Source organism: Brachyhypopomus gauderio, chromosome 3 (assembly GCF_052324685.1).
Source record: "Brachyhypopomus gauderio isolate BG-103 chromosome 3, BGAUD_0.2, whole genome shotgun sequence".
Lineage (NCBI taxonomy): Eukaryota > Metazoa > Chordata > Actinopteri > Gymnotiformes > Hypopomidae > Brachyhypopomus > Brachyhypopomus gauderio.
The window spans coordinates 20,323,829-20,468,007 of NC_135213.1; the positions used below are offsets into that span (position 1 = coordinate 20,323,829).

General features: G+C 44.2%; 4 protein-coding genes across 11 annotated transcripts in view; 3 read left to right on the forward strand and 1 right to left on the reverse strand.

Moving 5' to 3' along the window:
- svild (supervillin d) overlaps positions 1 to 10,236 on the forward strand; it is a 36,235-nt gene extending 25,999 nt beyond the window's left edge. For 4 of the 5 annotated variants that reach the window (XM_077000175.1, XM_077000174.1, XM_077000178.1 and 1 more), the window contains exons 9-28: positions 1,688 to 1,835; positions 1,943 to 2,026; positions 2,108 to 2,188; positions 2,278 to 2,461; positions 2,661 to 2,833; positions 2,941 to 3,096; positions 3,338 to 3,474; positions 3,690 to 3,837; positions 4,263 to 4,408; positions 4,513 to 4,688; positions 5,125 to 5,266; positions 5,729 to 6,029; positions 6,183 to 6,440; positions 6,747 to 6,954; positions 7,043 to 7,176; positions 7,740 to 7,895; positions 8,030 to 8,173; positions 8,384 to 8,496; positions 8,787 to 8,936; positions 9,512 to 10,236. In XM_077000175.1, the coding sequence (XP_076856290.1) occupies positions 1,688 to 1,835; positions 1,943 to 2,026; positions 2,108 to 2,188; positions 2,278 to 2,461; positions 2,661 to 2,833; positions 2,941 to 3,096; positions 3,338 to 3,474; positions 3,690 to 3,837; positions 4,263 to 4,408; positions 4,513 to 4,688; positions 5,125 to 5,266; positions 5,729 to 6,029; positions 6,183 to 6,440; positions 6,747 to 6,954; positions 7,043 to 7,176; positions 7,740 to 7,895; positions 8,030 to 8,173; positions 8,384 to 8,496; positions 8,787 to 8,936; positions 9,512 to 9,598 (3,126 nt within the window). In that variant the 3' untranslated portion in view covers positions 9,599 to 10,236. The remainder of the gene's footprint in view (positions 1 to 1,687; positions 1,836 to 1,942; positions 2,027 to 2,107; positions 2,189 to 2,277; positions 2,462 to 2,660; positions 2,834 to 2,940; positions 3,097 to 3,337; positions 3,475 to 3,689; positions 3,838 to 4,262; positions 4,409 to 4,512; positions 4,689 to 5,124; positions 5,267 to 5,728; positions 6,030 to 6,182; positions 6,441 to 6,746; positions 6,955 to 7,042; positions 7,177 to 7,739; positions 7,896 to 8,029; positions 8,174 to 8,383; positions 8,497 to 8,786; positions 8,937 to 9,511) is intronic. The other variant, XM_077000179.1, reaches the window with a different exon arrangement.
- A 27,415-nt stretch (positions 10,237 to 37,651) lies between these two features.
- On the reverse strand, positions 37,652 to 48,759 carry kcnj19b (potassium inwardly rectifying channel subfamily J member 19b). 2 transcript variants are annotated; one of them, XM_077000184.1, is made up of 3 exons: positions 47,600 to 48,759; positions 39,335 to 39,551; positions 37,652 to 39,070 (listed from the first exon to the last, which is right to left on the reverse strand). In XM_077000184.1, the coding sequence occupies exons 1-3, from the start codon at positions 48,263 to 48,265 to the stop codon at positions 38,433 to 38,435; spliced, it is 1,521 nt and encodes a 506-aa protein (XP_076856299.1). In that variant the 5' UTR covers positions 48,266 to 48,759; the 3' UTR covers positions 37,652 to 38,432. The 2 variants fall into 2 exon arrangements, with proteins under 2 accessions (XP_076856299.1, XP_076856300.1); XM_077000185.1 differs by lacking the exons at positions 37,652 to 39,070; positions 39,335 to 39,551 and adding an exon at positions 46,065 to 46,165.
- Positions 48,760 to 50,830: 2,071 nt separating this feature from the next.
- Positions 50,831 to 61,007, forward strand: znf281b (zinc finger protein 281b). Of its 2 annotated transcripts, none has more exons than XM_077000182.1 (7): positions 50,831 to 51,016; positions 52,761 to 53,192; positions 53,377 to 53,490; positions 55,571 to 55,694; positions 56,089 to 56,172; positions 56,316 to 56,434; positions 56,589 to 61,006. In XM_077000182.1, the coding sequence occupies exons 2-7, from the start codon at positions 52,812 to 52,814 to the stop codon at positions 58,266 to 58,268; spliced, it is 2,502 nt and encodes an 833-aa protein (XP_076856297.1). In that variant the 5' UTR covers positions 50,831 to 51,016; positions 52,761 to 52,811; the 3' UTR covers positions 58,269 to 61,006. The 2 variants fall into 2 exon arrangements, with proteins under 2 accessions (XP_076856297.1, XP_076856298.1); XM_077000183.1 differs by lacking the exon at positions 50,831 to 51,016 and adding an exon at positions 51,150 to 51,307 and having other exon boundaries at positions 56,589 to 61,007.
- Positions 61,008 to 70,212: 9,205 nt separating this feature from the next.
- muc13b (mucin 13b, cell surface associated) lies at positions 70,213 to 80,195 on the forward strand. 2 transcript variants are annotated; one of them, XM_077000187.1, is made up of 12 exons: positions 70,213 to 70,343; positions 75,441 to 76,211; positions 76,618 to 76,737; positions 76,970 to 77,079; positions 77,249 to 77,307; positions 77,487 to 77,635; positions 77,791 to 77,919; positions 78,039 to 78,084; positions 78,275 to 78,312; positions 78,437 to 78,524; positions 78,621 to 78,825; positions 79,106 to 80,195. In XM_077000187.1, exons 1-12 carry the CDS (start codon positions 70,280 to 70,282, stop codon positions 79,250 to 79,252), a joined length of 1,926 nt encoding a protein of 641 aa, XP_076856302.1. In that variant the 5' UTR covers positions 70,213 to 70,279; the 3' UTR covers positions 79,253 to 80,195. The 2 variants fall into 2 exon arrangements, with proteins under 2 accessions (XP_076856302.1, XP_076856303.1); XM_077000188.1 differs by lacking the exon at positions 70,213 to 70,343 and adding an exon at positions 70,955 to 71,310.
- The last annotated feature ends 63,984 nt before the right edge of the window (positions 80,196 to 144,179 follow it).

The following is a 144,179-nucleotide window of genomic DNA, read 5'->3' on the forward strand; positions in this document are numbered from 1 at the left end:
TGGGGGGGTTTAAGTGTTCTGGAACTGAGCCCCTTTCCTGCTCACCCCTGTGGGATGTTAATACAGGTTGAGCGGTGACCCCCAGTAGAGCATTACCTGGGATTATTACAGCCCATGCAGACCTCGTTTAGGGAGGGTCTACCTCATGGTGTGGGTTGACTGAGGATGATCGCTTCCCCTGCAGGGTGCCTAGGTCCTCATAGAGTTCCTCTGGGGCTTTTGGGACCCAAACTGAATTGAATTGCTTCACGGTTTGATGCCAGACCTCACTTCAGACGTTATGATCACGCCTGTATTTTACAGTCTGACTGGGTGCAGTGGAACTGAACGCCGGCTCATTCTCTGGCCACAGCCAATGCATTCTTGCCCCAAGGTGCAGACTGGAAACACTGGTCTCCAGTTCTTTGCCACACTTCAGTCTGGTTCAGCCAAGCCAGTTTCTGCCCACTCACTGTAGCACTAATTAAAATTCCCTCCGGATCATGTCAGCTGACCAGTGTTGTATTCCATGCTAATGGGACCAGATGCCACCATGTCGGAGGCCATGGATTCCTTAGGAAGTTTTATTATAACGAGTCGGCGTCCAGGAACTTTAGAGTGGTGGGAAGAAGTGATGAAAGCAAGGGGACACGGTTACCTCGCTGCGTGTGCGTGTTGGCGGGACCGCCTGCTGGCCAGCCAGGCCGCTCGAATCAATCACAGGCGTTACAGAGCATTCGCATTAATAACAAGCGCAGAATGGTCCCCGGGGCGGCCGGGCAGACCCTGTGTCCACGCTCATTCATTTTGATGGCAGAATCTTTTTTTTTCTGCCAGCAGGGTTATGGAGTGGGACTTGGCACTTGTGAAAGGACTTGTAAATGTACTGGTAAATGTGCATTTTCTTGTGAAAGATAATTATAAATACACATTTGTAAACAAAATCTAGATTGTGTGAGTAAATCTTCAATTATAGATTTTAGTTGTTCTGATTTTGATTTTCATTCATTTGTATGTTCATGAAAGAGAGTTCATGGAAGTTTGCATCTGCTTACGTAGCCGTGACTTAAGCCGCAATACTAAAGCCATACTAAAGTAATTTTTTTGCCATTTTTAGAATTTTATTGCTGTTCTAATATTTCTGTTCTGCGTACAGTTCTGCAGTACCAGCACTGATACAACACTGCCTTAAATCTAACCATATGAAACCATGAATCTGGCGTCTCTCTCCAACCACAGCGCTTTGAGCGAGTTGCGTTTTACGAGCACACATTAGTCTTTGGTGTGGGGAGGACTTTTATTTCACGTCGTTGTGAGCTTTGTGGGCGAACAGCAAGGTCAGCTTCTCTCTGCAGTTTAATGATGGGGGCTCCGGAGTGTCATGGAGGTTCCCACTGGCTGAGGGAGCCTTGTGTTGGAGGCAGATGTGCCAGCATCAGCTCAGAGGTGGATGCATGCTTGTGAGGTGGAGACTGGCTTGCAGTTAAATGGGAAGCAGAGACCTTCAGTGCATGGTCTAAAGCACAGTTAGATACTTATCTTGGGAGAAATTGCAGATTTGCATATAAATGCAGGATCGGCATGTGTTGGTTTCTCTGCTATAACCTGGTGCATTCTTCATCAGTAAGTTCATACATCTTAGTTCACACATTTAATTTCCCTTCTCTCTCTCTCTCTCTTTATCTGTCTCTCACTCTCTTTTCTACAGAAGTCCTCGTCCGAGGTGGAACCAAAGATGTCCCTGGCTGATCGCATGAAGATCCTGCAGGAGAAGGAGGAGCAGTGGAAGGCGAAAGGCAAAGGCGCCTCCAATGACTCCACGCAGTTCTCAGTGGCTGGACGCATGGCCAAGAGAGGTAAGCCCCGCCCCCACAGAGTGACACTATGGCTTCCTCATAACGATGACTCCACCCCTCTGGCCCCGAGTCCTCTGTTCACCGCGGTCGGCGTGTTGTTCCCCCAGGCCTCGTCTCTCCCAGCAGGGAAGACCTTCCTGTCATCGTCAACAAGAAGGCAGGAACCAGCACACCAGTGAAGCCTTTAGAAGGTACACCTTCCAAGCTGACTTGAAGACCTACAGCTTTGTTTAAGTGATGAACCGGAGACTAAGTTGTGATCTTCTCCGCAGAGATCTCCACCCGACCTGATGCCGAGGGCGACAAGAGGCTTGACAAGCTGGAGTCTTTTCTGGACAAACTTCATAACAAAGGTTATTTCCGGTCTGCTGCTCCTCTGACGTGTTGCATTATTGCTTCAGCTTGAGCTGTAATGGGATCTCGTGTTTAACCATGCCTGAAGGCACTGGGGGCAGTAAACCCTCCACCATCGAGGTGACGGGGGAGCAGGAGAAGGAGGTGATGGTGCTGGATGATGATGAGACATTTGGACGGTTCTACAAGTGCGTGTCTCCCACGTCCCTGAGCTCCAAGGAGCTCCTGGGTGGCCAAGAGGATTTCAGCTCCGTCCACTCCGACACACCAAAGTAAGAGGCGTCTTCATCCTTGAGAAGAAACTCTTCACTCTTCTCCATTAGGATCATACTCTTCTATCTCTTTCTTTGCCTCTCCTCTCTTTCTCTCTTCCACTGCCTTCTATCCATTTTCTCGTCCTTGCTGTATTTCGTGCATGAATGCAGGGCACAGAGCTCAACCTCTGATTGGCTCTCGCTGGTCCTTGTCCAGGCTGACCTCAGCAGTAGCAGACCACAAGCGCGCCGTGAGGCCTTCGCGCAGGAACAAGAGCTCGAGGAACCCATTGCGCACGCTGGCGGCGCGAGACGACCTGAGGCAGGCTTACACCGAGCAGAGGCTCAACGTGGCTAGCGTGGAGACCAAGAGGATCCAAGTGGAGCGGAGTGAGGCCCAGCACGCTCCCACAGGAGCCCCGTCGCATTGCTTGTGAGCCAGTGGTGTTGGCGATGCTGATTGGCTGTGTGCTTTGTTCCTTCCGCTTTGTTCTTAGTGGCCAAGCACTCGAGGTTGGCGGACTGCGCCTTGGCCGGTTTAGCCAGCAAGGAGAACTTCAGGAACGTGAACTTGCGCAGTGTCAAGTCCACCGAGGTGGTGACCAACAACAGCGCCGTGCCGTTCCACAAGCTCATGCTGATCCACATCAAAGGTGGGTGGGGCTGACAAACCAGAGGGCGGGGCCAAAAAGTAGAAGGGCAGGGCTGAGAAGCTGGCTAGCCATGGAGCAAAAGGGTTAAGAGCAACGCTATCATTCAGTGGAATAGTTGGTGCCATGATTAAACGGTGATAGGTGATGATAGGAATGAGAGGCCTGAACTTGTGAATTTTGATTGTGGTGTATACCTAAGCTGTTTAACCATGTTGTATGGTGTGTGTATGTGTGTGTGCAGGGCGTAGGCATGTTCAGGTGCGTCTGGTGGAGCCCACCGCCCGCTCTCTGAACAGTGGTGACTGCTTTCTGCTGATTACCCCCAAGCACTGCTTCCTGTGGAGCGGGGAGTTTGCCAACGTTATTGAGAAGGCCAAGGTAAGGCATGCACCCCCCTCCCCCACCCCAGTGTACGCCAGCCCACTTGTGCCTTAGCGTGTGAAAGCCCTTCAGATGAGTGTGTGAGTTTACTGATTCACATGGTTCACTGTGATTACTGCTAGTATGTTTTAGATTACTGCTCTTTACAAAAGCACACGTTCTGTGTGTGTGTGTGTGTGTGTGTGTGTGTGTGTGTGCGTGCGCGCCTGCAGGGCTCAGAGATGGCGCAGTATGTGCAGACCAAGAGGGACCTCGGCTGCAAGGCGCCGCAGGTGACCATCCTGGAGGAGGGCGTCAACACAGACAGCCGCTCCGCCAAGGAGTTCTGGAACCTTCTCGGAGGTCAAACCGAATACAGAGGTGCTGAGAAGCCACACATGCAGCAGAAAGCTGTGCTTAATGGCTTTTCATTCTGAGCAAACCCCCTAAGTGGAAGGACACACTAACACACTCAACGCTGATGCGTGTTAGAGATATAGCAACAGTGCTGTGCCTGGCAGCCTCAGAGGATCCACAATACCCCACCGCAGTACCACTGCTATTTCGGCTAGTGGCGTTCCGTCCTCTGACCTCCGAAGAGCGGATCTGTATGTAATTGCACGCCAGTAAAACACTGTGAAAGACAGCGGCCTGCAGTTGCCTAGTGAAGGGACGAGGTAGACATACTGGTGCTTGTTCACGTGATTGGATATCAGGGCTCGAACCCATTTTAAGAAGTCTTTTGTCTGTGTGTGCATGTGTCTGCACTATGCTTGTGTATGTGTGTGTGCACGTTTCCCATGTAGCTGCCGGAGACCCAGAGGAAGATGAGATGTATGAGAGCGGAATTGTGGAGTCGAATGGGGTCTACAGGCTGGTGGAGGATAAGTTGGTGGCTCATGATGAGGCGTGGGCCTCCATCCCCAGCGTGACGCTGCTGAACTCCAGAGAGGTCCGACACGACCGCAGCCGTTCACCATGTCTACATGGAACCCCAGCTCGTGTGTTCATATCTTTCTATGTGTGTGTGTGCGCGTGTGTGTGTGTGTAAGCCAGGCACTCGTGTTTGACTTTGGCAGTGAGGTGTACGTGTGGACAGGGAAAGATGTGCCTCTGAGCGACAGAAAGGTAGCCGTGCAGCTGGGTAAACAGCTCTGGGGCGGAGCCTATGACTACAGCACCTGCAGGGTCAACCCCCTTGACCCCTCTTCAGCCAATAAGGACATGCCTCAGTGAGTCATCATTTGATCTACAGTACTGCTGCAGTCTGCTTAGTGTGGCATTTCGGTGACGTGTTGAACATATATGTTCCACTGTTGAAAAAGCTATTGCTCCATAACCCATGTGTGTTAGCTGGTCGTTCTTTATTATTTGACATGAATAGACATAAAAAATTAAAAGGAGAAAAAAGCTGTGAGGTCATAGATATGGTCCTTGTATTCAGTTTCTGCATCTGCAGGACAGATTTGTATGAAAAGCAGTAAAATTAATCCCCCCCATCACAGGACTCACAGTACTGCCCCCTTGTGTTGACTTTAGGTATGAAGTTGAGCCTCGAATCGATCTCTCTGCCAGTCTCTTACCCCTCGTTGTGTATGTATGCACATTCATGTGTGTGCGTGCCTATGTGAACATGTATGTGTGTGTGTGTGTGTCTGCATCTGCAAGTAGGCAGGGAGAAGGCAGGCCTGGCTGGGCTCTGTTCGGCAGGCTGTCGGAGCACAACGAAACGTCCCTGTTCCGGGAGAAGTTCCTGGACTGGGCTGAGCGCAAGCCGCCGAAGGAGGAGGCACCATCAGAGGAGGCGAAAGTGAGGAGCTGACCTCTCCATACCAGCATCACCAGAACAACATCTAAAGTTCTTACCCCAAGTCAATTTGAATCCACATATATAGAGTTTTACTCTGCACAGTATATTTGATACTTTTTCTAAATTGCTTTATATTACACCACTTTCTAAAGTACTGTAAATAGTAAATCCATTTAGAAAATATATCAGTTAAAGTGTCTACTATTTAATTGTAGATCAAATTTTTTATTCTAGTCATTTTCTGTATCTGTTCACTTATTTATGTATTTTTATTTATTAATAACCTTGGTCCTGCCATATATAGCTCCTGATGTTGGAATGCCATTAAACATTAACCACGTAACCTCCTGCCTCAACCGCACACCTTCAATTATTCTCTGACACACCAAAGTCTTTGAGTAGAGCCTGATACTCCCTGGTGTGTGTTTCATCTCACTCTGGCCTCTCCGGGTCTCTGTGTAGAGTCCAGTGCACCAGCCCTCAACCCCTACATACGATTTCGAGCTGAAGGCATGCGACGCAGAAGCCCTACTGGCCGGGGGAGAAAACCCCATGCATATGGTCTTGGAGGGCGTGGACGTGCAGAGAGGATACGGGCACGTGTGCACAGAAGATGGCCGACAGGCGGAGCTGGCTACGGTGGCCGTGGACGCCTGGCACATCCGCGAGTTTGATGACTTCGAGATCCCGGCCGAGAGCGTGGGTCAGCTGCACGAGGGTGACACCTACGTCATCCGCTGGAAGTACTCCATCACCAGCGTGGGTGAGTGAGGCTTGATGGGTAGTGTAGTCCTGTTTCCTATTCTGGGTGCCATCACTGAGGGGATGTACGCTCACTGTGTGTGTGTGTGTGTGTGTGTGTGTGTGTGTGTGTGTGTGTGTGTGTGTGTGTGTGTGTGTGTGTGTGTGCTTGCAGTGGGTAAAAGGCTGAAGCTGGGCGAGGTGAGTGCTTCTGGGCCAGGGAGAGTGCGCACCGCCTGTTTCTTCTGGCAGGGGCGTAACTCAAGCGTGAGTGGGCGGGGCACGTCGGCTCTGATGACCGTGGAACTAGGCAACCAGAGGGGAGCACAAGTGCTGGTGACACAGGGCAAGGAGCCACCATGCTTCCTGCAGCTCTTCCAAGGGGGACTAGTCATTCACAGAGGCTGCAGGGAGGACAGTGCCAACAACACAGGTACACACACAATGCACACACACTTAATACACACATAATATACTTTATAGCATACATTATAAAAACACATCTTTTACTTAGAAATGCTTCTTTTCAAATCAAAATTCTTTAGCCACTAAGCTTAAAGTACCAAGCTTACTAATTTTACAGTACCAAAAGAAAACTGAAGTTCCGACTAGGTGGGAAATGTAAATGTAAATGATTAGGTGTAGGGGCAGTTGTGTGTCTCTACAGTACTGCATAGACGCACCTCCCCAGTGCGGCGGGTGATGGAAGCTCATTGCTCCTGTGCATGTGGGTTGCCAGGAGGCTGGCGGCTGTTCTGCGTGCGTGGCGACGTGCCGTGCGAGGGCTCTCTGCTGGAGGTGGAACGCAGCAGCGCCAGTCTGCGCTCCCGAGGCTGCCTGGCGCTGCTGGGCATGGCCCACGGCGCCGTCTACCTGTGGCATGGCTGCAAGGCCCATGCCGGGACACGCGACATTGCCAAGACCACAGTGGAGCGTCTCACGCGCACGTGAGTCTCCAGACTGGCAGACCAAACGGCGCTGTGATTATAACTTATGTAATCATATACAGTATATACATACGTGTGTGTGTTGCAGTTGTCCCCCAGAGCTCGGACTGAACAGCAACAGCAGCGTAAAGGTCCTGGAGATAGAGGAAGGCTCGGAGCCACAGGACTTCTGGGACGCACTTGGCCAGCAGGACAGGAAGACATACGACTGCATGCTGCAAGGTACAGCCAACTGGCCCCGCCCCTTTCCTCACAGCAGGCAGGAAGTTGCGTCCTGTGTGTGTGTGTGTGTGTGTGTGTGTGTGTGTGTGTGTGTGTGTGTGTGTGTGTGTGTGTGTGTGTGTGTGTGTGTGTGTGTGTGTGTGTGTGTGTGTGTGTGTGTGTGTGTGTGTGTGTGTGTGTGTGTGTGTGTGTGTGTGTGTGTGTGTGTGTGTGTGCGCGTGCGTGCGTGCGTGCGTACACACGGCTTTGTCTGCTGCTCTCCACATCAGGGGGACTCACACACCCAGAAGCAGCCTAATCTACATTTTAGGAACAGGGATTTGGCCTTTCAGTTGGTACATTCAGTTGTCAGAGGAGCTGTTAACAGAATGTATAACGTTCATTCATATAACGAACTTCACTGTGTTTCTGGAGGTAGTGATTGTCTACCATTGTTAGGTAAGGAATTAGAAATAGAAATATTGTAGAAATGGGAACATTGAAGCTTGGTGGCAACTATTTGTGTGCTTGGTGGCAACTATTTGTGTGTGTGTGTGTGCGTGTGTGTGCGCGCGCGTGTGTAGATCCAGGGAAGTACAACTTCACGCCGCGTCTTTTCTTTCTGAGTGCCTGTGGTGGAGCCTTTGAGGGGGAGGAGCAGCTGAGCCCGTCCAGAGTTCCCAGCACGGTGATGGCAATGCCCTTCCTGCAGGAGAACCTTTACTCCGCCCCTCAGCCAGGTAACCATGCAACCACACCTCAGCTATCCACATCGTGCCCTTTGACCTCATTGGGCGCTCGTGTGCAGCGTGTCTGGGTTTGATCCAATGGTGTTTCCTCCACCCCTCCCGCCTCTTCACCCCGCCCCACACAGCTCTATTCCTCCTGGACAACAGGATGGAGGTGTACCTGTGGCAGGGCTGGCAGCCCGACGACACCGAGCGCACCGGCTCCGCAAAAATCCGCTGGGACAGCGAGAGGAAGTGTGCCATGGAGACAACCCTGCAGTACTGCAAAGGTCAGGGGTCATGGATTCAAAGCAGGATTCCATAGACATCAGAGACATGAGTGTGCATAGCATTAGCATAGCATTTTGTACTCTTACCATGCCCTGCTTTGCTCAGTGTGTGTGTGTGTGTGTGTGTGTGTGTGTGTGTGTGTGCGCACGCGCGCGTGTGTGTGTGTGCGTGTGTGTGCGCGTGTGTGCGTGCGTGTGTACACACTGCAGCAAAGAACTCCAAACGGCCGCCGCAGGCTTATCTGATCTTGGCTGGAGCTGAGCCCCTCACTTTCACTAACATCTTCCCATACTGGGAGAAGGATCCCAGCATCAGAGTGCAGGCATGGAGCTCTCCAACCGCAACTACACCCACAACCCCACACACAGAAACGTCCTCTGCACCTACACCTAAAACCACACCCACATCTGAATCATCCCCCTTACGCTCCACTCACACCCATACCCAGAATATTCCCCACACCCAGTATTAACATTACTGCTCAGTACATTATTATACTTTCAGTTATGACACAATGTGAACTATATCTTTGTTGTTGCATTCAGCCTAGGTCTTGAAATAAATGTAACTTGGGGTGTGTGTGTGTGTGTGTGTGTGTGTGGCATGACGCAGGGTATGCGGAATAAAGTGATTCTCGTGGAAGAGGCTCTATCCAAGCTCAGCCAGAACCAGTACTCCATGGAGGAGCTGACCTCTAAGCCACTCCCCGAGGGCGTGGACCCCCTGCACCTCGAGCTCTACCTGTCCGACAAAGACTTCCTGGTACCGCCCCTCATCACGCCCACTCACACCCGCCATCCGTGCAGCTTGAGGGCTGGAGATACAGTCTAGCGCGGTGCCAGTAAAAATGTCCACAGTGGATATATATTTTTTTGTGCTGTCAATTCCATGTGCCGCGATTAAAAGTCCTCACCAGGATTTTGCTTAAGCTTGCTAGATTTTCTAATTAGCAATCCAGGTAAAATTAGTGGAATCAACACAATCCAGGAAGCCTGAGCAAAATCCTGGTGAGGACTTTTAATCGCGGCACCTGGAATTGACAGCACTAATATCTTTATATCCAAATACTTTGTACACTGTACGAGCCTAAATGCAACAAAGTTTAATTCTGCATACACCCGTGTACAATGAATGACAATAAAGATTGTCTAAGTCTAAGTGTCCATTGGACGTAATGGTTTTCCAGTGTGGTTTTTCACATGGCCCATTATGATGGACATCTTCCATGCAAACTACGCTGGTAGAAAACTGGGGCAGTTAATTATATACAGAAATGCCTGTTTGCTAGATTCTGATGCAAGATGACACTGTGATGTGACTGTGTGTGTGTTCCGCAGACGCTCCTGGAAACGACGCGGGATGAGTTCAATACCCTCCCCACCTGGAAACAGCTCAAACTAAAGAAGAGTAAAGGCCTCTTTTAAACAGTGAGAACCATCCTTTCCCTGTCTGGGCCACTTCCATGAAACGGAAGGTGTGTGTGTGTGTGTGTGTGTGTGTGTGGAGAATCTCTTCATGTATAGTGAAAAAATGTACAGTATGAAACTTTTTAACAGATAAAGTGCTTATTATCTTTAAGATTGCAATTTTGTGGGGCACCCAATTATTGTAGCAATCCAATGAGCTGAAAAACCATCTTACATACTCTAAATATGTATGAGTTGAGGATATCCTGTGACAACATCTTTGACTAATTTTGTACAAGTCTGAATTATGAATGTGTAATGTTTCCATGTTTTAAGCCACATTTTCATGAAACTGTGATGTTTATTGGGGATTGTTTTAGAACACTAACTTTCTTGGGTGAAATGTGTATGCTTTTTCTCTCCCTAAAGGTGTGTGAGAAACTATAAGTGCAAAAAAGTGCTTTCAAAGCCATACATGTATGCACGTATGTGCAGTTCAGCACATGCCAGGACAAACTGTAGTTCAGTAAAATATATCCTAGTGTTATATGAGACTGGTCTTTATACTGTGGATTTCCAGTTTGTACTACATTATATCTTTAGTTATCAGTAACTCACCTTTTTAAATTAATACATCGTACAATGTACAAAACTGCCCAGTGTGGGTTTGTGTGTTTTGTTCATTTTGTTCCTTGCCAAACTAGAATTGGACCATTCTAACTTTGACCACTAGGTGTCAGACTTAACTACCCAGGAATCCATGATGGACACCTCTAACCCATCTATATGGTGCAGTAACCACAAAGTCATTACTGCCACCGATTTCCATAACAAGCCTGGTCATAATTAGACCTTACAGTATCGTAAAAGCTTTGTTTAGGTTAGCATGGGTAAGAAAATAATGTGGGTCCTTAACATTAGTGTATGTTGACGTTCTAATTTACTACATAGGAATTTACAACTGATGAGACGCTAGATCTGTGAAAAATCAGTGTGCCTAGCAGTTATCTGTACCTAATCCTGATGTGCATTGTTGAATATCAACAGAGCACAGTACAAAAATAAAGCTTTTATCTCCCAGGTTCGATAAATAAAGTCCAAAGATGGTGGTTGTTTCATAAACAAAAACCGGTTTAAGGTTTTCTGTCAGGATAAGAGGTTCAATTCCATTCCGGATTAGGATTAAGTAGCAGTTAGGAGATCGGTTGCGTGTCTTTTGCTTTAAATTATTATAATAGCTAACTAAAACACTCACGAACCTTAGTACCGACCTCAAACATCCATTTGCTGCAGGTTTATCAGAGCCAGTACTGAATCCGAAATGCTGTACTTCTCCTATTCAGTACGCCAAATCAATACGAGATAACGGGTAGTATGTCCGAGGTTATGAAAACTGCCAGTCGCCTGAAAGAACTGCATCGAAATCTAGTGCCTACTGCTTAAGTACGGCATTTCGGATTCAGCTATAGTCCTAAGGTTTAGTCGCATTGTTCCATAGGCAGACATCTTTAGGGAATTCACTGGGCCTCATTCTATTTCAACACGCATTTCATGTTTGTATCTTAGCAGTATGTACGCTACTTTGGCAGAACCCCGTTTACGTTTATCAGTGTTTACTGTAAACGGTACTAGCAGTATATTATACACTGAAATATTGGTAGAAACCATAAAAGCAACTGTCTAGTCTCGCGGAGTTCTGGTAGCAGATTTGATTTCTGCAGTGCGCCACTGCATTTTTAAGCACGCGAGAGAAGTCAGCACACATATTCCCTTTGTATAACAGAATCACGAAAATACATTCCATTTACGCTCGTATTAAATGTGGTCAACAAATGTGCGTCTTTGACCACTATTCGTCTCTCCAGGCCACGTTCAACAAACAAAATCCCGCCCAATACTGTACATCACAACGCACGTGATCCACGACCACGCGGAGACTTGATGACACGGTTGGCTCACATCGGGCGTGTCGCATGAAACGACAAACGGCAATATTTTAAGCATACACTACCATAACATTTGCCTAAAATCTAAGACTGTCTCCTGAAGAGGTTTGAGTAAATTTGTTTTACATGCGTCTGGGGAATGTTTAAACTGTATGTTTATGTGGATAATCTATCCAGAAGTAATCATGCTCAAAATGATATTATCAGGTATTAACTTGGGCTGAACTTTGTTCGAGTGATCTGATAGTAGTTAGATCACAGTGCGTCTTACACTTGTCTTTTCATGTGGCCAAATGGAAAAACAAACATGGTCGAACCCCGAAATGAACGGTGGAAGTGACTCATTGAGATGGAGAGTTCATTGGGATCGGGGTGTGTGCCCAGTCAGGCTGCAGAGGGAGTCGTGTAGGCCTATTCTAGTAGTCTTAATTGAATTGATTCACAGAGCAAGTGCGCAGCACTCGAGTTGTCCTAAAACTACTGGCATGTACTGGTCCTTTGAACTATGCTTTGATTTTTCTTTTGTGTAACACGCATTCATGCAAAGACAAAATCATCACCACGACAGATGGCAGAGCTGGAGACTGCCTTTGCTTTTAGCATAATGGCCTGCAAGATTAACTTCGCCTTTAATTAATTTATTTATTTCACAGCTTTATAGAATCCCATCCAAGAAGATAGCCTTGTTGGATTCACAATAGTATTAAGCCAGGGGGAGCAAGTCAAAAAGTGGTGCGTTTGGGCGTGGTAGTAGGCTGCACTGTGCCGCAATAGTTGTTGGAATTAAATTTGTAGGCTACCCCTCTGTTACTGCAATGCATTCAGCAGCTTTGTCTTGTAGTTTTTCATAAACCCAAGTGTTTTCTTATGCATCAGCAGCAATTAGGGCCATCGTTCCGCCCCCGATCGTTACGGGTTGAGAGGTATTAATGTTTTGCTCAATGCAAGCCAAGCCTAAACAGAACAATAAAAGAAAAGGCACGCGCCATTCTGCACGTCAGCTTCGAGCGCGTGAAGATAAAAGCTTGGCGGGTTTTCGTCCTTTCAGTAGCTAATGGGAGCGGTCTGTAAAAAAAGTTGAATACGTCAATTTGTCAGAACAAGAGGAATGAAAGCCTTTCTGGACCCAAAACAAAAGCCGTCAAGTTCTTGAAGTGCTAATCATCGTAGTTGCTGCAATATGTGGCCTATTCTTAAAAAAAACAAAATGGATGGGGGGAAAATCAATAGCCGCTTTTCCACAGCGAGGCCACACGGTTGTGTGTGCGGACAGTAATCGGTCTAATCACATTTCCACATGAACGCAATGCTTGTGGTTCGCTCAGGACGATTAGTGAGCCGTGCTCACGGCTGGAGACGAACCGTTCGGGTGGGCTGGGCTGGCGTTTGAATTTTCTGATTGGTTCCACCAAAATGAAGGTAAGTCCCTTGTTGACTCGTCGCTTTTCACTAACGTTAAGCATTTTAATATGTTTTGCACTGGTTTGCACACATAAAACGAAATACTTAAAACAGTAGGCTACACGCAACCCCAAATTATCCGTTTCATCATGCACATGCGGTGAGTTATTTCCTGACATAATTATGAATAAAATAAAAAATAAATCCGTCACTGCTTCTAATTCTTCGGAGTCCCCACTTCCAGCACAGCACCTGTGGAGAACGGACTTGTACCCGGGAGTCCAGACCGCACGACGTGGCCTTAGCTTGGCCCTATAACAGAAACAAGCTAATGATTTGAAAAGCAAGACATTAAGCAGAAATGGGATTGTAGCAGTCTTGAGACTGAAAAGATGGAGAGTAAGAGGGACAGGCTAAAAGAGAAAATGGGTTTGTGAGAGCCCATTATTGCTGCGGGTAGCGTTATTGTTATTATTACATCGTATGTCATTACGATGGCCTGAAATGACCGACATTCTCTTGCCAGCACCCCTGAAGCAGCATTATGCACTTACAGCCTTATTGTGAGCTTGGATTAAACACAGCCTATAGTTAATGGTTCATGGCCAAGGTCTCATTAACACACACTACTCTATCCAGACATTTTAGGAAGCACATACACTGGCCAACATAAGCAAGTCTGCTTCAGGTGCTGAGGTAATGGATGTCTTGTAAGGAGGAGACATTTAGCAGGAGATTAAAAGCGCCAAAGCTTTTCACCGTGCTCTCCTTTACTTAATTGCCGCGATGGTAAACACCTCAGCAGTCTGCAGTCCTGACTCTGCTTTAAGATGGACTTTATTTCTTCCATGTCTTCAGTGCTTGGATTAAAAGTGAGAAATGTTCTCTGAGGGAGCAGGTTTGGGAGAGACGGAGAACGAAAAGAGAGACTTAAAGACTGGAGCTCAGAGGGAAGCAGCTGAAGGTCACGTCAGTGGCAGGAGTGTCCTGGGTATCATGGCTCACTCATTGCCATGGCAATTAGGCTGAAGTGTGGCGAGCCAAAGCCCTGAAGGAGAGGTACTCCAGTACACTCAGGCCTCCCAGCTCTTGCCCTTCTCCCTCGCCCCCCTCCCTCTCTCCCCCCTCTCCCCCTTCCCCGTCACTCTCTGTCTCTCAACCTTTTTCTCTCTCTCTCTCCTACTGCTGCTTCTAGCGGTGATAAAAGTACAGCTGTATCGAGCGTGACATTAAGATCCCAGTCCTGACAGGAATTAGAAATGACTGATTGATTCCAAAAGTGCACAGATGGGTGCACGGCCTCATTTCTTCATCTTTCTCTCTCTTTCTGCCTCCCTGTCCCAGGTCTCTCTCTCCTCCCACCTTTTGCCACACTGCAGCGTGTCCATCCCCGTGTGTCCTCCTGATGCGTCACTTTTATAATAGCACAGGGAACATGGCTGATTTGCTTGCTGCCCATGCATCAATGTATTATCCACCTACATTATCCATGGGGGGGTCCATGGCCCCCTCACCCATGCGAGCACTGTGCTGTCCTCCATGCCCCTGTTGTTGCTTTCCCATGGTAGTTTGCATAACCCGCTCTACTTCCCCGGCTCCGAGTTAATCCCCACTAAAGTGGCAGTCGGAATCCCCTCTCGCCAGTGTCGCTCGGGACGGCAGACACCGATGTGTCCTCTCCCTCCACCTCGTCCTGTGCCCCTACGTGGGAGGCTCCACACTTCAGCCGGCTAATTGCTGGGCTTTCGCAGGGCTTTTGTAGGGCTTTTGTGGGGTTGAGCTGGGGACAATGAATGGAAGGAAAGACAGGCAGCCCCTGCAATGGGCCTGAAGGACTGCAGTGCAGTACTCTGAGATGGTTTGGGGGGGGGGGGGGGGGTGCTGCTGCCGGAGCCGACGTTGTTAACATGGCATTGTAACACTTTATCACAGCAGTTGCCAGAGCGGAACTAATTCCTCTTTACTTTCGTTTCCTTCCTTCTTCCTTCCTTCCCTCCCTCCTTCCTACCTTCCTTCCTTCCTTTCATTTAAGTCTTTCATTTAAGTCCTAATCGCACAGCCACCACTCGAGGAAGCTCTTCTCATCTCCGCTGCAGCAGTGACCCAGGTCACGCTTCCTCACGCACATCCACGCTCGACCTGCGGAAGCTCGCGCGCAGGCCCCAGACCAGCCGTCCGCACCATGGTGAGGGAGGTCGCCAGGGCGACGAGCTGAACACGCTCATTGCCCTGATTGCATCTTCTGCAGCCGTTCAGTCATGTTTGCAAATGCGTTGTTGTTGTGTCTGGTGGGCGAGGGACGCGAACTTGCGTCTCACAGCTGGTTTCAGACGCCGTGCCCGGGGGCCTTTGCCAGCTGCAAAGCCATAAAGACCTGCTAGCATCCTACAGCAACGTCCCGTGCCGTGTGTTTTTGTGTGTTAGTGAGATATGATACTAGTGTGTGTGTGTGTGTGTGTGTGTGGGCATGTGTGGGTGAGATGACTCTGATATGTGTATGTGAGTATATGTACGTGCGGGTGTGAGCGAACGTTTGTGCGTGTGTGTGAGAAAGATATCACTAATGTGTGTGTGTGTGTGTGTGTGTGTGTGTAAGCTCTCTTTCCCTGTCCTACTCAGCCCTTGGCTCTACTGAGTGTGTGGGTGATGTGTGCCAAGGGCTGTTGGGCTCTCTGGACCAGAGCGGTAGGACTACACTAGGCGTCTCCTCAGACGCACAAGCTGCCGTCCGTCCCCCGGCGTTCAGTGTCCTCTTGACCCCAGCAAAGAGCGGGACCATGCAGGGCTTTGTCCCCACCCTCACAGAGAGGACACTTAGGATTAGCTGGTGAAAACCACCTGACCTCATCATCCTTTGTTCAGATGGTTGCCGAGCTGTGTGTGCGCGTGCGTGCGCTCGGCCTGTTAACACACACACGACCACAGAGACTGCAGAGGGAAGTGGAGTGAATAGCTGTGGCAGCAGCGAGAAGGGGAAGATGGCTCACAGTTTGTCTGTGATGGGGGGATGGACAGATGAGATGCAGGGGCTTTAGGAGATGGATTGGGGTCCGCTCCGAATCCAAATCATTTCATCTCCTGCCTCAAGTATGTGTGTGTGTGTGTGTTGGGGGGTGTTCGTTGGTGTGTATGTGGATTTGAGTGTGTGCGCATTGGTCAGCATGTGCATGTGTGAGGGAAGGGCTATGGGGGCATGCATGTTTGTATGTGTAGGTCTGCATAGGTGTATGAGAATGTGTGTTATGTTTGAGTGTGCAGGGGGTCTGCGTGTGTGTGTGAGAGAGAGTTGGTGTGTAATGGTGTGTGCATGCAATGCATGCATGCGTCACCACAGACCATATCTCTGTACCTGACCCTGTTTGCTTCCTCCTCCACGCTATCGTGTGGAGATAAAGAGGCACTCAGGCGTCAGATTGGCTCAGACACTGCGACCTGCCCACCGATGTGTGCCAGTGAACACTGCCCATGGGCTAAAAGTGTCCCAGACAGGGTGGGTGGGTCCGGACTTACCAGCGGCCGCTCACCTTGTACTGAGAGCTGGATCGACCCCATCGAGCTATGTGCACAATCGATACGCCCCCAATCTGACCTGCCTGTTTCTAGAGTGACGCCACCTTCCAAAGGGTGTGACGGATCTGCCAGCCACACGTCAGGGAATTGGGGGTTTTGTAAAACTTGATTTGCCTCACAAGCACGTCAATAACTGGAGTGCTCTGAGGTCCGTGGGGAGCTTTTATCAATTCCACAGTGGGTAAAATATGGGTCTCCACTAATCTTTTTTTTTTTTTTTTTTTTTTTTTTTTAACCTTAATTCCCCTTTAAAAGTACCCATCCCCCATGACCTACTCAATAAAGTTGGTTAGTTCAATCAGCTGTCACCTGTGATATCCACATATCCAGATTATTGCCCAGGAATGAACCCAATCAGGACCACACTCCCACACACTGAAGCTGTTCTTAAATGAAAACACCAAAGTTCCACTTTTCTTCTTAAGATGAGGCTATAATTAGTTCACTTTGTTTACAATCACTGCGGAGAATGGACCCTGATCTTATCTGTTGTACTCACAACATCAAAGCACAGGCCATAGCGTATAAAAGCTCCATCAGTAATCAGTCCCCCTAGGTGTCCCTGTTTCGCTTGGACCTAATTTAATTTCTAAAAGACTGATTGGGTCGGTCACCCTCCTAAATGAACCTGCCGCTGGATGCAGAGTGGAACGGAAGGCCCCGCACGACAAGGGGCTGATGGAGGAGGGGCAGCTATTTCATACACCCTATACAAAATAATGAGTTTGATCCATCACAGAAAGATGAATATAGGGGTGGGGAAGAGAGTCCTGGTCACACCGATGAACAGAGAGGAGGGGGGAGTCGGCAATACGGCATGACTGAATAAAGACCTTGTTGCAGTTATGCCACAGGAATAATTAAATGAATGGTTCCGGCAATCCCATATAAGGGCACAATGATATAGTGCTATTTGTCATGGCTCCACTGAGGGAGGGGGAGAGGGCATGACCCCCTTCCCTTCCTCAGTCGCTCATCTTCATCTCATCCCACTCACTCTGTAGCCCTTATGTATGATGATGGAGTGACAGCAGTTGGTAAAAAGGTGCGCTGACAAGGGGTGCGTGTGTGTGTGTGTGTGTGTGTGTGTGTGTGTGTGTGTGTGTGTGTGAGAAAGAGAGCCTGTGGTGCCCCTCCATCTGGTCCCATTTGCATACAACTCACACAGACACACAGATGGTAAACAAGACTGTCAGCATCACTTGACCTTTTCCCCCACTTTATTATTTTTTTTTCTTTTCGTAACATCACGGTAAAAATACGGCAGGCGGGTAGCGCGGTGTCGGCAAGGCCCCGACCGGCGCCCTTGGTGCTGTGCGTCTATGTGTTAATGTCAGGCAGACAGGATCTCGCCAGTTGAAACAGATGTTTGTTGAGATTTTCTCCCAGCCCTTGGGCGCCAGTGCTGATTTGGGTGAAGGAAACGTCTTAAAGCTTGAAGTCTCCTGAAGTTTGAAGTCTCCTGAAGCTGGCCCACTGCGATCCTCAGGCGAGACAGCTGTGTCAACGCGGCCCGCCGCCGAGAACAGGCGTGTCCCGCATCGATTGCCTGCAGCCCGTGACGGATGTTGCATTTAAAAATCATTAATGTGCGTCGTGCACCGTGACCTCCAACACGCAGTCGGGCTCTTAGAGACTACAAATCACAGTCCCATTAGCGGCGAGGGGCCGCGGGTGTAAAACACGATAGCGCTGCTGCTACTGCTGGACACACGTGCACGCATGCACACACTTGTAGAGGTAGGTGGACTTTCTGACAGCTAAAGGATGTTATTTCTGTGGCATTGTGTTGCTGTCCCAGCAGGCCTCATTCAGACAGGCCTGACGGAGTGGGAGCGCGGGGGTTAAGGGCCCGTGTGGTGCACGGCGGACGCCGTAGGACTAAACTCATTTCCCACCAAATGACAAACGAGCCCGTCAGCCGCAAGACTGCGGTCTACACGCAAGGTGCCCTTGAGGAGGAGTAACTCCACACAAATCATTAACCCCCGCACCCTGGCCTGGATTTCACAGTCTCTCTCTCCCACACATACACACACACACTCACAGACACATACACAAGGGCACTCACACACACTGGCACAAGCTTTGTGCCCCATATGTCCATGCGTAGTGTGAGGTGGAAGTGCCATCTCCTGTTGAAGAGGAGGTGTGTGTCATTATTGGTGGGGGGCTTGTTAATTTAGCTGCTTGAGTCTGTTCTCTGTTCTTGTTGTTACAGAACCATGGAAACCCTGCTGTCCAAAGTAATAAAGACCCCAGACCACTAGCCAAAGTAATAAAAACCCCACACCACTGTCCAAAGTAATAAAGACCCCACACCACTACACAAAGTAATAAAGACCCCAGACCACTACCCAAAGTAATAAAAACCCCACACCACTGTCCAAAGTAATAAAAACCCCACACCACTGTCCAAAGTAATAGACCCCACACCACTAGCCAAAGTAATAAAAACCCCACACCACTAGCCAAAGTAATAAAAACCCCACACCACTACCCAAAGTAATAAAGATCCCACACCACTATCCAAAGTAATAAAGACCCCACACCACTGTCCATAATAATAAACCCCACACCATTGTCCAAAGTAATAAAGACCCCAGACCACTAGCTAAAGTAATAAAAACCCCACACCACTGTCCAAAGTAATAAAGACCCCACACCACTACCCAAAGTAATAAAGACCCCACACTGTCCAAAGTAATACAGGCTGATTCCTATAGTCGTATCGATCCTGGAGGTGTTATGGTAATTCTGTAGATTCTGAGGTTGCAATAAATAAACCCAAAACAGAGACCAGCAGATACACTGGATGACGCTCCTGTGCTTTTAACAGACCTTCTTTGGATCCGTATAGCTATAGGACTATTTACTGTTTCTAGAGAGAGAGAGAGGGAGAGAGATATGTTTGTTTGCGTGGGAGTGAGTTCGTAATGAAGTTCTCCGTTTTAACTCTTGGCCTGAGAGCCAGCACTGTTTCTAAGGGAGCTAATTGACTTCATTATTAGAGTCGCCCCTCTCTGAACTGTGTGGGTAACGAGTGGTCTGAGTGATTTAGGTGCCTACTGTCAACAAACATGACAGAAGGTTCACATTTGCATACATTCACACAGAGTGAAAGAAAGTGAGCTTGCGTGTCTCCGTGAGCTTGCGTGTGCCTGAGTTAAAGGCTTGTTTCTCTGCTGCTGTCAGTGATGCTAATGTTTGTGTGCTCTCACGGCACGCACAGTCTTCTCTTGACAGACTCGGTTGACAGAGCGAGTGGTGTTATTTCTTCACAAACTGCTCTTTTCGCTCTTCACACTCTGTTGATACGTTCGTTGTCCACCAGGACGTCGTGATGGGAGAACGTGGTTGATGTTGTAGTGCTCGGTGACAGCCCATTAAAAGGGCCGCCCAACTGGCCTTGAGAAAAGAAGCTTATTCATCCTCCCTCATCGCCTGAGACGTTTCCGCATTTAGCTGGCGCAGTGCGATACATCCTGAAGAAGCGCCTCGTTCTGTTGACTCAGCATCAATTACTGTTTCAAATACGAAATGCGAAAACAGTACAAATATCGCGAGTCTTCCCACCCCCAAGCCCCCCCTCCCCCTTCCCTTAAGACACGGAAGAGGTATCAGAGCAGAAGGATTTGAAGATTTCAGTAAGGCAGATGGAGGGTCTGGAACAGGTGTGGGATTCCTCTGTGAGAGGCGCCCACGTGTCCCTCACGGGCCTCCCTGTGTGATTTCAAATCCTTCATCTCTCCTCGGTTCTGACCGGAAGGCATGGCACACGCGGTCGAATTTTAATAATGAAATTATTGGCTACAGGCTGTTACGCTCTGCATTTTGCTGGGTGGGGAACGGACAGACAGTCGAGGGGAAAGAGGAGAGGAGAAAACGGGCGTGCTTCAGCGGACGCCATGTTTCGTACAGGGACGTTCGTGGGCGGAGGTGGAGGGGAGGATGCATGAGTCAGGGTGGGACATACAGTGTGTGTGAGCATGAGTAAGTGCTGTCGAGAAGGTCCGACTGTGTGTGCGCGTGCGTGCGTGTGTGGGTTGATGGGTGGAAGATCAGACAGCTGCAGCTCCACTTCATCTCTGTTCTTCTACCTCCTGAATAATTGATGGCGACCAGCAGCAGAAGAAGTTTTTCTCGTAGACACACAGAACATTTTTTTTGACGTGACCAACAGCAAATGATCATGTAGATTTGAACAATTGCACACACACGTGAATAAGTGAATGCAAATACTTGCACTTTTCACTATTTTATGTATCTGACATACAGCCAGTAGTGCTGCACTGTGGGCTTCAGGTCATGGATTGCAGAGGAAATATTTATTTTTAATATTTGCATTGTTTTATTCATACGGCCATCATAATTTTTGTGATCATTAGATAACATAGGACTGAAAGGTCTGATCAAGGTGTATTTGCTGTTCTTATTATGCAAAGTTGTTTTGTGTGTGTGTGTGTATGTGTGTCTGCATGTGTGTGCGGGTGGGTGAGTGCGTTGTTGTGTGCACATGTGTGAGCGTGCATGCTTGTGCATATGGTGTTTATTCGTGCTGCCTTGTGTGTATTTCTCATACCCTTTGAGTCAGCCACGCTTACCTGCAGATGGGTTCCGTTTCATATCTGCGGTCATTATTGCCTGCTCTGAAGAAACAGCTGCTTGCTCACGTAAGCCAGCAGACGGCTGTTTGCTTATGTAACGTAGACCAATATTTGCTTTGCTCGTTAAAGAGGCGCCACACAGTGCTTTGTTGAGACAGAGACCATTTTTATTGGGTCGTTTTCATTTAAACTCGTCCTGCCTCATTCCTGGCCAATAACTGCAGGAGCTGTAATGAATTGAGGAAGAGGTAACCAAAGACCATCTGACCGCTGTTCGCACAGTAGAAAATGTTTGACAGCCCCCGCAGAGGAAAAAATGGGGAAAGAAACATGCATTACATAAGTTAATATATCCGATATATAAACTTGCCAGCAAAGCCTCTAATTTATGTCTGTGAACAATTATCTCCATGCAGTAGTGCAGAATAAGCATGGCTCAGCTGGATGAAGAAGGAGCTCATAAGATACATAAATGATGCAGTTATCTGGTCACTGAGCATTTGTATTCGGGTCCAACCATCCTTCCAGGGAATAGGGGGGAGGTGAAGAAAAAAACCTCCTTTCAATATCTGCCAGTCAGCCGTCTTTGGCCGTCTGGGGGATTGACTATATTGTCTCCGTTAGGACATTCCATTCTTTTTGTCTCGGAGCCGGTAACAGCAGCTCTTCAGATGGGCGTTCGGCATGGCATGTGGCGTGCGGAGAATGGAGGACTGAATTCAGGGTTAAAGCCTGCGGGCTGCGGAGGTGCAGTCTCTGTCTCTTTACCTTGAAACTCCTCCGCCTCTGTGGACTCCTGGCTGCCTCAGATTACTGGAAAGAGGGCCAAGGTTACTTGAGTTTTTCTTTTAATTCATTATAGCTTTTCGACTTGTGTGTTTGAAAGTGGGGTATCATTGTTACAAAGCCACAGTTGAACTGAAGCACTCACTAGCCTAACTACCTAGGTAGACTAACTACCTTATGCTTATGCACACTGGCCAATTCATTATACATGAATTTTATAGATCTATCTATGCACTTTATAAGTCTACTGTTACAAAACGTAATCAGTCTGTTGTAATGCAGCATTTTTCAGCCAGTAGCTGTTTCACTCTTCAGTGGCCAGTGTCTGACATCCAGACCAGTTTGGTATGATTTGGATGATGGGCCATTCTGAACACTGGTTGCACTGAAGAGACACTGACTATGCTGAGTTGGAATACATTATGCAGCAGGGCCACTGGGGTTTTACACACGCCACTACTGGGCTAAGAGTGATACCACCCAAAGCTATGCAGCCAACAGCGGTTTTATTGCCTGGAGATTTATGAAAAGCTAATAGATGGTTTGCCCAAATTGTGCTTAAAAGCAATCGGCTATACCTGTACTCCTACAAAGTTAAATGAATGGATTTAGGTTGTCCATAATCCAGACCATTGTAAGATTTACTCTAAAATAATAATAAGATGAATATCAATAGGGAAAATATATTTACAAAACAAAACAAAACTTTTACATTTAAATGTATTTCTAACCAATTGTTTCTTGTTTGTTAAATGTGCATTTTTAATACACTTTTCTTAGACTTTGTTACTATAACAATTATAATGTAATCATGCAGTGAGGAAAATAAGTATTTGAACACCCTGCGACTTTGCAAGTTCTCCCACTTAGAAATCATGGAGGGGTGTATGTCCACTGTGAGAGACATAATCTAAAAAAAAAACAGAAATCACAATGTATGGTTTTTAATAACTTATTTGTGTTACTGCTGCAAATAAGTATTTGAACACCTGCCAATCAGCAAAACTTCTGGCCTTCAGAGACCTGTTAGTGCGCCTTTAAAAAGTCCACCTCCACATATTATTCTAAATTAGAAGCACCTGTTTGGGGTTGATAGCTGCATAAAGACACCTGTCCATCCCACACAATCAGTAAGACTCCAACTACTAACATGGTTAAAACCAAACAGCTGTCCAAAGACACCAAAGACAAAATTGCAGACCTCCACAAGGCTGGGAAGGGTTACGGGGCAATTGCCAAGCAACTTGGTGAAAAAAGATCAACTGTTGGAGAAATTATTAGAAAATGGAAGAAGCTAAACATGACTGTCATCCTCTCTCAGACTGGGGCTTCATGCAAGATCTCATCTCGTGGTGTAGCAATGATCCTAAGAAAGTTGAGGAATCAACCCAGAACTACATGGGAGGAGCTGATTAATGACCTAAACAGAGTTGGCACCACTGTTTCCAAGATTACTGTGGACAATACACTGACGCTATAGTTTAAAGTCATGCATGGCATGGAAGGTTCCCCTGCTTAAGTCGGCACACGTCCAGGCCTGACTTAAGTTTGCTCATGGGAGTCAAGGGAGAAAGTTCTGTGGTCAAAATAGAACTTTTTGCTCTTAAATCCACTCACCGTTTTTGCAGGACAAAGAATGATGAGTGCCATCCCAAAAACACCATTCCTACTGGGAAACATGGGGGAGGAAGCATCATGCTTTGGGGGTGTTTTTCTGCACATGGAACGACTGCACTATATTAAGGAGGAGATGACCGGGGCCATGTATTACGAGATTTTGGAGAACAACCTCCTTCCCTCAGTTAGAGCTTTGAAGATGGGTCGTGGCTGGGTCTTTAAACATGGCCGTGACCCAAAGCACAGAGCCAGGATAACCAAGGAGTGGCTCCATAAGAAGTATATCAAGGTTCTGGAGTGGCCTAGCCAGTCTCCAGACCTAAACCCTATAGAGAATCTTTGGAGGCAGCTCAAACTCCGTGTTTCTCAGCGACAGCCCAAAAATCTGGCTGATCTGGAGAAGATCTGTGTGGAGAAATGGGCCAAAATCCCTGCTGCAGTGTGTGCAAACCTGGTTAAAAACTACAGGAAACGTTTGACCTTTGTTTATAATTGCAAACAAAAGCTATTATCCAAATATTAACATTGATTTTAACAGGTGTTCAAATACCTTTTTGCAGCAGTAACATCCAAATTATTTAAAAAACATACATTGTGATTTCCAGATATTTTTTTAGAATATGTGGACATACACCTAAGATGAAAATTTCAGATTTCTAAGTGGGAGAACTTGCAAAGTCACAGGGTGTTTAAATACTTATTTTCCTCACTGTATGCACCAAAACAGTTATGATAGACCAAGTTGTTACATTAATATACATTGAACAAATGAACAGAATGAGAGGGGGACTGAAAGAAACAGCATGATGCAGGAGATCACAAATGGTCAGTGTATGGGTGTGAGTATGACTGTGAGTATGGGTATGAGTATGGGTATGAGTAGTAGCTAATTAGAAAAAGATTTGTGAATTTAACATTTAAGAGTGAGCATTTTTTCCAGTTTAAAGGCGAACACTAAAATAGACAACCACAAGAAATCTGATGGAGAGACTGGACATTTTGACTGGATAATTAAATGCCTACAAGCCATCAAAGATGCAAAAGATTAAATATGTAATTTATTGCTACTTAAATTCAGTTAGCTCGATGGAACACTGAATAAAACTACCCAAGGAAGTAAGTCATTTTAATGTAGTAACTTTACGCAGCCAGGCATGAAGAGCCGGTGATGTGGGACCTTGTCAGGGACTGTTAAAAGCATCCTGAGAGTCTACCTCACGAAATGGGGGAATGTCGAGAGTGTGCAAAGGCAAAGACATTTTTTTAAATACCAGATTTTTTATTAGTTTAACACTTTGTGATTACATGTTTCCATACGTGTTGCTCCATAGTCCTCACTATTATCATAAAAAATATAGAAAATGGTGAAAAACAAAAAGCAAGCAAGTACAGTGACTGCATTTTTAATTAAGCCTCTTTAGATATTTGATTTTCATGTACATCACTAAATGCTGTTTCCCACTGATCAGTGCTATTGGGGACATCGTGTCTCCTCACCCTCTTTGATTATCTCTTTCTCTCGCTCTCTCTCTCTCTCCCCATCTCCTTCTTTCTTCTTCTATCCCTGTTTCTTCCTCACTCTGTTTCTCCGTCTGCCTCTCTGTTTCTCTCTGACACATTTTGACTTTCAATGGAATGATTCACTCTATATTATTGCATGTATTTTTCAACACTCTTGCTGTCTCGTCTCAGTGGTTCTCCACAACAGCCCATCCTCTCACTGTGAATGTATTGGTGAAATATCCAGTCAGAAATTTATAGGGCTGTAAGCCCACATGCGGATGAGGACCTCCCTGGCTTTTTTTTACAGTTTCTATAACTTTGTCTAGCTAAACAAGATTTTACTGCTGACACCATTCCCTTAATTAACGGATGGTTATATAAACTTCATTTACCATAATCCTCAGCAGAACAGGAACGGGCCAGCCGGGCTGCTGTCAAATAGGACTGCATCAGGCGCGTTGCTGTTTCTGTTGTTTCTGTGGCTAGAGTGGCGTGTTCGTCTCCTACTTCACCACGCCCATTGATCGCATGCATTTTTAAAGTCAGTGCTCAGTAGCAACACTATCGCTCAAATGCAACCGGGATTGCATTGTGTAACTGTGTATTGATCCCTAAAACAGGACAGGCTGTTTACAGTATACTTTATATTATCATACAATATGTGCGTGATATTGATTGTAGTTTTGTTGTGAGCAGTGGTGGTTATAGAGCCTTACGGCTGCTGGGAGGAAGGATCTGCGGTGACGCTCCTTTGTGCATTTAGGATGTAGCAGTCTGTCAATGAACCAGCTCTCCAGTTCAGTCACAGCTTCATGCATGGGGTGGGGGACCTTGTCCATTGTCATTGATGTTAATTTGGTCCTTCTGTCTCCCACCACCTGCACTGGGTCACTGAGGACATCCTAGGACAGGTTTCTTGATGAGCTTATCTTACTGCTTCCTCTCAGCTACAGATAAGCTGCTGCTCCAACATACTGCTGCATAAAAGATGGCTGATGCCAGTACAGAGTCGTATAAGGTCTTTACGAGTGCCTCCTGCACTCCAGAAGACCTCAGCCTTCTCAGCAGGTCAGTCTTCTCTGACCCTTCCTGTGAAGCGCATCAGTGTTGTGAGTCCAGTCCAGTTCCTTGTGGGGCCCACGTACTGCAGACCACCCTGTCAGAGACACAGCTCTGTGTCCTGATGTACAGTGGATGGTCAGTGAGGTAGTCCAGTATCCATTGGGACAAGTGGTGGTCCACTCCTGACAGCTCCAGCTTGACTCTCAGATGTCCTGGCTGTTGAAAGCACTGGAGAGTTCAGAGAACATGATCCTCACGGTGCTTCCAGTGCTTCTCTGGGTGGGTTAGAGCTCGCTGCAAGAGGTAGGTGATGGCATTATCCACTCCGATGCCAGGCAAACTGCAGCCGGTCCAACAAAGACATCAGCAGAGGGCGTAGATGGTTGAGGACCAGCCTCTCACAGGTCTTCATTAGATGCAACGTCAGGGCTACTGGCCTGTAGCTGCTAAGATCCTTTGGATGCTTGGTTTTTGGTACCGGTACCACACAAGAGGTCTTCCACAGTTGTGGTACCGGCTCAGGTATATCCCATAATGCCACACAGTTGGTCCGCGTGTTTGTATGTATGTATGTATGTGTGTGCACGTGTGTGCGCATGTGTGTTTGTCTGTGCAAATGTGTGTGTGTGTACGTCTGTGTGTATGTATGTTGTGTATGTGCATATATATGTATGTGTGCACGTGTGTATGTATTTTTCTGCATGTGTGTGTGTGTGTGTTTGTGTGTATGTATGCATGTGCATCTGTGTGTGTGTGTGTGTGTGTGTGTGTGTGTATTTCTGTGCGTATGTATGTGTATTTCTGTGCGTATGTATGTGTGGCCATGTATGTGTATGTCTGTGTGTGTAAGAGTGTGGGTATGTCTATGCGTATGTATGTGTTCATATGTGCATCTGTGTTCGTGTGTGCGTGTGTGTATGTGTGTGTGAGTGCGAGTGTGTATGTCTTTGCATATGTATGTGTGTGCATGGATGTGTCTGTTTGTATGTCTGTGCGTATATATGTGTGCGGCTGTGTGCATGTGTGTATGTCTGCGTATGTATGTGTGTGTGTGTGTATGTATGTGTATGTATGTGTATGTGTGTGCGCATGTGTGTTTGTCTGTGCAAATGTGTGTGTGTGTGTGTGTGTGTGTGTGTGTGTGTGTGTGTGTCTGCGTTCGTACATGTGTGTATATGTGTGGGAGAGAGCCCACGTGTATATGTCATTAATGCAGTCGTCTCTCTTGAAGTAGCAGCAGGAGGTTGTAACTCACCTTGCAGCCCATCAGAGATGTTGCTAGTGACTCCGTGTTTAAGTGCTGATGCCCAGCAGGTGTAATCAGAATGCTTTCTCTCCCATTGGTGAGGGCGGCTGTTTATCCTTGCTGTCTGCACTGTGAGACTCCAGGTCTGTCAGTAGACTTGCATCAGCACATGCCATAGAACATGTCACAGACCATCTGTGCCTCCTCAAGCTCAGATGTTCGGAAGGTGGAGGAGGAGGGAGAAAGATCCAAACAGCATCTAACAATGATAACCTTAATCAGTGCAGGGAAGATAACAAACTGAGACAGTTGCAACTAAAGTGTTTCCTGTGACAACCATTTTCCTGTAGGAACTTTGCATATGTGGAATGTTTACATCATCCCATGGAGAAAATCACAGTTGTGTTATTAAATGCCTCCTGAAATAGAGAGGGTACAATTCAGTGGCTTTCTTTCATCATCACAGAAATGTGATATTCTTGAATAGACAAATTGATTTAAAAACAAGCATGCGGTTTATTTTAAATATCAAGGAGATTTTCAAATAAATCAGAGCTTGAAATATTACAAATATCAAACCTATTAAAGTCAGTTAAGCAAAATCTTTGTCACAGCATTAAGATAGCTTTTTCATATATCCATGGGGGTGGTTTTCATCCTCGATTTCAGATTCAGTGGCAGACGAATGTTATAGTAAAGGTCAAGTCTTTCAAGCTAAATTTATTAACTTAAGCTTTTGTCCTTTGACTAACATCTCCTTTTCTGTGTGACATTCTAGAGTCCCGCGCAACCCTGCCCACCCTGCTCCATCTCACTGAGCACTCAGAGCCCCGCCCACCCTGCTCCATCTCATGGAGTACTCAGCGCCCCGCCCACCCTGCCCCATCTCACTGAGTACTCAGCGCCCCGCCCACCCTGCCCCATCTCACCGAGTACTCAGCGCCCCGCCCACCCTGCTCCATCTCACCGAGTACTCAGAGCCCCACCCACCCTGCCCCATCTCACCGAGTACTCAGAGCCCCGCCCACCCTGCCCCATCTCACCGAGTACTCAGAGCCCCGCCCACCCTGCCCCAACTCACCGAGTACTCAGACCCCCGCCCACCCTGCTCCATCTCGTCTACTCAGAGCCCCACCCACCCTGCCCCATCTCACCGAGTACTCAGAGCCCCGCCCACCCTACCCCATCTCACCGAGTACTCAGACCCCCACCCACCCTGCCCCATCTCGTCTACTCAGAGCCCTGCCCACCCTGCCCCATCTCACAGAGTACTCAGAGCCCTGCCCACCCTGCCCCGTCTTGTTGAAAGTCACTGAGTTGAGTGTTGAGTGAGTCATTACTGTTAAATGCATTGATCAGATGAGCAACTGGGTGCCATTTTGTCAAGAGAGAAATAGAAAGAGACAGAAACTAGCCCCGAGTGGAACAGGGTTCTATTTCACCAACCTGAATGGCTCTCAGAATCTGTGGTTGCATCTCTTTGCCTTTGAATTGCTCTGCACTTCTCTGGTCTTATCTCGGATTGTCTCTGAACATTTCCCCTAGCATGTCTGCTGATATCGAAGGAATAAAGCATGAAAAAAAGACACTGTTTGTTCCTATGGAGACTCCAGAGCTGTGCAAGAGGGCATGTTGTCTACAGGGGCAATGACTCCAGCTCATTTGCATGCAATTAGGAGACTCCTGCGTTCAGATAAATCGCTTTCATGCTCTGACTGGGAAGCAAATCGTATTACCTCTGCCAGACAGATTTGTGGGCTTGTGTGTAGTAGAAATAACTACAAGCCTGAGTCAATGGAGATCTGAATACTTGAGATGTAATGCTGGCTGGAGAAGTGACATTGAGGTTATGATTCTAGCTGTGACCAGCTCAGTTCTCGTTTCTGTGGTTATAACTCTAGCTGTGGTGCAAAAAGCTTTATGTTCGTTTGTGTGTTTATGGCTCTGGCTGTTCTGTGACTAGCTCTGTCTTCATCTCTATGGTTGTGGTTGTAGCTGCTCTGTGAACAACTCTATCCTCATTTCCATTATCCAACTGAGGAATCGTGAGCATTGGCTGTGGTAGAGGGTAACAGATGGAGAAAAACAAATCAAACCAAGAGAAACTAAAATGACTTAAATTCCTATGAGACCTTTAGAGCTACAAAAATGGGCCCATGGCAAACTGAGTGCTGCCCCCTGGTGGCCCCAGTTTCTCAAATCCAATTAACTAAACAAAACAAGGTCTTTAACCTAATTTGAGTATCAGTTTCTCTCAGGGATTCACTCCATTTTTATTTTTTGCAAAAGCTTAAACTTTATATAGTTTCAGAGTGTAACGTGTGGTATTTTGGACATTACCTTTCCTGTTACTGGAAAATCACACCTGTGTTATTAAATCCCTCCGGGAATAGAGAGGGTAAAATTGAGTGGCTGTATGTTCTTTTTCTTGAAGCCTGTTTAATGCTGTAATGATGTGGGCCTGCAGGCTCTCTCAGGCGAGTGGTGTCAGCACTGTCAGCATGAGGCACTCTGTTCAGCACCTCTACGGATTAAACAGGTGCCTGGTAATACGTGTGTGTTGCGCGAGGTGTGTGCAGTGATCACCGCATGGCTGCCTGTGGGCCAGGATGTGGAGCGGAGCTGTGATTGCTGTGCGGGGTTCGGCCGGGTGCCTTCCGGGTCGTGGCATTAACAAGGACTCGTCTGCTACTTAACACCTTGAACCAACGTTTTTTTCTTCCTAATTAATCAACTACAAGTAGAATGAAGAGGTTGAAAGTACAATAACCTACAACTGTTTTATAATAAGAACTGTAATTTAACATGAGCTGTGGGATGAGAGCTGTGTGGGCTCCACTAAAAACATTCTCCAGGGATACGCTGTACCCACTGGAATGAAGAAGGAAACCTGGCTTGCCTGGTCTGCCTTTGTGGTCTATGTAAAAACAGGGCTGGAAGATGAACTGCTTCCCTGGAACATCTATGTTAACTCCATTTAAGCAGGCCAGGGAGCATGAGCCTCTCCTGTGTTCATGGCGGCACATTGTCACGCCCCTGCGCTGACCTTTAGGCCTGGAGTCCCCCAAACAGCAGGGGGTATTCCTTATGCATGCTCGCTGATCCTGAGCAGATGGTGTTTACCTGTGTCCTCCCTCGTGGCATAATCCATTTATTAAAGGACCAGGGATCAGTGGCTTTCTGCTTCAGTATTAAAAGATGTTGATGAGCCATATCTCCACGGTCTTTAGCAATGGATTTGTTATTAATCTGTTATTAACTCCAGGCCTATGATTTGGGCCTGTTTAAGGCACAGTATTCAGTAATTAGGTACTGAATTATACAGTAACTACACTGAAACTAATGTGAAACGCTGTAGTTACAAGAGTTAGTTACCAGAATCCGGTCTCACCATCAGGTTCTCAGCATAAGGGATCACATTACATTAACCCACGCCCAGTTCAGATTCTGGGGACGGGGAATTTATCTCAAGGTAGTAAAACGTCGGAGGCATTAAAGCAGGAAACAGAGGAGCAATATGGCCGTTACACGGTGAGGTATAATAACAGAAAACGATGGGAGTCAGCATTGCCTGTGGCATCTCTGGCCAGCAGGACACGCTTGGGCGCACTCCCTCCCCAGGAGGACCAGCGCTGCTCCTGCCTGCTTTACATTCCTAGGTGAATATCTCTCCTTTGCTTTACGACTCCAGCGTCCTTTCGGGAATGCATGATTTATGGTCTTGTCCCCCACAGCTGATTCGTACAGGCCCCCTTCACCGCACTGTATTAAGTATAGCAAATAAGATTCACGGGTGCTGAGTCATCAGGGTCTCCCAGGGGAACGGACGTCGGCGGGCTTTTTTGTTTAGATTCTCTTTGTTTGTGAGTTGCGGTAGATGGAGCGTGACACTAATGGCCAAGCGTTTAATAGATAGAGATTAAATATGCAAATCGATGCTTGAAGCACATGCATGGGTCTGGCTGCCATCGATTGTCTGGTAAGTGCTCTCTGGGACTCCATATCTGATTGTGCACATCCTGGGTTTTTTTTCCAGACTCCACACTGGTGGGGCTCTCTCACCCATTCACAACACACTGCACTGCACAATCCACTGTACAGTGATCACACTGGGTTAAAAAACGGCTTTTATTTACACCAAGTGTACAAGATGTTCTGTTTTTTTTTCAGGTGGTTATTTAGACTTCCTCTGGGAGAAAACCACTAGCCGATATTTCACATTCAGGACTAGCTTCAACACACGCTGCTGGTTTTATTGCTTTTGCTCGTTTTGACACTGACGCTTAACAGGTATCCTGTTGCTGCGGAGTTACAACCTTTTGTTTCTCTGGTCATCACATCCTCTTGTCATCGCATCTTGAAGCTATACAGCCTCGGCGAACGAGGAGCTGAGCGTTTTTCATGTGGTGAAAGCGATTCAGCGTGGTATTTTATGGTGTGTCAAAGGTTTTCAGCAGGACGCCGTTCTGACTGGCAGAGTGCCTCGCCGGAGGGATGTTTGAACACGGCCTTTCACCATGGGTCGGCCGCGCGTGTCCTGTCACTAACCTTCAGAGTGAATGAAATAACGCCAACCTTAGCCATCTGTTTCATGAGTCCTAGACAGATCAATAAACTGAGCTCATTATATCACATGCAGAAAGGTAGGTTCGTATGCATACACACAGGCACAAACGCACATACACATTACTTGGGCAAAAGTGCCTCTGGCATTTTCAGTGTTCTTTCTCATACACACACACAACAAAAGAGAGAGGAGTATTTATGATTTATAAAGTCATTATGCTGTTTTTTTTTACAAAAAATGGCGATGGCTGTCAAGTTGATACATAACTATTGTTTGATGATAAAAATGCTTTATTTATGCATGAGAACATTTTATGCATGATGACTGCTGTCCTATAATTACAAAAGCTTGCAGTGCTGTAGAGCAAGACAATAAATATCGTTCCCTTGTCATGTCTGGGGAAAAGACTCTTGCCGCATGTGTTGTCTGTGAACATGAATGGCCCTAATATAATAAATTATACAGAATTTTTAACATTTACATATATCACAGTGAACCTGCTGCATGAAATCACTCATTTTGCAGGGATGGGCTTTATGAGCTATGTCAGATATGAAGGTGGCCTAATAGAACTATGAATTATTAATATCTTTCTCTATAAAACAGTAAGATGTCTAATCAAAGCCCAAGTTCTTATTAAAGTAAGTGAGATCAAGAAAGTCATCTGATCTGCCCTTGATAACAAACTTGTTTTATTTGGGTAGGGGACAGAGCTTGAAGCAATTCACCAAATTGCGATAGGAGACCTAATTAGGTTCCACAGATGAACTGGGCATGTACTGGTTTCACAAATGGGACATAAATGAGGCAAAATGAATGCTTCTGGCACATGCAATTGGTCTGCGTATTCTTGAGGCTTTAGAGAGATCTCGTTCATCCATTTGCTCTGCACTTAGAATTTTTCTGCCATAGTTCGTTGTTGGCGAAATACTATGTGTACTAGAAATTTCTGGCAGCTAATAGAAGAACCTAAAGACTCCTGCCAGTGCGAGAGCAGCAGAGGCTCGCGATGTTCCTCTTGAATACAGATGAGCAAGGTACCCGATGGTCTTCCTCCCGCTCTTCCTCGCTCGCCTTCTCTCCGATCGCTCACAGCAGCGCCCGGCCTCCCGCCTAGAAATTGGGCTCGCAGTCCAAGTCCAAACAGACTGCTGGAGCGTAAGCATCCTGGCTTCACTCGTCTGAAGGAGCATCTCGCACTTTCACCACCCAGCTGCCTCCACGTTTCTTGTTTGTGACCACGGCTCCTTTGAAGCACACAGTGAGATCGTCCGGGAAGTCAGGTTGGGAAGGTTAATGTAATCAAACGCGAAACAGCATAGGCAGTGAAACACTAACTGGGCGGCTGCGTTCGCGGAGAACATCTGACTCACAATTTTGTGTCCGAGTGTTGGAGATGCTTTGACAGTTTCAGCATTGGCTGATAACAGCTCATCATTATGTAGAGTGATGCTGTGCTTCTTATGAGATCAGGCAGCGATTCTGTTATAAACCATTGCAAGAATTATTGCAGTTCTTACTTAGCTAGTGACTACAGATACGCAAACAATCAGAACATTAGTGTTCAAGACTCCCTCGGGGTAGGTTTGTGCTGGGCCTCGTCAGATTGGCTGGTGGCCTTAACTCTGTGGATCATCCGGAGCAGCGCTCATCCCTGATTGGCTGGCTGAACTTTAGAGGGCCAGTGAAGGTGGCTGAAACCCTTCCAGAGCGTCTGCTGTACGCCTCCATGTCACCCTGCTACTCCAATGGCCAGCAGGAAGTCCAGGGCCAAGCTGTTCAGCTGAGGAAAGTTGGCACGAGCACCCTAATGTGGTGGTGCTCGTCCAGCCTGGACACTGTGTTGATAGTTATTTATATCCTAAGCCTTATGGTAAATCTGTGCACAGGGAAGAGGACTGGAGGGTCGACATGGATTCCGCCATGTGCGTGCAGCAGATGTTGCTTCTCTCACCCATACGTCCTGATCCGTTCGTAGCTGTGCTCTTTCCTGTTTGTGACTCAGGGCGCCATGGGGTCCAGGTTCTCACTTGTGCTCCTTACACATTTGTTCCTTGGGCTCGAGGGCCCACGCCGAGCCCCTCCACATGCAAGCTTCTTCTCAGCCACTCGAGAACGCCCCGCCGAAGCATTCCACTCTAATGGAGCGAGCTGAAGATTAAAGGCCTGTGTGTGTTCTTCAGTGGAGCAGGCACCTTGTGTGTCAAAACGGGTTTTGCATTTCAAAAGCTCGGGAAGCACTTAGAGGTGCTCCAATTAAGATTTTCACAGGATTTTGCGAGGCAATTACTGTTGTTTTTAGTGAGAACGTGTACTGGATCTTGCCAGATATTCCAATTTGCTCTGTTGGTCCGTAGATGTAGTAATGAATATCACTCTAATTTTAGTCAGTTAGTGTGTTTGCCACCTGTAATCCATGTGCACTAGACGTTATCCAAAAAATGGCATGATAAATGGGCTAAGAGTGTATGAGTCAATAAATTATAACATAGCTACATTATTTAGTGCAGCACAATGCACATTTACAACAAACCAGAATAGCACATGATTTTAAGTGTGCTTGCTCTTGAATAATCCATTACAGATTAACCTCCCACCAGGACCTGAAACACTGTAGACCTGGAGGGTTCCTGGTCTAGGCTCTGTGTAGGCTCCAGGGAGGTTAACCTAGTACCAGAACACTCTGGTGTTATCTTTTATCACCAGTTGCAAGTTTACAGATGTTTTATGAAAAAGCCCAGTTCATATCTGGTGTATGAATCAAAATCCTTCATTATGTTACGGTGGTCAGCGGCCTTGTTATGATTAAATGAGTAAAGCGATTACTAAATAAAGTGTTAAAAGCTACATTACATGCATTTGTGCATGTTTATACAAAAGTTCTTGTTTCAGACAGCGGTTTTCCATATGTGTACATGGTTGAATAAATTTTGACATGTCATGGGTACTTCTATATTAGTAAAGGCCTGTGCTGGATCATTTCTGATTTAAGCAGTGACAGATCAGCCACGCATTAATTCAACATATTACCTCTCTCTGCATATCCCTCCGTAACATGCCCCTTGGTTGCTAGGAACACTGCTGGTTACAACATGTGATGGTTGAAAGAGAGGCTGATTCTGCTGCCAGACCGGGCAGAGGTTAGCGATCCTCCAGAGCCCCCAGCTCATCGCCTCGGCCTGTGCGATTTCTGGGATGTGAACAGCTCTCTCTTGTTCTGCATCTCTCCCGCAGCCCCCAGCATCCAAGCACCACCATCAAGCGAGCATCAGTTGATCACTGCGGAGTTTTGTAAAGATCTGGGATTTTTTTAAGCCTCAACTCACGGACATGAGCCTTCATTCTGCATTTGTTTGTCTCAGAGTCTGCGACGCCCCATTTATTTCTATTTTCATGTTAAGGGTTGATTTTATCCAGCTGAAGTGAAAAGGACCAATTGGTGGAAGTCATCAGTTTAATTAGGCTTCTCTGTCGGCGTGGGATCTGCCCTCTGAATGTAATGATTTACAAATTTCCTGATGGAAATACACTGAGACATTATTAGCGCCATCGATAGATGAGCGCTGACGTAGTGAGGGTGAGTCAAAAGGGTGAGGGTCTTTTGAACTCACAGCTGACTTGATCTGTAATACAGCTAATTGCCTATGCTGTGCAGTATTTCAAATATTTAATTTTGGCCAGATGAATAAATATATTAGGGGTTATAGAACCACCACCTGATATGCGCACACTTTTCCCAGTAAGCACAGAGGGGGGTAAGATTGCAGCACCTGCAGCACAGATGGGCATCTCTTCTTTTCAAACTGTGTGCCCTGCCGTCTAACAATGAGTCGCATCTGTGGAGACCCCCTCAGCTGATGGAACAGCTGGGACTCAAACCCTCTGTTAAGACACGCCTCTCGGTTCACGGGTGGCACCCTGTGATAGGTTAGAATAAAGGAACATTATAAGACACGGGATGCTACAGAAGAGCAGGATGCATCGATTGCCATGAACAGCCGCAACAGAGAAAGGCCAACCACAGGACGTGATTATGCCACAGACCACTTGGTTTCTCAACACAACACCACTATGGTAGCACAATGCAGGTCTGAGGGCAGAGTTCACATTTCAAACTGATGCCATTTGTATTATTTTAATTGGCTAACTTAAACAAAAGGCACCCCTGATGTTGCTGTCAGCATGAGGCAAAAAAACACCACGCCTTGTAGCATTCATCCCCTCAACATCTGCTGTGTCTGGAGAGGACGTGGAGAACGGCAGTAAACAGATACCTGCTCCACTGTGCCCCCCCAACACACACACACATACAACACAGTACAACCCTGAGTGTATCATATCTACCACTGTCCCCAGCTTGCTTCAGAGAAGAACCCACCTTCCCATGCTGGCTTGCCAGTGTTTTTGATCTTGAATATTTGGCGTTCGTTAGATATTTATGAGCATCTGGGCATGATAAGCATGTGCGTGGGCATGCAAAAGCATCCTGCAGACGCCGCGCAGGATATCTGAGCTGGCCTTGAACAGGGCGAGCAGCCTGGCCTTCACACTCTTCAGGCATGTGATTGTGCGCTAACCCACGTTCTTGTCAATCAGCGCAGAAGTGTCAAGCTGGCTGACGCAGGACACCCTGGTTTATGAGCACTGAAGCTGATTGTGATGTCTTCGGGACAGATAGCTGAGACTGACTTTTTATGTGTTTTTTGTCAGTCTCCCCACGACACCGCACCATCTCCTGCATGCACTGCTCCGAGCACACACTGTGCCCGAGTTATTCAGATGTAACATTTGCCCAGGCCTGTGCGATGGGACCTGGCAATCAATGTGGAGTCTCAGAAGGACCTTCAAACATCAGGAAATATCCCCGTCCTCTATGCCAGGGTCAGCTGCACCTCTCCATAAAAAGAAAGCCGTCTAAAGCTCATCTGCTGATGCAGTTGCAGGTCACCTCATTTGCAATTTATGACCGCATTGTTCATCTACGTACACAGTGCTCCAGTTTTATTTTCTCTGCTGGTACTGGACATTATGATAAATTGCAGCTGCAAAGCTATCACTCTCAGTAAGAAAATGTCACTTGTGAAATTCGAATGCTTGAAAGTTTGCTCAAGGGCTAATATGCTAATGTCCATGGTCAGATGTTCCCCTCTATATTCTTTCCCTGTTTGAGCTCTGGCACTTGTGAATTCCAGGTTTGCATCATCATCATCATCATCATCAAAAAAAGCTAACATACATGTCGCACCCACCCCAGGACATGTCGCACCCACCCCAGAGGTCAAACGGCCCCCCTTCCCTCCGGCCGAAGCGTGTCGGCCGGCTTCGGTGTGGAACGGCAGCACGAACATTCCCCCCTTGAGGCCGCGATCAAGAGTAATGAAGTAGCACGGCGGACGCGGGCTGTGTGGTAAATGCGCTGTGTGATGGATGTCCTGCTGAGGACTAACCGAATTACTTTCGCTCCTTCCCACGGCCCGAGGTGAGAGCCACGAGGTTGCCACGGTGATGGTAATTACTAATAGCTATCTGTTGCGCCGGGCGATTGTACGTGACCGCCGACCGCCGACCGCCGACTGCGTTTCATGTAAATAACCGTTGCATGATACACAGCCAGTGAAATAAGCACTTAGATATTAAAGCTTACACACAGCAAGCACATTTGATTATTTTATAGAGCAACTGAATTCGGTGAGATAGCTGCATGCTTAGGGGTACACATGCACTATATCATGATTGGTGGATGTCAATTAATATGACTTGAAAACAGCACTTTCCAAATAGTTTATTATAACCTTTGAATAGATGAAAATAGTTTGTTAATGCGATCTCAAAGTACAAGAGAATGCCTATGTTAAAAGTTTACGTTAGATCAACAACCTGCATTCTGCAGTTCTATATTGCAAACCTAACAAAAGCATGTTGCATGTTGCATGTTGGAGTGAGTGTGTCTGCCTTTTAAGGTGGAGTGGGCATAATTCACAGCCTGTTTATGCCAGTTTAAGCACAATTATGTGGATATTTAAATAATCTCTCTTAAAGACAGTTACACGTACCATTAACCTTTTACACTGTACAGTCCTTATATACCAAACTGCATACTTTTAAATAAGTCAGTTCTCAACATGTATTGAATGTTTACATTCATCAGAAGTGAAAACAGAATATGAATTAGTTTGACCAGTGAAGATTAATGAACTGGATGTTGTAATACATGTGAATATTTTTGCACTACAGCAATAAAGGTATATATTTTCTCTCTGTTTGGTCAGTTTATTAAGCATACTTGAATACAAGCAGAAGCCTTATGATGGCGCTATCGCTGACACAATAATCTGTTTTATGCTTGATTAAAGCAGTGCAAGACATGGCTGTTTCCTTTGTATTAAATTTAAAAGTAAAATCACAGTATAGTCCAATTGAACCCTCCCTATAGCACATAGGAGCGTTTTAAAAACCTAGTAAAGTCTTGTTTCTTGCCTCCCCCAAAAGCCTCCATGTCTCTCTATCTGAGTCGGGGCCGACGTCAGCAGGCCACCGAGCTCATGGCTCAGCGGTCCGCATTCATTCTGCGTAGCTTGGCCGGCAGGTTGTCCTCTGGCCGGCCGCCGGACGCCGGCAGTGAGTGGAGGTTGGGCGCCGGCATGGGTGCCGCCACCGGAGGCAGTCTGTGGGGCTCCAGGTCTCCCGCCGACTGGGTGTGGGTTTCTGAGCTTACACAGAGGGCCTTTAGCTCGAGTCGGATCTCGGGCTCGTCCGGGCCAGCCAGCGAGCCTAGGCTCGCCACGCACAGGGGCAGGTCCCCAGTGCTGGAGGCCTTCTCGGCGGGCTGCGATCCCTCGGCTTTCAGGGCCTCTTTGCCGTTCCTGGAGCTCATACGCTGCAGTTTGCTGGGTAGCCTGCAGGTGGGGCCCTCGGTGGCGGGTACCCCGTCCAGGGAGAAGATGCGGTCCCTACGGTTACGCGGGTTGCTTGCCGTTGGCGTGAGCGGTGGTGCCGGTGAAGGCAGGCAGGATGTCTCCTCTTGCTCCTTCACGCTGTAGGGTGGCGTGGGCACTTCGAAGGTGCTGTGGAACTGCGAGTAGTCGACCCGGAAGAAGCCCTCCTCCAAGGACATGACGGGCAGGAAGCGGTGGCCCCACAACACCTCATCTTCCGTGTAGGAAGTACGAGCCTGGCACGTCATACCTTGAGGGAGGAAAGAGAGGGAGAGAAAAGGAGAAGAGAGAGAAGAAAATATACAATGAGAGAAAAAAACAGAAAGATACTGAGAGAAAGATGGCAGGGGGTTGATGGGGATGCAATCAATCTAACTTGAGAGTAAACACAGACAAGCAATACAACACTGCTTTTCACTCTGATTGCAACTACATTTGTCTCCTTTTTTTTCTCTGACCACAAAGTGGCTCGACATTAATGATTTAGGGCTCGATCCATCAGTATGATGCTAACCTGTGGTTTCCACGATCCCCTCTAGGATGACGACGATCTCGAACTGCTCGCTCATGAGAGAGCGCTGAGAGAGGTCGAAGAAGGGGCTCTTTGGGTTGATCTCGTGGCAGATGGTGAGAGGAGAGACTAGAAAGAGCTGGTCAGCACCGGTCCCAAACCCCACGTCCAGCTCCCTCTGGTCTAGGGGCAGAAATTCTCCCTCAGGGGTCTGACGTGACTGGATCGGCCGGAGAGGGAGTGGGGCAAGACATTGAGACAGAAGTAGAAAAGACTCAGGCCTTGACCTCTATCAAAATTCTTTAAAAGTCTTTTAAAATGCTTTTTCCTCTGCTGATGTCAGATCACGTACACAGCTACACAGGTGCCAGTTGTCAAATTGCATTTCATCTCACGCTTTCTCAGAGCAAATATTTCTTAATGCACAAAGGACACTTAAATGGCTGTGTGTATAAGTCAGTGCAGAGCTTACTGTGTTGTTCTGGAATGATTAACGTCAAATGTAAAGGCAGTATGTTCTGTGAAAGGCAATGGCTGTTTTCCTCAGCGCTGGGTCAAGACCTCTGAGCAAAACACAACTTCTTACTTGCATTTGAGCTTTTGATACTTGACTGTAAAGATAACAAATCCATGTAGCATACTGAAATTAGCATAATTTAAATAAACATCCCACCCTCAACACCCGCAATTCTGCCAGACTTGCATTTCTAATGCATGTAATTTGAGACTTGCTGATAGAATTCTTAAATGCACCATTGTCTCCTACTATATTAACAGAATATAACAACTGAGATGCCCTGCAAATCTCTAATAAGCTGATTAATTGGGGAATGTGCATTTGGGCATCTGAAGTCAAATCCAATGCAGAACTGATGTTTACTCCCTCTTGGTGTGACAAGTATTATCAACCCTACAAATCCAGCGCTATGGCCATAACTGGCAAATCTCATTTGCAATCAAAGACGTTGCCTGTACAATATTTGACTAAAATCCCATGTGAAATTATCCAGACTTTGTATAAGTGTTTTCATAAATGCACCATACACTCTGTTCCTGCTGACAGCCCACAAGACACCGCGCGCAGCCCACGGACAGCATCAACGCTCTCAGAGCCAGACTGCATAACAAGTCATGGGAGAAAACCTGACAAATGCTTCCACTGATCTGATGCATTACTCTAGGGTCCGAGCTTTGAAGCAAAGTTACAGTACGTTTGATAAGCGCACGAGTAAGCATTGACTGATTTATACAGCATCACTATACATCCCTTTCAGCCACCATCTTTTGCGTGAACATAAGGCACCGGCGGGACAGTCGGTATGAGCTGGTTCCATCCTCCATCGTCCCCAGATGGCGAACAGACTGAGCTCCAGTCGTTGTAGTGTACCAGGAGCAAGGGGTGAGACTTTTCACAGGAAAGATGGAATACCCAAGCGGCGTTCATATTCAAGCCATATACGGCGCATGTGGGTGCCTTTTTTTGTGGTCACGTAGGTATGCATTTACTCATACACACACACACACACACATGCTCGCACACACAAAAAGTAATTTCTAAGTTTGCAAGTACAAAGAAGGTGTGTGTGTGTGTGTGTGTGACAGAGACAGAAAAGCGGCCGTCGTCGGTTATGATTGCACTCCACTTGCAAATAAAAGTTAACGTGACTTTGATTATTGTTTGTCTCCCTTTTTCATTCTCTTCAACAGACTGCGAAAACATCTCAGTGTTGTGTGTTTTTTATTATTTCAAAGGGAAGCAAGTAAAGCATTTCCACATATAAATGTGAGGCATTTTTGATCTGATAAACATATTGTTTGTCGCAGACGTTTGATTGAAATTATGCAAAGTCATTCTGCATTGCACTTTTATCGCAAAATTCTTCTCTTCACAGGAAGCTGACAAATAACCTCAGTTATGTCGCATCATGGTTGTCTTAAAGGAAAGGTTACGGGGGGAGTTGACACAGCCCCAATGGCTGCGTGAGCTTCCTGGCAGTTGGGGTGTCAGGCGCCGGGTGGCTGGGATGCTGATGTATAGGCTTGATATTCATGTGCTGAGTGTAGAGTCATGGGTTTCAATCGCCAGAGTTGGAGGCAGTGATGAGAGAGACTCCTCAAAACGGCTGCCAAATTTGAAGAAACTAAAATGTTTTTTTTTTTTTTTTTATGTTTGTATTGTACAGTATTGTGAGTGATACAAAATAGAATGAACTAAATCACTACTACAATCAGACTGGCTCATCAGTCACCATGAGCAGTCTAGGCCTAATATTTTGTCACAGACTGGCCTCCTACGAAACAGCAGCATACTGCATGTAACGGCACAAAATAGGAGACAGAACCACACATGCTCGCATTTGAATTGTGCCAGATGTCATTAGCTAGGTTGCCCAGTGGAGTTGTCATAGGAATTAATTTGCTTTAAATGCATTTCAGTAGTATAGAATTTAACCACATTGTTTATAGTAGCATTCTTAAACTGCATACTAATACACAGATGAGTGAGAAACGATTTTACTGTATGTTTAGTGTGGCCAGCAGAGCAAGATTAACAAATTAATTACAAAGAAAACAGATTATCCATTTCTCTTTGTTAGCAATTGTATAAATCATAGCATGGTAGCACTAGTTATTGAACTTGCTAGATTCCTCCACGGTCAGGCAGTTTTCCCTTGTGTATAATGAAAAACATTGAAGTGAAGAAATATTAAATTTCTAGATAAAACTGGGTTCATAATTCTGACACCTTTAACATTTTGAACAATTTCACTATCATTAAAATAGCATTGGATCACTGATTGTTCTGTGAGGCATGCCTCATGCAATTCTTTATGTTTATGTCCCACAATAAGTTTAAGTTCTCATACAAGCCGATGTCCTTATAAAACCAATGTATTCCTCTTTAAACCCATAGGGGACCCATGCAACTATATTAACTGGGTTCAGACTAAGTTTTTTATGCAGAACCTGGAATTAGCATCTAACATAAATGATGGAGCAGTATTTAAAATCTCAAACTGAACTGAAGTGTTTAGGCAATTCAAAAGTATGAGAAAAGTACAGACGGAAGATTGCACTGTTCCTAACAGTGTCAGTAAGCAATTCCCTGGATGGCCTAGTAGTGTACAGCTAATGATGGAAGAGTAAAAAGAGATCAATTTATTAGTAAATTAAAATGTGTAAATGTAAATGTGCCATATTTTGTCAAAGTTACAACACACACACACACACACACACACACTAATGACTACTAGGCTGTGGATCACACTTGCCCATAATACTCAATTATTTAAAAAATACAGACTGGTAATAGAAATATTTCATGTGCTCCTAAAAGAAATTTGATGTTGGAAATGTATATTTTCAATAGAGTTCAAGAATATGGGGAAGTGTATTACAGACCTGAAGTTAAAAAGTTAATCTTGTAATTTTGGGACGTTAATGATCTGTAGCAGGTCACTGATGGGAGTGAATGGGCACTGGGAGAAAAGACATTATGGAAAAGTGAGAAGTGATGCTGGAAAAATACAGATTTTCCAGGCGAGACAAGCAATGCAGAACAGAATGAAAGGCATGGACTCTAGCCAGACAGTTCTGAACAGGAAAGTGGAAAATGTGCAAAAAGCTCACGCAGTCTGGAAAACTCACATAGTCAGTAGAGGTGAACACAAACCACACTAGTGCCGAGCCTATGGCAAGGAATGTAGTAAGTAAACAACATTGTGAAGCCCGATAAACAGGTCTGCTTTGGCGATCTCTTTGGGGGATTAGACTCTAGGACTAGGGACAATATATGGAATGGATTCACTGTGTGCACTGTCAATGGAAGGAGCACAAGAAGTGTCACCATCTTCACATACACTGCACAAGACAACATACAGCCTGGAATGAAGCCTGCCAGGCAAAATATTGAACCAGTAAGAGGAAAGCTGAAGGCAGAGCTGTGATCACTACCGTCTCTAGACACAACAAAGATTGTGGAAGAGACACTTCTAATTACAGACAAAAAAACCCCAGCTCTTTATGATTAAACCCAGACCCAAAAGATGAGCAGACATGGGAATCGTGAGCACTACCAACTGCTAACGAGGTAAGAGCTCTTTGGAGCACAGCAGGTGCCAAATATTTCTCAAAACTAGATGTTTCAATTTGGTTTTGGCAAACCTGTCTGGATGGTGAAAGCACAGAACTCTGTAAATGTAACATGAAATACAATTCAGTAGTTATTCTTTTAAAAACAGCATTTGGGGCTAGACTATACACTGGAGATTTTCCAATAAGACAATCCTGCAGATATTTGGAAAATTCAGGTATTAAAATATATCTGGGGCACTATAATCAATGTGCATGATCAGAGGTTGAACATGACACTGGACACAGCTCAGGAAAATTGCCATAAAACTGAGAGCCAACAAGTGACAGTTAATGCAAAGTGAAAAAAATCCCATTGTATAAAGCTGACACAAGCGTGTATAATTTACTGTATGGACAATTTCACTGCAAACCCAGCTAGTATCAGAAGCATACTGGGTAAAACCACTGACTGGCCCTTATCACTAACTGTACTCATCAAAAGGAATTTGAAGAGCTGAATTCTCTTCAAATCATTTCAGCACATGGTATAGGTGCAGTGGTGATGCGGGAACGTGGCACAAATCTGAGCACGATAGTCCAGGCATCCAGAGCTGACAGCCTCAGAGTGCAATTATGCACAGAAATAGAAAAGTGAGCCCTACCTCCTGCATATGAATGTAAAAAGCCTCATAGATTTATATATGGCAAAAGTGTTGACACTCTTGTCACGAGCGTGTGACAGTACAATTTCAAAAAAGCATTCAATGGATGTATTAAAGTAATCCCACAGAGTTGGTCAGTGCATTTTGTAACAGTCACGATGCTGAGATGTGTTTTCAGATGGGGTTCTGTTTAAGGGCTCACATTGAAGGAACCCAGAGGGAGACCTTGCAAGAGAACTCCATGGGCAAAAACAATATGCAAATGGTTCAGAATTCAGATGGCCAGTCAGTCTTGTGAAACCTGTGACATATATAGGACCAAGCACAGAAGAGCTCATGTGGGTTGAGAACAGTGTGATTTCTGCACCGTGGAGTCCAGCAGCTATAGATGTGTGTGAACAAAATGGGGAAAACTATGTGCTACTATTATAACAGACTTGAAGTTCATTTGTGCACATCACGGTATTCCTGATGTAGTGATAACTGATACAAGACAGCTGTGACGTGACACTGAGTAGCCACTCTGGTAAAATTGGCTCACAGAAAATGAGGTGAAATGGTGTGATAAAGGGTAAATTGCTGGTAAATTGCTGCAAGAAAGTCACCGATTCAAAGTATGAGCCTCACTGAATTACAGGCCAAAAAACCAGTCACAAGGAGGTATCTCTGAACTCCCGTGAACTACTCTGAACTTCAGGAGCTACATACCATGTTTGAAAGTGAACAAAAGAAGATGCCGTTTACAACAGTTGATAGACGCTCTTATCCAGAGCAACTTACACATATTTTGGCAGTATGGCAGTATGACGTGTGAACCGTGTTAATCAAACCCACGACCTAGCATCCTGTGTTACCTGCTCCTTAAGGTGAAGGAAAGGAGCACCTGTACAAATCTAGAAACGTTATCACAAAAACAAGCGATAATGATAAAGATAAGTGAGGGAAAAAAATTGTGCAAGTAAAGATAATGACAGTCCAGGAAATCTAAACTTTACTGACACCTGAAGACCCAGTAAAAACCAATAAAGCACTTTAAAGACTTTTTGAGCATATACAATTACTAAAAACTAAGAGAGTTAAATGAAAAAGCACAGAAGTAATGTTTGTATGGAAGAGAGCATAACACAAAGATTGTTAACCAAAATAGTGAAAGTTCTGATGAAAATGTATATATAACTTGTGAAAGAATGTCATAACTGTTATAAATTTTAATTGCTGGAAGCCACTTATGTGGGACACATTGTTCATATTCATTGTTGTAGTAAACAATGCTCTTAAGAGGAAGGATGTGTCATACGGCATTTACACGATCTGCATCACAGGGTAACGCAAACATTGCCTGACAGCCACTTAACACAGAATCTGTGAGAGAACTACACTCATTAATTGTTATTACGTGTTTCCTGCGTAAAACCACACAGAATTTAAGTCATAAAAAATTATAAGCAGAGCATTTATGTAATAACATTTTCTGCTCTCTTTTCCTCATCAAAATAGTTAAAACATATTCTATGACATGCGGCTCTTGTCATACACCAGATGAATTAAATGTCTACTTTATACTTTTTTGTACATATATTCTTGATGAGACCACATGTGTAGTCTGGTCAGTGTCAAAGTTAATTCATTTTCACCTCTCATGTCTATGTGAAGAGAGGAGGGTGGTGAGAGGGTAAATTAGTGAGGCAACTACATCAGAGAGAGAGAGAGAGAGAGAGAGAGAGAGAGAGAGAGAGAGAGAGAGAGAGAGAGAGAGAGAGTTCTTGAAGTCAGTCATCCATCAGCCTGTCCTTCACTGCAGTGGGCCCGATCACATCAGCAAGAAGCAAGAAACCAGCTGTCACTCACCCTCTCCTTTTCTGAGCTCTTAGAACCTACCCATCCCCACCGTGCCTACACACACACACACACACACACACACACACACACACACCACATGCACACACTCCTCTCTGAATATTCTACTCCTTCCTGCTCTGGTTCTGATCAAGTCCTACCTTCAAGACTTCACTCATTTCTTTCTTCTTTCCTCAGGTTCCCTGTTCTCTTCTTCTGATCCTGTCTTTTCACTCTCTTCCTTCTGTCATCTTACCTTCCACTGAAAAGTCAGTTAGGGAGAATCACAGAGAACTGGTTCTCGATACTGAAGCAGCCACTTGGACAAAACCTTGTTTTAAAGCATGAATTTAAAGAGTTTTTGTGCCTAGACTGTACTCAAGGAACAAATTCCCTCTTGAGTCTTGGTCTCCCACCCAATGAGTTTCTCATTGCTACTGTCACCTCTGGCTTGTTTATAAGGGACCTTGACTCATACATTTGTAAAGATGCTTTGTAACATCTCGTGTTGTAAAAAGTGCTATATAAGTAAATTTCACTTGTTTTGACCATAGGCTACATAAAATGTAACTCCATGTACATAACACTTACCTTTAATCTAACCTCTTTCATCTGGGAATTTGTGACAGAAACAAGGTGGCTTGCTTATGTTTTCCCACTTTTGTGTGAGGTCATGAAAGTGGATGACCGAGGAAGAGTATGTCATCCTTTCTCTCTGTGACTCAGTTTCTCTAGGCTACAGTGCAAAGCTATGACAAACCACTCTCTTTGAAATGCACCATCCCCTAGATGTGTCTACTCATTTTCAATAGCAGAAAAAAACTCTTCTGAATATTGTCTGCCTGACACTTGCAAACTGCGTTATAATGCTGTTTTAAGCGATAGCAGAGCTTGGTATAAAACCTGATATAAAACCAAATCTTATGTGCATTTAGAGGTTACTTTTTATTCTTAAAGGCCAATTCTGGTGCTCAGAAAAATAAGTATCTATTCTTTGTTTTATCAAGGGACCATATTCTTAGTATAATCCAGCTGGATTCCAATCACATGACGCATTACCCTGTCGCCAACCAACTCTAAGATCAATATAAGACAAATAAGTCTCTGTTCTGGGTAATTTCCTGTGTTTTAATAGTATTCATCACAGTGGAGATTCCAATGAAATCATACAGCTAACGAAGAACATAAATGTGCATGCTGGGGTTTTTTTTGTAATATTGATCTGCACATTTCTGTTGACTCTTATCAATCAATTTTAACCTGCATTTGCGTAAAGATGAATAAACAATAGAACTGCAACACTAATCATTTTATTCTAAGTAGTATATCCATGCTTATAAGAATACAATGGCATAATCATTTGTAAGATATTACTCTCACAAATAGGCAATATACTAGTATGATTAGTAGAGAGCATCGATAACAGTACTAGTATGTTGTCTAGTTGCACTATTTTATTGCCTATTTGTGAGAGAGGTGTCTCACAAATTAATTATAGTCTGCTCAGCACAGTAACACTGAACAGTTTCTGTACACTTATTTTCAGTGTAACTTTTTTGCATACGCATTGATAAGTAGGTTAAGTTCTAAAACTTACATACACAAAAACCTATGTTGTTAACATTTATTACACTGAGTGTTGTGGAAATTGTTGGTGGACAGATATTAAAGATTTATACAGAACACAGATAATTACCTTTATGAGTTTGCACCTGATCTGTGCTGAGACCATGTGGCTGTTCCTAAGGTTCCCGACCCTAAACATGAGACACAGCTTGCCATCGCGCTGAGAGATGACTGCGTCCTGACTGAACATAAGCGTCTCGGCTCGTTTCTTCGGCTGGGACATCTTAATAAACATGCAGCCGATGAGGAATGCGTCTACAATTGAGCCCAAAAGCGACTGGAAGAGGAAAAGTATTATCCCTTCAGGGCACTTCTCCGTTATGTATCGGTATCCGTACCCGATAGTTGCTTCGGTCTCAATGAAAAACAGAAAAGCCGAAGGAAAGTTGTAAACGTTGGCGACACACGGGGTGTATGAGTCGTCGTGGCTACGGCCAAGGTCTCCGCGGATATAAGCGATTATCCACCACATAGATGCCATTATGAGCCATGCAACTGTATAGGTCAAAAGGAATATGAGTAAATTCCAGCGCCACTTTAAATCTACCAGCGTGGTGAACAGATCGGAGAGGTACCTGCTGGTCTCTCCACCAAGGTTACCGTGCTGGACATTGCAGTGGCCGTTTTTCTCCACAAAACGTTGGCGCTTTCTTTTGGCTGGTGCGGAAAAAGAAACACCCCGGTTGGTGTTAACAACCTGATAGTCATCACCGAATTTCCTTCTGATAGCTGACATAATTACCAAGCGGGTATCTTAGAATAACGCATAAGTATTGCTCAAGTTTTGCGTAAGGTTATTTACGCATGGCATGCGTCACACATCTTAGTTGAGTTCCATGAAATGTTATTTTATTATAATAAGCAATTTACAGTTTGCGTGAAAAAATATTTTGGAGTAGAAATTTGCAGAATAAGTGATGAAATAATAGTAAAAGAACTGTCAAATATTAAGCGCTTCTTCGGGTCCACAACTTAAAAAATACATCCTCTTGAGTAAAGCTCTTCTTTCTTTTGTTCTGTTATCAGAGTAATTTAATTGCGGTACAAGTAAAACAGCGGACGCCAAAATTATTTATTGCTTGAATGAGCTTATTCCGTAGTCTTCCAACTCCTCAGTCTCGTGCATTAGTGTCCGGTGCACACACTTTAATACCTCCAACACGCGGTCACGTAGCAATGACTACTACAAACTGTAGACAAACTGCGGCACTTGGTGGCTCTGTGCGTACTCGTGCCCGTGATGCCTACGCTGAGAAAGAGGGAGGCTGAGCAAACGCACTTGCCTGTTTCCAAACCAATCAGGTATTTTGAAGCGAATGGATTTACTGGAGACTAGCAGCGCATTCATGGTGGCCAAGAATTCGAAGTCGTGTGATGCCCTCTGCCGTTCAAAGAAAGAACTTAATCTGAAATTCAGTATGAGAAGTTTCATTAAATACGAATAGATCATCAACATACAACAGTTTTAAGACACTGGTTTAATGTTACATTAGTTTAGAAATATGATTTCGGAAATGTATAAAAATAATTTTAATAACATTATGTCAGGCAATTATGAGTTCGTTGATCATAGAGAGCACACTATTGGCCAGATTCCCAGATGCAAATGAACTCTATTCCTTCGCTAAAAAAAATTTCTAGTAGCATTTTGCCGTTGATGCAAAATTTAATTCAAGATAATGCATAATCCGTGTCCAGGAAAGTGCCACGAAAAGCCCTTTATGGGCTAGTTGATACGAGCTCTGGCATATTAGGGAATTAACAAGACTTGATATTGATATATTAATATTCTTGCTATTAAACCTTGTAATGTTTTTGTAATGGTAATGGTATATTTAAAAATTAATCGAATCTATAATAATCTGATGTACAACGGTCAGCCCCCCAAAAAAAGGGGGGGGGGGCAGATAGCCAGTGGCAAAGCCCCTTTATACTATTGCTTCTGTGTTTAAGTAGTCAGTAGAGCCAGTCCACAGGATGACCATTTTTAGCCTTCCAACCAGTTTTAGCATGAGTCATCAGTCATGATTATGCTCTTAAGTAAGAGCCAACTTTTCAGAGAGATGACTGGGCCTGAGGTCTTTTTGGTGATTCAGGCATTTTTACAGTTCATGCAGTTGGGAGCAGATGCTGGTTTGTTCATGCAAACTGGTGTCTGGACCAGTTCATAAACCCACACAGCAGGTCTAATGTTGCCTGTGATATATTTGTAATGACTCTAGATTTCAAGGAGTGATTATTCACATTGTTTGGAATAATATGCACTCACTACCCACTTCATTAAAAATATTAATTTATTATAAATATCTCATGGAGCTCACTGGTGTCATGTAGAGTTTGTTTTAGCTGTTCTCCAGTCCAGAAACTAACCAATCATGAATGAGATCAAGTGTGGTTGACAAATTTATTTTGGAAACAGATCTCTATCTGTCAAATAATTATATGTGTGGTACAAGGTTTAGGATGAAAGGATTCAAGGTTAATTATCTCTTTGAAATTTTTGCTCTGGTCTTCTCGTCTCATCAAATTTCACATGTCACTTTTCTCCCAAATGTCCCCCCAGAGGTCAATAAACTTTACAGAATAAATACAGTTTGAGGAATTACATATTATCTTGATCTTTTTGGTTTAGGTGACTATTTCTCTTGTTTGTTAAGATAGCTAAAGTAGATCTTAAGTCTCCAAAGATCATTAATAAGGTATTTTTACATTAAGAAAGTAAAGAATCAGTGAAGATGTTTGATGCATTTCCTGTAATTCCAACTCACATCTTACTAATCCTAACCCTAACCCTAGCTCTAAATGAGCTGAAAACCAAGCACTTAAACAAGTATAAAGTTATCCTTTTGTCTACTTCTGCTAAAACAATCAGTGCATTTCTTTATTAAAAATCAATAAAACTGTGCTTTCACTTTATCCATTGTATTTCTTGCACAATGTATATGACCTTCTTGAAGTATTATATACACACAACAATACATTTATTATATCGCAATGCTCATTTTCTATAAAATAAACAGAAAAGGATGGCTTCTTGCTTTGTTTAACTAATGTGCACAATATTTGCATCCCTGTGTCCTTCAGGAATTACAAGGTCGCGCTTTAATTTTGGGAAAGAGCCAGCTACATCTTGATGTATTAATATATGTATGTTTCGAGTTCGAGTTTTACGTCTAGCCAAAAATGCTATCATAATAAACACAAAACAGCAAACTGATTAAAATAATGCACGATGGGCAAATAAATAATTCTTCTGGGTCCAAACTAATCGATATTTGGGTTACTGGAACCTGCGCTGCACGACTATTCAGTACGTGGCTCGTCTGTCTCTTCTCACGACCCGTCCGGTAGACCCACAATTCTCCGCGTGGAGACAAGATGGAAGAGGGCAACAGCTGCAGGAGAACAATGTTTTGGCAGTAAACGTTTGAAGAGTCGAGTGTTGGGGTTCATTCAAACGTCGAGGATCGCCCGTGGACATGTACAGGTGAGTGCTAATGCTCTGACCCATTTTTCCCGTATCGAAACGTCAAAAGACTTCGAAAACGGCGTCGTATTGAACGTCCAAATCGAGCTACGGCCACTCAAGCGAAAGATGCGCTATTGGCGAGCATCATTGTTTCTGTGCGCAAGGGCCGTTTAATACGGGCTCGCTGAGGCTAATTCATTAGCTTAGCCGCTCGAAGTGTAGTGTCGTTTCAATGGCACACTTAAATTAATGCTATTTTCAAAGTGAACCGTAGGAAGTCTCCAAAACCGTTTGAAAAATCGTTTAATGGTGAGTAGCTCAAATACTACCATCACACAATCGATTGGTATAAATGGATTTAATCAACTGTGGTAGCTCGCGAGCTGGCTAACTGTCTACTCGCAACCTTTTCACTGAAATTCAAATTGGCAGGCGTGCTCTGTGTTTAGCTGAGCCAGTGGCCAACGCTAGCTAACTGGCTAAACGGCTAGCGTGGGTTAGTAGCAGTTAGTGATGTATAGTTAAATAGCCAGTCGTGCTTTTAAATATGATGCTGGGTTAAATGAGAGTATGTTGGGCTAACGTTGGATGCCTCCATGTTTGGTTGAGTCCCTGAGGTGTATGGTAATGCTAGGCCCAGGGACATGGCTAACCCCTATTCACCTACCCTAACTAGCTAGGTTAGCTAGCATTTTTTTCTTTGGTTCCCGTAGCTAACGTTAGCTAGTTGGCTAACAAGATAAAGAAATATTTGAGCGCAACGTATCTCCGTGTTTTAATTTGAACGCATCGTTTGTTTTCCTGTTAAATATGCGACAGCTAGGTATACAGCAAGATAAAAGCCAGTTATTAAAAGTGGTTTATTTGTTAAAACATCCACCTCGCTAACTAACGTTAGCTATATAGCTAGCTTGTTGGAGTAATGGGCATCATCAAACAATTGTCCTGTTAATTGGGCATTCAACGCCGTCAAAGATGCTATTCTTCGTACAGTTAAACTTGGGTTCCAGTAACCAATCACCAAGTTTTATTTTAATGCTTATGCTGCCCATTATTTATGGAAAGACCTAATGGTACGAGCACTGAGCAGCCTAGCTAGTCAGATTAGCTATATTTCGTTTGCTACATAGCTTAGGTAGTTATCAACACATCGATAGTTTCGCGAAATTAAGATATATATCACATCGAAAACTATAACGTTGCTTATGCTTTCAATACCTATTTGGCCATATCTGCGTAAGGAGGAGATATGACCGCTCTCTTATATCTTCAGACGTCTTTTATCTTACGCGACATGTAGAGATATTAACCATAAGCGGCTGTGGCCTCGATTTCAATGGGCTTTGATAATTGCTTTTGACCTAAATAGGACACCAAGACGTGTTTTATGGTAGAGTTCATCTTGTCTCATTGAAGGGCACATGCAAGTTTCCCAAGCTCAGCAGTAATTTTTCAAGAGCCACAGTGCACAGAAGTGTAGTAAACCCAGTTGATCTATAAAACAGTGTATGCACATTGGTTCTAGTATGGCTCTTCAAATGGTTAAAGCAGTCCAGATCTAGAAATATTCATCCTCTTGTGATTTCATTGATTTTTTTTATTTTTTATGTTACCAATTTGGAAACATGAAACATCTAACAGGAAACTGAAACATGTCCATGTGTTGGACATTTTGAATGTATAAAATAATTTTAACTTCTCATAAGAACTAACACATGAGAAGGCATTTCTCATACTTGTGTGTGTGTGTGTGTCCTTGCAGCGTGTCCCATCTCTTTAGCTGAGCGAACATCGCCCTCTTGAGGAACCGACCATGAGCATCATCCAGGACAAGCTTGGCAATGAGTTTCTGCGCAACGGTGGTATGGACCCCAATTTCCCCCCCAGCATGATCATGTTCAGCCACTTGCCTCCGGTCACCAGCTTTGCACGGCTCACCTCTCAGTCGGTGGTGGCAGATCTGCCCCAAGAAATGATTCTGAAGAAAGAGAGGGATTCACCAGAGCATGGTGCTGGGTTCCTGCACAGCATGGGGATAAAGCAGGAGAAGTTAAGCGAGTTTGACTACCGCCTGCCTTTGTACGGAGCTGGCCCTGAGACTGCCTCTGGAGGAGGAGGAAAGTGCACAGATATGCTCGATGTTTCCATGGGCAACCACACCAACATGCTTCTTCATGACATCGGCCTTAGCAATGTAAGTTTAAACGAACAGTGAAAGGTATTGGTATTTTGGTATTGCATTGCTTTGTGCATTCTGAATTTATTTATCGGTATGGGTGCTTAGCGTAGTCCTTCAGTGTCTTGTAGCACTTTAAGAATTTACGGAAAATTGTGAGTGATTTTCAGAAATTCCATTTTAATGATCTTTGTGGTGGTAGTTTCCAGGAAGATTAGGAAAAGACCCAAAAGACTCTTCACACAGAAGAGGAAGACGGGCAAACGGAGAAGGACCAGAAGGCAAAACCAGAAGGAAACGAGGGGAATCTACCAAGGTGCTCGAATTACTCATATTCATCACATGGTTCTTGAAAAGATGTAGTGTTGAGTTAGCTAGCACAGCTAATAATGAAGCTAACGTAATGAACATTGCCGTTTCGTATTTTGATTCTGTAGATGATGGGCATTTGCTGGCAGACTAAGGCCATTTACAGTCAATGTGTGGTAACAGTATGGGCATGTGTAATAGTTTGTGTGTATAGAATATAGAGTACAAAAGTACAGAGTGAGACAGTACACAGATATGAGAAACTGAAATTTTGACAGATCCTTAATCAGCTGTGCAAGCAAAAATATGGCAGAATGAAATATATATATTTATCATTATATATATATATTAATTATTTATATATAATGTATGTGTATATATGTATATGTATGTATGCCTATGAAAGTTAGAAAACTCAAAAGAAAATTGTTTTTCATATATATGAACTGGTTCCTCCTCCTACAATTTCAGAACATCCTGTGTCTCAGGCCCCGTCCACACGACGCCGGAGGTTTTTGTCTCCGTTTTCAAAAATATCTCCGTCCACACGATCAGCGTTTTCAAAAATATCTACATCCACACGACGCCGGAGGTTTTTAAAAACGGAGGTTTTTGTCTCCGTTTTCAAAAATATCTACGTCCACACGACGCCGGAGGTTTTTAGCCTCCCGTCCACACGAAAACGGCGTTTTCGGTCACCGAAAAACGGAGGTTTTTGAAAACGCCTTCCAAGGTGGAGACTTTTGAAAACTCCGGTCTCTGCGTTTAGGAAAACGCTGACGTCACATAGTGAGTCTGCGCATGTCTTTTTTTGTTTACATTCGCTCAGTTTGTTCAGCATGGATACGCAGCTGATACGCAGCCGTGAAACGCTGCAATTAACATGCCAGCCCAGTAGAGGGCGATCGTACTTCCCACAGAATGACATCAAAACACTTGAAGAATCAACTTAAATCAAATATATTTGTATAACGCTTTTCACAACACATGTGTTAACAACACAAAGTTAACAATACTGTAGCGTGTAGTGCGGATGATTTATTCAGGGAACGAGCCATTTTGAATACTTGCTTTCTTTATTAGAGAGCAGCCCTGTTTCAACACAACGGGTAATGCTTGTGAACTCGGACTTACACATACATTGAATGGGTGCGGGGTATCGAATGAGTACGAACACACGGGGGTGGTAGGTTTGACAAGCACATTAAAAACACTCATACATACATCGATTAGAAGCTTACATTGTACAGACACATTCATCACATAGCACTTTATCACAAGCACATTACAGACATTATAACACTAAACTTGGCGACCAAATATTACACGAAAGGGATTATGGGAACGATTTCAAAAAACTGAACGCAGCGCATTTAGGCGCCTCTGCTGTGTTATGTAATGCGAAAGTAACATTAAATTAAATTGTACACATGTTAATAATCCGCCAATTGCAGTGACAACGAAGGCAATCACGGAGCTGTCCATGCTGAACAAGCTGAGCGAATGTAAACAAAAAAAAGACATGCGCAGAATCCCTATGTGACGTCAGCGTTTTCCTAAACATGCGCTTTCCCCGTACACACGAATACGCTGAGACCGGAGTTTTCAAAAGTCTCCACCTTGGAAGGCGTTTTCAAAAACCTCCATTTTCGTGTGGACGGGAGGCTAAAACGGAGACAAAACCTCCGTTTTTAAAAACCTCCGGTGTCGTGTGGACGGAGATATTTTTGAAAACGGAGACAAAAACCTCCGGCGTCGTGTGGACGGGAGGCTAAAACGGAGACAAAAACCTCAGTTTTTAAAAACCTCCGGCGTCGTGTGGATGGGGCCTCAGGAAGCATGTGCATTACTTAAATTTTATATATGTACTTAAATAAGTAATTTGCTCTCACCTTGAATCTTCTTTGGGTTATATAAACCTTCATTTGTTTTTAATAACTTTATTTAGGACAAAGTAATAGCCAACAATGAGCACAGTTCATTTAATCCTTTGCATTTTTTTTCTATAATTCCTTTATTAAATTTGTGATTGTCTGTAAAAGGCTATGACATGATGGTTATTGACTGGTTTCCATTGTTTCACTCAGTCACTGATGCTGGATGGGGACGGAGGCCCGCTCTCCCCGAGCTCAAAACCACACATATGTGAACACTGCAGCGCTGCCTTCCGCAGCTCCTATCACCTGCGCAGACACGTGCTTATACACACAGGTGAGAGACGTTCGCTGCCAACATCAAGCAGCATTTCTCCATGTACGAGTTTGGGATGATCTACCAATGTAATAATACACTTTCACCAAAGGTCCACCTTCTTAGTCACACACACACACACACGTGCGCACACACACACACACGTACATCATTAATTTTAACATAAACCATTCAGTAGTTTTTAATTCAGGCCACCTGTCGCACATAAAATGCAAGTTATGCTGTGCACTGAAACCGTATGCAGTTAGCAGTGCTCCTAGTGAAAATGATTTGAAAAGGGTGTCTTGGTTGACTGGATAGACTCCAGTTTGAAGGCAACCTGAGATGGTGCTTTAATGAGTTGGATGGTTCGTTAATGTGGGGTGGTGGGCCTTTTTCATTTTTGACTGCACAGGTGAGAGGCCTTTCAGGTGCAGTCAGTGCAACATGAGCTTCATCCAGAAGTACCTGCTACAGCGACATGAGAAGATCCACAGTGGTGAGTCCCAAACACATTTATCAGAGATGATCACTAGATCACTAGATTAGAGGATTGTGAAATCGTTGTGAAATCTGTATGGAAATGCTGCTACTGTTGCTACTCTTATTGTTAAACCCGTATACATTTTTTCCTGTCAACAGGGGAAAAGCCATTCAGCTGTGACCAGTGTAACATGCGTTTCATTCAGAAGTACCACATGGAGCGGCACAAGAGGACACACAGTGGAGAAAAGCCATATAAATGTGATACCTGCCAACAGGTGAGAATGAACTTGTAAGACAGCTCCTCAAAAAATGTAGGCCACCTCCATTTTACCTCTTCAACCTTTCTGCAAGAAATTTCAGCACATTGTAATTTTGTAATTTCAACATGGCTTGTTTCAAACTCCTTCTGCTCCTCTTCCGCGGCTGCAGTATTTCTCTCGTACGGACCGATTACTGAAGCACAAGAGAACCTGTGGAGAAGCCATAAAGAAGGGCCTGGACCCAGGGATGCTTGACCTCGGAGATGAGGAACTGGCCCATGGCAGCTACCTACAAACTCAGGGAAGCACCAGTGCACCACGCAAGAAGGGCAAGTCGAAGAACGGTGGGGAGGGCAACGAGCGCCGCAGGAAGAAAACAGGCGGGGCTGCCGGGGGCCACGGCCTCAGCCTGCAGAACTACGGTGTGGACATTCCTGCTGGTCCAGCATTGTCCACCTCTGCCATCGACGACGGCATGCAGAACCAGCATGTCCGTGGCCCCAAGCTCGTCTTCAAGAAAGGTGGCCGCAAGGCTGCGGATAAAGGCCTACTCTCCATGGGCGAAGCCGGCTCCAGCTCGGGGCCCCATGAGCAGAAGCTGTTGGGCTCCAAGTCTGGGTCCCTGGATCTGCCCCCAGGCACCGGTGCATTGGATGGCATGGGTCTCCTGCAGAATGCCTCCGGGTCAAAGCATGGGGGAACCAGTAGCAATTACGATGATGCCATGCAGTTCCTGAAGAAGAGGAGATACCTAAATGCAGCAAACAGCGCCAGTGGTGGGGCTGATTATGGCTCGGTCCACCTACAGCCTCAGCAGACGGTCATCCAGGGTGGCCTTGGAGAGCCCACACTGGCCTTGCTGGACACCTCCCCACTGGTCAGTGTTGACAGCAAGCATGACAAGTCTGGTATTCCTGATGAAGTGCTGCAGAGCCTCCTGGACCACTACTCGCACAAAACCGATGGTACCCATCCGGATGTGACTTTCGATCTCTCTGACCAGCACCACGTGGAGCTGCACCCCACGTCCGCCACACCGGAGCTGGGAGCAGACGAGGGCTCCTCGGGCGGATCTGGAGACAAGACCGGGATCATGAGCGAGTACTCCAAGTTCCTGCTGCAGACCCTGGAGAGGACCAGCCACAGTGGCGGCTTCACCCTCGGCCCCAGCGGCGCCTTCCCCAGCTCTCTCTTCCTCGACAAGCATGTCTACGCCACCTCCCCCCTGGAGTGCGGCTTCGGTCAGTCCGTCACCTCTCCGCTCGCTCCTTCCTCCTCATCGGCTCTACCAAAGTCCCACTTCAGCATGCTCGTGAGTTCCCCGTCACCGTCCCATGCTTCCCCCTCCCCCCAGCAGGGATTCCACCTGGTAGCTCTGGAGCCTCCTGCTCACCAGCAACTCACCCCGTCTCAAGAGCTGGACAAGCCGCCCTCACCCCCCTATCCAATTGGCGCCCAGGAGCTTGCCAGCAGGCAAAAAAAGCAGCAAGCGAAGAATGGCAGCTCCGCAGCCAACGGTGGCAGTGGGAATGACGCAGACGGCAGATCTTCCGTCTACGGCCTGGCTCCAACTCCTGACATGGTGACCTTGGAGCCCTCCAAGGAAGTGGACGTACGTTCCACATACCAGATTGAGAACTTCGCCCAGGCCTTCGGCTCCCAGTTTAAATCGGGGCGCCGGACCCCGCTGCAGTACAGCACTGACCCCCAGGGTGGGGTCGGCGATGCAGATCCCCGGATATCGCGGACTTCCGTGTCAGAATTCTCAGGGTATACTAGTCTGTTAGCTGACGTTAGCGAGCCAGCTAGCTCAGGAAGCAAAACCCCCACAAGCCAAAGCTACAGGTAAAGGTTTTGGTAACCAGCCTAACCCCGTAGTGTGGGATGAGGACTTTTACCCAGTGCCCCCCGCAAAACCTTCCCTTATTATTATTATTTTTTTTGTTAATTTTTTTTTAAACACAAGATATTAATTATTACACTGCCATTTAATGTTAATACAAGACTCTACCAGGGAAGGTCTGCAAGACCTCAAATGCAATTTTTAAATATTCTTCTTTTTAATATGTATTTTAGCCTTTTGTTTTATTAGCGTAGAGGATTTCATGAGTAGATGTGTAATGTAAAAAAAAAAATAGATGGTAGATAATGACTGGCTTGACTTTTCATGAACCCTGTGTTTTAGCAATCATAGAATTAAAAAAGATAGTAGATGATCTATAGTAATAAAACAATTGTCAGGGTCTTGCCTAGTATTCAATGGCAAAAATGTCAGCCTATTGTCTGTTACAATAACTGAAAGTATTACTCAGGAAAAGGCATTTTAAATAATTCAGTGCAACTAGCACTCTTTTTTTGTGTGTGTGTGTGATTGTTTTATTTTTACAAGTACACTTTGAAACTACAGTGAATCCTTGTTTTTGAAATTCCTTGAGGAGAAAGACTAGACTATTTTCATCTGATCACACTGGTGACTCTTTCCACTACGTGTACATATGCAGAGACTATGGTACTTTGATGTCAATGTGAAAATGCTTGGAAACTTCAATCACTAAGGGCCAGATGTCAGGCACAGACAAGCTTGCATACATGAATATACACACATGCACGCATGCGTTCACATACGAGTAGTCACAGAAACTTATGTGCATGCGTGTCGACGTTTTTAAGTAGTGTCCTTAGAGCTACTGCGATATGGCCTCAGGGGGTGGCAAACACTTTCATACCCTTTTGTTCAACTTTGTTGCCACGCATCCCTTTCTATTTTTATTTCTCAAGGAATCAGATTAGCACTTTCAACCAATGAAGACAAAAACTGTTAAATTACAGATACAGATTAGCTTTTTTTGGTGAAAAAGCTGTGATTTTGTGTATGTATGTGTGTGTAATGGAGAGGGGTATGTGTTGTGGGCATTTGAATTTTTCTTTAGACTTAGTAGGATGGGTGGGTTTTTAGCATGCCTCGGTTGGGTTAGTGATGCTGTTGAAACAGATGCCATACAAATGTTCTGTGCTGTGGAGCCTTGGGTCCAAGTTCAGGGCTGCTTTGTGCTGAAAGTGTATTTAAGTATTAAATCTGATTTGAGTGAATAGCTGCAATTGGAGTTCTACCTCTAGGAGCAAAATTACGCATGTCACCCAATGGACAAAAACTCCACAAGTTCTTGCTTGGAGAAACCTCTGAGCCATTTACCCTTTAAGACATGCATATTGGAATTGGAGGACCTGAATCTTTAATCTTTTTAATACTATTAGCTGAGAAATCTGAAGTGACTGACTAAGGAGAGACATTGGTGTCAGAGGTAAACTGTGTCTTTCTAAACAAAGGCTGGTTTGCAGTGCCCTTGAGATGGAGCAGCATTCCTCTCCTCTGCTCTGACTGTCCCCATCTGTCATGAATCGGGCCTAGCTGTGGCCTCTGGCCCTTCTTCTGACATCACACTGGGAGTCACCGACTTGGTGCCAGTGTTGTTGAGTGGAGTTGTGGGTGGGGTGGGAGCAAAGCCTGAATACTGCACCCCGTACCCCCCAATTTTAAAGAAAAAAATAAAAGGAAAAAAAATGGTGGCAAAAAGAATAAATTGACCTTAATATACCTCATATCGCTGTATAAATGAAAAAACCAGGGACACGCGTTTCACGTAGCCTATTTAGTGGTAATGTAGTAGTACACATCAGTCATTGTATAACCATAATGCCACCTGTGTTTACGATTAGTTCATTTGTCTTTTTTTTTCTTTCTCTGTTGAGCAGCCATGCCAAGCAGTGTTTCATTGTAGTCCCCCCCCCCCCCCCCCCCCCCCTTAGGATTTCATGAACTTGTTTCCTGTTCTCCCCTTGTTTTGATTGCCATGTTTTTATATGATCTCTAAGAAGACTGTTTACAGTAATGTACAAAACACTAAACTGTGGGCTTTTTCCACTTCCATTTTGTTGGCTGATATGCATGACATGAAGTTTTATTTTTATTTTTTGCTTTGTTTTTTCTGATTACCACATTTGCACCAAATGTTTTGTAGCAGATGCGTCCTCATCTTCAGATTCTTTCTTCATGACTCTACAGGGCTGTACATGTCAGATGACTTTATATATCATTAGTTTAAGCCAATAAAACCTTTTTGTTACGAAAACCTTTCGACTTAAATGATTTGCAAGTCATGCTTATCATGACCTCTGTCTTATAATTTGATTGATCATGTATTGCTCTTGAAAATAAGGTAAAGGGAAGATGATGAAGGATCATCAGAATAAGATCCATTCAGTTATGTTACTGGAACCATGAAGGTTTCCATTTATTTGAGCAGCTTGGAAAGTTGGCAATTTGCTTGATTTTTTTTTTTTTTTTTTTTAGACAGATGCACTGTAGCTTTGTTTATTACATATTACTGCAATGGTGTGGTGATTTTGTGTTTTGTTTTTTAGAAGGTTTACTATTCCAACAGATGGTGTTAGAATTCCTTGGGTGCTTTGACCTTGGAGATTATGTATCAGGTGAGCACTGATGACGTTAGTGTACTTGGTTAACAATTATAAGAGTGGAAGAGTTTCCATGATTCCAACTTGCCCCACATGCGCCGATGAAGAGTTTTGTGAATGGCCAGTGATTCTCAATCTTGAGGCCCATCAGCTGGTTCATTTTAAATGGAAAATTGTCAGGGTTGTGTGCATTTAAGATTAATGTGGAATGCTGCCAAAATGTAATCTGCTGTCTGAACTTTGAGATACTTAATTTCCTAAGTGTAATTATAATTTTGGACTTTGCAATACTGTTATCACTGGCTGAAATGTGTACACGCATCTGTGATATATCCATATTATATAAAATTCACCCAATGGCAGGATGATGTAGGAACTGGATCCATGTTGTCTAACACCATCCATCTATAATTTCTTCCTGTAGCCCACTTACCACTGTATGGTCCTTGTTCCTCAACACAGACTTTGTTAATCCAGATGACATCTGAGCCAGCACTGTCTGCTGTGCTCTCCTGTTTGAGGCTGAAGTGTTGTAGCACTAAGTCTTGCCCAAGAACTTTGCATTAGAAGTAATTTGTTTGGCTGACCCATGGATCCAATGCCAACTTTATGTATGTAGGTCAGTTGTCAACAGTAACGCCAAGCAAACAAACCAAACATCATGATGGTGGACAAGATGCAGGAAACAAAAGGTCAAATGGTTTTTTGTCATTTCACCCAGATACAGTAGTGTATAGTACACAGTGAAACAAAATGTTTCTCCAGGACCACCGTTTCTCAAGGTGCTACATTAAACTTCACAACAACAAAAATACACAATGTATGATAACACAAGTATAAATACAGTACAAATACAATAAATATGCAAAACAGTTAACAATGTAATTGCACAGTAAACCATAAAGAAGGTGGTGGCAAATAGTGCAGAGTCCACTTGTAGTGTGGGCAGTAAGGTGCTTGTATGTCCATATAATGAATGTAAACAATCAAAATATTTTGCAGCAGTTTGTCCATTTGGTATATAACATTTTACTCTTTAAGGTCGTGTATGTGTGTATAGACCAGTCCTTAATTTCTGTGTGCAATTGATCATACCAAGCTCTGATTGTTCAGTAGTTGAATAGCTTGGTTGAAGAAACTGTTGCACAGTCTGCATGTGCAGGCCCGGATGCTTCTGTAGTTTTTTCCAGATGGAAGGAGGGAAAGGAGTGTGTAAGGGGTGTGTGTGATCATCCACAATGCTGGTTGCTTTGTGGATGCAACATGTGTAAATGTCAGTGATTGTGAGAAAAAATACACTGATGATCTTCTCTCCTGTCCTCACTACCTCTTGCAGGGTCTTGCAATCCAATATGGTGCAGTTCTCAAACCAGGCAGTGATGCAACTACTCAGGATGCTCTCTCTGGTTCTTCTGTAGAATGTGGTGAGGATGGGAGGTGGGAGATCAGCCTTTGCAGACGTAGAGATGCTGCCGGGCGTTCTTGGCTATGGTGCTAGTCTAGAGGGACAAATTGATATCCTCTGCCAGGTGAACTCCAAGGAACTTTGTGCTCTTGTTGATCTCCACAGCAGAGCCATCAGTGTTCAGTGAAGAGTGATTGTGCCTTGTTCTTCTGACATCAACAACCATCTCTTTGGTCTTGTCTGTGTTCAGAGACAGGTTGTTGGTTCTACATCAGACTGTTTACCATTGGACTTCCTCTCTGAAGTCTCAACAAGACTCGTCGTTCTTGTTGATGAGACCTACCATTTGTGTCATCTGCAAACTTGATATGACTCGAGCTGTGCATTGCTGCATTAGTAATGTCAACAGCAATGGACTGCACGCACAGCCCTGTGGAGCCCCAGTGCGGTGATGCTGGAGCTGTTTATCTGACTGGGTTCTTCCAGTAAGGAAGTCCAGGATCCAGTTACAAAGTGAATTGCTCAGGCCCAGTAGGTTCAGCTTTCCAATCAGGTGCTGAGGGATAATTGTGTTGAATGCTGAACTAAAGTCTATGAATAGCATTTTAACATGAGTTTCTTAATTGTCCAGGTGGGTGAGCACCAGATAGGGTGGTGGATATGGTGTTGTCTGTTGAGTGGTTTGGATGATGTGCGAACTGTAGAAAATTTGGTGAAGTGGACAGCAGGGTCTTGATGTGCCTCATGACAAGCCTCTTGAAGCATTTCATGATGATAGGTGTGAGTGCAACAGGACGGTAGTCATTGAGGCAGGACACTGAAGATTTCTTTGGCACAGGTATGATGGTGGTTTCCTTGAGACATGTTGTGACTGTGGCACAGCTCAGGGAGATGTTGAAGATGTCTGTGAAGCACTTTGAGCACTTTGCCAGGAATGTTGTCATGTCTAGTGGCTTTCCATGGATCGACTTTGCGTAGAGTTTGCCTCCTATCAGATGCTGTAAGGCACAACACCTGATCACTGGAAGGAGGGGTGGTCTTCCTGCCGCACCAATTTGTGTCTCGAACAGTGTATTCATTCAGTGCATCTGGAAGGGAGGCATCACTGTCACAGGCAGGTGGTGTAGTTCTGTTGTTGGTGATTGCCTGGATGCCCTGCCACATGCGCCATGTGTTATCGCTGTCCTTGAAGTGGCTGTGGATGCTCAGGTCATGTGTGCACTTTACCTCTCTGATGGCCCGGGACAGTGTGGCCTTTGCTATTCTTAGGGGCATTTTGTCACCTGCAGAGTCTCGAACCTTCAGCAGAGAACGTACTTCTGCAGTCATCCAAGGCTTCTGGTTGGGACACATGGTGACTGTTTTGGAGACCGGTCATGTCATCTATACACTTGCCAATGTAGCAGGTCACAGTTGACATACTCCTCCAAGTCTGTGCTGTTGCTGTAGGTTGCAGACTCCCTAAATATCTGCCGGTCAGTCAGTCAGCCAAAACAGTCTTGAAGAGCAGAGATGGCTCCTGCAGGCCATATTTGATCGTCTGATGAGTGGTCTGTATGCTGGAATTAGCGTAACAGAGATGTGGTCTGAGTATCTGAGGTAGGGGAGGGGCCCTGCCCGGTACGTGCTGGGAATGTTCGTGTAAGCAAGGTCCAGCGTGTTTGCTCCTCTAGTCGCAAAGTTCACATGTTGGTGGAATTTAGGGAGAACCGACCGGAGATTCCCAGGGTTGAAATCTCCAGCAACAATAATTAGTCCATCTGGGTATGTGTTTTGTAGTCCACTAATAGCGCTGTACAGCTCACATAGTGCATCTTTAGCATTAGTGGTGGGTGGAATGTAAACACTGATGATCAGTACTGTAGTGAATTCACTCAGTAAATAAAGAAGTCTGCATCTGATGATCATAAACTCCACTAGAGATGAGCAGTAACTAGAGACTAATACAGGATTCTTGCACCACTCTGTGTTGATGTAAACACGCAGTCCTCCTCCATGAGTCTTACAACACAGGGCTGAGTTTCTGTCTGCTAGTAACGCTGATATCTATCGCATAGCCATGTCCCTGTGAAAACAAAGATGCAGCAGCATCTAGATTCCCATCGTGTAGTTCTCTGAAGTCGAATGCAGTGTGCAGACATTTGAGAGCAGGATGGACAGGAGAGCTGGCCGAGTCTGCTTTGTTGTTCGCCTAGCATGGACTCCAACCCGCTATCTGCGCTTCTGGAGTCTCGCGCACCACTGCGCGCTCTTTTGGCTGCCGACTTCTGACAAGGCCACAGTCTGGGGGCTTGGTTGCTGTAGCAGTCAGAAACCATGTAGCATCTCCTGTAGCTCATTGTTTTGTTATTTAATTGATTCTGGTAGTGTAAGCAGCATCTGGCGGTCATATACATGGACAGTGGTTGTTCTTGTGTCCATGTGCATGTACAAAAAAGCCTCATTTTTGTATCCGGAGTGGCCGCTGCAAGCTACAGCTGCGCCTCCATCTTGGAGTCCTCAGTGCAGTAAAAGATGTGACTGAAGCATAGAAAGGAAAGAATATGTCAAATTTGAAAAATACCAGGAACTAGGGGTGCAACGGTACACAAACTTTCGGTTTGGTTCATCTGCGTTACTTACTGTGTCCACTATACCACAGTCATACTAGTGTGTGTGTATGTGTGTGCTTGCTCACAGAGCAGGACAGGAGTAGGAGAGAATTAGTGGATCATAGCATTTACTTTATATGCTGTTAATATTTTTCAGCGTGTTAGAGACAAAGGTCCGTTACAAAAACAACTTTTTACTATTATTTTTATGGGTACTTGGGCACCTATGTTCTGAATCGATCACAAATAAAGGTCATCGTGCATTTTCCAATACTGAAACCAATGCAGAACATAAGCAACATTGATTTGTTTGATGCATTTTGTTTTCAGAGTTCACAGGCTTGATGGCAAAATTCATTAACATTGAATGTCCAACAAGAACGAGTTGATCGCAAAATACTGTAAATATTAATCTCTATTATTTTGTAGGCTACTGGTCTTTTGCCCTGTAGTGCTAAATGTGTGCTAAGCTATTCTTAGCTGTCTAATAACACTATATATTTGTTATATACTAACATTAAACTTCTATTCCAAAATGATAGCTTTAGCTGTAGCTGTTCTGAAAGACTTTTCAGCATTTCTCCAATTTATTCTGTGTTTCTTTTTTGAAAAAGTTGAATATCTTGGAACTTCAACAGAAGTGCTGTTCTTTGGTGTCGGAAGATAAATAGGCAGAGCATTATATGTTTGCATGACCAAGTAGTATGGTTTGATTTTGTTGCATACTGGATATTGTACTGTATACTACTACAAGGACAAGTATGCAGTATATACTGAGTGCAGTAGGCCTGTCAGTAGAGTGAGATACGCTTAGGAATGTGTACAACTATGGTTTATGGGTGCAACTCGCCTGTGAACTTCAGTCCCGCATTATGTTCACGGTCTTCGCACCGGAGAGTGGATGCTCGTACCGTGTATTCTCTGTGCGACTGTGCGCACCAAACCATGAGCACCATAGCATGATGGTTCGGTATGAATTCATGTAACGTTGCACCCCTACCAGGAACTGAAAGAAAAAGGAGAATATGGAATGTTCACATTAAGGTTGTCCCAGTGGTGGTGGTGAGACTTGGGGCTATGACCCCCTAATTCCATAAATACAGTAGGTATCTGGCTGGATATAAAGCTAGCTTTTGGTCCATATTGAAAGCTTCTTCAAAAAAAAACTTAGACAAAAGATAATCTTTTATTTTAGATTACAGATGTGTTTTGCATTTTCAGCAAGGAAGAGTGGTGCAGAGCACATTTTTATCAGTTTTAGATTATGGTGTTTTAATTTATATTCATGCTTCATCTTTATTTAAAAACTTTTAAATGATGTATTATATCATTCAGCATTGTGTTTTATTACAGGTGCAATGGCTAAGACTCACCACTGCACTTTGTATGAAATGGTACAATGGCCCTCTCTTTACCTTAGAAGGAAGTACCATTTATTGATTTTTATTGCAAAAGCCTTAATGGGTAAATTGCCTTTTTATATTTCCAACTGACTTGCATACCAATTTAATGTGTACAATACGAGTTTGTTTCATAAATTACTTTATTCCATCAGTAAGAATGGAGTTGGGTAAAGTTACTTTTTTCATATGCACCTTATGTCTGGAATGAATATCAGATCATTTTAGGTTTTACCATCTCTTAATATTTTAAATACTTTTTAGAATCAACCCAGACCGAACAATGTTGTTGTTTTTATTTGATGCCTTGTAGCAATATATTGGGTAGTATGTTTTAGTGTCTTGGGTGTCTTTGTTGTCTTGGGTGTTTTGTAATTATGGCTGCCAATCTTGGCCAGGACTCACTGGGAGAAGAGTTATTGCAACTCAATGGGAGCCTTCCTGGTTAAAGAAATGTTAAATGGATTAATTCAGCTGGCTCTTGAGAGCTTGCCTTAGTCTATGAGGGTGTGTGGATGTCGTAATCCTTCTTGTTTCTGCTTCATGTTTCCCATGTGATTGGATAATCCCCAGCTAGGTGTAGGTGTTCCCCAGATCTGTTCTGCAGCCTTGTGTGTTCTGATCTTTCATAGTACTCTTTCCCAACCACTCTTTCTGGCCAGTAGTGACTCTTGCACTTGCACTCACTCAGGCATCAAACCACAGACGTTTTACTATAGAGATTTTAGAGATCTATATATTCATCTATACTATAGAGATCTCTATATTCATTAATTTATTTTATTGTTTATTGGTCAGGATGGTTAGACAGCATGCAATGTAATCACAATATATGCAATGTAATCACAATATATATTTTAATTCATATTATGCACTTGAACCTTGTCATGTTTTGTAATAGAGGCAAGAAACCGAGATGAGCATACATTCACAAAATAACTTTATTAGCTACAGACGCTGCGCAGTTAGCGCTTGAAGACAAAAAACATGGAACACTCACACGGAGCAGGACTCAACACCTACACACACCCAAGGAAAGGGGTCAGGGGCTACTTCATGTCATTCCCTTAAATGCAATTCAGGAAGTTTATTTCACAAATTCTGTTTAAGAATCCATATTGAATTTGTTGGATTAATTGATCTGCATTTGCCTCTTGGTAAATGAGCTGAATTTAATTTAGCTATTCTATACTACTATAACTAAATATATTTTTGCCATGTGCTTCTGCCACTGGCTTTAATGGCTGGTGTGAATCTATGCCAGTTGAATTTTTTTAATCAACTTGGATTATATCATGCTGAAGCCCATCTGTTTTTTAACTGCTGTGTTTGAGATCAGTGACCTGTGTAGACTACAAAGTTATTGATTATAACCTCTTTAGGGAGTGTGCGTAATTCATCACAATTGTCAAAAATGGGATGTGTCAAGCACACCGGCTGTATGTTTCTCATAAATGACCCTTCTTTATTTGTCTCCAGGAAATAACATGGGTTGGGTGTAAGCCTCACATATTTTAGGAACTTTGGACCCAGCTCTATGGTAACAGGACACTGAGTGAGATTCCCGACAGTTGAGAGGCTGCGTCACTATGACACTTCCTCTGCCACTTCAACTGCCTGACCTTTGGCTACTTCTGGGACACATCACAGCAGGTTTCAGACATTTTAAATAACAGCACATGAAATTATACATCTGATTTAAGGGCAAACAGGAATGAACAAGTTGTTGCCAGTCTGAAACCTAACCTAGCATCATTAATGGTAAAAGAGCTGTGTGACTGATGTGTTTTACACCTTTCAAGCCCCTTACCTGTCCTCTGTATCCAGGTTATTAACTGTGATAACACTATGATAAGGTAAGTAGGACCTCAGAGTGCTGCATGGAAATAGTGTAAGAGAGAGCAAGTGCTGCTTCTTGGAGTACTGACCTCATAAAGGAGCACTCTACATGGATATAAAGTTTAAAGCAAACAGAAACTTGGTACAAAAGGCAATAAATGCATAAATAAGGTGACTGGCCACCTGGTGAGAGATTGCTGTGCAGTTTGTGATTCAGTTTGCCAAGTCCCGTCACATAACCTACTAACTGGCCCGATCAAAGGTGTATGGGTTCCTTCTTGAGTCCCATCAAGAGCATGATAATCTCAGAGCTTTGGTTAAGATGTCTTTTGCACCCTCAGCTCTCCTTGACCAACATTACAAACACTGAAAATATAATATCTCAGCAGTACAGTTCATCAGCCCCTACTGTACTGTACAAATGTCCCTGATAAACCATAACTTATCGTTTATCATTTTTACAGGTTGTTTTCTATTTCACAGGATAGTATAATGTCTCCAGCATTTGTTGTTACCTGTAATGATATCACAGCGAAGAGTTAAAGCTAAATCCAAGTATATCCATTTACAGCTCTGTTAATGTTTGCACAGCTCATAACAAACATGACATATCCAAAGCCATGGCTTCAAGGAACTATACAAAAAAGTCTGATCTTGAGAGATTGAAATAGCAACAGAATGAAAATAAATACTGACTACAAAATGGTTTAATTTAAAATGTGTAATATATTTCAAGATTTCAGTGAGATTAATCTAGATTCAATCTATGCCCACCCCTAATTATATATATATATAAATATATATATATATATATATATATATATATATATATAGTATATGCACAAAATATCCAAATCTGACCTTTTAGTTTTTAAATGAATAAAAGTAAGTTCATGAACAAGGCCTCTGGAAACATGGTATGATTGAAGAACTGACTTGAATTGAATTGAATTGAATTGAAGAACTATAAAATGTTACCTAATAAACATTTGTGTGGTGGACCACTCTCCACCCAGCACTGATATCACTATGACTGATGAACCTGACATATACCTAATAAAGTTGTGTCAGCTCAACCCATAACCACACCTTTACCCAATCAGTGTTAACACTATACTTATGTTATCTGTTCAACAGTGGTATATGCCAGTACACTTGTAGAACGTGCCAGTAAGAGAGGTATAACTAATATGGTACAGACTTGTCTAGTAAAGTGGACAGTGGGGGTATATACAAACATTTATTTAAATTTGAAATTGGCAAATTTGTAATGTGTTCAAGATTTTCAAAATCCTGTCCTATTTCTTGAATTTGAATGATCAAATATGGAGTTATCCGTATTTGATCCATGTCTATTATCAGGCCTCCCAGTCTGAAATGGATTATCAGTTGATTAGCCTAATTGATAAAAATCAGCTAATTAAGCTGATGTCTTTCGTAAACAAACCTGCATAATTATGTTATAATGCAAACCTGAATTGGATCATTTAATTTGTAGTCCTGGAAATAGAAGGCTTTAGAATATGTCTTGTGTTGCGCTGAATTTAATTCAAATTTAATCATCAAAGAGTGCAAACTTACAGAGGAGACATCTAATGCTTATTTTGTTCTTTATTGCATATTTGTTCTTGCTGAGCTGTCTAGTGTAAACTAGAGGAGGATGGGTTCCCACTTTAAGGTTTCTTGTGAGGTTTCTTCCTCATGCTCTTAGGGATGTTTTCCTTCCCATGCCTCTATGGCTTGGTCACAGGGTCTTGGACCCTGATGTCTGTAAAGTTGCTTTGTGACAGTGGCTTTTATAAAAAGTGCTATATAAATACATTTGACTTTACTCATATCATGCCTGAGTTTAAATTGTCTGTTTTGCCTAATAAATAATGCAAGGACCAGCATCCTTTCAGGTGAACGATAATTGCTACATTTATTTATTTGTTTGTCTGCTTTGGGGGTTGGTAGGATTAGCTCATGGGCTTTCACTCTTGTTGTTGGGATAGTCAGGTGTTTGTGAGCCTCCGAGGGGCGTGGCTAAAGTGTCTGACCGCCCACCACTTTCTTTCCTTACTCTATAGCTGTGAGTATGTGCTCCTCTGATCCATTATGAATGCGAGCTTCTACGAAAAGGTTGCTTCTTTAGCATTAGACTACAAAAATGGGTACAGTGAAACGAATTATGGTTTTATGCCTGTTGGTAGCGACAACGACGGTAAAAGCAGGTTAGTGATGACTTCTTATGAACCGGCTGGTATATGTGGTAGTGTATATAAATATAATATAATATATATAATATATATTATTATATATATTATAATATATAATATATATTTATATAATATATATTTTTTTAGAAGGCTTTATTTATTAAGAAGTTAACAGCATTGCAGAGTTTTCTATTTTGACCAGAACTACCTTACACTATCACACTATCATGGGTCATCATTATTTTGTTATACATTTGCATTTCCTATTATTCTAGTACGTCACTTGATGTTGCATCCCAATAGTGTTTATTCTTAACTACTGAGAGATTTGCGAATTGAGTTAAACTTTATTTGACTTAACCCGTGCTGTCATTTTAGCATGTTCAGTGACAGACAGTGTTGGGGGTAACGCGGTACAAAGTAACGCATTACAGTAATATGAGTACTTTTTCTGTAACGAAGTAATGTAACGCATTACAGCTAAATATTTTGTAATCACATTACAGTTACTATCTTAATAAAAAACTGTAACTTGCATTGTTCCGATTTTTATATAGAAATATTATCTTAAATGGCCGAAATGTAAAAGAATTCCTGAAGCTGTTTTCTGCGTAATTTCTGCCTTGCTGTAACTGACTACCGTGCATGTCACGTGACTGAACGTGAGGCGCGCAATAAGCGCAGCGCCCTTTGGCAACAATGGCAGAGGAGGAGAGTGGATGTTTTCACAGATGGAGATACTCTCATTATTTTGAATTTGTTTCACGCAAAGATAAAAAACATTACAGTGAAGTGTGAGTTATGTCCAAGCCGAAAGCACCTTTCAACTGCAGCAAACTCGACAAGCAATTTGTCGAAGCACTTAATCAGGGTGCACGGTAAAACAATACTTGTCGCTAAAGACCCCTGTATCGAAGAAGAGAGTGCCCCAATAGCACCCAAACAAGCTAAACTGGATTTTCATCCACCGGCAGGAAGGAAGGTAACAAACGGTGAAATGAAAAGACTTGTTGCAAGATACATAGTCGAGGAAATCCTACCACTGTCTACTGTCGAGTCGCCGTCTTTTAGACACATACTGAACAAGATTCCCGTCACAGGCAAAAGTGTACCGCCATCAGACCGAAAAACATTTGCAAGCTATTTGGACACATGTTATGATAACATGGAGTGTGAGCTCAAAAAAACATTTGAGGGCTCAGAGTATGTCTCACTAAAGAAGGTTTTATTGGACATTTTTCTTGTTCACGGAAAATAAGTACCGTGAAATCTTTACTTTAAAATAAGTAAAGTGAAAAGTGAAATCCATTTTATACACGTTAAGTGTTACTGGTACGATCTGTTCCTAAATAAACTATTGAAAGATTAGTTGATTTGTACTTTCCAGATATGTTTGTAGATGTTTGTAAATTTGAGTGTATTTGTATGGATTTCAGGATGTAACTTAAAAGTAATGAGGTATTAGATTACATATTCCAGCAAGTAATGAGTAAAGTAATCCCATTTCAATTTTTAATAAGTAATGAGTAATGGATTACTTTTTTAGAGTAATTACCCCAACACTGGTGACAGACCTAGACGAAACGATACAGGGGAAAGTACATTTTAAAGCATTGTTGAAATTATATTTTTATGTCGCATCAACATCTTCACCATGAGTGATTTGGCTTTAATGAAAGGCAGATGCTATTTGCACCGGGGTATATGCAGCAGTATGTGTTATTTGCACCTGAGTATATGCAGCAGTGTGTGCTATTTGCACCCGGGTGTACATAGCAGTGTGTGCTATTTGCACCCGGGTATATGCAGCAGTGTGTGCTATTTGCACCCGGGTTTACATAGCAGTGTGTGCTATTTGCACCCGGGTATATGCAGCAGTGTGTGCTATTTGCACCCGGCTATACGTAGCAGTGTGTACTATTTGCACCCAACATTTTGATTTATCAAAGATTAGTACTATTTTTTTGTGTTCCATTTTACTTACAAATTATTTTACAAGAAGTGAAGATACTTTTATTTGGGGTTATGGGGTAGACCTGTTTGAATTTTGTTTTTCACTTGTGAGTCTTTTTCTTTACCATGCTTAGAATTTAAATAGCAATTTAATTATCCTAAGTCGCTTACCGCTAATGGCAGTAATCACATGGTAAATACTACATGTAATATACACTGCCAGTGATAAATAATGTTAAAACAAAATGTAACACAAGTTAATATCTGTCTGTAGCACCCTGATATGTACACCACATTGTATGTGTCACGTTATGGTCCCCGACCCCTCCCTTTGGGCGTGTGTTTACGTCGTCTGCGTCAGTGGATCTCCGTGGGTGCGGTTGCGTCCTGTGATAATTCGTTTTACCTGTGGCTCGTCTCGTCATCACGTGGGGTTTATGTAGTTTGTCTATTTAATGTGCGTTCGCGCAGTGTCTTGTGCTCGTCGTTGTTTGAGTTTACGTGTCTCTATATGAGTGTTAAACGTGCACTGTCTGCGCTATATGTGTAAAGACAAATAAAGAAACGTCTGTAGCGAACAGGATTCTGTGTCTCGTCCTTCACCCAGTCGCCAGCGTTACAGTATGATGTATACAAATATTCTTCCTCCCAGTACATTAGCAGCCTCTTTAATTTTATTTAATTTCACAGAATGCAGAAGACAGATTTGACTTTTTAATTCATTTTTTCTGGATGGTTTGTACATTTTTTAAAGAAATAAATTGGGGTTTTTATTATTTACATCATGTTTAAATAAATTTTAATTTTGTGCATTGGATGGTAGCCCTCTTCACTCCATAATCTCAGTGCTCTCTGGAATTCCTCACAACTGTCGAAGGAGTATCCTTCACAAATGTTCTTTAGCTTTTCTTCCTTCTTGGGAGAAAACACAAATATTAGCTTATATAAAATAGTCATTGCATTATAAGTCTGGCATATTGACTCTGTCATGCAAAAACCTTAATTCAAAAGGACTGTACATCTTTTGTTATACACATTCATGTCCTTTGTGTGTACTGAAACAACACAAAAATAGAGAACAAAAAGACAAAATTATATAATTTTACACAAAACTCAAAAAATAGACTGGACAAAATTGTTTTTGTAAGATAGCAATGCGACTGTCACGTAGGGCTACGCCCCCCTCTCTGTCACTTCGGGTTCCTGTCCTCGTGTCTGTGTTGTTCCCTGCGTGTCTGTCTCCATGGTTTCCCCTCGTCTGACACGCCCGTGTCATCAGTGTCTTCACCTGTGTGTCTAGTTTAGTTCTGTGTATTTACAGTATAGTCCCAGTGTTTCACTTATCGGTTATTGGTTGTTTTGTTCTATTTGGTTAGTTTGTGCTCTTGTTATTCATGCTCTTTGGTCGTGTTGTGCTCTTGTTATTCATGCTCTTTGGTCGTGTTGTGCTCTTGTTATTCATGCTCTTTGGTCGTGTTGTGCTCTTGTTATTCGTGCTCTTTGGTCGTGTTGTGCTCTTGTTATTCATGCTCTTTGTTCAGTGTTCTACGCTTCCTGGTCTGTGAGTTCTACTCATTTCGTTGCTCAGTCGTCTGTGTTTTCTGTAGCCTGATTTTCTAGTTTGTATGCGTTTACCCCGCGTTTGGTTTAAAGTGTTCGTTCGGTGTCTTAGTTTAATTCTTAGTATCGTCATGCCTGTTTATTTGTCAAACCTGGATGGCTCGCCCGTTATGACCCCTGCCTGTTTGAACGACTTTGATCATGATCATTCCTCTTAATAAATCTCGCTCTCCTCAGCGTTTGTGTCCGCCTCCAAGCTCTGTAGCGCCAGTTAGTGTTGCCACCTGTCCCGGTTTTCCTTATTTTTAATATTCGGTCCCGGCAAAAAATAAAAATCATTTAATGTCCCGGTTTTCACTAGGTTAGTTCAAACGACCATTTAGACTGTTTCTGCACACTTGAAATCTGTCTTTTTTTTCTCGCTGTGTCCATTTTACACCCCCCACCCGGTAACACTTTACGTTCGCCACTATTATGCTCCTGTTAGCTCAAAAATATATCAGTGTTCGTTGGATAATAATTCTCACACTATTTCTTAAATATATATCTTAAAATGTAAAGTTAAATTGAGTGATGGACCTTTATACATAACTATTAACCAAATTCTGCTTACCATTTCCTACTGTCTCCGTTTCGGTTCCTTTGAATTTGCGCCTTTTCGCTCCCGCGCATTCATTGGTAGACATGCGCAGATGGGTTCGCTTTCATTTTTTTTAAATTAAGGGGTGAAAATAGCCTCGCTGTGTGGCAAATGCTACTTGTACCCGGGTGCAAATAGACACTCCGTTAATGGCAAGACTTAAGTCCCATGTTTTTGAATTATTTCATTACTCGCTCCCGATTAATGGGCTGTTTTTGACATGGGCAGCATTCACGGCTGTTATTTCAATTCAGTCTCACTGCGCAGAACGGAATTCCTTTTAAAACACAAAAGCGGGTAAAAATGTTCGCTGGTACAATGCATCAAAGTACAAAGTATCAGTTCATCACCCTTTCCTGTTGAGGCACTAATGCAGAAGTTATCTAATGTATTATTTGCTAGAGGTAATCACCTTTATCTCAGAGAGATCAAGAGAAGACTCGAGATTCAATCTGGGTGTTAACCTTTATTGTTTATAGTATAGTTAGTATTGAAAAGCATAACCAAATATAACATCCATTCTCAAATTCTCATACATGTATTTGTAAAAATATACAGCGGAATTCCATTCTGATATATAATTCAGTCCCTAACAGAACACTACAAATACCCTTGGGGCGTGTGTTGTGCTCATGTTGTCTACTCTACGTCTCTCTGGTTATGTCCGTCTATGTAGTTCCGTGGGTGTGGTTGTGTGTGTGTGTGTGTGTGTGTGTGTCTGTGTGTGTGTGTGTGTGTGTGTGTGTGTGTGTTCATCGGTCTCACCTGTGGCTTGTCCAGGGGCAGACTGGGGAGAAAAAGTGGCCCGGGAGTTCCTGACAGACTGGTCCACTATATATATAATGTATAAAAACAGTGGTTAAAATATTATTGACATTAGACACAAAAAAACAATTACATTGCTGATTTTTTTTATTTCTACTTCATTTTTTAAAAAGCATTTCTGTTTTTTTCACTAGATACAGATGTCACCACTTCTAAAGCCCCCACATCTACTGCCCTGGATTCTACTCCCACCACTCCTGGTTCCCCTACAACTGTTTCCACTGTATCCACTGACGCTACGACTGAAACTGCAACTGAAACTACAACTGTAACTACGACTGAAACTGCGACTGAAACTACAACTGTAACTACGATTGAAACTGCGACTGAAACTACAACTGTAACTTCGACTGAAACTATGACTGGAACTCCGACTGAAGCCACGACTGGAACTTCCACTGAAACTACGACTGAAACTCCTAATGTTACTCCTACTGGAACTTCGACTGAAACTATGACTGGAACTCCGACTGAAGCTACGACTAGAACTTCCACTGAAACTACGACTGAAACTCCTAATGTTACTCCTACTGAAACTACAACTGGAACTCCTACTGAAACTAAGACTGGACCCCCAACTGAAACTACGACTGGAACTCCTAATGTTACTCCTACTGGAACTTCGACTGAAACTATGACTGGAACTCCGACTGAAGCTACGACTAGAACTTCCACTGAAACTACGACTGAAACTCCTAATGTTACTCCTACTGAAACTACAACTGGAACTCCTACTGAAACTACGACTGGACCCCCAACTGAAACTACGACTGGAACTCCTACTGTTACTCCTCCTGGAAATACAACTGGAACTTCTACTGAAACTACGACTGGAACTCCTCCAACTAATACATCTACTACAAAAACTACAACTACTACCACTACTAGACCAACTTCTGCACCAGGTTCTGTTCAGTTTCATGTTTTTGTGTGACCAGTGGGAGGTGGGAAAATATGCTGAGGCATGATTGGGAATTCAGCCATCCTGTTATGAATGCTAGTAATAGTATTAAACTACCTCTTCTAACTAAATCAGAAGGCATAATGAAGACTGGCATGTGTATCTAGTACTCCAACAGATCCATGCAACATATTGATTGTCCAGTTATAAATTATCTGTGTTTTGACATGTAAATCATATTTATAATTTAGGCATTTAAAAAATGTATTGTGGCATTTGCTATTGCTCTGTGATTGGATTGAGAGTATTTAAGTGGTTATGGTGTACAACACTGTAGCCTTTTTACAAGACTCTCTAAACTATGTTGCTCTGTGCCCTTCCTTCTTTCTCTTTACTGACATATCTGGCAGGTCATTGTGCCTCAAACCCCTGTCCTCAAGACAGCACCTGTGAGGAGCGTGTCGATGGCTTTACATGCACGTGTCAAAAAGGACTGATCTATGACAGCAATCTGAAGTCCTGTCTTGAAGGTACCTCTGTGCTTCTATGCTTAGGATGTTAGCGTCTGCCGGACACAGAGTGCAGGACTGTATTCAACAGTTTAATATTCCTCCATGCAGCCCCTCGTAAACTTTGCCATTATACAGAAATACTGTATGTTTATTGTAATTTGGTTTATAGAGAGCAGTAGTTGTAGAACAGGGTATATTACATTGATGTTTCAAGTCCTGTCATTCATAATCCTTATTTTCACATTTACAGCAAAGTCCTTCCCCAATGATTTACAATTGACTAAGCTTACGTTTAAACAAGGAATGGAACAAAGACATTCTGAAGAATTCAAAAACGCATCCCAAGAAATTGTTGAAGCAGTAAGACCAGTTTGAATCTGCGCAGTTTAAAATATTTAAGCCACTAATCACACTTTGTGACCTCTGTTTAATGTGGGTAATGTTTACCACAAAGGCTTTGAAGTTGGTACATTTAAAGGAGGCCTAATTAATCAGTTAACATGGGATTCTATCATTTCTCCAAATTCAGCTCAACAAATCTCTTAGTTCTGTGCCAGGATATCTTGGATCCACAGTTTTGAAGCTAAGGTGAGCAACACTCCTGTGTGCGACTATAATTATTAAGTTGATGGGACATGGCCTTCATAGTAACTATGGTTACCAGTCAGAGATTAAAGCAGAGCATGCAGTGGGTGGCCTCTGATCTGACTGTGCAGGACCCAGTGAGACTGTCCTTTACCCATCATGCATGTGGCTGTTCTTCCTAGTGAGCTGCCAGCACGAATAAACGGTGTGTCAGCAGAGGTGGACACCTTCTTCAGTAGTACATCATCTGTCACAGAGGACTCAGTGAATGTTGCAGTGACGAAGGCTATTAATTCAAGCGATGGCATTCTCTCTGGCGGCAAGATTTCCTGTACGTCCTTACCTGTCTCTGTCCACTGTGTCTGCTGCTCTAAATAATTCAGATCGAGTAGTGTGGGAAGTAACTGATCCCTGTAATATGATTAATTGCATTGTATATGAAAGCAAAGTCAGAGGAGATGTCTAACTTGTGTGATCCCTGTTAAGTTAAAACCCTGTGCTCCGTCGATTATTGTGACAACACGACCACTAAATGCAACAGTAGTGATGGCCTGGCTACCTGCAGCTGTAAAGCAGAATATGTGATTAGTACAAGAATGACCCGGGCATGCATAGGTAAGCCCTTATATCAGCTTACACCTGTTTCTACAGGATACACCAATCTGCACCCTTCCTATGTCATAAAAATATTCATCCAGTATTAATCTTGCAGCAACTATGTGTTCTCTCTGTAGCCTGTCCCAGTGGTGAGAAAGCAGTGAATTCCAAAAAGTGTGAGCGGTGAGTTCCTGTCTGTACACTTTCATAAATGAACCGTGAAAAGATTTCACATATGTAAAATGAAAGCACAAAAAATGTGATTAGTGTTGTTTTGGGTGACAAGGTGTTTACTTCACAGGGTTTCTGTGTAGCCATAGGTTTATAGCCATGTAACCATACCATCAAATCTAATTTAAACTTTTCTTTCCAGATGTTCTTTTGGTCTCTCTGGTTTCAACTGTAATGAACGTAAGTTCATTTTAAACAAGGCGAATTACATATTGGACCTGCTGATTGTATATCATGGCCTGTACATTGTCACAATGTGTTGGTGGCATTTCTCTGTGTGACCCTTCACCTTCTGTCTTTCCAGCATATCTTCTGTCTGTGGTTGTGGTCTCCTGCATTTTGGGCACACTGTCTGTGAGCAGCTTCATTGCAGTGATAGTGATTAGGTTCAGGTGAGGCTCTCATTTCAACATGTATAATGCACATTTAACTACTGGCATATTTGTTGAGCAAATATTGTGTTGCTGACATACTTTTTGCTTTTACAGAAAGCCGAAGAAAACCAACCATGACAAAGATGAAATTAATATGGAATTCAATAAACCAGTAGGAATTCCCAGAATCCCACGGGCCAACCCTAATGCTGGATGGCAACCGTCCAATCTGGACACATCAGACAGTGGAAGTAGATGTGCTCTAGTGACCAGAGATCTCTCAGAGAGGACTTCAAATGGGTTTCCAAGGCCTAAGCAGGTGTGAATTGTAACTAGTTACAAACTAGAATTTATGTTTTTAATTTATAATATATTTTATTTGTAATATTTTATTTAAATAGATTTAAAGTGTTGTAAAATTTGTTGGGGCCCAAACCTGTACTACAATGCTCTTGGACGTGGTTCTACTGTTTGATCTTAAACATTTTATTTGACAGGACAAATATGCAAAAAAAGTTTGCTTTTTTATATATACAAAAAAAGAGAAGGGGTTACAACCAGTTGTTTCACCATCCAGTTGATTGTTGTGCCTGTTACAGATGGACAGCTATGATGACTACGGTGAGATAAGGAACTACGGCAGTCAGTTTCCCTCCAGGTCTGCATATGGGGCTGTCAGTAATGTCTCCAGAGCCAACAGGAACCCCTACTACGATCCAGATGAGGACACAATGCACAGATATTAATTTATAACTAACAATGGGCAAAGCTTTGCTTACTAATTATTATTTTCTTCATTGAAAGAGGTTATAACTGGTACATAAGGATCTAATGGCACATTTAGAAAGCTTCAAAGTAAGTTTACACATGTAAACAGCTTGGCCAAATATAAAATCTTGAAAAGAGCAAGTTGTGAGAACCATTTTGTATAATTCTTAGTTTTTTAATTAATTTTTCAATGATGCAAGTTAGATTGTTTAATTTAAACAATGTAGTAACATTACAACCTGGGTGGATGTACATGGTTTCAAAAGGTATGTGCACATGTATGTATATCTGATTTTAATTATGTGATCAATTGTATGTGATTTTTATATTTATATTTTTCAGAGACTAGTTTTGGAAAACCTTCAAAGGTAATAAAATACAGCTGTAAATATCAAATCTTTATATCCAGAATATTTCATGATTAATTGTTGGCTAGGCTAAATCACAGCTGGAATTTAAAAAATAAAACATTTCAGTGGATTCATGAAGTTGAAATATTTAGCTGAATATGTTAACATAAATATGTAAAATATGTAAATATTGAATGTGGGATTCCCAGAACATTTAATTTAAATAATTTTGAATACATCACAAAATTGGCATTTATAATTGCCATTGATATTAATAATACCAGTCAGCTTAGTGCATATACTTTGGCAAGGACTGGGGCTGAGGTGGTTCACAAGGGCACTTCAAAGGGAAACTTCCAATGGTTCTCAAAAACAGACCTCTCATAGATGATAGCAGTTAGCTTAACTAGCTAGACAGGAAAACTGGGTAACATTTTACTAGCCTAACAGTTAGTAAAGTTCTCACAAAAATGCCACAAAATAACCCTACAATCACAATCTCTATATAGATATTAAACTATACAGTGTGAACATAAATGTTTTGTCTCGCTGTTATTGCTACTTACATAAGAAATAAACACAGTGTTGCTCATGGTTACATACTGAATCATACAATTTTCTTATTATCAGAATAACATGTACTAAATCACACTGTTCATAGTTCTCTTGTAATAACAGGCCTGATAGTTTTCAGGCGCCACGCCGGAATTCCGGCGTACCGACATATACGCGAGAAAAAAAAGGTTTGTTTAATGCATGAGTTAAAGTTCTCTGTCACCACGATTTCCGTCATTTTAATTTTTTGGGGGGGAAATCCGTCAAATCATAATAATAAACCACATGCGCGCGCGTGCTATCTGTTTTGAGGATGAAATATGATCCTCTCACTGGCGCTCATCAGCGCTGGATGGATGACGGCGGTGTCATTTGATTGACTTGCGGGTCATCCCGCCTTCTGATTTTCGGACATTACGTAAAAAAGCTACCTCCCTCCTGCCTTAAGTCCAGTTTGTTTTGGTCAGTTTATGTTTTCAACTTGTTTGGTCGTGCCGAAGACATTATTGCTCCGATTCAATCGACATAATCATCATACAGGTGGTCCACGAGTTACGATTTTCCGTGGTTACTACACAGCCCCGGTTCTGGACTGCTTTGCTTGGGGGGGCAGTAAAACATAATGAGGGGGCATGTTGATAGTCATGTTTATGAAGCCAGAAATATATTCAAGGCTTGATTTGTGCATGAATGATGACTATTGATACTGGCTTAAAGTGATGTATTAGGTAAAGAAATAAAAATGCACATTTTTGAACTTAAAACTTAAAACACAATGATTAAAAAATACATGTTGATTATGTAAATGGAGAACAAAGATTATCTAATATAAAAGGGAGTATTCGTCACATTTCTATTTTGAAAAAGAAAAAAATATGAAAGTACATAAAATAAGAAATCTACTGCACTTTAATGGTAAAAAATCTGGTAAAGTATTGAAGTTTTTATTGATGTTATGAAACGTACTGGTACAATGCGGTATTTATGCACAGTATAACAATACTGGCTGTGATGGCGAGGAATCGTTTAAACCAGGGATGTCAAAGTCAAAAACACAGAGGGCCAAAAAAACAAATTTGCTACAAGCCGAGGGCCGGACTGGTTCAATGTTTATTAAAACATATTGAAATGATTGCACATAGCCTATTGAACCAAGACCTAACACAGTGTATATTATTTAATGTTTAAATGAATAAAGCACTATTTTCTTATGGATCTGTCAGTAATTTCAAGTGAAAACATTTTTCAACAGGCAAACAGATAAAAGCAAACTTCCTTCAAAGAAAAATCACATGAAGACACACAGAAGACACACAGGTTTACCTTTTACCTCCGTGAACATGTACTCTGCCTCCCACCTGGCTTGAAACCCGTTCTCAGTGTCCACCTTACGTTTAGTCATTTTTGAGAAGGGGGATAGCTGAACGTTGATGTCTGCTCTGACTGCTGATTTAGGTTTATACTTTCGCGAGTGACCATAGTGCGCGACTCCGAATTTTAATGTTGCTTTGTGTTGCAGGTTTGAAAAGTGCTGCAATTTAGGCTAAAGTACTTGAAAATGTTTTAAATTGTAACTACTTCGTTTCACAACAAATATCTGTCTGACTGAACAGTTCTCTTGTATTACGTTAACAAATACGAGCCTCTTGTAATTCCAGGAAGAAACATGAGAGAACGTGAAGACGTTAAGATTGGGGAAAATAAACAACCATTAAATAATGTGAATAAAAAGCGAATTATTTCGAATCATTTCGAGTATATGTATAAATATTTAACATATTTAAGTTTAACGTGCTGGAAAATATTGAAATGGACCTTTAAAGTGACGTACAAGTGCTTGAATTCCACCTTATAAAGGTGTATGAACCCTGCAGACATGACTTTGTTCATTGCGCTGGCGGAGCCACTGCGATTACGTCATTTTCGCCGCGCGGACCCTCGCGACGCTTCGCGCTGCAGTGACTTCGCGGGCTACCGTTGCATTGTGGGGAATGTAGTGTTTGTGCGTACAAAACACCATCGGGCGGCTGTAGCCTGCGGGCCGGTTCTAATAGTAATTCAATATCATCCAGGAGGCCATAGATAATCAATTCGCGGGCCGGATCTGGCTCGCGAGCTTTGACTTTGACATATGTGGTTTAAACCATGAGCCGCGACGGCTTGCACGGGGGAAAGAGCAGCCTCGCGCGGTGTCGTGCACCTCTCGAATTTTGTAACTTCGCGCGCGCCGCGCCTCAGCACAATGAACAATGTCATGTTTGCCGGGTTCATACACCTATACAAGGTGGAATTAAAGCACTTGTACGTCACTTTAAAGGTCCAGTTCAATATTTCTCAGCACGTTAAACTTTAATTAAGTTAAATATTTATACATATACTCAAAATAATTCGCTTTTTTAATCACACTTTCAAAACGCCCAATCTTAACGTCTTCACGTTCTCTCATGTTTCGTCCTGGAATTACAAGAGGCTCGTATTTGTTAACGTAAAGAGAACTGTTCATTCAGACAGATATTTGTTGTGAAACGAAGTAGTTACAATTTCAACACTTTCAAGTACTTTAGCCTAAATTCCAGCACTTTTCAAATCTGAAAAAGCAACATTAAAATTCGTCAGGTAAATGTTCATTCCCCTGTTTTTTATTACCACATATCGTTTCGGACAACACTGCGCGGCAAGTATTTAAACGCTTCCGCCGTTCGCGCAGGTTTAAGAGAACCAAGTTAGCCTAACCGCTAACGGCTAATAAAATAATTTAAGCAACACCTATGTAAGAGGTGAGTAACATTAAAGCAACGAAAAACCACGGTTAAGCAAATATTACCATGTGGAAGTCAGTTTAAACTCAGAAGAGTGTTTACCAGTATACCTGTCTTTCACTCACACTAACAGAACATATACTGCCGAAGTGAACCGTTTGGGGCGGTCTGCCGATTTTTATATGACTCAAAGAGCCAATCAGGAATAAGCAAGGAAATATCTTCACGCTGTAAAGCAAAATGCATTTTTGTGATTGGTTCAGAGATAATAAAAAAAGCCGTTGCTTGCATTGTGCTTGGGGGGGCAAAGACACAATTTGGGGGGGCAATGCCCCCCTCTGCCCCCCCCTAGCGCCGGCCCTGTTACTACACATCTCCCATTTACCATATAAAGCCTCGTTTGGACCCAAGTGATTCTGCGTCGTAAACGGAATTTGTTGTTTGGTGTGCGCGGCATCAGGATAGGCCTTTAGCCTTAGTTAAATGAAGCTACGGATAAAGGTATTTGCCAAAAGGCTAGCTTTAGGATAGGATAACTGCGTATAGTACGTTATTTACGTACAGAATGTACGTATGTTCCGATTTGCACCGAAAATCGATTTACGATGGATCGACGTCGTAACCCGGGGACCGCCTGTATTTCAGACATCGGAAGAACTTCAGAGGTAGATACAAGATAAATTCAGTATTTTATCTTTATTCTGATGAAGTTTAATTATAAGAAAGTGTTTTTTTTGAGCCGGTACAGGTGGTCAGACGATCTGGTTCATCATGGCCGCCTTACGGCGTAAGGTGTAATACATGAACAAAAGCACAAAATGTATGTCCTAATAATCCAACACAAAATATTTATTAAATATTTTATATATTAAAACTAACTATAATCATAATACTTGTAATTATTTTAAACTTTATTTGCATAATTCTTTGAGTTGTCGGGTATCCTTTGATTTACTAACAGTAATGAATAAATAATTAATCATGCCTGTTTTTAACATATTGTGTCTAATTGTGTTCTGTAACAGAATCTTTAGGTTACAGCATTTTCTCAGAATATTAATAGAAATTTGTTTTTTTTATTTCACCATAATGAGTACCTGACTTATTTATTATTAATTAATTTAAAGATTAATTATTAAATATAAAAAAATATGGTACACTTCCACAACACCCCCCTCCCCCCCCCCCCCGCTCAAAAAAATGTCAGGCTCAGGAATTTTTCCCACTATCACCCCTGTAATCAGAATGATGTAATTTCCTCCACAATTGTTTTTATCACATTCATCTTTATGATTAGAGCCATAATTGTTCAAAAATGTATTTTATGATGTGGTCTGATTTCACAGTCAAGACCAGGATATTCCCAAAGTGAATGTTATGCCCACCATAACATAGCAGATAAATGGGGAATGGGACAGGGATAAAGTGCATGGTGCAAATGGGCTGATGGACTGGTCTCTGGACTGATGGCAAATCTGAGATATAGTCGGGGGGGGGGGGTAAGTCTATATATGTCCAGTTGAGTTAAAGTGGCTGGTGATACCAGTTTGACCGCACGTGTCTCACGCTCAAGCGTGAGAGTTGGCAGCCCTGTATCTCTTTCTCCTGTGGGTCAGTTCTGAAATCTCTGTAGGTGAGAAATAGAGCTCTTTGGAAGAGCAAATAGAATAGCGTTACAATAGTCTAGCCTTGATGTGATAAATGCATGAACAAGTTTTTAACTGTCAGCAGGAGAGAGCATATCTCGGACCTTAGCGATGTTTTGAAGGTGAAAATAAGCTGTCCTGCATGTACACTAGACCTGGGCAAACTACGTCCCGCGGGCCACATCCGGCCCGTTGTGCGTCCCTGTCCGGCCCGCGAGAGGCCAATCATAAATGAAACAAATATCTATGTCGTGCGTGCAATACTGTGACGCTTTTATTTTGAAAGCGCTACGTTTGTGTTAATTCCGTGTGGACGTACCTGCGTGTGTGTGAGAGCTGTGCGAGAAACACTAGGTGATCAGCGACAAGTTAAGGCTTTCGGGAGTGAACGTTGCACCTCGCGCGAACCTCCGCAAACGGCGGAAAATTTACGTGACGAATTTTAATTGTGCATTGTGTTCCAGGTTTGAAAAGTGCTGGAATTTAGGCTAAAGTACTTGAAAATGCTTGAAATTGTAACTGTATTTCGATTCACAACAAATAGCTGACTGAACAGGGGGGAATTACAGAAACCGGGTAAGTAAATGAAAGTTAATGAAAACTCAGGGTTTTCTGTTCCAGAAACCGAGCTTAGAGAGAACCTGAGTCAGCTGGGAAATATTGAAATGGACCTTGAAAGTGCCGTAGAAGTGCTTTAAAGCTAGGTTTAAGCCAGGTTTATACTTAACGCGGCGCAAGCGGCGCAGGGTCCGCGCGGCGAAAATTATGTAATCGCGGTGGCAGAGGGTCTCACGCGCTGTTGATTCGCAAGGTCGTGCACCTCTCGAATTTTGTAACTTCGCGCGCGCGCCGCGCTTCAGCGCAATGAACAAAGTCATGTTTGCAGGGTTCATGTTGTGTTGCCTGCTCAATCTAATAAAACCACGTCCAGACTCCGTGACTGATAACTCAACTCTCTTTATTCTCTTCGCGCTCTTATCACACTTCCACACGCTCTACTTCTGCTTAGTTAACGTTGACATTCATTGCCCCCTAGTGGTCAATAAATCTTACTACATACTTTGCTTAGTAACACAGTTTGGAATATGTATTCAAACATTACATCTCCCTCTAACAAAATAGGTGCTGTCTTACGCACAACTTGAAGCATACTGAATATACTGAAAAAGTGTTACACCAGTAGTGAATTGCATATATGAACATTACTAACATAGTTAGTTGCTAACATTGATACTCTCAGTATCATATATGTACATATGTGAGTATATTTATTGTTCAATTTTCTACCTATCTATTTACTATTATAAATCAAGGATCTGCCTTGGTTTAATGATGCGACCAGATCTTGTTCTAAGCTCAGCATTGTCCAGTTCATATTCATGGGTGTTTTGGGGTTTCTGTTCTGTTGGTGCTTCTCCGGTAATGGTTGAGGTGTTCCTGTTGATCTCGGGTTGCTGCATGGTGGGTGTAGGTGGGTTGCCGTGTGCTGGAAGAAGGTGTCGTCTGTTCCGTCTGAAGGTTTGTCCCTCGCTAGTTTTGACGTGGTAGCTGCGTGGGGTCTCTGCTGGTTGCATGACTAAGGCTGGTTGCCACCGACCATCGTCCTGCTTAAAACGTACGGGCGCTCCAGATGGCAGCATGGATAGGGGTCTAGCAGCCTTGTTGTAGTGTCGCTTTTGGCGGCGCTGGCATTCCTCTCTTCTTGTTCGGAGAGTGCTCGGAGGGGTTGTCCGAGGTTGCAGCTGTTTTGTTGTCGTGGGCAAGACGGAACGCAGCCTGCGGCTCATGAGGATCTGTGCTGGTGATTTCAGTCCATCTATAGGAGTGTTTCTGTATTCTAGTAGGCCAAGGTAGGGATCTTTTCCATCCTCCTTGGCTTTTGTGAAGATTCGCTTAACTGTTTGAACAGTCTTTTCGGCTAAACCGTTGCTCTGGGGATAACGTGGGCTTGAAGTGATGTGTTGGAAGCCCCAGGCATCTGCAAACTGGTGGAATTCTCTGGAGTTGTAGCATGGCCCATTGTCACTTATGACCTTCTCTGGGATGCCATGTCTGGCAAAGGCACCTTTCATCTTGTGAATTACAGCAGCTGTAGTGGTGTTGTGCAGTCGCTGAACTTCAAAATACCTGCTCAGGTAGTCACATATGATGATGTAGTTTTCCGAATTCCAAGTAAACAAATCTGTTGCTACAGTCTGCCATGGGTTCTCAGGGATGGTATGGGAGATCATTGGTTCCTCCTGGTTAGAGCTACGGTATTTTTGACATATGTCACACTTCATTACCGTTTCTTCGATCTGTTGGCTCATACCTGGCCAGAACATAATGTCTCTAGCCCTGTGTTTACTCTTTTCTATTCCCAAATGTCCTGTGTGTATGCGTTGCAACCTGTCTTTCCTGAGCTTGTGAAGGATTATTATTTTCTCACCTTTCAGAAGGATTCCATCAGCCTCTGTGATTTCATCGCGGTGGTTCCAGTAATCAATGATGAGTGGAGAACATTTCCTTCTTATTTCTGGCCAACCTGACCAAATGGTGTGTTTGAGGGCAGACAACTGCTCGTCTTCTGATGTGGCTAATTTGATGTCACATAGCCTGTTTGTACTCACTGGTGCTGCGTTGATGACAGCGTGTACTTGAGTCTCCATGTCCTCAGTCAATGAACTGTCTTCATCATCCACAGATTTCCTTGACAATGTGTCGGCAACCGGAATGTCCTTTCCAGGTTTGTGGATGTGAGTGATGCTGTATTTCTGCAGAGCCAGCAGCATTCGCTGTAATCGGGGCGGTGCAAGAGCTAGTGGTTTACGGAGTATCGACTCGAGTGGCTTGTGATCCGATTCAACAGTTATGTCTCGTCCGTATATGTATTCGTGAAATCTTTTACATCCATACAGGACAGCATATAGCTCTTTCTCAATTTGAGCATAGTTTTGCTCTGTACTGTTGAGGAGTTTTGATGCGTATGCAACTGGCCGACCCTTTTGCATGATTGTTGCACCCAAACCATGTTTTGATGCATCCACTTGTAGTGTCACTTCTATCTTTGGATCAAAGTAGGCTAGCACTTGGCCTCGCTCAGCTGTTATTGTCTCTTTCGTTTTTTCAAAAGCTCTCTCATGTGTTATGTCCCACCTGAATTCTGTGTTTTGTCGGAGTAAGTGTCTAAGTGGTGCAGTCACCTCAGCTAGATTTGGGGCAAACTTGGCAAGGTAATTTACCATGCCAAGAATCGTCTCCAGTTCTGCTTCGTTTTTTGGTGGCGGCATCTCACGGATTGCTTTTATTTTTAGTGGGTCTGGTTCCAGTCCATTAGCTGTGAGCTTGTGTCCGAAGTAGCTGACTTCTTCAACACAAATGCGGCATTTGTCAGGGTTGAGTTTCAGACCTCTTTCCTTGGTACAATGCAGCATAGCTCTGAGGTTGCGGTTGTGCTCCTCTTTTGTTTTTCCAAACACGAGGATGTCATCTACGATACCAGCTACTCCCTCAAGGCCCTCATATGTTTCGTCAACCCTCCTCTGGAATTCATCTTGTGCGGAAACAATGCTGAAGGGGAGCCTGAGGAAGCGATAACGGCCAAATATGGTGTTGAAAGTAGTGAGTAGGGACGACTCCTCACTGAGTTTAATTGCCCAATACCCTGACCTAGCATCTAATATGCTAAAGTATCTTGCTCCAGCCAGCTTGGATGTTATGTCTTCAAGCGTTGGGAGCGGGTAGTATGGCCTCATTATTGCTTTGTTTAGTGGTCGGGGGTCCAGGCATACTCGTAGTTTATTTGTTTTTGGTTTCTCACATACTACCAATGCGTTTACCCATCGAGTTGGCTCAGTTACCTTGCAAATTATGTTGTTTTTCTCCATGTCGTCTAGTTCTGTTTTAAGACGGTCCCTGAGAGCAAATGGTACTCTCCTTGGGGGACAGACTACAGGTGCTACACTGGGGTCTATTCTAAAACTGCACTCACCCTGGAATGTACCGATTCCTTTAAAAACATCTGGGTACTCACTCAGTATATCAGCTGACTGGTCAGTGAGCTCTTTGTTACTGGTGTTAGAAATTGCATAGATCACTTTTATGAGTCCGAGGGCTTTGCATGCTTTGTAGCCTAGGATGGGTGGGCTGTTACAGTCTACAACGTGGAACGTCTCCGCCGTCGACTTGTTTTTGTATCTGCTTACAAGGTTGCAGGAACCTATCACTTTCAGTGGATCCCCTCCATAACCATACAGCTTGTGTGTGTCTTTGTTCAGTTGTATGGTGGGCATGAGTTTGTTAAAGCTTTTTGTGGGTATCACGTTTGTTTGAGCTCCAGTATCTAGTTTAAAGGTTATTTTCACATTATTTGGTCCCAGTGTTATTTCTGCATATGCACTGTCCTCGCCTTCCTCTTCGGCTGCTGTAACACTGTCTATGAACAGCTCAGGGGCGGTGTCTTCTTGGGTCTCTCTTATAGAGTGTACCTCTTTGTGTTCTTTTCTGTATTGAGTATGGGACTTGGTTCTACATACTTTTGCAAAATGGTTATATTTTTTGCACTTTAAACACATTTTTCCTTTTGCTGGACATTCTTTCATTTGGCTATGTATGCCTCCACACGCACCACATCGTTCGTTGGACGATTTCTGGCTTTCGTTAGGCTTGCCAGGTCGTTTGGTAGAGCTAGGCCTATAATGTTTTCAGTGTATTGCATCCACCTCGTGGCTGTCATTCGCCATGACCTTTAGCTAAAGCTGGGCTAGTTCGTGAGAACGGCCAATGTCGATCGCTTTGTCTAGCGTTAGCTCAGGCCCTTGGCTCAGTAGCTTTTCTCTTACTCTAGGAGAGTTTGTGGCAAAAACGATACGATCTCGGACCATTTCATCACTATTGGCGTAATTGCAGTCTTTGACGAGTAGTCTTATCTCTGTGACAAATTGTTCAAATGACTCACCACTGCCTTGCATCTTCTCTTGGAACTTGTATCTGGCGAATATAGGATTAGCTTTTGGTGTGATGTATGCTGTGAAGCCATCGTAGTACGTTTTTAACAGTTTGGCATCGTCCTCTGTCACGGTCCATGTGTTGCTTATGTCCCGTCCTTTATCTCCGATCCACAATAGTAGAAAGCTACACTTCTGTTCCTCTGTTTGTTGCTTTAGCGGGCCAGAGAACATTAGCTCAGCATGCTGCTTAAAACGGCGCCATGCGTCCGGCAGGTTAGATGCTTGCCAGTCCATCTGTGGGGTCGGAACACCGAAAGCTTCCATTTTCTCCTTCTTTCCTTTTTCTTCGTTTTGTGAGTTCGCAAATCACTCTGACACCATGTTGTGTTGCCTGCTCAATCTAATAAAACCACGTCCAGACTCCGTGACTGATAACTCAACTCTCTTTATTCTCTTCGCGCTCTTATCACACTTCCACATGCTCTACTTCTGCTTAGTTAACATTGACATTCATTGCCCCCTAGTGGTCAATAAATCTTACTACATACTTTGCTTAGTAACACAGTTTGGAATATGTATTCAAACATTACAGTTCATACACCTTTACAAGGTGGAATTAAAGCATTTATACATGTGTATGTGTTTATGTATATGTGTGTATGTGTGTGTCTCTTTTCTCATCTGCTGCTTCTTTCTAATGTTTTTAGTTATTTAATAATTTATTTTAAATTGTTGGTGATTTATTCTAATCATTTTTAGTTTTATATAAACTCTTGTTGCTTATTCCCTTGTAAAGTGTCCTTGTGTGTCTTGAAAGGCGCTTATAAATAAAATTCTATTATTATTATTATATACGTCACTTTCAAGGTCCATTCCAATATTTCCCAGCACGTTATACTTAATTAAGTTAAATATTTATACATATATTCGAAATGATCCGAAATAATTCGCTTTTTTATCACATTATTTAATTGTTGTTTATTTTCAAAACGCCCAATCTTAACGTCTTCACGTTCTCTCATGTTTCGTCCTAGAATTACAAGAGGCTCGTATTTGTTAACGTAATACAAGAAAACTGTTCATTCAGATGGCTATTTGTTGTGAAACGAAGTAGTTACAATTTTAAACATTTTCAAGTATTTAGCCTAAATTCCAGCACTTTTCAAATCTGAAACAAAAAGCAACATTAAAATTGGTCAGGTAAATGTTCCTTCCCCTGTTTTTGAGGGGTGTTTCTTTATACCAACACACATCGTTTCGGAGAACACTGCACAGAATGTGACAGGGCAAGTATAAGTGCCTCCTCCGTTCGCGGAAGTTTGCGTGAGGTGGGCGGAGCCACTGTGATGATGTCATTATTGTTTGTGTGGCCCTCTAACACAATTCAGGTTTCTCATGTGTCCCCTTGTAAAAATTAATTGCCCACCCCTGATGTACACTGTAAAAACAAATTTAAATTGCTCGCCTTAATATGATTTTTAGTTTAGCTGAGCCAAAAATGATTAATAGCACCATAAACCATAACAAAGTAATTGGATCAGCTTACTTTATTGAGTTTCTTGTTAAAAGTTGATCTGACCTTACAACTTGCATTGTCAAAATATACAAATTGTAGTTGAACCCTAGTTAAGGCCAGGCCAACTTCTCTGCGCATGCTCAATTTGACTCCTTAGTTGAGAACGGGGCGAGGTTTGCGATTTCTGCCAGAATTTGACTCCGGACATCTTGAAATGGATTTCACCTGCGGGAAGCAGCGACCTACGCTACTCTGAACTGAATATTAACATCCAAATGTGAGTATTTTGGTTGAAATACTACCTTTGTTGTAGTTACATGCTTAAATGTGTACAATATATTATTTTTTTGGATAAACTACACAGCGTTAAACCAGCCAAACAGCCAGTTAGCTAACCTATCTAGCTACATAACCGCTTGTTAAGCAGTAAACTTCAGCACTTTGCCTGCGGGCAAGTTTTTTTTAGCCCCAGATTGCACACCAGAGAAATCCATGCATCCCAAACTAGACTTGAATACCTAACTTATATTAATGTACACATATCTAATGGCGATGCATTATTTTTTAACACGGTGTGCAGTTTTGGATACAGACCCTGTTTTTTTAGTAATATGTCGGCGCTTGTTGTACTAATCAACATATTTTCCAAATTGATAACATCAAATACGTAGACAAGTCTCCCCTGCCTATGAACCCCACCACACCTTCCCACCCTAATATTCTTTCTCTCAAACTTGTTTTTTGGGTGATTGTTGTACAGCCGTGTTTAGCTTTTCTACAGGTAACGATCCAGAGGATGAGCGGACCAGAGGTGTCCAGATTGGTGTCCTCACTGTTCTCGAAGATGATGATGCACCTGCTTTGCTGCCCACAGTCACAAATATTGCCATTGTTTTAAAAAATATATAGTGCCGTTAACAGTTCTACATTAACAGAGGTTCCAGATGTTGTTTGTTTTAGGATGATTAGGTGCTGTACCTCAAATGGTTTGGATTGAAAGTAATATGTCCACTGATCACCCACTTAAGGTGGCACGAGTGCGCTTACAGAGAGCACAGAAAACTGCACCCATTTTCTGAAAACTAGCATAATGTAGCGTCGGGTGAACAGAGAGGCAGGTAGAGAGACTCATGTTTGGAAAACAACCCTTTTTATTTCTTTTGCTCACTACTTTCTGACCTGCTCTCTCGTCATTTTCGCTGCCAGGTCAATAACTGGATTAAGTTTCACCCCTCTGGTAACTCCCTTGGCTAACAACAAACCATCTAGAACATCTCTACTGCTTCTCTCAAATATGTCTTAAACTAAGAACCGAACTTCAGATCTTTTAATTACTTTAAACAGAGTGTCATTTACAGAACATCACGGAAAGAGGTTTCCCAGTGTCCCTTGCCTCACGGGAGGCGGGGCTTCTCTATATACAGCTCCTCCGCCGTCACACAGCCCCAACCCCCCCCCCCCCCCCCCCCCCCCAGAGTCAACTGTCCCGGTGACAGTGCATGTCGTGGTCGAGTTCAAAGTCGACGAAGTGACTGGGAGGTCTCCGCGACCTCCGGGGTCGGGATGGGGTAGCCAGGCCAGTCGTGGTGGAGGTGGGCACAGCGAGGGGACAAGGGGGCGGGATCGCTTTGGTGTTCCTTTGTCCATCATTCGTCAGTCCGTCTCGCGCCCGGTGCAGTGCCCTCCGTCCATGGCCGGCCATCGACACTCGGAGGTGATCCTGAAAGCCGGGGGGAGGAGTCAGTCATGCCGACTGTATTTGTCCCAGGTGACTTGGGTCTGTAGGGGGCCAGGCGGTCACGGTGTACCACTACAGTCTTTCTACCGCTAATCTTAACCCTGTACACTACCTCGCTCAGTCTTCCCAAAACCGCGTACGGTCCTACCCAGTTCGATTGTAGCTTCGGGCAGAGGCCCCTTGAGCGTTTGGGGTTAAACAGCCAGACTCTCTGGCCTTCCCGCAACGCATCCCCTGAACAGCGTGAGTTGTACGCCCGTTTCTGTTTAACGCTCGCCGCAGACTGTGAGACTCTAGCCGTGTGGTGCACGTCACGTAGGCTCTGGAGCAAGACGCTCACAAACTGGGGGCCCGGCTCGAGTTCCGGATCCTCACAGGGGGGCGCGCTAAACGCCAGGTCGACGGGGGTGCGCAACTCCCTGCCAAACATCATGCAGGCTGGGGTGAACCCAGTAGATTCTTGAACCGCGGATCTGCATGCGAGGAGGACTACCGGTAGGCGCCTGTCCCAGTCTCGCTGGTGCCCAGCAGTAACCATCGCGAGTTGCGTAGTCAGCGTGCGGTTAAAACGCCCAACTAAGCCGTCACTCTGTGGGTGGAGGGGTGTCGTTCTGGTCTTTCTAATGCCCAGTATCCGACAGAGCTCTGTCATAGTTTCCGCTTCAGAATTCCGACCCTGGTCACTGTGCAGGCACTCCGGGACCCCGAAGCGGCAAAAGAATTAATCAACGAGCACGCGGGCGGTGGTAGACGCACTTTGATCCGGGATCGCATAAGCCTCCGGCCACTTAGTAAAATAATCCATCGCGACTAGGACGTACCTATTTCCCTCCTCGGTCAATGGAAACGGCCCCAGGACATCGACGGCCACCCTCTCCATAGGGGAGCCCGCCCTCATGGGTAAAACAGTTGGTCCAACGACTCGTCCATCCTAGGCAAGGGGTAGGCGTCGAGTTTCGTTACTGCGTTAAGACGTCTATAGTCTACGCAGAAACGCCAATCTCCATTTTTCTTCCTTGCCAGGACCACTGGGGATGACCACGGGCTGCTTGACCGTTCTATGATACCTGCCCGAGCCATGTTCCTAATCTGTTCATCCGCTATGGCTCTTTTCGCAAAGGGGAGGCGGTGAGGGCGAGAGCGAATCGGCGACGCACTACCAGTATCGATCTCGTGTGACGCCAGCTGTGTCCTTGAGCAATCCTGCTCCGACACGGCAAAAATGTCTATAAAACTCTCCAGCAGTCGCCAGACCCGGTCGCGCTGGGTCTCGTCCAGGCTACCCGTGCAACGCTCCCACAACTGGCGAACGCAGCTAGCGACGGCCGAACCTCCCTCGTCCGTGTTCCCACTAGGCAATTGCGTAAGCGGGGTCCCGAATGTAATTTCCCCGCCCCTGCAGTCAATGACCGCTGCTGTGCACTTTAAGAAATCCAGGCCTAGAATACACTCGTCGCTAATGCTGCCGAGCCAAAATTTGTGTACAAACGGGCCCCGCCCGAAATCCACGCTAAGTATAACGTAGTCAACTAGAGTAGTCCTTTGTCCCGTAACAGAGTACAGATTAAGTCGGTCGTCACGCTGAATTCTAACTTTTATCTTAAACTTCTTAAGGACAGCGAAGTCAATTACCGAGACCACCGACCCCGTATCGACTAGACCCCTTAGCACAGTCCCGCAACAGGAAAACGTCACAAACTGACCTTCCTCTCCTAGACGGCATGAGAACGTCGAGGGTGTCCCTCGGCGCAGGGGGGTCTGTCTGTACCCCTGGAGCCCGGATGCATCCCTGCGCCCCTGCGCCGTGCAATCCGCTGCTTTGTGTTCCGGCGAGTCGCAGCGCCAGCAAGCAAACGGTTGTAGGCGAGTTGAAGACCGTTGAACTGCAGCAGGTGTCGTTCGGTTAACCGGGGTGTTCCTTGTCAGCACCTGCTCGATCCTCTCAGCCGCCATGACCGCCAGGTCCAAGGAGGTGGGCTCGCGCAGGAGCACCTGTGTCTGTAGGTCGAAAAGCTCCAGAGCGCTGATGAATTTATCCAGCATGAGCTGCCGCTGTACCACTTCCGGGAAAGTCGGATACGCTTGGCGGACGAGAAGAGAGACATCCGACACCAGGAGCGATAGTTTCTCGCCCCGCCTGCATCGTCGTGTGTCTAGCCTCTGTTTCGCCATGGTGCTCGACGGCTGCACGCCAAAGTGGGCATTCAACGCTTCGCGTAGGGCGCCCAGGTCGCTGTGGTCGTCCGCCGGCGTCTCCACCAGAATCCTTCTGGCGGGCCCTCGAAGTGACAGGCATAGGTGAGCCGCCGTTTCGTCATCCGTCCATCCCATGTATCCGGCCACGACCCTCAACTGCGCAACAAATTCGGTCCAGTCTGACATCCCGTCATACTCCGGCAGCCTAAGCGGTGTGACCAGCGTGTGCCGTTGTGGCATTGCAGTAGCCGGTTTCCTGGTCAGCGGCGTGACCAGCGTCTGCGAGCCGTCATCGCCGGTGGCAACGCCGAGGGTAGCCAGTGGGCGTCGTCTCTCTCGTCCCATTCCGAGCCTTCGCCGCGCTGTGCTCCTCTGCACCGAGACGTAGCTCGAGGGACCTCTCCACCCGTCTTGCGTGTTGGATCTCCTCCTCGATCTGTTCCCGCAGACACTCCAGATCATCCAGAGGCCCACATTCTGACACCAGTTGTAGCGTCGGGTGAACAGAGAGGCAGGTAGAGAGACTCATGTTTGGAAAACAACCCTTTTTATTTCTTTTGCTCACTACTTTCTGACCTGCTCTCTCGTCATTTTCGCTGCCAGGTCAATAACTGGATTAAGTTTCACCCTTCTGGTAACTCCCTTGGCTAACAACAAACCATCTAGAACATCTCTACTGCTTCTCTCAAATATGTCTTAAACTAAGAACCGAACTTCAGATCTTTTAATTACTTTAAACAGGGTGTCATTTACAGAACATCGCGGAAAGAGGTTTCCCAGTGTCCCTTGCTTCACGGGAGGCGGGGCTTCTCTATATACAGCTCCTCCGCAGTCACAATAACTTAGAAAGTGAATCTAAATCTGGATATTATTTGTTTATGCTATACTGCAGCACTTTATTTCTTGCATTGTTACTCAAGTCAGAATTGTTATTTTTGAATCAGCCTGCTTGGTGGTCTTATTCTTGCCACTTGCCACATACTTGATGCAGAAAGATATAATAAACGTGTTAATTTAACAGTTTTGTCATTTGTCTTATATGCCCCAACTTCAGTTTGCCATTAATATTGAATTTAGAGATTTATGTACATGTGAAATCAATAGCGAACCGTGACCATTAAACCTGGGCCCGCTTGCTCAACATGACAAACTGAGTGAATTTCTTAAATAAGACTGGACATCATTCCTTTGTGAATCACTACCAAGTACAAGAATCCTCTCTTCTCTTTATTTAAGTGTTATTAGTGTTACCATGTCAACTTCTTGGAAATAAGACATATTACAGTTAGGCTGAGTAATTGATATAAGGGTTGATGGTCTATTAGTGCTTGTTGCAATGTTCTGCCTTATACTAGTAATCTTGTCCCTAAAAGTATTGCAAACATCATATTTTTCAACTGAAACAGATTCAGGGAAGACACAGGAGGTGGGGTTTACTAGCTGATCTATACTTCTGAACAGGGCAGTTGAGTTATTATTGGATGAAGTTAATTTAGTTTTAGTTTTTCCTTGCTGATTTCACTTCACTGTTGTAATTGACTGTCGTCAAACATCCTCTAGATGGCATTGGAACATAAGAAATAAAATGATTACGATAAGTCTGTATGTTAGGACAGTGAAATTGCTGATGTGAAATTGGAGTGACAACTATCATAGCAAACACATTTAAAGCTGAATTTAAAACATAATAATGGTGGTACATGTGTACAAGGTACATTAAGTTATAGGTATCTGGCTATGAAAATGTTTCTAATGAACTAATTTAAATTAGTATTTTTAACAACGTACATAATCATTAAAAATCTTACCTTCTGAATGAGTCATGTCCATTCAAACTTGTAACATTTTTGTTGGCTTGGTTGTTAAACTTGATTTCGGTCGTTAAGCTTCCCCTGCGCGGTGTCAGCTGGAACTGTGCCAGGTATGCCTTGCCTACTGAAGACCTTAAAATATTGTTGGGCTTTTTGTGTATTTATTGGTGGGAGAAATGCATCTGTTGTAATATATTATTGATTAGAAGGGGTGCAGACTGTTGGATAGTAAATATTTAAAAACATAAAACATATTGCCTAATTTTGACAAGAAAATTTAAATGGATCTTTTATTAAAGGTCATCCTCTGTTCTAAATAGAAAGACACAATGCAAATCCAGATATTCTATGATGATTTTGAGGTTTTTCCTTTTGTTCAGGATGTTAGTGTTGGAGAGTGATGGTATTGAGATTCCTTTATACAGTGGTCGTTTACATGGCAGTGTGGTACAGGTTACTGGTGATAATAATCATCAATAAATGACTAGGAATCCATCTGTTCCTTACATTTTTGGTGTGAAGAGTTCATGCTTATTAACATCTCAGTTGATGTGATCATGTGTTAGAAGGGGTTGGCCAGTACAAATAGAAGCTTTTTTATATATATTTGAAGGGAAAACATGTAACATCAAGAGAATTGGATTCAAGAATACAAAGTTTTGATTATGGATCCATGGAGAGAAACAACAGACCAGTGGCTGTGTATTTATGTGAAAGGTCTAATGATATAAGACCGAATGCAGTTCAGTCATGGTGATTACTGAGGAATTTGGCTCTATCTTTGGAGATTTGCTAACTTCTACTGACCAACACTGGGATCTACTTCTTTTATTGCTTCACATAGTTAACATTATATTGTCCCCCATGTTATCTCAAGGTTTATGTGTTTGTATAAAACATTTGATTGTGGAACACCATACACGGTTAAAGCAGTTGTTTCCCAAGAAAAAAGAAAAAAAAACTTACCAAAGCAATATTTTCTTATCCATTATCCTCATTGCATCCAGAAAATTTGACCTGTTTTTCATAGTTGGTGTATGTGGTATTAATGCAAACATAATTTCATTAGTTTTGTTAAACTAAAATCATTAAAAAATATTACCAAAACAGTGACCAAAAACATCAGAATCATAAGGCAGTTGGCAATCTTCAACTACTTTTAGCAGAGGTGGGACCAAGTCAGTGTTTTGCAAGTCTCAAGTAAGTCCAAGTCTTTATCCTCAAGTCCCGAGTCAAGTCTCAAGCAAAGACACTCAAGTCAAGTCAAGTCTCGAGTCAAGACAGGCAATAGTCAAGTCCCGAGTCTGAAACTTGGAATTTCAAGTCCTTTCGAGTCTTTTTTTTTTTTTACCAATGTTGTAGGTATATTTTAAATGTAAATAATAGACATGTGTTCTTTTTAAAATCTGTATTCTCCTCAAATCTTGATAAAACATGTGCAACTGAAAACATGAAGTATAAAAAAAATTAAAATTACACCTCTTTATTGCACAGTTCAATTTGTTAAACTTAGCTGCAAAAATATTCATACTTTAAACTACAATTTTCCAGAAATAAATATTCTGTGAAAAAGTCATAAGTAGAACTCCATGTTCAAATAAAAAGTGCTGATATTTTCACAGTACAATACAAAGAACCATAACAGCATTTTTCCCTCTCTTCTCTTATCTGGTTTCTTGGAGAACATGTGTGAGTGACACAAGACAAACAAATATAAGAACTGAACAATTAACAGGAATCTGCAACTTTAGACATTTCAGTAAACTATTCTGCATTGCATTTGCTGGCCAAATGTCTGTATGTCATTTGTGCACGATGAATGATGTCCCCATAGCTGAAAACTCGCTCCACTTTTGTCAATATATTTTTTTCTCGACGTAGATGTCTTCAAATACACAATCCATGCTGAGATAGAACTGGATATTATGATGGTGACAGAGAGAGGCTCTCTTCCCCGAGTTCAGATACAGAACCCAGGGTTGCCAACCCTCACGCACTGAGCATGAGACACACGCATGGACGTAGTTTTGATTTCACAAGTGGGGGGGACACAACCTGGGGTGGCGAACTGTTAAGGGGGGGGGGGGGGGGGGGGGGTGCTGCATGATCCTAGTGCTAGATTTGTCGCTATTTGGATATTGGTTTTTTTACCGTTAAAAAGTGGGGGGGACATGACTTTGTCACTACTTAAATATTTGGTTTTAACTGTAAAAACTGGGGGGGACCAAAACCGGCTTTTGAAAAAGTGGGGGGGACATGTCCCCCCCGTCCCCCCCCAAAACTACGTCCGTGGACACACGCATTTGACCGTCTTCACACGCTCTCACGCCAGACATCCGATTTCTCACGCCGGAAAAAATCTAGTTTATTTACCTCTGATCCACATCTATGATTCAATGAGTTACTAGTTCGCTCTGGCACCAACCACTGGCGATCGATCGATCGCGATATAATACTTAATTTGTGTCCATTTTACACCCCGCCCGGTAAAAATTTACGTTCGCCAATCCCCCATTTGATTGGTTGTGCTGCAGCTCACGCACGCACGCACACACACACACACACACACACACACACACAGAGTGTGGAAAAGCAGAGGACCGGTCTGTGTCAGAAGGACGGAAATGAAATTAATGGGGCGCAATTTATAAATATTAATATGCGTTTTAAAATTTAGATTTGGGGTAAAAAAAAATCAAGTGTTTGCAAGTAAACAGGCTCAAGTCCAATTCAAGTCCCAAGTTATTGGTGTCCAAGTCAAGTCTAAGTCTCTGAATATTTTCGTTCGCCTATTTTTAGATAGGTAGAATAGCTTGTCTGTTCCCCTGCCATATTTACCTTACTGTACACACTGAGGATCCACAACTGGTGTGAGTGAAACATGTATACACTAATAATTAAAACAAGCTTTGATTCATTTCAGTGAGTGCAAGAGACCAGCTTCTGTAGGGGGGAACATTTTTAGATAGGTAGAATAGCTTGTCTAAATCCGTTCCCCTGCCATATTTACCTTACTGTTCACAGGTGGAATGTCTCTCCCATTGAAAGCACAGAAAACTATTTTTCAATACACATAGTAAGGGTAAGCATGTGTAACTTTAATCAGTAAAACAAATTATTTACATGTTCACATTCAAATGCATGCTGTGCATACATAGTCATTGTCCATGTTTTCTCAGATGCTGGTTGTTAGTTCATGTTGATGTTTCCACAGGTCTGTATGTTTCTTTAGCCTGGTCTGTATCTTTAACCTGTTTTTAGTTCAATCCCTGCTTCATGTTATTTGTATTATAGCTTTATTTTGCTCTTGTTTCTGTCGTGGTTACTATGATTTTCTATGTCTTTGCGTGCTTGTTACGTTTCTGTTTCAGACTGCACTCATAATTTGACCCTGTACTGTTCTTACGATTCTGCCTATATGGATTTCCCTTAATAAATCTCTATCTACTCAGCACTTGCGTCCGCCTCGTTATCGTTACTGTATGGAGGACTGTGAACTAGTTAGGCTATGTTGTAATCGCTACAGAGGATCGGGTTAGGATCGCAATTGTATATATCTAGGTGAGTTGAGATGACGAGAGAGAGAGAGCTGGCCCAGTCTTGCACTTAACACTCCTTTATTCTCCAAATAGGAATTGGTGAATGTGGGTGTGTTGTACGTGTGGTTTTTCTGCAATGCAGAACAAGAATAGATAGAACATGAATGTCTACAATATACTAGACAATTATAAATGAAAGCAGTTAAACATGACTAGCACGCTATACATTTAGCCAAACCACGTGAGCCATAGACAGACTATACATCCCGGAGCAATGCTGCATGGCTAGTTGTTAGCTTCCTTTAAATACTAAAAAGACATACTTAAATGCTCATCAGTCAGAAAACTCGGTGAGATACAGATGCACAATATCAAATGACAAATAACAGTACTTACATTCAATGAACGCACACGATTAATAACTTAGAGATCGTATTACACCGTCGCCCCGATATGGTGGAAATGGCAGACTCCGTAACATATCGCTACTTCGTGGCTTTATATAAAATGCTAACTGGACATTGGTGCAGTAACACTGCCATCTAATGTCGAATATAAGAATGCAGGTGAAACTCCCACCAATAAATACAATAACTAAAGACTCAAAACAAATAAATAACAGTCTTTTGTACAGCCGCCCCCAAATTTGGCATGCAAATTTGACAACTAAGTGTCTGTATTGTCCTGAGGTAAGGCTGGCAACTTAATGAGACGAACAACTGGGCGAGTGTATGTCCGTTCCTTCACTTGGACCACAGCGGTTCGTACACGTCCGTCCGCTCCGGGTATGACACTCTTCACTGTTCCTACAAGCCATAGAGCTCTAGGTGCTTGCTGATCAACAATGAGCACTACATTGCCCACAGCAATATCGTCCTTTTCTGTGTACCATTTCTGTCGGGCTTGTAAGGTAGGCAGAAAGTAGTGGATGTAGCTCTTCCAGAAATGATCTGCTAAAACTTGAGAATGACGCCACCTTTTCTTACTTAACAGCTCAGACTCTGAATAAACTACTTGTGGAAGGGAAGAATCTGGCCGCCCCATCAACAAGCAGTTGGGCGTAACTGGGTCGGGGTCGGCAAGGTCAGAGGAGACATAACCCAAAGGTCTCGAGTTGAGTATGCCCTCTACTTCGATAAGGACGGTCCTTAACACCTCTTCCGATACTGTCTGAGCTCCGAGTGTGGTACGAAGGGCATTCTTAACGGATCTTATGATCCGCCAAAGTGTGGAGCATTGGGGGGATTGAAACGAAAGCGAATCCTTTGAGAAGCAAGCTGATCCTTGATTGCAGGTTCCATGGCACTGAAGGCTTCATGAAGCTCCTTACTTCCGCCTTTGAAATTGGTGCCCTGATCAGAGAGGATCTCGTGAGGCTTTCCTCTGCGAGTTATGAAACGTCTAAGTGACATTAGGAATGAGTCTGTGTCCATGTTGGGAAGCAAGTCAAGATGAACAGCTCGAGTTGTTAGGCACTTATACAGGATACCCCACCTTTTCTCAGTGCGTCGTCCCACCTTCACTAGCATAGGGCCAAAACAATCGACTCCTGTTGAATAGAAGGCGGGTCTGAAAAGCCGCAAGCTGGAGGGAGGTAAATCTGACATTCTTGGGACTTGAGGTTTGCCTCTCCATTTCCTACAATCCACACAGTTACGTTGGTGCTTCTTAACCGCTTCCCTGCCTCTCAATAACCAGTACTTCCTGCGCAGTTCTGCGAAAACACGCTCTGCTCCAGGGTGATGTAGCTGGTTGTCGTAATGCTGAATCAAGCGCCTGGATATTGGATGGTCGGAGGATAGGAGAATGGGATGCAGCACATCTGGGCTTAGATCGTCACATCTGCGGAGCCTACCTCCAACTCGGATCAAACCGGAAGTCTGATCATGTTCAGGGGCTAGTGTAAGTACTCTGCTGGTAGATGGGAGAGACTTACCAGCTTTGAGTAATGTCACCTCTTCAGGGAAGCTCTCCATCTGTGCATTTCTGAGGATTGCTAATTCAGCACTGTGATAGTCCTCTGCAGTTAGAGATGTGTCACCCACCACTCCATGGAGCGTTGTTGCAGTAGCTTCTAGGAGCTCAGAGAATGTGTTAAACTGCTGAACATCTGGGATAGCTGGATTCGTAGTACCAGTCATCAAACCACAAAACACTGTGCCTTTCAGCTCCTCTGTTCCTTCTGTGGTTTGACCAAATGATGCCTTAGGCCACTGATCAGATGGCTGCAGAAGAAAGGGGGGTCCATTGCTCCAGCGACTCACTCCGGTGAGTTGGGACAGCGTTTTCCCTCTTGTGATGTCGTCTGCTGGGTTAGAGGATGAACAAACATAGTGCCAAGCTCTGATGTCTGATAATTCCTGTATCGCTGCGATTCTCGTACCTACAAATACTTTAAATCTGCAGGAGTCAGATTGGACCCAATGGAGCACAGTGGTGGAATCTGTCCAGTATACAACTTCTTGGATCTGGATGGTGAGTTCTTTGAGCAACACTGAGGCTAACTGTGCGCCAGTTAAAGCTCCACATAACTCGAGTCGGGGTATGGATAATTGCTTCTTTGGTGCAACTCTGGACCTAGCCGCTAGGAATGCCACCTGAACTCGTCCATTACCACTGTCAGTACGTAAGTACGCCACAGATCCATAAGCACGTTCAGAGGCATCACAGAACACATGGATGGTCCGACTGGTGGTGCTAGAATCTATGTTGTGATCAGTGTAGCATCTGGGTAGTGTGATCTGAGACAACTGAAGAAGCTCTCGTTCCCACGTCCTCCAAGCTTGAAGCACATCTTCTGGGAGATTGGGATCGTCCCAACCTCTCTTCTTGTCCCAGAGACGCTGCACTATGATCTTAGCTCTGGTTGTGTATGGAATTATATAACCCAGAGGATCATATTGTTGGGCGAGAACGCGATAGATGTTACGCATAGTCAGTTTGGGACATTCACTGTAGTGCTGCTTGTAGTGGAGTATGTCTGACTTACACTGCCACAACAGACCGAGCGTGCGCTCTTAAGGATCAGCTGACTGCTGCATAAACCAGAGCGTACTGCTCTTGGACTTGGAGTCATTAGGCAGGTTCTCAACGACAGCAGGAACATTACTGGCCCACTCTCTCAGTTCAAATCCACCTTCTAAAAGTAATCTGTGCAGTCGACTCACTAACTGTTTGGCCTGATCTTCTGACTGGAGGCTCTGCAAACAGTTGTCTACGTAGAAGCAGCGTTCTACTGACAGGCGAACATTATCTTCCGGAGCGGTGTGCCTCTGTACATGAGTCTGTAGTGCGAAGGTAGCGCAACAGGGACTGCATGTGGTGCCAAATGGAAGCACTTGCCACTCGTAGATGCTAGGCTCCTGGTCTACGTTAATATCTCGCCACAGAAAGCGAAGGAAGGGTTTGTCTTCGTCTAGTAACCGAACCTGATGGAACATTCCCTTCACATCACTACTGATAGCTACTGGGTATTCTCGGAACCTGAGAAGGACTCCCAGAAGGCTGGCTCCGAGCGTAGGTCCAGGTAGGAGATGGTCATTGAGACTTTGTCCGTTGAGGTTGAATGAGCAATTGAAAACTATTCTGTGCTTCCCATTGTGCTCAACAATGTGGTGTGGAATGAACCATGAATAGGTGCTCTCTTTTGCCTTAGCTGGGGTTATAGCTTTAACGTAACCAGACTCAATGAGATTGTGAATTTCTTTGGAGTAGACGGCGGCCTTTTGTGAGTCTCTGACTTGCTGTCTCTCCATTCTACGTAGTTGTGGCAGGACTGCTTCTGTAGCAGCATGGAGAGGGGGGAGGTTGTCTTTCCATAGCAGTGGAGTGGCATACCTGTTCACATCATCGACCATTACTCTGGTGGTTTTCTCCTCTAATATACGAACTGCCTCTGCATCTTGCCTCGACCTGGTGATCAGTTTTTCACTCCTATACGGTAATGTATCTAACTGCCAAAGCTTCGCCACATGGCCTAGGAGCTCAGCTTCTGGACTGTAGCAGGTAGTGAAGAAACACTGCTGTGCTGACATTTGTCGGCGTAAGAGACTTGTAGGGCATGGGTTAAAGTTCTCCGTCACTACGACGGATTTCCGTCATTTGATTTTTTTGGGGAAAAAAATCCGTCAAATCATAATAAACAACACACGCGCGTGCTATCTGTTTTGTGGCCGAAATATGATTCTCACTGGCGCTCATCAGCGCTGGATGGATGACGGCGGTGTCATTTGATTGACTTGCGGTTCATTCCGCCTTCAGATTTGCGGATGTTACGTAGAAAAGTTTTTACCCCCCTCCTGCCTGGCGTGACCGTAGCGCGCGACTCTGTACACCTGCGCGAACGGCGGAGGCTACTTGCTGCGTCACATTCTTTTTGCAGTGTAGTCCGAAGCAATATGTGGTAGTATAAAGAAACACCCCTCAAAACAGGGGAATGAACATTTACCTGACCAATTGTAATGTTGCATTAGTGCTGGAATTTAGGCTAAAGTACTTTAAAATTCTTGAAAATGTAACTACTTCGTTTCACAACAAATATCTGTCTGACTGAACAGTTCTCTAGTATTACGTTAACAAATACGAGCCTCTTGTAATTCCAGGACGAAACATGAGAGAACGTGAAGTCGTTAAGATTGGGCGTTTTGAAAATAAACCACCATTAAATAATGTGATAAAAAGCGAATTATTTCAAATCATTTCGAGTATATGTATAAATATTTAACTTAAATTTAACGAACGTTGAGAACGCGTTGAAATGGACCTTGAAAGTGACGTACAAGTGCTTTAATTCCACCTTATAAAGGTGTATGAACCCGGCAAACATGACTTGGTTTACTGCGCTGAAGCGCTGTGCGCGCGAAGTTACAAAACTGCGAGGCTCTCGCGCACGGGTGGAGCCACCGCGATTACATCATTTTCGGCGTGCGGACCCTCGCGCTGCTCACGCCACTCGTGCTGCGTCAAGTATAAAGGCTTAAACCAGGCTTAACATGGATGGTGTTGTTCTGTTTGTATTTAAAAGCTCTATCCAGTGGTGTTAATTTTTTGTAACATACCTACTTAAAGCATGTAATCTTACGGCTTATGTTTTTGCGATGGTGAATCTGATAAAAACAAGAGAGCTTCATACCTCTCACCAGGATTCACTAAATTTGACTTGATCTTTAAATAATTTTCTGGAAGAGGACCCCCAGATAACTCCATTATATAAACATTTATGTACATTTATTGCTCAGGTGTTCATTCTCTCTTCTCTCCTTACACAGGCTGTTTAGATAAATATACTTTATAAATGTGTTTATTGTGTAGAATTAGGCAAAAGAGGCCGTGTCCCAACTACACCACATTTTCAGTAATTGCTGGCATTGTCTTTTGCCAGGAAAAATTTTTCAGTCAAATGAAAATTTCTTGCTTTAACCCATGTTGTAGGGCCTTGTAATGTCCATCCCAGTCTGGTATGAACTGCCGCAGGTCCACCTGGTGGGCCGAGACGAACTGGTTCCACTGGCGTAATTAGATGGGGATAGTCCGACCCGATCAGCAATAACGGCTGTGCATCCTTCATAATTGGCAGAGGAAGATCCCGGAGGTGGCGATACTTCTCCTGTAGAGCTTCGACTGGGTAGGTATGGCAGACTAGGTTCAGCTCCTTGGCAGTAAAGGCCTTGTGTATATGATAAGAATTGGCAGGTTGTGAGACAGGAGCAACTGAGAAGGAAACAGTAGTTCCCTTAACAGTGCGGACTTCTTGTTGGACGGTACAGAGTGTGAGGTCTTCAGGCTTCCCTTGAAGGCCCAGGCGAACTCCAGCATCGTTTAGGAGAATTGTGCGCTCTGACCCATCATCCAGGATTGCATAGGTCTCAAGTACCTTTGAGCCACTCTGGAGGAGGACACGACTCAGCTTAAGTAACACTTGGCGGCTGCTCGCTGGCCGGTTAATGTACAGAGCTTCTGGTACAGAACTCACAAGACATGTGCTGGGTTCTGATACTGTAGCATTTTGGCTGGTATTGACCTCATGCAGGACCTCTAGATGCTTCCTCTCGCATTGTTTACACTTAGCTTTGAGGTTGCACTTGGCTGCCTGATGGTCACGCCCGCATCGCCAGCATCTTTTGTTTACTTTAATCCACTCTGTTCTCTTTTCCACTGACAGGAGTTTGAAGTTGCTGCACTGATTCAAATAATGTTGCTCAGTATTGCAGAATGGGCAGTACTTCTTTGGCTTCTCTTGTGTGACCTCCTTTGTAGAAGGATCCTTATTCATTCTCGCCTGCAAGTGAGGTTCACTACCAAGCAGAACAGCAGTAGATCTTTGTGGTTTATAGTCAGGACGACGACTCTTGGGTGGAGCTTGTCTCTCTCTGGCGGATGTACTACTCTGCTGGTCACCACTAACCTGAACTCGTACTTCGTACTCAAGCCAGTCGGCCAGGTCAAGCAGGGTTGGAACTGGAGTATTGATGGGATTCACAAATCTGTGGAAGTGTGCTCTTAGGTCGTGTGGCAACTTAGCTAAAAGGCGAGAGACATGAGAGCCACACCTCAGTTCGGTCCATCCTTGGCTTCCGAGGGGTTGCAGCATTCCCACTAATGCACGAACTTGAAGGGCAAATTATTTAAAAGCTCTAACGTCACCGTTCCGAATGCTAGGTCCATCCATTAGATCAGAAATTCTCTTCAGTGCTAGCTGTTGAGGTTGACCATACATCTCTGTGAGTGCTCGTATAGTATCTGTAAATGGGAATGGACCGTTAGTGTAGGAGTCTGCTATGAGCATTGCTTCCTCATACTTGAGATGATTGGTGAGTATTTGATACTTGAAGTGCTCTGGAGCATCATGTGGGAGTAAGTTGTCCAGAGCTAATTTCAGTCTAGCAAATTCACGTGGGTCCTCAGATTTAAAATCAGGGATAGTTGGTTTAGGACCATGATAGGAGTCTAGAATAAGAGCTTTGTTATAGGGTGGATCATAGCGTGGCAAATAATACTGCTGGTCAGATGAGTATCTGCCTCCCCTACATCTCTCTCTGTCATATCCATGACGAGATGTACAAGGGTCATCAGTATGATCTCCGTCATCTGGGGAGTCTCCTCTCTCATGGCCATAGTAGCTGCTGTCACAGCGGGCTCTTGATCTACTTATGCGGTAGGATTTAGCGCGCTCATACTCATTATAATATGAGTGGCTTGCCTTAGGTGGAGGAATACTATAAGAGCGGTCATTCCTATTGTCGTGGCGATAGGGCTTGTCATAGCTATCGTAGTCATCCTCATATTGCGAATGATACTTGACATCAGAACGGGATGCTGCTTTGGGACGTGGCCGTTGGCTATCACCTGGTCCTACAGAAGCTTTAATGCGTAACGTACGGTCTTTGTGACATGTCAGCTCTGTCTCTGGACGCTCATCAATGTTTAGAACTTGAGGCCTAATCTGGGAACAGGGAGATGAGCTTCTAGAGGTTATTGGAGAAGTTGCATCTCTAGTTGTTAATCCTGCTTCCTGTAAGCGGCACTCAAGGTCTACCATGGTGTCATGGTGGTGATCTTGTGGGAAGGAAGGGGCATCACTGTTCACCGGCAGGGCACCTACTAGCGGACGTGGGTTGCTGTGACCTCTGAGTGGCGTCTGCTTACCGGTAGGGGCTGGTGTGTTAGATGTATTATCCTTTCCATTCTTGGACAGTGACTGAGATTGAGATGCTTGACCAGGAGATAGTTGGATCATGTCTGTGAGACGCTGGACATCTCTACGCAGTTGATTACTTTCTTCCCTCATGCTGAGGAGACATCTAAGCACTTCAGATGACGAGGCCTGTTCATCATCTGGAACGCGACAACTTGGGGTGTAGTCAACCTCATAGTCCTGAAGATGAGGTGGCGGATGCCTTGATCTCAATGGCCTGTCTGCACCTCTGACATCTCTCTCATGCGGCCTAGACATATTAACTGTAGTGGTTACTCTTATCCGGCTCGAAGGACCAAAAAATTGTATGGAGGACTGTGAACTAGTTAGGCTATGTTGTAATCGCTACAGAGGATCGGGTTAGGATCGCAATTGTATATATCTAGGTGAGTTGAGATGACGAGAGAGAGAGAGCTGGCCCAGTCTTGCACTTAACACTCCTTTATTCTCCAAATAGGAATTGGTGAATGTGGGTGTGTTGTACGTGTGGTTTTTCTGCAATGCAGAACAAGAATAGATAGAACATGAATGTCTACAATATACTAGACAATTATAAATGAAAGCAGTTAAACATGACTAGCACGCTATACATTTAGCCAAACCACGTGAGCCATAGACAGACTATACATCGCGGAGCAATGCTGCATGGCTAGTTGTTAGCTTCCTTTAAAGACTAAAAAGACATACTTAAATGCTCATCAGTCAGAAAACTCGGTGAGATACAGATGCACAATATCAAATGGCAAATAACAGTAACAAATAACAGTACTTACATTCAATGAACGCACACGATTAATAAGTTAGAGATCGTATTACACCGTCGCCCCGATATGGTGGAAATGGCAGACTCCGTAACATATCGCTACTTCGTGGCTTTATATAAAATGCTAACTGGACATTGGTGCAGTAACACTGCCATCTAATGTCGAATATAAGAATGCAGGTGAAACTCCCACCAATAAATACAATAACTAAAGACTCAAAACAAATAAATAACAGTCTTTTGTACAGTTACAGAGAGTGGGATTTATTTAAACTATATTTAAACACTGCTCATTCTAAGTATAGGTAGTTTATTTAAAAATTGTTCATGTAGCATTATTCTTTTGCCCTCATCACAACTCAAAATCCATTTAATTGTGTACCAATTTACTATGTGTACCAATTTACTACATCGCTATGCACACCACCATATACCAGACTCACGCAGCAGTGTAGTTGCTCATTAATAATAGACTTTGATTAATTTAAATGAGTATAAAACAATTTTCTGTAGGAGGGGAACATGCTTAGACAGGTGAAATAGCCAAGCATCATGTGTTATAGAAATAACTTATCAATATAAAATAAAAAGTGAGTTGGCTTAAAACAGATTTGTAACTCGATTCAAAGAGTCAATTTGTTTGTGGATCTTTACTGGCGAGTCTTTGCTGGCCTGTTTTTGAGGGGAATAAAAACTGCGTCAGAATCGTCAGGATGGATCCTACAATGTACACCGAGATTGTTAATTATAAAACATGTGGTGTTTATCCGCCTAATGTCAAAAAAGAAGAAAAATACATAATTCGCAGGCGGTGTTCAACCTTTGAGGTCATCGGTAAGATTTTTTTGTAATACAATGAGATATATTAACCACCTTCACGGCCTAATTTGCAACAATATTAGCCTTATAAAATGTGTCATGCAAACATGACAGCATATGATTTAATGGACATTAAATATCTGAGGTGCTTCTTTAATGGTGTAGGACCAGTATATTTATTGGATGTGCTCCAACAATATGAGCTGAGCAGAACTCTCAGATCATTAGGAACTGGTCAGTTAGTGCAGCCTAAGGTAAAAACTAAACATGGAAAGGCGGCGTTTAGCTAATACGCCGTTCAGAAATGGAACCGGTTGTCAGAGAGCATTAGAAGAGCCCCAACACTAGATACCTTTAAATCCAGACTGAAAACCTTCATGTTTGAGCAGGCCTTCAGCTCAGTTTAATTACCTTTACTCTGTAACGGCACTTTTATCTTCATTAATTTAACTTACTTTAAATCTACTGTTTTAATCATGCTTCCTATTATAGATTTTATTGTGTTGTTTCTTTTTTTTATGTTTAAGTCTAACATTTTATTTTTACTGTTCTTATCTTTGCTCCCCCCCTTTAGATCTTATTTATTTTTATTATTTTATTTACTGTACTTTTTACATTCTATGTTATTTTATTATATATTTTTCTTTATATATGTGATTAATTTCTTAAATCTATTGTTTTACATTTTTCTGTGTTTTCTTTTCATTTGTAAAGCACTTTGAATGACCGTTGTGTATGAAAGGTGCTATATAAATAAACTTGCCTTGCCTTGCCTTGCCAACTTATTATATTGTGGTGTGGGAGAAAGAAGCTGCAGACAAGTCCATTCTTATCAAGAACGAAGGTTTTATTCTCACCTCGCAAGAAAATTGGCATTCACAGGCACAATCAGATCAAACTCGAGGCCTCATATAGCTTGGCCTTGCACATGAAACACAGGGGGAGGTCTTGAAGACGGCAACATGGAGGGGGGGGGGGGCGTGGCGAACGTAAAATGGACACAGATTCAGTGTTATATCGCTGGTGGATGGCGCCAGAGCTGGCGAACTAGTAACGTATTGAATCATATATGTGGATCTGAGGTAAATAAACTGGATATTTTTTTCGGCGTGAGATATCGGAAGTGTGGCGTGAGAGCGTGTGAAAACGGTCAAATGCGTGTGTCTCACGCTCAATGCGTGAGAGTTGGCAACCCTGTGGAGGGGGAACTCGGATAATGCATATGTACATAAAAATGGACCGGGGTGACTTAACTAATAACACACAATTAATAATCATTAATAACTGTGTTATTTTAGTTTGTTAAATCTAATTGTAATTAGCTCCAAACAATTACAATTTTAGGTTAGCTGAAAGAAATAAAATGTAATGTAACTAAAAACATAACATTAAAGCATAACATGCACTTAAAATGTATCATTCGGATCATTTTTATTATAAACAAATGTGTCCAAACTGCATAACAGTCCTACAACGTTGTGACGTGGGAGAAAGAAGCTGCAGACAAGTCCATTCTCAAACAGAACAGAGGTTTTATTCTTTACTTTCAATAAAACCAGCACTCACAAGTACAACTTGAGATCTAAATTAGGTTGGCCTTGCATATGAAACACAGGAGGAGGTCATGAAGACAGCAACGTTACACATACATGGAGGGGGAACTACGATAATGCACATGTACATAAAAAGATGGACCGGGGTGACTTAACTAATAACACACAATTAATAACATTAATAACACTATACAGACATAAATATCACATAACATGCATAACAGGGCCGGAGCCGCAAGGGCTCATGGGCAATGACGTCACCCTCTGGCACCCCCCATTGGCCCGAGGCTACACAGCCCCCCCCCCCCCCCCCCCCCCCCCCAAGAGGTCAGCCGTCCCGGTGACCACACACAGGACAGTCCAGTAGCGTAAAAGGGCAGAAACATGGTATCAAACACACAATGAGCATCAAACACATCATAGGGGCAACCAAACTGCATAAGGTGAACATCGTTCCAGGCACAGTCAACTCAAAATTGCCGGATGAGGCATATCCTACTCAATGCGATATAATACTTAATTTGTGTCCATTTTACACCGCCCCGGTAACAACTTACGTTCACCACCCCCCATCAACAACTTACGTTCGCCACCCCACCCCACCCCCCCGTCAACAATTTACACTCTCCACCCATAAAACTGACTCAAAAAATTACATTACTTGAACTCCTGCTCAAATACACTTTTTACAGTGTTGTTCAGATAATGTATATTTCACATGTACATAAATCTCTAAATTCAATACTAAGAATAGCTAACTGAAATTGGGTCATATAAGACAAAAGACAAAATGGTTAAATTAACACGTTTATTATACCTTTCTGCAACAAAGGTAGTATGTCATCCAAAATACTCACATTTGGACGTTTGGAACAAGAAATAAGTTGGCTCAACTGTGAGTGAATTTCAAATTTGAGTTTGAGTTGGGATCAAAACTCAAAAATTGAGTGCAGTAAGTTGCCTTGAAATTTTGAGTTTTCTCAACTTCTTCGTTTTTACAGTGAGGGCAGTCATGGCCTGGTGGTTAAGGAACTGGTCTTGTGACCGAAGGGTCGTGGGTTTGATTCCCAGACCTGAGGCCATGACTGAGGTGCCCCTGAGCAAGGCCCTTAACCCTCAATTGCTCACTTGTATAAAAAATGAGATAAAAATGTAAGTCGCTCTGGATAAGGGCGTCTGCCAAATGCATGAAATGTAAATGTACAGTGTAGCGTAGGTCGCTGCTTGCCGCAGGTGAAATCCATTTCAAGATGTCCGGAGTCCAATCGCAAACCCCGCCCGTTCTCAACTAAGGAGTCAAATTGAACATGCGCAGAGGAGTTGGCCTGGCCTTAACTAGGGTTCAACTACAATTTGTATATTTTGACAATGCAGGTTGTAAGGTCAGATCAACTTTTAACAAGAAACTCAATAAAGTAAGCTGATCCAATTACTTGTTATCGTTTATGGTGCAATTAATTATTTTTGGCTCAGCTAAACTAAAAATCATAGTAAGGCGAGCAATTTTAAGTTCTGTTTTTTACAGTGTGGGTAAGAATAATAAAATGTATGATTGGTAAGAGAGGAGGTACTGTAGACAGGATGTAGGGGTAAAGGAAAACCACGGCCGGGGGGGGGGGGGGGGTGATTCTAACTGAGGAGCAGACACATAAATAAGGGAATGAACAACATTTCAGTGTTCTAATTGAGGGTTACAGACAGTAAATCACAAATTCCATTACTCATGTGTTTGCAACTCTGGGTTAGGGTTAAGTAAACCTGCCAGAAAGCAGGTTAGCTTCAGAGCATAAATTGTAGCAACTGACACAGAGTCTTTTTCAGAAACTGACACAGAGTTCAGAGTTCAGAAACTGACACTGAGACACTTTCAGGACTGACACAGAGTCCTGGAACAGAAAACTTAGGGTTTTAGTGAACTCAGAGTTAACATACCTGGGTTAGTCACTTAATCTGCTTTCTGGAATACCCCTCCCCCCAGTCTTTGTTCAGGTTGGTGTTTCTTTGTGGATGTTATATGTGAATGTCTAAATCTCTGATTCTCTCTCTCTCTCTCTCTCTCTCTGAACAACCTGGTAATTTGAGCCTGGACTGCCTTAATGATTATGACTTTTGATTTGCCCACATTAAATCTCGCTGTTCTCAGCATTTGTGTTCACCTCCCATTCATTCAATGCTGGAGGCGTTACAAAAGCCATGTAGTTATGAACTAATTATATCCACTGCCAAACATTATGGAACAAAGTAAATCCTCTTATCACCACATAAAATAATCAAGTAGTAATATGGTCTTTACAGCCAAATGTCCAATTACATTATTGGCTTATCTTTTTGCAGTAAGATTTTTATTATGTTTTGTCTGCTTTTATCTTATTATGCATAGGCCATTGGACTCTGACAGTCATAAACAATAGTGACTCAGGGCCAAAACTCCTTTTAGGACTATAAACTCCTTTAATGCCTTTCACTAGTGACTCTCAGTACTGCAGAACACTGGGTAATAAAATCAACATATTACAGACCTCTGGGTTGGCTCTTTTTCTCCTCTGTGCTCTTCCCAGCCAATCAGGAGAACCTTTATTTATGGAGAAACTTTATTATGACCAATCATCTGTGTCTCTTTACTATAATCAATCCTCTATGTGTCTCATTAATATGATCAATCCTCTAAGTGTCTGTCAAATAAATTATGAGTCCGTCTCCTTTCTCCTGTCAACTTGACCCTGGCTGACCTCCTTTCTTAAGGCTTATGCATCTGTCATCTCTTCCCTTGTTTTCCATCTAATTGTCACGTCCAGCCCCTCCCTCCTCCCTGGTCCCGCCTAGCTCTCCGCTCCCATTCGTTCCTCCCTCTGTCTGTCACGCCCCCGTCGTCAGTCTCGTACACCTGAGTCTTGTTCCACCGTCGTGTTTCCGTGTATAAAAACCCCCTCGTGTTTTACCCCGGTGTCGGTCATTCCCTGTACGTAAGTTCCTCATTGTTCCTCGGTTGTGCCTTACGATCTGTTCATGCCTTTGCCCTTGTACCCTCTCTGTTTTGTTTTCTAGTATTCGCGTGTTGGTCTTGTTTCCCCCCGTGTTCCGTGCTTGTGTTTACCTTGTGCATGTTCCTCGTCTTGGGTAATCTCTTGTAGTTTATATGTCATTGTCTGTTTAGTTCATAGTCTATGCTGTTGTGTTATCCCTTTATCATTGCTCCCCTCGTTGTATACCTCCCCTTACGTACATTTCATAGTTCTCGGTCCGTTTTGGTTTTGACGTTTACGTTTTCTATAGTTTAGCTTACCCGTGTACTTGGTGTCCTCTCCCTATCGTTTAACCTAGCTCCCTCTGCCTTCTGTGTTTAGTCGTGTTTGCTACATCTTTCATTAAAACCCCTTTTAATCTGCTATTGCGTCATGCCTGCCCGTCACAAACGTTACAGAATGACCGACCTGAAAAATATGACGCAGCAGAATGTTAAAACAGTGGGTGTTCCTCTACAACCGTTGGATAGAGATGCCTTTGCTAAACAACTGGACTCTATCCAAGCTTTACTGGCTAAAGACGCTGAGGGTAAGCCTGTGGCGCTGCCCTCTCTGTGTCCCTGCCCCGAGGAATACGATGGCGAGAATGGATTAGTCAGACTCTTTCTTCTTCAGAGTGAAGCATATATACGACACCTCACTGTTCCTAGCCCACCCGAGAACATACTGGTGATGTTTTTGCGGTCTCTGTTGAAGGGAAGAGCCCTGGAGTGGGCTGACATTATCCTAAAACACCGGGCGACGGACGCCTGGACCATGGCAGGGTTTTGTCGCTCGCTGTGTGAAAGGTTTGGGGGGGGTAATTATGATTCTACTCCTCAGCCTCAACGGGGAATAACCGCCGACCTGTGGGTCAGTAGCAGGCTTAGGACCTCCACGACCCCCGATGACTACATCCCGGAAGCCACTCCCCGAAGGCCCCCCAAGAATTTTTTGGGGGGACGCAGTAGCCACTCACCCCAGGAGTGGCCGGCTCGAACCCGGGATGAGGTCAGTGTAGCGGCCACGCCCCCAGATGACGTCAGTCCGGCTGCTACGCCCGCCGATGACGTCGCCCCAACTGCCACGCCCCCAGATGACGTCAGTCCGGCTGCCACGCCCCCAGATGACATCAGTCCGGCTGCCACGCCCCCAGATGACGTCAGTCCGGCTGCCACGCCCCCAGATGACGTCAGTCCGGCTGCCACGCCCCCAGATGACGTCAGCCCGGCTGCCACGCCCCCAGATGACGTCAGCCCGGCTGCCACGCCCCCAGATGACGTCAGCCCGGCTGCCACGCCCCCAGATGACGTCGCTCCGGTGGACACGCCCCTCCCCCGATGACGTCGGCCCGGTGACCTCGCCCTCCGATGACGACTGCTCGGCGACCTCGCCCTCCGATGGCGACTGCACGGCGACCTCACCCTCCGATGACGTCTTCACGGCGACGCCGCCTGTTCCCGCTCCCCGCCAGCGGGACCCGCCTGTTCCCGTTGCCCGCCAGCGGGACCCGCCTGTTCCCGTTGCCCGCCAGCGGGCCCCGCCTGTTCCCGCTTCCCGCCAGCGGGCCCCGCCTGTTCCCGCTGCCCGCCAGCGGGCCCCGCCTGTTCCCGCTGCCCGCCAGCGGACCCCGCCTGTTCCCGCTGCCCGCCAGCGGACCCCGCCTGTTCCCGCTGCCCGCCAGCGGACCCCGCCTGTTCCCGCTGCCCGTCTGCGGGCCCCGCCTGTTCCCGCGGCCCCTCCGCCGGCCTCCCCGGTCTCCGCTGTCCCTCAGCCGGACCTGCCGGTTCCCCAGGACACTCCTCAGCCCACGCCAGCCCCCACAGTGACTGCCTTGCCCGCCTGTGGGCCTGGGGCTGGCTCCATGCTGAACTGTCCGGACATTGACACCCTTGTTAGTGCTGTTTTACATCTGCCTGTGTTCCCTTTTTTGCCCTGTCCCCTCCCTGGCTTCCTGTTGGTCCCCGTTCCTGTGTGCGTGTCTGTCCTTGGGGGTGTCCTCCATGTCCCTGTTCCTGTCTCTGTTCCCCAAATCGTCACCCATTTTGTTCCCGTCCCTGTCTCCGTCGTCCTCCGTCTGTTTTCCTCCGTCCTCCCAGCCTTCCCGAGTGTCCAGTCCTGTTCCCTTGACCCAGTTTTGTCCAGCCCCTTAGCTCCGCCCCCTGTGCCAACTCCCCGTTCTGTCCCATCTGGCCCCGTTCCCACATCACCACCCGTTCCTTGCCCTGGTCCTCCCGTACGTCCTGAGTCCGGGCTGTTGTATCAGTCCTGCCCCATGTCTGTTGTCCCAGCCCCGGTCTTGCCCGCTCGTCTCCCTGTGTGTCGTGGTGTCTCTGTCCCCAGCGTCTGTCCGGCCCTCCCTGGTTGGCGTGCCCCGGAGTTGCACGCCTTGAGGGGGGGTTATGTCACGTCCAGCCCCTCCCTCCTCCCTGGTCCCGCCTAGCTCCCCGCTCCCATTCGTTCCTCCCTCTGTCTGTCACGCCCCCGTCGTCAGTCTCATACACCTGAGTCTTGTTCCACCGTCGTGTTTCCGTGTATAAAAACCCCCTCGTGTTTTACCCCGGTGTCAGTCATTCCCTGTACGTAAGTTCCTCATTGTTCCTCAGTTGTGCCTTACGATCTGTTCATGCCCTTGCCCTTGTACCCTCTCTGTTTTGTTTTCTAGTATTCGCGTGTTGGTCTTGTTTCCCCCCGTGTTCCGTGCTTGTGTTTACCTTGTGCATGTTCCTCGTCTTGGGTAATCTCTTGTAGTTTATATGTCATTGTCTGTTTAGTTCATAGTCTATGCTGTTGTGTTATCCCTTTATCATTGCTCCCCTCATTGTATACCTCCCCTTACGTACATTTCATAGTTCTCGGTCCGTTTTGGTTTTGACGTTTACGTTTTCTATAGTTTAGCTTACCCGTGTACTTGGTGTCCTCTCCCTATCGTTTAATCTAGCTCCCTCTGCCTTCTGTGTTTAGTCGTGTTTGCTACATCCTTCATTAAAACCCCTTTTAATCTGCTATTGCGTCATGCCTGCCTGTCACAAACGTTACACTAATACAGACCTGTCTGTCATCTGGCTCCATCCCCACAGTCCTTAAAACAGATTCACTTACTTCCATTCTCAAGTAACCTGTTCTTGCAAATTATAGGCACAAAGCCAACCTTTCCAAAGTGATGGCAAAGTTGGTAGCTGCCAATCTCCAAAGACTTCTCACAATATGCAATTTTTATGACCATTTTCAGTCAAGTTTTTGTACTGAACATAGCACCGAATCTGCACTTTTAAGAGCTGTCCCCAAACTTTGTTGCACCACGGACTGGTTACATGTCAGACAATACCGTATTTTCTGGACTTTTTTCCCCACGAACCATGCGGCTTATAAAGAGGTGCGGCTTCTCTGTAGATTTTTCTTCACCCGTCAGGGGGTGGAGCAGAAAGTTGGTAGGTCAAAGTTGTAAATCAAAAAAGAAAGTGCTTATTTTCATTTAGCACAGACAAGCAGCAGGCATGAGGGAGAATTTTTTTCAAACCAAATTCCGACTCCCCGGCAGAATCCGACTCCCCTCGTTTGCACAAGCATAAAGACGCTACAGATGATATTCAGATGCACTCTAGTTTGGTCCTAACTAGATATTTAGAAATAATACTGCTGTAATTGTAACGGTACAGCCCCTGACCCTGTTTATGTCCTCTACGTCTAGTCGTCTGCATCTGTGTATCTTCGTGGGTGTGGTTGTGTCCGAGCGTGTTCATCAGTCTCACCTGTGGCTCGTCTCGTCATCACTCAGGGATTATGTGGTCTGTCTCTTTAATGTGTGTTCGCGCAGTGTCCCGTGCTCGTCTTTGTTTGAGTCTCGCCACACTTTATGTTTGAGTGTTATATGTGCGCTGTCTGCGCTATTTTGTATGTTTAATAAAGTGACGTTTGTGTGAACCTTCGGACTAGTGCCTCGTCTGTTGCCCTGTGCCCAGCGTCATAGTAATACTATAAAGTCATGTGGTCAGAGGTGAACTTCGGTATAGCCAATGTGTATTTTATTTAAAACAATTAACACCCATGAGCCAGTGTGGCTTTGGACATAGATAATGCCGTGCCGTTTGCTGTGATGGATAATTAAAATCTAGCTCTTATTTATGTGTAACCTGCATTTCATGTAGTGTTAACGCCAGTCATAATAAAATAACTGCCCGGTTGGCGATGGGCTAACTTTTGCCTTACATATGCGTGGCATCCTACAATCTCAACCAATTAGAATTTAGAAGTGAAATTTTGTCCTGCAAGCTCAGCACAACTCCGTTTCCTATAGGAGCTGCTTCAGCGAATTACAGCTGGGGATCAAGTGGTTCCACCTACTGCTTTGTGCAGTCTACCAAGACCGCCACTCTTTCTTTCTTTTGTTCTTTCTGTCGATTCCCCTCATGTTAAGGAGAGGTGTAGTGGCAACGATTGAGGAAATAATAGTAGAAATCCTGCTATTGGAGGTTATATGGAGGTTATTCGTGCCAAAAACATAAACATACTCAATGCTCTTTTAATTAGCGGACTAACTAATACCTAAATTGATGAAGAGCTCTTTGACCACTTGAAAGAGTATGGATCCATAGCTAGGCTAATACCCATTGAAACTTCGGGGCCTCTTGAGTGCAGTGATCAAGTATTCCTAGAATACACTTATAGTACTGCTATTAAGTCATTAGGGCCATTACTACCCCTTGAGTTCTAAAGCACATCCAGCCCTGAGACAGTTTTTCGTGTAGAAGCCCTCACCAGGTGTCTCATGGTACTTCCAAGGTGAAAAGTGTTAGTGGAATAGACCATGAAGACCAGGGGCCTCATTTATAAAACTCTGTGTAGCATCTGGAGTGAAAGTGTGCGCACGCACAAAAAACAGGAAATGGCGTACGCCCAAAAAATTCAGATTTAAAAAAGCGTGCGTACGCACACCTGAACGCTGTTTCCTCTTTATAAATCACAACCTGCTTGTAAGTGTGCGCAGGTAACCCAGCCTCGCGTTCCGCCTCCGCACCGCCCATATTTACCCATAAAAGGTCCATGCAAATCACACAATGAATATTTAAATGTGGGATTCCCCATTCATTCTGAGTGGGATAATGGAGGAACGCAAGCCAAAGAAGTGGAATTTCGGAGAATGTGAAGTAGAGGCCCTTGTTTCAGAGGTAGAGGCAAGGAAGGATGTGTTGTTTGGTGGCCTTAGTAGTGGCATTACCAACAAACGCAAGTTTGTTGAGCGGCAACATGTGGCTGCAGCAGTAAATAATGTTAGTTCCACAAGCCAAACTGTTGCAGAGGTAAAAAAAAAGTGGTCAGAGAATTGCTTTGCACAGAAAGAGTGTAACTGCAACTGGAGGGGGAAAGGCTACACCTGCACCCTCTCATTTTCATGAGAGGATGGCATCAATAATTGGGGAACCCCTGTTAAGTGGAGTTGTGAGTGAGAAGGAGGGTGACAGACTTGGCTGATGAACACTGCACAGAAGAACCAGGTAACACACACACACACATTATATATATATATATATATATATTATAAAGACACTAAACTAAAATTTCTTCTTAGAATTGTTTATTGAACTATTTAACTGCCTTATTTAAAGAGGGGACTATGGATGTTGAGAGTGGCCATGAAGCTGAAGACTGCCAACCCGGCCCCTTCGGCGTCTCCAGTGCCCCACGTACCCCCTTCGGCGTCTCTGGTGCCCTACATACCCCCTTCGGCGTCTATGGTGCCCCACGTGCCCCCAGCAGCGGCCCCATTCTCACAGAAACTGTTCTGCAAACACAAATCAGCACAATTGCAGCAATTGACAGGCTAACAACTGAGATGCGAGAAATAAAGGGAGTATACTATCTGAAATATCAAGCACATTAAAAAGGACTTGTTAAAAAATACCTTTGCGGACTTCCGGTTCGGGTCATGAAGGAGTAGGCAGCGTATGTGAAGAGCTCCGACCTAACTTGTAATTTTAAGTGACCAAATTTAATTTCCTTACCATAGGATTGGTGTAATATACGCACTTTACAGTGTTATGCGACATTGAACAGCTAATGGCCTCCAAACAAAAACAAACTTCTTTAATGACCACGCGAAACACCATCGCTAGTAAGCTAGCCACCATGGCCTCTGACGCTAGCCCTCCCAAAAGCGACGGAATAACCATGACTCAGCTGGTGCAAGAACTAGCTAAGCAACGAGAAAGTTTGAAAGAAGATATCTCTGCCCTTATTCAAGAATCACTGGTGCCGTTGCAGACTTTGGTGAGTGTTCTGGCAGAAACGGTGAACTCTGTACAACAACGACTGACTGCGTCAGAATCACTTGCAGGTGATAATTTTGAGAAGATTTGTGCAACCGAATCTGCAGTGGACGCTCTGAAAACCCAAAACGCGGCACTCTTAGACCGCATTGAGGACTTAGAAAACAGGTCACGCCGCAATAACTTGAGGATTATAAATGTACCAGAAGGCAGCGAGGGTGTTGAGAATACTGTTAACTTTGTAGCAAACATGCTAACGGAGCTCGCCGGTGACAATGCTCTGTTTGACTCAGCTCCAGTGCTGGAGCGAGCGCACAGAGTGGGCATGAAACCCGACGGTGCTAACCACCCCCCGCGTCCCTTTGTGGTGTGTTTCCAAAGGCACCAGGAGAAGGAACGATTACTGCAATGGGCAAGACAGCACACAATCACCTACCATGGCGTTACACTGAGAATATATCCTGACTACAGCGCTGCCTTGTCGAGGAAACGCGCTGGGTTTAACGGCATTAAACAAGCGTTGTATAAGAAGGGTATAAAATTCCGCTTGCGCTATCCAGCTGTTCTACGAGTCTTCCATAAGGGAAAGACCTTCGATTTTAATACACCGGAGGAGGCACGGGCTCTATGATCAACAGGTGGTTGGCGAAGATGACTGACATGACCTGATCAGGGCATGATGGAGGGAAGCCACCTTACTTCTTGGAGGACGTTTTGACATGTCTGGTAATCTGAACTTTCGCCAAAGTCTACTTAAGTCAGTTTGCTTGGTTATGAGGACTATGGTTGTTTAACGGACTTAAATTATACGGAAATGGTTTCAACTAATATAAGTTATCACTGCTAAATGGGCATAGGCTCTTCACAGTTTAGAAGGAGAGGATGTATCGGAAGGTTCAGGAGTTAGAAGGGAGCCTGCAGTCTGCCCATGTTCCGGGGGCAGGCATAGGATACGTTTTGTTTGGGGTTAAAGGGGGACCTATTCTTATGAATGTGTTTTTTGTTTGTTTTTTTTTTATTGAACAGACACTGGGGTGCACAACAGGCTTTTCATTTCTAAACATGCCATATGTCGTATAACATCAATAATGTCAGGGCAGATATAGGTGTAACACCAACACGTTTCATTACCTGGAATGTGAAGGGAATGAATGGGCCTAATAAGAGAGCAAAGATTTTTTCTCATTTAAAGAAGCTAAATGCAGAAATAATATTTTTACAAGAAACTCACTTGAAATTAGCAGATCATATCAGGCTTAGGAAGACCTGGATTGGACAGAGTTTCCATTCTAACTTCAATAATAAGGCACGGGGTGCAGCCATCCTGATCCATAAAAAAGTACTGTTTACACCATCTCAAACCATCTCAGACCCTCAAGGGCGATTTGTGATAGTATCTGGGTCGCTATTTAGCACTCCAGTAATACTAGCATCTGTTTATGCCCCTAACTGGGATGATGTTAGCTTTATACATAAACTCACCTCTCTTTTCCCAAACCTGAACAGACATAGTCTTATTCTGTCGGGTGACTTTAACACGGTTATGGACCCAGCTATGGACCGCTCCGGTCCTAGAACTTTGGCACGCTCTAAAATGTCTCTTGCTCTTGGTGAGTTTGCTGATAAAACTGCGTTGACCTGCGTTGACCCTTGGAGGTTCTTTAACCCTCATAAAAAGGAATTTTCATTCTTCTCACATGTTCATCACACATATAGTCGGATTGATTTTTTCCTCATTGATAAGACACTTATTCCTTTTACAAAGAAAACTGAATATACAACAATTGTTGAATCTGATCATGCTCCAGTTTCTCTAGATCACATATGTCAAAGTCAAGGCCCGTGGGCCAGATCCGGCCCGCGAATTGATTATCTATGGCCCCCTGGATGATATTTAATTACTATTAGAACCGGCCCGCAGGCCACAGCCGCCCGCTGGTGTTTTGCACGCACAAACACTACATTCCCCACAATGCAACGGTAGCCCGCGAAGTCACTGCAGCGCACACAAGCGGCAAAGGTCCGCTCGGCGAAAATGACGTAATCGCAGTGGCTCCGCCCGTGGGCGAGGGCGTCGCGCGCTGTCGATTCGCGAGGTCGTGCACCTCTCGAATTTTGTAACGTTGTGCACACCAGCACGTTAAACTTAATTAAGTTAAATTTTTATACATATATTCGAAATGATTCGACATAATTCGCTTTTATTCACATTATTTAATGGTTGTTTATTTTCAAAACGCCCAATCTTAACGTCTTCACGTTCTCTCATGTTTCGTCCTGGAATTACAAGAGGCTCGTATTTGTTAACTGTTCAGTCAGACAGATATTTGTTGTGAAACGAAGTAGTTACAATTTCAAGCATTTTCAAGTACTTTAGCCTAAATTCCAGCACTTTTCAAACCTTTATTACTTTATTCATTTAATGTACAGGACATGTTTTCTTTGAAGGAAGTTTGTTTTTATCTGTTTGCTTGTTGAAAAATGTTTTCACTTGAAATTACTGACAGATCCATAAGAAAGTATTGCTTTATTCATTTAAGCATTAAATAATAAACACTGTGTTAGGTCTTGGTTCAATAGGCTATGTGCAATCATTTCAATGTTTTAATAAACATTGAACCAGTCCGGCCCTCGGCTTGTAGCAAATTTGGTTTTTTGGCCCTCGGTGCATTTGACTTTGACATCCCTGCTCTAGATATTTCATTCTCTCAAAATGTCACACAGCCTAGAGTCTGGAGATTAGACACGTCCCTATTATCAGACAGTCACTTCTGTGAATTCATTGGTAAAGCAATAGATGAGTTCATATATTTCAACAGGTCTGACTCTACATCTCCATCCACATTATGGGAAACACTTAAAGTAGTTATAAAAGGGAAGATTATTTCTTATTCTATTTCATGCAACAAGGAGAGAAAACAAAAAGAAAAAGAACTCCTGGAATCAATAAGACACATTGACCAACATTATTCTACTACACCAACACCTGAGTTATATAAAAAAAGGGTTGCACTGATGACCCAGTATGACCTATTGTCTACAGAAATAACAGAAAAACACCAGCTTTGGCTAAAAGGGCATTATTATGAACATGGAGATAAAGCAGGTCGTCTTTTAGCTTACCAGCTTAAATGTAGATCTGCATCTCGCTTAATACCTCTGATACGTAACACTTCACAATCCTTGACTGTAGACCCATTAGAGATAAACAACACTTTTAGAGATTTTTATTTCAAACTATATACATCTTCTTCCCCACATGATAAATTAAATATGATGAATTTCTTAGACAACATTGATATTCCACAAGTAGATACAGAGGCCAAAGACAACCTTGAAGAAACCATAAAGTTACAGGAAATTGTAGACTCCATTCATAAAATGCAAAGTGGCAAATCACCTGGGCCGGACGGCTATACTGTTGAGTTTTATAAAAAGTTCTCTTCCCAACTCACTCCTCTGCTACTCAAGATGTTTAACCACTCTTTCAATCAGAATCATTTACCACAAACTTTAACAGAAGCTTCCATTTCACTTCTTTTAGAGCCAGGCAAGGACCCAAACGAATGTGGGTCATATCGACCTATATCCTTGCTTAACGTTGATGTAAAAATTTTAGCCAAACTGCTAGCCTCGAGACTAGAGAACGTTATAACCAATATCATCTCAACAGAACAAACTGGTTTCATAAAGGGTCGTCAGTCCTTTACAAATATTCGTAAACTTTTAAATGTCATTCATTCTCCTGCGTCCGGGGAGACTCCCGAAGTTGTTGTCTCTCTGGACGCGGAAAAAGCATTTGACACAGTGGAATTTAATTATTTATTTACAGTACTGGAAAAATTTGGCTTTGGCTCAAACTTCATATCCTGGATTCGCTTATTATATATCTCACCCAAAGCATCAGTAATTACAAACAAGATATCTTCTCAACTATTTTCTCTTTCAAGGGGTACTCGCCAGGGCTGTCCTCTCAGCCCACTCTTATTTGCTTTAGCTATAGAGCCTCTATCAATTAAATTTAGGACCACCCCCAATATCTTTGGTATTCGTAGGTTTGGAACCGAACATAAAATCTCTTTATATGCTGACGACTTGCTTTTGTATATTTCTGACCCAGTATCATGTATTCCTAATATTGTCAATATCCTTAACGACTTCGGGACTTTCTCTGGTTACAAATTAAACCTTTCTAAGAGTGAATGCTTTCCAATTAATAATTTGGCTCTTCAGTTACCAGACAATGTGTCCCCTTTCCATATGTCAAAGTCTGGATTTAAATATTTAGGCATACACATCACCTGTGCTTTCTCTGATCTCTATGAAAAGCTGATTGGAAGCTGATTTTAAGAGATGGTCTGATCTTTATTTATCTCTTCCAGGTAGAGTTAGTTGTATAAAAATGAATGTATTACCCGGTTTTTTGTATTTGTTTCAATGTCTCCCAACTTTTTTGCCTAATTCCTTTTTCCAATTTTTAAATGAATTAATCTCCTCTTTTCTTTGGGCAAATAAAAATGCTAGAATCCGCAGAGAGTTTTTAGAAAGGCCTAGGGATAAGGGTGGCCTGGCACTACCTAATATGAGAAACTACTACTGGGCATCTAATATTCAAAAGGTCATATATTGGTATCAGAGTCCACAGCTGGATTGGTGTAAGATTGAGGCAAACTCCTGCACCTCTACCTCACTTTCTGCTTTGGTCACCACTGGATTACCACTTTCACCCTCTAAATTTACTTCTAGCCCTGTGGTATGTTCCACTCTTAGGATATGGACGCAATTTAGACAACATTTCAAACTAAAAGAATTCTCTATATACAGCCCTATTTGTAATAACCACCTTTTCCCTGCTGCCAGAATAGACCACACCTTCACTCTATGGAGGAGGAAAGGTTTGGATACATGTGAACATTTTTATATAGATGGTATTTTTGCTAATTTCATTGACATCTCAGCCAAATTCCACTTACAAAAATCTGACCTATTCAGATATTTTCAGGTCCGTCATTTCATACAAAGCCAGAGTCCAACATTTCCTACATCTCCAGCAGATTCAGGACTGGAGAAGATTTTGCGTAACCCTATACATGGGAGGAGACATATTGCAAACATCTTGAATATAATTAACTCTCTTCAGACAACGACATTAGATGGGATTAGAACTGCATGGTCGGAAGAACTTGGTTCTGAAATTTCTAAATACTTCTGGGAACACGTGCTGGAAAGAATCAATGGAACATCATCCTGCGCCCGGCTTAGCTTGATACAGTTCAAAGTCCTTCACAGAACTTACTACACCAAATCTAAGCTTTCAAAAATTTATAACGACCTTGACGATAGGTGTGAGCGCTGCAATTCTTCTCCAGCAAACATGACCCATATGTTTTGGAATTGCCCCAAGTTGACTGAATTTTGGTCATCTATCTGTAAAACACTCAATGATGCATTTAATACCAAAATCAAACCATCTGCAGATATGGCCATATTTGGAGTGTTGATTGACGCGCACATGCTACCCATTGACAAGAGGAACGCTTTCGCCTTTGCATCTTTGATAGCCCGTAGAAATATAGTATTACATTGGAAATCCCCTGAACCACCCAAAATGTCGGTCTGGCTCACTGAATTAATGTTTTTCTTGAAATTAGAGAAAGTTAAATATTTCACTAGAGGATCAACACGACAATTTCACAAGATGTGGGATCCTTTGATTGAGTACTTTAAAAATCTCAAGACCCTTCCATAAGGCTATGGAGCCCTGATATATATACTTTATATGTACTTCATTTTGCTTAATGAGGTAATTCCCCCACTGTCTGTCATCATTATTCATTTATTTACTTATTTCTTTTATTTATTATTATATATATTATTTTTTTAATTGTATTTTATATTTGTTTATTTACTTATTATTTTATTTATTTATTTGTTTATTCCTTATAGCAGTATATGGGGGTTGTGGGTGGGTGGGGTTTGTCTGTGTCACGTATGGCCTCGCCCCCTCCCTTGGCTGTCACTTCCCTTGTGTCTGTGTCCCGTGCCTGTTGATCCCGCCCCACTCGTTTATCTCGTGATTCCCTTGTTTATTGCCACGCCCCCGTGTCATTGTTATCACCTGTTCCTTGTTTCAGTTCTATGTATTTAAGTCCCGTCATTCCCCAGTCTAGTCATCCGTGGTTTTGTTGTCTAATCGGTCGGTTTGTGTTGTCAGCCTGTTGAAGTCCTGTTCGTTGTTATCCCCGTTTCAAGCTCTGTGTTTTTCCGTCATCTGTTGTTCCTACCCAGTTCGTGAGTCCTCCTGGTTTCTGTTTGTCATGCCTGTTTTTCGTTCCTGTTCGGACTGCTTGCACGTTATGACCCCTGCCTGCTTATTCGACTCTGGTTTTGGTATTCCCTGTATTAAATCTCGCTCATCTCAGCATTTGTGCCCGTCTCCTCGCTCCGTGGCGCGAGCCACGTTACAGTCTGTTGAAAGAAAACAAATTCAATTCAAGATATTGTATTCTGCTGCATATTACTTTGTGCCTTCTTGAATAAAATATATTTACAAAAAAATAAAAAAATACCTTTGCGTTTATTTTCAGTTATTTATAATCGAAGCATCACATCCTTGCGCAGTCTGGCCGCTTGGGGATTAAGAGAGTCTAGGTGTGGATCTGCTTCAGGGTCCTCGGGTTGGTTGGCAGCTAACAGGGGAAGGCCATTCTTCTGTGCTATATTGTGTAGTACAGCACATGCTCTCACAATCTGGCAACCTTTTTCCGGCCGGTAAAGCAGTCTACCACCTGATGCATCTAAACAACGCCATCGGCCTTTTAGCAGCCCAATGGTGCGCTCCACAACAGAGCGCGACAGAGCGAGTGCGTCATTGTAGCATCTTTGTTCTCTGCTCTGTGGGTTGAGGAATGGAGTGAGAAGCCAGCACTGAAGGGGATAGCCACTGTCGCCTATAAAAATGGTGCAGAAATAAGGCTGCTAATAGATTATTGCACGTACACTGAAAAAACAATCCATTGGCAAAAACTACACAAAATATGTTATATATAAACGTATATGCTTATTTGAAGAAGAAGAAAAAATCTGCCAATGGGATAAGCAAATTTTTCTTAGTATATGCAATATCAAAATCTCAAAATGACCAGTAAGTTTTTACTTACCAAGAAGCCAACCATCCGATACAGCTCCATTTTCAAGCCGGTTTCCTACACTACTATTCCTCAGAATAAATGAATCATGCGTTGAACCAGGCCATCGAGCAACCACATTGGTTAAAACCAGTGCTTAATTTGTAAATCAAACAATGCCGGAACGCAAACAGCGGCATGAGACAAGGGGTCACTGAGGCCAACAATGTCACCGGATCGCACACAAAACGCAACGCTTAGGCGCACAAATGTCAAAATAGCAAGCCAATTCGTATATATAAATTACTATTAAATGATTTACGTGTGTTTTATAAGTGTTTTAATTGCAGAAGTGCATTTTAAGTGCATTTTCAAGTACTTTAGCCTAAATTCCAGCAATTTACAAATCTGAAACACAACGCAACATTAATTTATCAGGTAAATGTTCCTTCCCCTGTTTTTGAGAGGTGTTTCTTAATACTACCACATATCGTTTTGGAGAGCACTGCATAGAATGTGACGCGGCAAGTATAAACGCCTCCATTCACGGAGGTTCGCGCGAGGTGTGCGGAGTTGCGCGCTACGGTCACTCGCGAAAGTATAACTAGCTTTATAGGAGAGACGCCTAAAGGCATTGCTAAAAAGGAGAGCTCTTATGTGATTTAGGAAGCCTGAATGTGGATCTTGTGTTTAAAAAATGTCTTTTATAGAATTATTTGTTCAATTAATTGGTTCAACGCAGACAGATTTCTTCATAACTTATAATTAGTAAGCTTGAAAGTTACCGGATCGAGGCAGACAGTTCCCGGAACGCACCCTTCAAAATGAAAGAGTTCCCGGATCCTGTTCCGGCAGGATCCGGCTCAAATTAAGCCCTGGTTAAAACCATGGTCACATCACAAATAACCTGTACGTTTATAGAATGAAACTGCTTTCGGTTGATGAAAGCAGCTTCATTCTGGCTCAGCGCTCTTATAGCAACATGAGTGCAGTCAATTGCTCCGATTACATTGGGGAAACCGGCCACTGTTGCAAATTGCGCTTTGATTTGAGCTTGTTCATTTGCAGTGTAAGGAAATCTGATGTACCGACTTGTCAATCTGATTATGCCAACTAATACAGCTGGCATTATGGAGCTTAAAGATGGTTGAGAGATTCCTGACCTGTCTGCTAATTCTCTCTGAAAACTACCTGTCGCCAGGAATCCAAGGGTTGTTAGCACCTGTAAGTGGACATGTACAGCCCGATTCCGTAACGTTGATCTATGTAAATCTGTCCCCAACTCAGCACACAGTTCCATGAGAATGGCTCTTGGAAACCTAAATCGGCTCATTAACCAGTCATCATCATTCGCAAAAAAATCTTCTTGATCTCTAAAAAACAGGTTGTCGCCGTATTTGTCGGTTGGCTAGGTCTTCAAGTAATGCCAAAAAACGCCATTATGACAGACAGTGCTTCACTCTTTTCTGCCTATTTATAGAGCTGCTATTTTATGCCATTACGTACAGCTGTTTATGCTCGTAATTATATGCAACTATTACCAGCCCTTAACATCTTTCCTCTCTCTTTGTTATACAGTATAATTTGTTGCAATAATAATAATAATAATAATAATAATAATAATAATAATAGATTTTAAAACTGTGAGACAAAACAGATAATACAAATACATTTTAAATAAACTACAGAGTGAAATACCCAAGTTAGTAGAAAGATAATGCTACATATACATATAATGCAGAATAAGATACATACATAAACTATACATGCAGACCAAAAACATAATTGAACAAGTGATGCTTAATTTTCCTTAATCTTCCGTCCTTACTCTTGATTTATGCACTATGAACTAATAAGCGGAATAAATGAAGGCTTGTGCATTTACTTGCAATTCCCTACCTTACCACATGGATGTCACTAATTCCCGCTCTCTCCGCAATCTTTTAAAACTCAAATCTCAAACTTTGCTTAAATATACGCTCGTTTTCATGCCAAATATTTTTTAATAAATCACAGATCTTACGTGAGATGATGCGTACACATATTTCAGGCCCCTTTTTGTGCGTACGCACCCTTTATAAATGAGGCCCCAGGTTATCACAGTTTCTTCATCCCGCAAGAATCCCCTAGTAAAAGAGTACCCTATGGCACCCATCGAAACTACCAACCCTAAAAGAAACTGATAGTAAGGTGAACATAAACCCTTCCAACATTTACCCACCTGAAGTGCAGAGAGTGGTAGTGGAGCATGTGGTGAGAACCGGAGAAGTCATTTCACAGTCATATGGAGACAGCAGGCTCATGGTTTTCTCTGGTAGTGTCCCTTGTCCTTCCAGTGAGGTGGATTATGATGCTTGGAGGACGAATGTTGAGCTTTTACTACAGGACCCTAGTATTTCTGATTTGGACCGTTCCAGTAAGATAGTAGGCAGTCCTTACCCACCAGCTTCAATGGTAATTAAGTATTTAGGTCCTTCTGCCTTGCCTAGTGCTTATTTGGATCTGCTTGATTCATCCTTTGGAACAGTAGCAGATGGAGATGAGCTCTTTGCCCAGTTCCTAAACACATTCCAGGATGCTGGAAAAAAAGTCTTCATCTTACCTGCACAGACTCCAAGCGGCCTTGATGAAAGCTACCAAGAGAGGAGGACTCATTATTGGCACTAGTGAAAGCCAGCTCCTGAAGCAGTTTTGCTGGGGGATGCTGGGACCAATCCTTTCTAGTTGAACTGCAGTTAGGGCAAAGAAGAGAAAAAACCCCTTCCTTTCCAGAACTCCTTTTAATGCTGCGCACAGAAGAGGATAAGCAAGCTGCCAAAGCCCAGTGCATGAAGCAGCATCTAGGCATGCCCAAGCCCAAGGTAGCAACTAATGGACAGGTAACTTGTATTGAAGCATCGTACGACAGTTGTTCAGTCAGTAATGCTGAACTTTCTGCTGAAACGCAACAGCTAAGAGGTTGCTCAGCTGCAAGTTCAATTAGCTAGTTTAGCTTCTTCCAAGGCTGGAAAGCAAAAAAAGCATCCTGCTGGATCAGGCGATCTGACTCCCCCCATACTGGATCAAACCCAGTTAATAGCCATAGAGAAACTGTAGGTGCTGAAACGAGAGCTACAACAAAACCCAGGCCAGAGTACTGCTAGATCCTGTGTGAATGAGGCGAACCCCTCTTTGGTGCAAACAAAAAGAACAGAACTTAGGGCAAAGCAGCAGCAGTGGGAAGACTGGAATAAGGGTAATTAAAACTCGGTGTAGTCACTGTTGAGGGACTTACAGAGACTCGGAAGGGTAAATGTCCCATTCAACGGAAAGTCAGACTCACGTGTTCACAATTAGAAATAGCACATATGTCAATCTCAAAGAAGGTGGTAACTGAGGTAAAGTGGGTGTTACATATGCATAGAAACGTAAATCAACAATATAATCTGTAGCGTCTTTATGTGCGGATAAACGAGGGGAGTCGGAATTGGGCACAACAGTGGCTGAAAGCCAAATCTGTTGTACATGGCACCGTTCGGAAACTGATCAATTCAGTTAAATGTATTCAGTTCAGTAGATATCTGCGGCTTATACAACATTTTTCATTAAAAAAAAACTTAGATAGATGCGGCTTAGATTGAGGTGCGCTCTATAGTCCAGAAAATACGGTATTTTCACGGACAGGCCTTTAAAGTGTGGGGTGTAAATATGACGAAAAAATAATACGTCTGGCATAAAAACAAATATAAACTGCATAAAAATAAAACTCAGCAGATGTAATGACTGATGTAATTGGGAAGATAATGCCAACTTTTTTATAAAAATAAAACAGACTCTGATTGCCGATTGTATTAAGATACTTCTTGATCCAAGTGCTGTATTTAATACAGTAAATTATGACGTACATCTCTATCATCTCTCCTCCAATTCAAGATTCAATACAAACTAAAACTAAATACCAAACTGAAAAACTGAAACAGTATACAGTGTAGTGGATAAAAACCATGGGATTGGTGACTACTAGGATCTCCAAGTCTGTGCTTTTGTTTAATGTTGTACACATGCTTTGCCTGGGAGCAGGCTACGCCTATCTGATTAGTGGTAGTGATGGGCTGATATTTGAGCCCCATTTGCGCATCCCATATGGGCCCTATAAAGATTTTCCCATGGGACCCATATGGGCCCCTAATGGGGCTGAAGCGGGTGTCTGCAGTTAACCATAAGGGTCATACTTGTTGTCCACCTTGGCCCCATCATCCCACACAAACAGGCACATGTAGGGCCAGTGACTCATACAGGGCCCATCTGAAGCCCACATTGACCCCAATATTGGCCCATATGTGGAGCCGATGGACAAATCTTTGTGGACCCCAGCTGGGTTGCTCAAAAAGGGCCCATATGCCAGCCCATTTCAAACCCACATGGGGACCGCATGGACATGTTGACTGGGGATCTTAAAGCAGCAGGGATCACAGATACCAAGAAAACCATTGGTTTTCTCACCATTGGAACCATTGGAAAACTCACACACAATCACCAGCCACTTTATTAGGTACACCTGCCCAACTGCTCATTAACGCAAATGTCAAATCAATCAACCACATGGCAGCAACTCAATGCATTTAGGCATGTAGACATGGCTAAGATTATCTGCCACAGTTCAAACGGAGGATCAGAATGGGGAAGAAAGGTGATTTAAGTAACTTTGAACATGGCATGTTTGCTGGTGACAGATGGGTTGGTCTGAGTATTTCAGAAACTACTGATCTACTGGGATTTCCATGCACAACCATCTCTAGGGTTTACAGAGAATGGTCAAAAAAGAGAAAATATCCAGTGAGCGACAGTTCTGTGGGTGCAAATGCCTTGTTGATGCCAGAGGTCAGAGAAGAATGGCCAGACTGGTTCGAGCTGATAGAACGGCAAAAGTAACTCAAATAACCAATTGTTACAACCAAGGCATTCAGAAGAGCATCTCTGAATGCACTAAACATTGAACCTTGAGGCGGATGGGCTACAGCAGCAGAAGACCACACTGGGTGCCCCTCCTGTCAGCTAAGAACAGGAAACTGAGGCTACAATTTGCACAGGCTCACCAAAATTGGACAATAGAAGATGGGAAAAATGTTGCCTGGTCTGATAGTGTCAGAATTTGGCATCAACAACATGAATGCATGGATCCATCCTGCCTTGTATTGGTAATGGTTCAGGCTGGTGGTGGTGGTGTGGGGGATATTTTCCTGGCACACTTTGGGCCCATTAGTACCAATTGAGCATCATGTCAACGCCACAGCCTAGCTGAGTATTGTTGCTAACCATGTCCGGGATGACTACAGTGTACAGTGTACCCATCTTCTGATGGCTACTTCCAGCAGGATAAAGCACCTGTGACGTTCGGGCTACGCCAAGGACGAGACACAGAATCCTCGATGCACATAGACTACGTAAACACACGCCCAAAAGGGAGGGGCCGGGGTCCTCAACGTGACAGACGCCCCCTCCAAGGGCACTACCCGTCCCGGGGTGCCAACAGGACCGAGTGCCCCGAACCCACGACGATGGGCGGATCCGACGCGCTCAGTCCTGCGTCTGGGAGGTGACTGCCCTTGGCGAAGCGTCCATCACGAATCATCTAGCAGACGATGCACATAGACTATGTAAACACACGCCCAAAAGGGAGGGGCCGGGGTCCTCAACGTGACAGCACCATGTCTCCTAAGCTTCGGAAGTCCACTGAAACCACCCAGAGGACTTCTTAGTGGTCAGTGGTGCAGCTTTAGTACTAAAGTTCTTTATAAACCTCTGGAAGAAGTTTGCAAAGCCCAGGAAACATTGGATCAAGCAGAGGGATGTTGGTTGGGGCCATTGTGCCATTGGGACTAAGAACATAGAGGCAAGAAACAAAATGGCCACTACACTCTGGTGAGCAAATAAAAGAAAAGGTACCTGTACTGCTAGCCATTCTCGTCACAGGTTATTGAATTATTTCATTAGTCGCTCCTGAGTGAAGGGCTATTTTTTGACATGGGCAGCATTTGCGGTTATTTCAGTCTCACTGCACAGAATGGATCTCTTTATAAAGTTCTTACAACCTTACAAATTCTACAGTTGTTTTTTAAAGATACAGATTGTATTCCTCAGTGAACTCTCAATGAACTCTCAATGGATTCCCTGGGTAAGGATGAAAATTAGGGAAGCTGATAAGCATCTGAGATGTTGCAATGTTGCAAATACCTTTAATAAGGCATTACTGGATGTAACGGTCGTTTAAATAACTGTTATTCAATGTTATAATACCTCAAGTTCACTAGTTAATTTATGCAGTGTTTTTCTTTGTTGATGGTTTCCGGTACCTTTATTTTGTCACCGCTTAAAGGAAGCGCGTGAATCACTTTCAGTTCATCTGCGCTAATGCGAACACGAAAGAAACGGAAATCTGTGAGCGGTGAAATGGACGCATGGTATTAAAATTTTGCCCCTAGCTGGAGCGGGAACAAGGTATTTGTTTGATTGAATGTGTTTGAAGTTCGTGTCTACCTTTTGATATGGACTGACCTTTCCTACCACCTTAGCCCAAGCGTGTTCGTTTAGCTGAGAGAGAGAGAACAAGAGCCAATAATCAAACAGTTCAATGCTGTAACAAGGCTTTTTGTAACGTGGCTCGCGCCACGGAGCGAGGAGACGGACACAAATGCAGAGATGAGCGAGATTTAATACAGGGAATACCAAAACCAGAGTCGATAGAACAGGCAGGGGTCATAACGTGCAAGCAGTCCGAACAAGAACAAGAAACAGGCATGACGAGACGAGAACAGGGAAGACTCACGGACCAGGCAGGAACAAACAGATGACGGGAAATACAGGGCTAGAAAAACAACGAACGTGAAAGCACAAACCGACTGATAGAACAAAACCACGGATGACTCGACTGGGGGAATGACGGGACTTAAATACATAGAACTGAAACAAGGAACAGGTGATAACAATGACACGGGGCGTGGTAGCACCCGAGGAATCACGGAGACAACGAGCAGGGCGGGATAAACAGGCACGGGACACAGACACAAGGGAACCCAGAGTGACAGCTACGAGAGGGGGCGTTGCCCTACGTGACACTTTTATTAGATCAAAGATATATCTTGGGGAAGTCTCGAGGCACAAGTGAATTGTCTGTGCACCAGAGAGTTCCGAAGTTACAATGGTTCCAGGCAGGGTTTATATACTGTTTTCCACGCCTCTAAACAGCTTGATTTTCTCCAAAACGTCTGTACATGGTATTGCGGTTTCTGTAAACAATGCTTCCCCCTTTATCTCATATTTTAACATCTATCATGCATGTGGTTCCCTTCGCTGGATGCTCCGGTCAACAGGAGGTCACCATACATTACTTCTCTGACCCCCACCTTTGGGTTGCACAATCATCTTCCCTTTCTCAGCTCAGATAGAGAGGTTTCGCAAGGCCTCTATGGAATTCATACACGTACACATTTGAACAGTGGTTACATACAAGTCTTAGATTATATTTAGATTCTGCTATAAAGGTGAGTAAAATACTTTTATTGCTAATGCTATAGGTAAGCAAAAACCCAAATCACAACAATTCCCTGTCTTGATCCCTGGGAATCCCCCAGGGATCACATCACACCGCTGTGGTGATTGTCATCATCTCATTCTCCGAATCCCCATAGTACAACAGTGACATCATACCAGACTGTCCCTGAGGTTCCCTCTTCTCAATCATAGTAGAAATAAAGCGTTCCGCTAAGCTTCTTATGCATGGAATACAACAACAACCACACGTGATTAAAATACCAAAAAATACTGCAATTGAGGTGAGAGCTGACATGACCAGGGCCTTGTATTTGCCAAACTGCTTCTCCAGCCATCCTGTAATCGGGTTGTTTGTACCTGAGGCGTCCTGCATTTCTTTAAACAGTGATTTGAGCCCTTCAAGGGCCTTGGTGACTGAACCGTCCGGTGCTGTGTTGTTCGGAATAAAAGTACAGCATGATTCCCCAAACATTACACACACACACCCTTTTTCTGCTAACAGCATGTCCAAAGCCATACGATTTTGGACAGCCATTAGTGAGGTAGCTGCTAGTTGATCTCTTAACCCTTCTATCGCATCTCTAGTTAGATTAGCTAGGCGCATTACATTATAATGCACGAAATTGATCCTGTCAACGTTTTTATTAGGAGTAACCGGGAAAATTGCTGATATGATTGGAAAGCTTTCAAATCCGGCCGCAATCTGATTGGCTAATTTGTACTCTTCTGGCACCCCCCTGGGTACTCCTACGGCGTCGATATAAGTGGGCGTATTCTTTGATAGGTCAAACTGATCGTGAATGTTTCGTCTCCTCCGACCGCGGTGTGTCAGGTTTACTTGCCTATGGCCTATTAAGGTGATAGGTGCGCCCAACCTTACCATGGCGCACAACCCTCTAGATCTAATGGGCATTTTTACATACAGCCTTCTCGCCCCACAGTAATAATATATACCGGCGCGCGCCCAGGGGCCCACTGACTGGTCGCCGTCTTTCACCACTCTCTTGCACCTGTCAGTTTCTAAATACCCCAGCTTTTGAACCGTCTGAGCCGACGACTCGCGGGCAAAGCACGTGAAGTTTCCGCCTATAGGTTGAATGAAAGCGCCTGTCCTGGTGTCGTTCTGTATAGCCGGAAAGATATTAGCCAAAGTACTACAGTTACCCCCTGCGTTTTCCCGGGTGAGACCAATCATGCAACCATAACCTATGGGATCCTCATCTGGAAACAACGGTGCAGGTAACACTATCAATTTGGGTCGGGCTGCCGCGCAAGCTACGCAATCCTGCATCCCTGTCTCGGCCGCCTGACCTGCCATCCACCTAATCCAAGTGTTATTGCCCGTATAGCTAGTACTTAATTCTAAAATTTGTTGCGGAGACCACTTAGTATAATCAGTTCCACTAAGGCCTTCTGAATTTGGTTCTGTTTCATTTATGACGGGTGCCCCCGTCGGTAGGCTGAGTGGCAGTGCCCTGCGTTGTCTTATGTTTATTTTAATTAATCCCTTGGTGTCCTTCCCAGACTGATAGAGCCCCAGAACTAGATATATTGACTGCGACCACATTCGGTTATCCTCTATTTTCAGTGGAGAGAAGTCCCACTTCAGTGACAGCGTGACCGGGTTTTTAATGGGATGTGCATCCCTCTGGAACGACATAGCTTCCCACCATGCTCGAGTGGGCCGCGTGTATGGTCCTGTCATCGGAGGGGTCCACCCGGTGCTTGCCACCACCTGTTCCCAGGTGTAACACCAAGGGAAATCAGCCGACCCCTCCCTGGCGCAGTTTTTATCGACGCTCGGGCTCCAACACAGGTAGACCTCTGCACCCCGGTATGACGCGTCGTCCCCGTAACAATTGATAACGTCGCAGATATCGAAGGTCCATGCCGTGGTCTCTCTAAGGACGTATTCGAGTTCTAATCCCCCATGGTATTGGATGCATCTATCTTTAACGCTTCGTTTTGCTCTCGTGTTGTTGTGGTCCCGTGGTTGAAGTGTTAGCAGCAGCAGCAGTATCGCCGCGCCTACCATCGATCCTGCTGCCGCAAGGTACCTCAACCACTTAGGACCCCACCACACACTAGTCCTAGCCCCTGGTCTCCCAAACAGTCGCCTTAGACCCATCATTTTACTTATCTAATTATTTAATTATTTTGTAATCTCTTATTTTATTTTATTCTCTATTTTGATTAATCCTATTTATGTCGAGGTGACCGATAGCTTTCTTGACACCTTCGTGCTTGAAGGGCGGGTATTACCCAATCAGCCCTTCACCCAAACCCGGTGAGCTATCTTGGTCACCCTTCAATTATTTAGCCTAGTTTAAAGTCTAGGGTCCCCTCCGCGTATTGCCTGTTACCGACCAGATCGCGAGAAAATCTAATCCTGATGCCAAAACCCCCTAGGCTCGGTTCCCCCTCTGGCGTTACGTCAGGGTAGAAAACCGAGACCCAATCTACTCCCGGGAGATCGCGTATGGGGTCCACCCTTAAGATCCTGGACCCTGGGTTCAGGACGAATGTGTGTATTAGTGCTCCTATATATATGTAGGATATTGGAACCGCCTGTCCTGTCAAGGTGATCCGCCCCGGTGGGTCGAACGAGAAGGTGGCCTCGAGTGGCTGGACACCTGCAGGCATAAACTTCCACTCTGTCCCGCTCATTCAGGTTACGTCAGGTTGGCTCAAACTTTATTACTGCCAAACCGTTGTTGTACCGATTCACGACACTAGATGGTGTTGGAGACCTCCTTACCCCTTCGGTGTAAGGCTTGGTTCATGTATGCTCTCAGCCTCGTGCTCCCAAGTTCCTTGTACCCTTATAACGAACACAATTTTAATGCAATATAAGAAAAATACAATGTAATACGATTTACTCAAGGAAAGCCCAGTGTAATATAATTCAGTCAGGCACAGGGGACAGTCTCCTGTTAAATGATTGTACTGACGTATGCTCTTAGGGGCATCGTCTAAACGTGCTCAATATCTCATAATTGGTTAGAGCCCACGCTGTAGTTACTAAAATATTGTAAACAATCAAACCAACAACCCAGAGGGCCTTTGCGGTGAGTATGCAGTTGCCCCACGAAATCTGCTGTGTCTCTTCTTCGCCAAACTCAGCTTCCATTCCTCTCCCTCGTTGGGGGCGGGTTTGACTGGACCCGATGTGCCCCGGGAGCCTCACACAGGGTGTTATTGTGACCCTTGGTGGTGAGCTCGCGTCTCGGCGTCCTTCCTTTCAGCGTCCTCGTCCCTCCCCTCAGCGTCCTCGGCAGGTGGTGGTTTTGAAGCTCGGCACTGGCTGAGGTGGTACCACGTCTCTCCTTTCCCTCTCAGTCGGACGGCGTGTGACGTCCTCTCAACGACCTCGAATGGCCCGGTCCACCTCGGCTCCACCCACTTTCTCTTGATGACCTTCAGCTGGACCCACTTGGTGACGGGTAGATCTGCTCGTGGAGGTGTCTCCTCCTCTCTCGGTGGCTCGGGTGGGTGGGCCGGTTCCGGTTCTGGCACCTCTCCTCGTTCCTGGGCAGAATAAGCTGCACATAAAGCTTTTAGAGGGTTATACCACTCCTTTTGTACACCTGTCGCCTTTCCGGCGGGTGGAGTGAGCGGCCTGTGCGGTCCTGGGAAACTTCTTCCTGTCATGAGTTCAAATGGGGTTAGACCGGTAGTACAGTTTACGGAGGATCTGATGGCCATCAATGCTAACGGCAGAGATTCTAGCCAATTCATCCCTGTCTGTGCACAGATTTTCGCGAGTTTGGATTTTACATTCTGATTCATTCGTTCCACTTTCCCTTGAGACTGAGGATGATAAACCGAACCGTACTTGTGCCCCAGACCCAGACTCTGCTCCACCAGCTTCAGTTCCCTGCTGGTGAAGTGCGTCCCGTTATCTGACCGCACTAATTTTGGGAAGCCGTGATGAGGGACCCAGTGGTTTACCAGAAATTTACAGACAGACTTGGAGTCCTCTGCCCTGGTGGGAAATGCTTCAACCCAGCCTGAAAAATTGTCTACGACCACTAGTAAATACCTTAACCCCCGTACCGGTATTAGCATGTCAGTGTAGTCGACATGGATCTCCTCCCCGTGTTCCTGTGGCCCAGGGAACTTCCCAGGACCTGGTTTTAACGTACGAGAGCTGTTATACGCATTACAGATGTCACATGTGTCAGTCCAATTTGCTATTAAATCAGTTAAGTGCGGATGCCACCACCTGCGCAAATTTTCTTTCATTTGCGCCCGCCCCACATGTGCTGCCCCGTGTGCTTCAGTCAACACTGGTTTAATCAGCTGACTTGGTAGAATCGGCCTCGCGTCGGGCCCCTCCCAGACTTCTCGGCCTCTCTTACCCCCTTTGTTTAACCACGCCGTTTTTTCCTCTGGGGTGGCCTGTTCCTGCAGCTTACGCAGGTCTGGGCCCTGTGGCAGAGGAGCCCAATCGTCCTCTGCGCCGCAAACCATCTGGTGTGCTCCCACGTAGTAACCTGCTGCCTTCTTAGCGGCTGCGTCCGCTGCTGCATTACCTCTGTGGATTAAACAGTCCCCCTTTTGATGTCCCCTGCATTTAATGATGGCCACTCTGGCCGGTAGTAGCAGTGCCTCTGCTAAGTCTTTAATGTCCGGCTGATGTTTGATAGGTTTACCGCCAGGTGTGATGTAACCGGCTCTCTCCCAGTGACCCAACTCGACATGCGCGGCTCCGACCACATAAGCTGAGTCAGTGTAGATATTAATCTCCCTGTCTTCCCCCAGCCTGAGCGCCGCTATGACCGCCACTAGTTCTGCTCTCTGTGCTGATTGAATGCCCATGAGTTTTCCTGACTGTACTACCCAAAACCCCCCGCGGCCTCCATCTTCTTCCATTACAACCGCGAATCCAGCTTCCACCCCGCCATCTCGACCTCTGAACCCGCATCCGTCTGTCCACATGTTCTCTGCTCCTGGGATCGGTTCCGCCTCTAGGTCCACTCTCCATTTAGCGGCTTTTGCCACCTCGGCCGCGCACTCATGTGATGGGCCCTGTAACATGCAATCAGCCATGTTAATCCCTTCATGTGTGAACAGTAAGTTTGGTGCGGTCAAGACCTTCTGTATTCTCCTCTGTCTCAGTGGAGTGAGTGTGAACATCTGTGAGTTTACGTAAGCCATGACGCTGTGACTCGTCAGGATGTGTAGCGGATGTCCCGTGACTATGTGTGCGGTTTTTTGAACCAATTTCGCAACTCCAGCCACGTGCTGTGTGCATGGGGGATGTCGTTTCTCTGTTTTATCTAGCAAAATGCTTGCATGGAGAAGCACCTTCCTATTCCCCCCTTGTTTCTGGAACAACACTCCGTTTATACAGGAGGGTGTTTCAGAAACATCTAAGAAAAATGGAACGTTGAAATCAGGGACTGCCAGGTCCACAGCCTGCGCCAGTGCCTGTTTCAACTCAATGAAGTGCTTTTCAGCCTCCATAGTCCATCTCAGTTTAGCTGGTGAGTTCCTCATTCCCAGCTGTCTGACCATTTCCCTTAGTGGTTGCGTTCTCCCCACATAGTCTGGTATGTAATGTCTGCTGTAGCCAGTCAGTCCCAGGAATGACAACATGTCTTTGACTGTTTCTGGCTTGGGGTGATGCAATATGGTTGTTCTGTGTGTGGGGGAAATGCCTGTTAGACCTCCTGTGACTATGCGGCCTAAGAATTGCACTCTAGGCCTGCAGCACTGCAATTTCTCCCGTGACACCTTGTACCCCTCCTCCCACAGTCTGATGAGGACACGTACGGTGGCCTCCAGACACGATTCTGCTGTCCCAGAACAAATTAGGACATCGTCAACGTACTGTATCAAAAGAGACCCTTCTGGCATGTGGCAGGTTTGCAGAGATATAGCCAAAGCTTTATTGAACAGCCCCGGTGACAGGGCCAAGCCCTGTGGAAGTCTGGTGTACCGGTACTGCTTGCCTTTGAAGGTAAACGCACAGAAGTCTCTGCATTCTTCTGCCAGTGGAATACAAAAGAATGCATTAGCCAGATCAATGCAGGTGAACCACTTCATGTCAGGTGACAGGGCAGACAAAGCCACGTATGGGTTTGGCACTGGAATAGTGGGGGTTAGCAAGATGTCATTAATGGCCCTTAAATCATGTGCCATTCGGTATTTCCCTGTCCCCTTCTTCTCAACGGGGAGAATGGGCGTGTTCCACTCTGAGTGGGCGGGTTCTAAGACCCCTGCTGCCCAGAGACCTTCTATGGTCTCTCTGATGCCATCTTCTGCAGCTGGCTTGTGTGGGTATTATCTCACCCACCTGGGGTAATTGGCTTGTACCTCGAACGTGACTGGTAGCTGTGTGATGAGGCCCACATCATGTGGTCTTCCAGCCCACAGGGAAGGCGGTATCTGGCTCAAAACTTTGTCTGAGTCAGGATGATCGCAGCACTCTCTCCCGTGGAACCTGCTCAACATATCATGGGTTAATTTAACCTTTTCATGTGTGCGCACTTCAATAAACCAGGTGTTGCAAGATTTAGCATAGCTGAGACATGGGATGTTAGACACTACCCAATCACTAGCTGCGTTCGCTCTCCTAATCATTCCCCCCAGCTCCTTGGCCATGTGTGCAGGGTGTAAGGCTAGTGAGATGTGTGGAGCTGCTGACTCCCCCATCATATACCAGCGTTGCTGTTCAGGTGTCAGATGCACAGAGGCTGCCACTCCCTCCGGTCCCACCACGATCCCCACGGTTTCGATCTCCCATACCTGGCCCTGTAGCCGTTCCCCGAACTCCTCCCCATAAACTGGATCCCCTGTTGGATCATAGAATATAGTTAAATGTAGGGGATCGGGGGGCGGAGCATACGGTGCGAGCAGGTTGATCCATGGCTTCCACGCGAGGTATGCAGAGTGAATGCCTCTAGCTGAGGACACGTCAGGCTCTAGGAGTCCCCAGTAAATATCAACCGTGGGAGGCCACTCGGTAGAGATCAGATACATCCCGGTGGGTGCTTCCTGTGAACACTGAATCTCCGTCCCATCTGACAGCGTCACCACCAGTCCTAAGGGGCTACACAATACAGTGGCTCCTAGCTTAGTCAGAATGTCTCTTCCGCAGAGGTTAACAGGTGCAGACTCTGAAATGAGGAACCTGTGGTTAATGGCTTGCTGACCACATTGCACAGTCATTGGAACAGTCTTATGCAGACTTTGAAACTCCCCCGAGAACCCACGAACTGTAACAGCCTCATCGCTCACTAAATCATCTGGCAGAAGACAGTTTATAGCAGAGTGTGTTGCTCCTGTGTTCACCAGGAATGATAGCTCCCGCGACCCGACTGTTAAGGACAGCATAGGATCCGCCGATGCGCTGCTGTCGGAGTTCTCGTTGGGGCATCGTCATGCGAAATTCTCTTCTCCCCAGTCCCCCAGTGGGAACTGTCCAGGGGCCACCAGGGGGTTTGGTGCGGAGACGTACGAGCCTCTCCCCCTGCCCCGTGCGCTGCCGTTCTGAGGCCACCCCCTTGGGTTGTACGGACACTCCCTTGACCAGTGACCCTCGTCCCCGCACAGAAAACATCCATCCGACATATCAGAGCGCTGTCTGCCGGGACCACCGCGACCACCTCTGCCCCTTCCCCGACCCCGCCCTGTTAATTTTTGTCTTTGGGGGGGTTGTCCCCACCCCTGTTGTGCTGGTGAGACGTATTTGGGGCCGTAGGGAGGGCATCCGTATGCAAACATCGCCTGCGACGCATCTGGCTGAGGTGAGGGCTGTGGGTGGTGTGGGGCCTGAACCGGAGCTATATAGCAATTTTAGATTTTTTAGACTGTTTGTCTTCTGTGGCTTTACGCCGTGCTTCAGCTAGATGTAGTTTTAACAGCTCTGCCTCACTCTTATCTCGCTCCCCCTTCGCCTCCTCTGCTTTGTCCAAAGCTTTAGTTAAATGATGAATGAGATGCTTGTTCCACTGGTCAGAGTCGCAATCTGTCAGGTCGGGATTATTTTCAATAGCCTGTTGCACATGCGGTGGGCAGCCATCCAACACAGCCTTTCTGAACCAATCGCGATGAGCCCCCGAGTTCCTGGATGCATGCCAGTTTGAGACACCCACGTGTCTACAGCTTGGCCCAGATAAGCAGTGGGAGTTAATTTGTCTGACCATGTGAATTTAGGAACTGCAGCTGCTGCACGCACAGGCCATTTTTTACGGAGGGCATCGCCTAGTGCCCCAATGTACCTGTTCAGGGGGGCCTCATGCGGCACATTAGTTGTGGCTGCGTCATATTCGATGTCTCTGAGGTCTGTGGCCGTGCAGCAACGAGCTGCCACGGCCCTGAAATCCCCCACAGCTAATATTTTACCTGCGGTCAGTTTGTCTAGTTTCGACAACCACAAGCCTCCCCCCTCACTCAGAGGAGGAAGTTGGTCAGTGAGTGCGGTCACATCAGTTAGTGTTAATGGGTGATATTCGCGCACACCAGTGGGTCCAACCAGGAGCGGCATGTTTAAGGCTGTGTGAGAGCTTGCCTCTCCTATTCTAGATCTAGTGTTTGCAGACGGACCTCCGCAGTCCTCTAGGCTGAGCTGGTCACAACTATCAGGCATAGCCCGGTGGAGCAGCTCCCTTGTCTTGCGTAATTCTTCCTGCGCGTCTCTGAGCTCTTGCCTCACAGCTTCACTGACCCCCCCGCGCTCGCTCTCCGACAGATTTTCTTCACTAGCCTGTGTGTGTGTGCTGTGCGCGCCGTCGGAGTGTGTGCCCTCTGTGTCTGACTCTCGCAAATTCCCTTCGAGCGTGCAGTCAACCCTCACAGAACGCCCTGCTCTGTCTCTCTCCTTCACCCGCTTGGTCTTGACAGCTGCTTTCCCCCTAGATTTATGCTTTCTGGCCTCCCTCACACTCCTTTTTTTCTTCTGTGTAGCACGCCTGAGTGTGGTTGGAGTGGAACGAGGAGCGGGCTCACACCTCTCCCCCTCCTCTGATGACTCTGATTCATTGGTCTCTTCTGTGTCTGGGCTCTGCTCTCTCGTGTCCTCAGGATTGCTCCATCCTTCCTGCCTCGCGCGTACCTGATCAAATGGTTTTAATGTAGGCGGTTTTAATGCAAACGACTCTCGTGGTT

Bases quoted from the DNA above. Each gene is read 5' to 3' on its own strand.
- kcnj19b (XM_077000184.1), bottom strand. From the start codon at position 48,265: ATGTCAGCTATCAGAAGGAAATTCGGTGATGACTATCAGGTTGTTAAC. The intron at 39,552-47,599 runs GTAATTATCTGT...CGGCCGATCCAG, and splicing joins TCAGGTGCAAACTCATAAAG to TCACGTCAGACCCCTGAGGG. The intron at 39,071-39,334 runs GTTAGCATCATA...TCCTCCCTCAAG, and splicing joins GGGGATCGTGGAAACCACAG to GTATGACGTGCCAGGCTCGT.
- znf281b (XM_077000182.1), top strand. From the start codon at position 52,812: ATGAGCATCATCCAGGACAAGCTTGGCAATGAGTTTCTGCGCAACGGT. The intron at 53,193-53,376 runs GTAAGTTTAAAC...TTGTGGTGGTAG, and splicing joins ATGACATCGGCCTTAGCAAT to TTTCCAGGAAGATTAGGAAA. The intron at 53,491-55,570 runs GTGCTCGAATTA...TGTTTCACTCAG, and splicing joins AACGAGGGGAATCTACCAAG to TCACTGATGCTGGATGGGGA.
- muc13b (XM_077000187.1), top strand. From the start codon at position 70,280: ATGGGTACAGTGAAACGAATTATGGTTTTATGCCTGTTGGTAGCGACA. The intron at 78,085-78,274 runs GTGAGTTCCTGT...TTTTCTTTCCAG, and splicing joins AATTCCAAAAAGTGTGAGCG to ATGTTCTTTTGGTCTCTCTG. The intron at 78,826-79,105 runs GTGTGAATTGTA...TGCCTGTTACAG, and splicing joins GGTTTCCAAGGCCTAAGCAG to ATGGACAGCTATGATGACTA.